The sequence below is a fragment of the Mirounga angustirostris genome, unplaced genomic scaffold (assembly GCF_029215605.1).
Source record: "Mirounga angustirostris isolate CCGP_5_RB_7025 unplaced genomic scaffold, mMirAng1.0.hap1 SCAF_1, whole genome shotgun sequence".
In the NCBI taxonomy this organism is placed as follows: domain Eukaryota; kingdom Metazoa; phylum Chordata; class Mammalia; order Carnivora; family Phocidae; genus Mirounga; species Mirounga angustirostris.
Window position 1 is genome coordinate 214,226,586 of NW_026991709.1, and position 136,352 is coordinate 214,362,937.

The following is a 136,352-nucleotide window of genomic DNA, read 5'->3' on the forward strand; positions in this document are numbered from 1 at the left end:
CCTTTGCTTCCGGTGAGAGGGGAATATATAGTGAATTTCGGGTGTTCAAGACAGGTGAGTATCCCGCCTCCTCAGAAGGCTGGAAGGACAATCACGTTCTCCGTGTGACATTTGTGAGTCCCTAAGGGAGGCTGTTTCAGCCCAATTCCCCAAGGTGGGATGTCTGGGAAGGAGGGGTTCTCCCGGCAAGTTCCAGGGTGAGGGGAAGGAAGTGGTTCTCAACTGGGGACAATTTTGCCTCCAGGTGACAGGTGGAAATGTCTAGACATTTTGGCTGTTTGGACTGGAGTGGGGCTGTGGTGCTGCTGGCATCAGGTGGAGGGGTGGGGAGCCCAGAGATGCTCCTCCACATCCTGCCCCACCGGAGAGAACGACGGGGCCCCAGTGGCCATGCGCCAAGACACTCCTCTAGAGATTTGCCTCTCTGGACGTTTTATATCGGAATCGGATAGTATATGGCCTTTTGTGCCTGGCTTCTGTCAATGAGGTGTTTCTGTTTTTGTTTTTGTTTTTTTAAAGATTTTATTTATTTATTTGACAGAGAGAGACACAGGGAGAGAGGGAACACAAGCAGGGGGAGTGGGAGGGGGAGAAGCAGGCTTCCCGCAGAGCAGGGAGCCCGATGTGGGGCTCGATCCCAGGACCCTGGGATCATGACCTGAGCTGAAGGCAGACGCTTAACGACTGAGCCACCCAGGCGCCCCTGTTTTTGTTTTTGTTTTAATTGAGGTATCATTGACATATAACAGTGTAGAAGTTTCAGGTGTATAACCTAATGGTTTGATATTTGTGTACATTGTTGAAATGATCACAGTAGGTGTAGTTGGCATCCATCAACACACATAGTTACAATTTGTTGTTTTGTGTGTGTGTGAAGAGAACTTTTAAGGTCTACTCTCTGCAACTTTCAGATATACAATACAATGTTATTAACTATAGTCACCATGCTGTGCATTACAGCCCCAGGACTTCTTTATTTTATAACTGGAAGATTTTGCCTTTTGACCGCTTCGCCTATTTTGCCCACCTCCCACCCCTCCACCGGCAACCACCAACAACCTGTTCTCTGTATCTGTGAGCTCAGTTATTTTTTTTTAAGTTAATTAATTTTTTTTAGTAATCTCTACAACCAAGGTGGGGCTTGAACTCACAATGCCGAGATCAATGGTCGAGTCGTATGCTCTTCCGACTGAGCCAGCCAGGCGCCTGCTGTGAGCTCAGTTATTTATCTTATCTTATTATTTTATTTTGATTGTACATGTAAGTGACATCACTGAGCATGTTTTTGAGGTTCCTTCACCTTTAATTTTAATAGGACTCCAAAGAGGTAGGTAGGTTATACAAGTGGGGAAAGTGGGCACTGGAAAGAAACCCGGAGTCACTTGGTGGCGAGCTGGGAGTTTCAGGAACAGCAATGTGTCGACAGAGCGGCAAGCTGAGCGGGAGGCCAGCGGAGCCTTGCCCGCACAGGAAACTACAGCTCCCGGCTTGCCCCGCGCAGCCGCGACGGACTACAAGTCCCAGGCTGCTCCACGGCGGCGGGCGCCGGGCGCCATCTTGGTCGGCGGCGCGGATTGAATGAGCCCGCCGCGCCGCGGCCGCCGTCCCGAGCCGCGCGGGCCCCGAGCCGCTGTCGCCGCCGCCGCCGCCATGGCCACGCCGCTGCCCAGCCGCGCAGGCGGGCCCGCCACGCCGCTGTCGCCCACGCGCCTGTCGCGGCTGCAGGAGAAGGAGGAGCTGCGCGAGCTCAATGACCGCCTGGCGCACTACATCGACCGGGTCCGCGCGCTCGAGCTCGAGAACGACCGGCTCCTGCTCAAGATCTCCGAGAGGGAGGAGGTGACCACGCGCGAGGTGGGCGCGCAGCCGGGGCTCCGGCCTCTGCGGGTCCCCGGGGGCTCCCGTGCGCGGGAGGTGACACTGGGCAGGCCCCGCCCACCGGGGGTCCCCGGCGTTTCGGGGGGCCCTAGGGGCGCACGCCGGGGTGGGCCTCGGCCTCTGACTCTACCCGGGGGGTTTCGAGGGTGAGGCCCTGCCCGCCTAGGGGATCCTCGGGGAATCTCGGGGGGCTCCAGGCGAGGGGTGCACACTGGGGCAGGCCCCGCCCGCCGAAGGTTCCCCAGGGTTTTTCGGGGGACCCGTGAACGAGGGGTGCACCCTGGGACAAGCCCCGCCCGCCGAGGGGCCCGCAGGGGGGTTCGTGTATCCACTGAGCGAGGAGTGCAGTCTGGGGTACACCCGTCCTCTGAGGGATCCCCAAAGGATCTCGGGGCCCCCTGTGCGACTGGTGGAGATGGGGCAGGGCCGAGCCCTGAGCGGTTAGAGGCGATCTGGGGATCCCCTGGCTGAGCGGGTGTGAGCCAGAGTAAGCCCCGCCCCCAAGAGAGGTGGGGAGTCTCGGGGATGCGTTAGGATGTTCTGGCGTCCTGGGAGGAAATTTGGTGGGGTTCTCTGGTCTCGGAGGAGACCGGGAGTGCAAGCTGTGTGGAGGGTCTCATGGGGGGGGGGGTCTCTGGGGGAAGTCACGTGCTCTGTTCTCTGTGGAACTCTGCAAAGGTCCTATGATGACTTCTGGGGAGTTGAGGGACTGGGGAGGTGGTTTGGCTGTAGGGTCCGTCTCCGACCCGCACCTGGGGTGGGTGGGCATCCGAGGGGAGGGGGTCTGATGCCTCAGGGGTCCCATGGGAAATTTGAGAGGTCCTCAGGTGGGCCTTGGGGCCCCCGTTGGCTGATGGACGGGAGCCTGGTAGGTGATGGGGAGACGTCTGGTCTTGGGGATCCAGTGGGAAGTTTTGGTTTCCACGTGGGTCTCAGGGCTTCACCGCAGACTGAGGGAGAGGGGCTGGGTAAGCCCCGCCCCCTAAGGGCAAGTGAGGGCTGGGTGTCCTGGGTGGGTCCTTTCCTTGGGTGGGGACTCTGGCTCCAACCCAACCCTCCCCCAGTCCCCACGGGCCCCAGGCTCTTTCCTCACTTAGCTGGACCCTGCTGGCCCCTTGAAGGCCAAGTGTGGTTCCTCTGAATAAGGGTGGGGGGTGGGGGAGTGCTCACCCTGTGGTTCCCCCTGAGGGCCCGTAGGAGAGCCAGGCCCTGAAGCCAGAATGTGCTTGAGCCTAGGCTTCCCTATCCTGACCGTGGACCAAGTGACAGACTTGGGGGAGAGCCGCTGGGGGGTCATTTCGGGGAGCCACGTACCCTTTGTGTGACCCTGGGCAAGTCAAACTCTCTGGGTCTCAGTGCTTCTTTTGTAAAATGGAAATAACAAGGCCCCCCTTTTGTGCTAGCTGGCGGGGCGTGTGTGTTAACATGTGTTTTGTAGAATAAAGGACAGGCGCCCCGAGGAAGTATTCCGTGGGTTCTGTCGCCCCTGTTTCATGGTTGCCAGGACAGGCAATGGCTCAGAAAGTGGCTTGGGTGATGATGGGGAGGAAGTTTCCTTGGTAGGTGGCACTCTGTTGCTCGGATGCAAACTGCTTTTAGTCTGTGTGACCTTGGGCAGGTTTTGTCATTAAGACAACGGGGCTAGAATTGTCTGCCCCCGAGGTGGCAGGATGTCCTGATGTCCTCAGGATGTGGGCCCAGTTCCTGCCTGCTGGGTCGGGCAGTGCGTGCCAGTGGCGCTGGCTGGGTGGTGTACCTAGAGCCCATGAGGAGTGCCTGGGGAACCCGATCCGCCGGCTGTCTGGGGAGCAGCATTATTCCCTTCTCAGCTGGTGAGGCCTCCTGGAATCCAGATGAGCTCAGGGAACAAAGGAAGTCTTGCTGTGGGTCACACACCCGCCCCACTGTGAGCTCAGGGGCTGTGCAGGGGCTCTAGGTGTCGCCCCGGTCTGAGGGCCGTGCTCCCAGCTAGAGCTGGGCAGTTGCCACCAGCTTGTTCTGGAGTTTCCACCTGCCCGTGGGGCCAGGTGATAAATGCCCCTCGGAACTGGGCAGTGGAGGGAGCTGGTGACCTACGGGGGGAGGGGATGCTGGAGCAGCGAGCGCGGGGTGGTCACATGGGCTCTTCAGAGGGAGTGACCTGGAAATGGCCTTGGCTGCAGGGGGGCCCAGGCTTGCCGGGCTCTGGAGAGGTGGGTGGGCAGAAGCGGGAAGGGGGCCGGGAAGGGGGCTCCAGTAGGAGGGATGTGTGCGCTTTACTTGACCGCAGCTCCTTGCCGCCATGGAGGCTGCCCCCAGGGACATTAGTGGTCATCAGGCTGGGGGTGCTCCTGGCATCAGGTGGTGCTCAGGATGGCCCCACCCCCGAGGATGTTCCAGCCCCAGATGCCGTTAGGAGAAGCCACTTCAGGAACCCTTTGAAGATGTCTTTTAAAATGTTATAAGCGTGGGGCGCCTGGGTGGCTCAGTTGGTTAGGCGGCTGCCTTCGGCTCAGGTCATGATCCTGGGGTCCTGGGATCGAGCCCCGCATCGGGCTCCCTGCTCGGCCGGGGGCCTGCTTCTCCCTCTGCCACTCCACCTGCTTGTGTTCCCCCTCACGCTGTCTCTCTCTCTCTGTCAATTAAATAAATAAAATATTTAAAAAAAAAAGTTACAAGCGTACCACATGCTTGTAGTAAAACCTAAACAGTTGAGGTAAAACTGAAGCTTCCAAGCCCTTGCTGTTCTGCCCGCGGGCACGCTCTCACACGTGTCCACGTACAGGTCCTGCTGGGTATTGGTCGGGCGGGCCGTGCTCTGCTGAAGAGCCATGTGCTCATGTCACTGGAGGGTTTCTGGAAGGGCTGGGGCCGGGCGGATTTCTGTTTGAGAGAGGTCTTGTGTGCTGGCCGGGAGGGAGGGGCCCGGGGAGGGAGAGGTAGTTCTCCAAGGAGCCTCCCCACTTGCGTGTTAAGTTCCTCCAGCCTTCGGTTTCTTTTCTCTTACCTGCCAGGATGTCCTGTTGCTGCTGGGGGTTGGGGGCAGGTAGGGGGCTCCCTCAGGTGGACCCAGGGAGCAGGGGCAGGGTGCGTGAGCTGGGTGGGAGGAAGTAGCTCTTGGGGCTGCCTGTGTCTGGGGATTACCTGCAGAACTGTGGTTCTTAGCCGGGAAGATTTCATCCTCCAGAGACTCGGGAACAGGAAAGGCCACCTCGGGTTATCTGGACACCCCCCCACGCTCCCCCTCCCTGGCCAACACCTGCTAAAACATTTGTTCATTCTTGGCGGTTGCAGAATGCCATTAAAGACTAAACAAAAGGCCCAAGCCATTGGTCTCCCACTGCTGTGGTCCAGGCTTGTGCAGGGACTGTCACAGGTGCAGGGAAGCAAGTCCTGCCAGCAGAGCACCTGTTAGTGGTCTGAAAGAGGCTGTGTGCTTGTCCTCTACGAGCATTTTCTACATTGTCCCAGGGCCGTAGAGTGGGACTGGCAGATGTTTTCTGAACAGGGCCAGAGTCAGCATTTTCAGCTCTGTGGGCTGGAAGTCTCCATCACAGCTACTCAACTCAGCCGTCACAGTGGAAAGCTGTCACGGACGCTATGTAAAGGAATAGGCCAGGCCGCGTGCCAATAAAACTTTATTTATACACATGGAAACCTAAATTCCTGTAATTTGCCTGTGTCGCAGAATTTCTTTTTCTCCCGCCCACCCCCCCCTTCGCCATTTAAAGGTGTAAAAACTATCCTGGGCTTGCAGGCTGGACAAACACAGGCGGTGGGATGGAATTTGGCTTGTGGGCCTGTGTTTGCAGACCTGGCTGTAGATAAGTGCCTTATTAAGACAGATGGACATGGGCCCGCATGTGTGTGTGTGTGCACCCACGGACGTGAAACACTGCATGGACTTAGTACTTGTATTTAGTAATCTCTACAACCATGGTGCTCGAACTTCCACCCTGAGATCAAGAGTTATGCGCCCCAGACAGCCGGGTGCCCCAGAACTCGGTACTTAAACAAGACACTTGAGGAGACCGAGACCGTGGCCTGGGAGCCCAGAGCAGGGTCAGGACAGGTGAATCCAAGGGGTTGCCAAAAATCTCGGTCGTGGAGACAAGCAATATGATGTATTTTTACTTACTCAATCTTATTTCTCGGGGGGGGGTGTCTCAGACTGTCTGTTAAAACCCCGACTCTTCTGGAAAGTCCCACCTCCCAGAAGCTCCTCTGTCCCTGGGCAGGAGATGGTGGTTACCTGACCACGTCGCAGATCCTCGGCAGCTCCCTGCAGCCCCCTCTGCTCTGGGGCCTTTCCTGTGGAAGGGAGGGGTCCCGGCTGCTCCTGCACCCCCCTGGCCCAGACATCTGCTGGTATCTTGTAGTTTCGTGGGAGGTGGTGCAGCTTTCAAAGCTGGCCGCCCCGGGAGTGGTTCTGCTTGTCGTCCTCCATCCACCTTCTCTGTCCGCAGCTTCATTGAGCTGGAATTTTCAGCCCCTATGGCTCTTCCAACAACACTCTACAGCTCAGTGGTCTTAGCGTGTTTAGATGTGTGCAACCATCTCCTCTGTCCAATTCCAGAACGTTCCCATCTTCCCAAAAGAAGCCCTGTCCCCATCAGCTGTCACCCCCCATCCCTCCCCGGCCCCCACGAGCCCCCTTCCCATCCGTGGATGAGCCTGTTCTGGACGTGTCACCCACGTGGACTCACACCCCATGTGGCCTTCCGTGTCTGGTTCCTCCCTGAGTGTCGTGGGCTCGGGGTCCATCCCCGGGGCAACGCATGAGTGCGCCTTGCTCCTGCTTGCGGCCGCGGGACGTGCCCGTGGGTGTGTGGATACACTGTGTGTATCTGCTGGTCCATTGATGGACGTTGGGGTCGCTTATACCTTCCGGCTGCTGTGAACTGTGCCGTGAACACGCACACAGGTTCATGTGCGTGCACGTGTTACTTCCATCGCGCCGGTAGGTCCCAGCAGTGGAGTCACAGGGTTACAGGGTCAGCTGCCCGACCCCGGCGGCTGGCCCGTTTTCCACTCCCACCGCTGTGTGTGGAGGTCCCGATTTCTCTGTGTTGCTGTATCTGTTATCCTTTGTCTTTTTGACTCTGGCCGTCCTAGTGGGGTGGAGGGGCTCTCTCACCGTCCGGGTTTGGTTCCAGGTGTTTGTAAATGCCTGTGCTTGGCCCTCTGCACATAGACGTGGGGGGATGGGGGAAGGTTGGGGGTAACAAGGCCACGGAAAGCATGAGCTGTGTGCCCAGCTGGTGGGGGACCGGAGTGGGGGACAGGGGACCTGGGTGGGTCGGGCCGGCTGGGGTCACCCTGGGGTAGGGGGGCTGAGCTGGCGGGGGGGGCCTCCGGCGTCAGGAGGAGCTGTGTCCAGCCCAGGAGCGCCTGCTGGCGGTGGAAAGGGATTTCTCCATGACCTGGGCCTTGCTGCACCCCCCAGGTGAGCGGCATCAAGACGCTGTATGAGTCGGAGCTGGCCGACGCCCGCAGGGTGCTGGACGAGACGGCGCGGGAGCGGGCGCGGCTGCAGATCGAGCTGGGGAAGCTGAAGGCTGAGCTGGAGGAGGCGAACAAGAGGTAGGTGTGCAGCTGAGGTGTGGTGCGTCCCGTGGCCCTGAGCCACACCCAGACACCCTTGGCGCGGGGTCATGCGGGCTGGCCCCTGGGGGGTGAGGGCGCTCTGTGGCCTGGCCCTCTAGCTGGCCTTTCCCACCACCTTTGGGCCCCGGCATAATTCGGCCCAGAATGTCCTAGGCTTGGAACCACACGGTGTGTGGCCTTCTCAGCCCGGCTGCTCTCACTCAGGGCTGTGCCGCTGAGGTGCCTCCGGGGAGGAGGTCCGCTGGAACAGAGCAGAGCGCAGAGGTGGCCCTGCAGCCCAGGCGCCTGGTCTTTGGCCAAAAGGGGCAAAGGCCATCTGTAGTTTTTTTTGTTTGTTTTTTTTTTAAAGATTTTTATTTATTTATCTGAGAGAGAGAATGGGAGACAGAGAGCATGAGAGGGGGAGGGTCAGAGGGAGAAGCAGACCCCCCGCTGAGCAGGGAGCCCGATGCGGGACTCGATCCCGGGACTCCAGGATCGTGACCTGAGCCGAAGGCAGTCGTTTAACCAACTGAGCCACCCAGGCGCCCCGGCCATCTGTAGTTTTAAGCGGCCAGGTAGCCTGTATCCCACCAGTTTAGTAGGTTTGTTAATTAAAAAGTGATTTGTGCTTCTTTGGGAAGATTGAGGAAATTCCAGAGTCAGCACTGCCCGAGACCCAGACTGCTCTGCCTGGGATCAGTGCAGATTCCAGAAGCCTCCGGATGCCAGGGATCCTGTGTGTGGCTCCTTGTCTGGGCCCAGGAGTCTTGTTTTTTCTGCTTAGCAGTCACAGATGCTCACTGGTGAGAAAGTGGAAAATGCAAGATAGTGTAAAGAGGAAAGTAAAAGTCTACAGTGGCCTTGCAGCCTTCCCCCAGACAGAGCCACCATGGCCGGTCTGAGCACCCCCGCGCACCTCCATAAACTCATGGCGGACGCCAGAGACAATCGGGGAGGGGGCTTTGGAGGCCGCGAGCCTTTCACGAACGTCCGCCTGGGTCATCAGATGTTCTCTGTGCCGGGAGTCTGTCTTGGCCGCCGGGATGTTCCCGGGCCCGGGGCTGGCTCGCCAGGGGTGCCGTGGCTGTGTGAGGGAGGACCCGACAAATAGGCCACATTCTCCCGCTTAATCCTCCGGGACTTACTGTTACACAGATGAGGAAGCCGCGTTCACGCCTTGAAGCTCGTGAGACATGGCCAGTGAGACATAAGCCAGTGGGAGCCACCAGTGCCCCTGCTTTCTGGGCCATTCTGCGTAGTTCTGCAGAATCCAAATATTGGATAAAGTTGTTTAGAAATTTCCCACATTGAGGCGCCTGGCTGACTCAGTTGGAAGAACATGTGATGCTTAATCTTGGGGTCATGAGGTCAAGCCCTACATTGGGTGTAGAGATTATTTCAATGAACTTTTTTTTTTTTTTTAAGATTTTATTTATTTATTTGACAGAGAGAGAGATAGCGAGAGCAGGAACACAAGCAGGGGGAGTGGGTGAGGGAGAAGCAGGCTTCCCGCCGAGCAGGGAGCCCGATGCGGGGCTCGATCCCAGGACCCTAGGATCACAACCTGAGCCGAAGGCAGATGCCCAACGACTGAGCCACCCAGGCGCCCCTTAAATGAACTTTTAAAAAAAAGAAAAATTTTCCACATCACCTGATGCCTCTGTTTCTGTTACCCTGGTTTTGTCACTGATCTCAAACTTGCCAGGCATACCTCACCCCAGGGCCTTTTTGTACTTCTGCTTCCTCTGCCCGAATGCTCTTCTCCCGGAAATAATGGATCTGGCTCATTCTTACACTCCCCTCATCCAGGTCTATTTCAAGGGTGACCCCCGGTGGGGCTTGTGTGCCTTAAAAGTGCGGTTCCCACCGGCTTGTGCTCATCCCTCACCTCCCATCCCGCTTCCTCTGCCCTCCTAATGCAGATTCGCATCTGACAGGCGGCACGCTTCACTGTCAGCTTCACTGTCATCTCATCGCACGAGAAAGTTCTGCATCGGGAGAGCAAGGGTGTTCCCTGGTGTATCTCTGGCGCGAGGGTGGCATTCTCCACAAAGTGGGCCCTCAGTAATGGGTGTCAAACGAATGATTCGTTTCCCCAGACCCCTGCAAAACCTGCTCTAGGGGCTCAGGTTGTGCAGCCCCCAGCCCCATCGTGGGTGGGAGAGCAGGACCGTGTGGCGTAAGCTCAGGGACGAGGACTGCAGGGACCCTGAGACCCTCGTGGAGGAGGGCGGTAAAATGCCCCAGTGGAGCTCCGTGTTCCCAGGGCTGCTGTGGAGAACACGGGCAGCTTGGCGGCCAAAGTCACTGGTTTCTGCACCACCCGCCTCGTGCAAGCTGATGCTGCGTCCCCAGTGGTTCTCACTGGGGGGGTGGGGGGGGCGCACCAGGATGCTGCTCGGCCCCCACAGCGCTGCCTTGTGAGCAGCGCTGGGGGGAGACCCTGGGTGTCCCCACTCTTGCTGGGGACAGCTCTGTCAGCTCCCGGGTGGAGAGGTGGTATGCATTCAATTCCAAGAAGATGGAGGATTCCTTTGAGAAATGTTCAAGAGCCTCAGACCCATGCTAGTAATAGCTGGGCGTTAAAGAATCTATTTGCCATCTTTAATATTGGGGAAAATTGTCTCCTAGAATATCAGATGAACCTGCTTAAAGTAGCTGAAGTTTACAAACAAGATCGACTTTTCAAAGGCCAGGATTTTAATATGCAACTTTAATAAATTATCCGTTAACCTTTTTAAAAATCGTTCTCCCCTAAATGATCCCTCCTGTGTCGAAAAATCACCAAAAAATGACATTAAAGCTCTTTCCTTGAGGCTTTTTTGAGTGCTTGTATTTGTTAGCTGGTGGAGTCCTGATGTGCAGAGCAGGTTTGAAGAAGGGGCAGCTTTTTGGGCGACAGCCTGAGCCCCGTTACCCCAGAGCAGATGCCCACAGCTCAGAGGCCAGAGTGAGCTGGTCCCTGGGCTTCCTCCTGGCGCTGCCTGAGGGGCCCCCTGTAGCCCCCCCACCCCCAGCTCGCCCCTCGTGCTCCTGCCTAACGCCCGCTGTTGACTTGCAGCTCCAAGAAGAGGGAGGGTGAGCTCACGGTGGCCCAGGGCCGCGTGAAGGATCTGGAGTCGCTGTTCCACCGGAGCGAGGCAGAGCTGGCCGCTGCCCTCAGCGACAAGCGCGGCCTGGAGAGCGACGTGGCTGAGCTGCGGGCCCAGCTGGCTAAGGCAGGTTTCGGGCGGGTTTCCCCAGTCTGGCGGGGAAGCTGGGGGCCGGCGAGAGGGCTGCGGGCGGCAGGCGGATGTCCTGGGGGAGGGGGGGTGAAGCCTGGGGCTGGGATGCCAGCGGCTGCCCGGTTTCTAAGCCCTCGACGCCCTCTGTTGGAGTGTGTGTATTTGAGGGGATCCCTGGGCCCCGAGAGGCCACACGGTGCGGCAGACAGTGTCACCTCAGCCTGCTGTCGTGTCTCCCAGGCAGAGGACGGTCACGCGGTAGCCAAAAAGCAGCTGGAGAAGGAGACGCTGATGCGCGTAGATCTGGAGAACCGCTGCCAGAGCCTGCAGGAGGAGCTCGACTTCCGGAAGAACGTCTTTGAGGAGGCGAGTCTCAGGGCCGACCGCACCCCCACACGGGAAAGTTCGTGGCCTCCCACTTCCCGGAGGGCAGAGCCACGATCGGGGTAGGCCGGGGCCGTGCTCCCTCCGGAGGCTCCAGGGGAGGGTCCTGCTGCCTCTCCCAGCCCCGGGGTGGGGAGTGGGGGGCTCTAAGTGTCCCCCGAACTCGTGGCCGTGTCCCTCCATCTGTGCTTCTGCCTTCACGTGGCCTCTCCCCCGTCTCTGCTCTTCTATGTCTTATGAAGACACTTGTCATTGGTTTAGGCCCCACCTGGATGATCCAGAAGGATCTGATTTGGAGATTCATTAATCCCATCCGCAAAGCCCCTTTTCCAAATAAGGTCACACTCCCGCTTCTGGGGATTAGGATGTGGACACATCTTTTGGGGCGCCACCATTGAACCCACGGCAGACCCTCTGTGAAAGGGAAGGGGCGGGCCCCTCTGCTTCTGTTGCTTCCTGGGTCCCCCCCCCCAAAGCTCTGAATCCCTGGGCCTGGGCTCGGGGGTATGGCGGGCCCACCTGGGAGTGAAGGACATTCCTGGCAGTTAGAGCTGGGTTTCTTTGTCTTCTGGGAATGGATGTGGCGTGGGCCCCCTCCCAGCTCATCATCACAGAGCTCATTGTCCTGTCACGGCCCAGAATGGAACTCCGGGGCCAGCCGGTTCATGCACTCAGTGCCCAGGGGAAGCTGCTGGTAGGAAGCATGCCCGTACAACTGAGGAGTGGTCTCCAGCTGCAGCCAGTCCCCGCCAGGACCAGGGCCAGGGCAGCTGGGGAGGAGCCCCTGAGGGAACCCCTGAGGGCACCCTCCAGAGCCCTGAAGCCTTTGAGGGGGTCTGTATGGGGCCCTGAACTTGTGAGGAAGGATCCCAGGAAGAGAGCCATGCGGGGACCTGTGAGGGGAGCCCGAAGGACACCCTGGAAGCGCTCCTGGCGGGGCTCCCTGAGGCTGGTGGCCAGGAGCTCCTGGCGGGGAGCCCTGCAGGGAGACTTGCGAGCGGCCATGGGGGGCTCCATGAAGGTGGGTGTGTTGCTCCTGGACTCCCCGAGCTTCATGGCTTCTTTGTAAACAGGGCTGGCTTCCTTGAGAAACATTGCTATTGTTCTTACAAGCTGATGGCACAGGGTGGTAAGCGACTGCTCTCTGTGCTGGAGTGAGTTTCTTGGAGGAAAGGGCACTTGCCTTTCCTTGGAGCTTGGGGCTGGTGAACAGCACCCTCTGCCCGCACCTGAGCCCACGCTGTGTCTGGGGCGGCTGTGCGCCTGGGCCCAGACCTCCCGCCGGTTTGTTTAGTGCTGCTGTGGCAGCCGGCCTCCTTAGGGCCGGGTCTCTGTGCCTCAGACCCCAGGTGCCTGAGTCGGGCTCGGCAGGAATTCTTTTTTTTTTAAAGATTTTATTCATTTATTTGAGAGCGAGAAAGAGAAAGCATGAGTGTGCGAGCAGGGAGAGGAGCAGAGGCAGAGAGAGGGGGAAAGAATCTCAGGCCGACTCCCCACTGAGTGCACAGCCCAACTTGGGGCTCGATCCCACTACCCTGACATGACATGAACTGAAACCAAGAGTTGGATGCACAACCCAATGAGCCACCCAGGTGCCCCTCGTCAGGAATTCTTTTAACCACCGCTTTATTGAAATATTCCTGTGCCATGAAACTGTTAAAGTGTACAAGTTGGTTGGTTTTAGTACATTTACAGAGTTGTGCAACCTTCACCTCTGTTTAACTCCAGAACATTCTGTCGGCCCAAAACGAAACCCCGTCCCCATCAGCGGTTACTCCCCGTCCGGCCCCCCCCGCGCGAGCCCCCTTCCCGTCCGCGGATGAGCCCGTTCTGGGCGTGTCACCCATGTGGACTCACACCCCGCGTGGCCTTCCGTGTCCGGGTCCCTCCCTGAGCGTCCCCGCCCCCGTCAACGGCCACTCCCCACCTTCTCCCCCGCCCCCCGCCCCCCGAGCCCCCTTCCCGTCCGCGGATGAGCCTGTTCTGGGCATGTCACCCACGTGGCCTCACACCCCGCGTGGCCTTCCGTGTCCGGGTCCCTCCCTGAGCGTCCCCGCCCCCGTCAACGGCCACTCCCCACCTTCTCCCCAGCCCCCCGTCCGCGGATGAGCCTGCTCTGGACGTGTCACCCACGTGGACTCACACCCCGCGTGGCCTTCCGTGTCCGGGTCCCTCCCTGAGCGTCGTGGGCTCGGGGCCCGTCCCCGGGGCCGCGCGTGCGGGCGCCTCACTCCTGTCCGCGGCCGAGGGACGCTCCCGCGCGTGGGGGACACTTGCTTGTCAGCTGGGGGCCATCGGGGCCGTGTCCGCTCTGTGACCCACGCCGCTGTGACTCTCCGGCGGCTCGTCGTCTTGAGCGCTCACGTGGACTTGGGGCTCGGGTTGAGGACACTGGTGGCCCCGAGGCCGGGGGCCCAGGGCGGGGCGCTGACCGCCGCGCTCTGGCGCAGGAGGTGCGGGAGACGCGGCGGCGGCACGAGCGCCGCCTGGTGGAGGTGGACAGCAGCCGGCAGCAGGAGTACGACTTCAGGATGGCGCAGGCGCTGGAGGAGCTGCGCGGCCAGCACGACGAGCAAGTGCGGCTGTACAAGCTGGAGCTGGAGCAGACCTACCAGGCCAAGGTGCTGGCGGCGGCGGGCGGCGGCGGGGGGGGGGCGGGGGGGAGCTCCCGGCCCGCCGCCCGCCCGCCCCTCACACGCCTGTCCGTGTCTCTCCAGCTGGACAGCGCCAAGCTGAGCTCTGACCAGAACGATAAGGCCGCCAGCGCCGCCCGGGAGGAGCTGAAGGAAGCCCGCATGCGGGTCGAGTCCCTCAGCTACCAGCTCTCCGGCCTCCAGAAGCAGGTGACTCCCGAGGGCCTGCCCGCGCCTCGGCCCTGCCACCGCTGCGGGACCCTCCCTCTGGCGCCCCGGGTGTGGACGGCCACGAACGGCGGTGTGGGTGGTGCACCACCCCTCCCCTCCTGGCCCGGGGAGGGGCGCTCTTGGGCCCACCGACCACCAGAGCCCGCGTGCTCCGGGGCCTGGTCTCTGCCCGCGCCTCCCCCCGCCCCCCGGGCCTCCTGCCCGCTTTTGGTGCCCGTCCGCACACGCAGCCCGGTGGGCTTCTCTGCGGGACCCGCAGAGGCCGCCCTGACCTGGCCGCCCGGACTCCCCCCGCCGCCCGCCAGGCCAGTGCCGCAGAGGACCGGATTCGCGAGCTGGAGGAGACCATGGCTGGGGAGCGGGACAAGTTCCGCAAGATGCTGGACGCCAAGGAGCAGGAGATGACCGAGATGCGGGACGTGATGCAGCAGCAGCTGGCCGAGTACCAGGAGCTGCTCGATGTCAAGCTGGCCCTGGACATGGAGATCAGCGCCTACCGCAAGCTCCTGGAGGGCGAGGAGGAGAGGTGGGCGTGGTCTCGGGAGGGAGGGCGGGTGCAGGGGGCGGGGCTGCGGGGGTGGGGCTGGGTGAGGAGGGGAGAGGGGGGGCCGCAGGGGGTGGGGCCGAGCGAGGAGGTGGTGGTGCCGGGGTGGGGCTGGGCGAGGAGGGGAGAGGCGGGGCTGCAGGGGGTGGGGCTGCGGGAGTGGGGCTGGGTGAGGAGGAGGGGAGAGAGGCGGGGCCGCAGGGGGCGGGGCCGGGCGAGGAGGAGGGGAGAGGCGGGGCCGCAGGGGGTGGGGCCGAGCGAGGAGGCGGGGCTGCGGGAGTGGGGCCGGGTGAGGAGGAGGGGAGAGGCGGGGCTGCAGGGGGTGGGGCTGCGGGAGTGGGGCCGGGCGAGGAGGAGGGGAGAGGCGGGGCCGCAGGGGGTGGCGAGCCAGCGGCTTGGGCCCCTCGGGAGCCTGGTCGGCCCTCGGTCCCGCCCGCAGGCTGAAGCTGACCCCCAGCCCGGCGTCGCGCGTCACCGTCTCGCGGGCCACGTCGAGCAGCAGCGGCGGCGGCGTGTCCACGGCCGGGCGCCCGGGCCGCAGCAAGCGCAAGCGGCCGGAGGCGGAGGAGTCGCCGGGCCCGGGCTCGAGCGGCATCGGCTCCGGCAGCAGCAGCGGCAGCGGCAGCACCAGCTTCCACCTGGCGCAGCGGGCCTCGGCCTCGGGCGGCGTCGGCATCGAGGACATCGACCTGGAGGGCAGGTTTGTGCAGCTGAAGAACAGCTCGGACAAGGTGAGGGCCTGCAGCGCGGGGCGCGGGGCGGGGGGCGGCCTCCCCGAGCTGTGCGTCAGGCGCCGTGTCCCCTGTGCCAGGACCAGTCCCTGGGGAACTGGAGAATCAAGAGGCAGGTCATGGAAGGGGAGGAGATCGCCTACAAGTTCACGCCCAAGTACGTGCTGCGCGCCGGCCAGACCGTCACGGTAGGTGGCCGTGGAAGGCCGGGCGGTGGGAGAGTGGTGGCTGGGGTGTGGGGCGTTCTTGAGAAGCAGGCAATGGCTTGAGGGGGCGGGGGGGCAGTGGTCGAGTGACTTGGCTCTGGGAAGAGCTGAGTCTTGTCGCGGGTCACCTATGTGCCCTTGGACCCTCCCTGGAGCCCTCTGGAGCCCCGTGGTGACCCGTCAGCATCGAAGTCACAGGCGCCGACCCTGGGGTCTGATGGGCTTCTGGTCTCCGCTCAGCCTGCGTTTGGTGACATGAGCCCTTGGCCACCAGACCTCAGTGTCTTTACTCTGGCAACTGTCCTCCATCCATGGGACCCAGGGGGCAGGGGCCGGGCACTGGCTGGTGGCACGTGGTACTGGGCCTGGAGCCAGCATTGATGGGGAGGCCCTCCTGTGTCCCCAGGTGTGGGCTGCTGGTGCGGGAGTGGCCCACAGCCCCCCCTCGACACTCGTGTGGAAGAACCAGAACAGCTGGGGCGTGGGCGAGAGCTTCCGGACCGTCCTGGTCAACGCCGACGGGGAGGTAAGTGCCCGAGGCCTGCTGGGAGCCACTTCCATCCTGGCCCCGGAGTCCCTCCTGGGGTCCCCATCTCACCCTTACCGCCCCACAGGCCCAGGGAGCACAACCCTGGGTTCAGAATGTGGCTCTCGGTGTGCCAAGTCGCGGCTGGAGCACCCTGGCCTGACCACCACCGTGACGGGCTGCGCCCCGCTACCCAAGGGGTCAAGTATGGCCTTTCTCCTGCGCAGGAAGTGGCCATGAGAACCGTGAAGCAGTCCTCGGTGGTGCGGGAGACGGAGAATGGGGAGGAGGGAGAAGAGGAGGCAGCGGAGTTTGGCGAGGAGGATCTTTTCCATCAACAGGTAGAGGCCCCCAGGTGGCACATGGGGACGCACACTCGGACATGCACACGCACGCGTGGATGTGCATGTGTACGCCCACCGGCAGGTCCCGGGGCGGTGCTGCTCCCGCTGCAGCGTCTGGGCAAAGCTGGCGGTGGCTGGTTCTTGTCACCGCCCAGGCCTTGCCCCCACTGGAGGGCCGCACGCCCGCCACCCCCCCAACCCCCACCAGAGGCGGCCTGTGGGGGGAATACCCTTGCCTCCTGGCTCCTGCCCCTTGTGTGGACCTCAGGGTTCTGGCCCGGGGTCCCTAGGAGTGGGGTGTTGAACCCCAAGCACCTCCGGGTGGCACCGGTGTAGCCTCGAGGGTCCTCAGTGAACGGGCTCTGAGGCCACTGCTCCTTCCCGCCAGAGATACCGGGGCTTCATAATGGTGTTCGGGCGAAGGGTCCCTGAGCCTCTGGGGCTGAGCTGCAGCCCCTCTGCGTGGTAAGACTCGTGTCTGACCTTTAAGTCCTGACGGGCTGTGTAGCTGGGAACAGAAGCAAGGGAGACATCGAAGGTTCTGGATCAGGGACAGCTGAGGCTGAAGCTGCCGGCCCCGTCGACTTGCTGGGCGGGGAGGGGGCGCAGGCCCTGGTGCGGCCCCTCCCCGGCAGGGGTTGGGGGACCTGCCTGGCCAGGTGGGCATGTGCAGGCCTCTGAGGTTGCCGGCCTTTCTTTCCAGGGGGACCCGAGGACCACCTCAAGAGGCTGCCGCGTGATGTGAACGGAACACGCCTCATGGATGACCTGTCTTTACCCAGAGCCACCGAAAACTATTTTTATATCATTGGCTGTCTTTAGTCCTTGATACATTTCTAGAGAATTTTTAGCATACTGCCAGAACATGGGGGCGGGTCTCTGTGATCTTTCCTATCGGTGGGCTTCCTCGGACCCTTCCTTCACCACTGGCCAGACTTCTCTTTGGTGCCCATTTCACCATTTGGTTGAATTCGAGGCCGAAGAACCTGATGGCTGACGGGGGTGGGGCGGGGAGGCTGGAAGGCCGGGCCAGGCTCAGGGGCGGCTGCCGGGGCTGCGGCTCTTGTCTCCGGGAGCCGCCCTGTGAGCCTCGAGCGGATGGAGAGCAGGGCTGCCTGGGAGTTCAGTCGTTCTATGAAGCTCCTTAGAAACCAAATCCAGAATCCAGGTTCTGACCTGGGGCGGGGGGTAGGCGCATCCCCTGTGGAATTTTGGTGGCCCGGCCGCAGGTGCTGAGGGGCCGGGGTGCAGGTTTTGGCTGCCCGGCCTGGGCTCCGGGGCTCTGGTGTGTTTGTGGTAGCGATGGTGTGCGGCCGCAGGCCAGGTTTCTACGCACGTATCGAGGCACTCCGCAGTGGGCCTCCTTTTCCCTTCCTGGCTGTCTGGCCCTCGAGTTTCTGGAGCTTTCTTAGTCCAGTTCCCAAGCTTGCAGGACCAACGGGGCAGGAGAGAGAGATGGAAACCCAGGGAACAGGGACAGCTCCGTTTGGAGACCTGTCACCAGGTAAATGGCCAGGGGACAAGTGGAAAGGGAAATGGGGTCACCTTGGAAGCAAGTGCCCCTGGTTTCAGAGCCACTGTCCACAGGGAGCAGCCACTTCCTGCCCTCTGTGAGGAGAGCAACTTGAGGGTGAGCCACTGGACCGCCCACACCGCGTTTTCCCACTCTGTGCCTTGTGCATGGGGCTGAGTCCCAACGCCCGCCGTCCCCTGTATGTTCTTGTGTGTGCCCCGCTAGCTTAGCTTCTGTGGTGACCTCCTCGCTGAAATGCTGTTTCTCAGACATGCCGGTGCTGGCTGATTCCACAGGATGGCCCCATGGCCGCCAGGCCAGCTCCTGGCCACCCGGCCACCTCCACGTTCGCTTCCCATTTGTACCCCCTCCCACATAGATACACAGAAGTTATTTTTTTAATGGATATTTATTTTTTTACATTGGTCCGTACTCAGATTGCCGGATTCCACTTGAGGCCTCATGCCAGCGTCACTGGGACAGCCCCCCAAGGGGCTGGAGTTGAGGGAGGCTATCTCGGTGACCTCTGAGGCCCCAGACGGCAAATTCCTTCAGAAAGTGCAGCTCGAGTCTTCAAGACGTCATACTGAGCCATGGAGGCACGCTGCCCCCAGAAGGCAGCCCGTTTACAAAGCAGCCAGCCCTTCCCAGCTCGCCCCAGGCCGGGAGCAGCACGCCTGCCTCCCACCTCGGGCGGTCCCCCCACCCCCGTCTCACTTCCCTTGGAAACTGCTTGTGGCCAGAGGGTCGGAGGCTTCTGCTGCGTCGAGAATTTGCCCGCAGCCCCTTGCTTTAGGTCTAGTTCTTTCCATGGCCACCCGAGCGCTCGGTTCTTCTCGTGGACGGAAATGTCTCACCACTCCTCCCACCGTTTCTGGTGGGCCCTGGGGAGCTCGCCCCGCACATGACCTTTCCCATGAGGGCCCCCGGCTGTGCATCCCCCCACCCCGCGCCCACACCTCGGGGACCACGCGCACGGTGCGGGCCTGGAGTGCAGAGGCTTGCGGCATTGGGAGGGTGGGGCTGGGGTCCTCCCGAGTGTGCCCTGGCCTCGGCCACGTCCTGCGAGGGGTCTTGGGGGTCTCATGGGCAGGGAGTGGGCCCCCCTCGTGTCCGGCAGGTGGTTTCTGCGGTCTTCAAGCCGGTTCCCCCCCTTCCGCCTGCCCCGTGGCGGCCCTGGCCCGGGGGAGGGGTGCCCGCAGGTGGGGGACGGGCATTGGCAGGGAAGTGCTGGGAGATCCAGAGTGGAATCCAGTGTTACAACGTCAGCGCCGGCCTGGGAAACAGTTCGTAGTCGTCATTCTTAGCTCTAAGCCGCTTTAAAGGACGCGAGACGGTTCCCTCTACCCGGCCAGCGGCAGCTCGGCGACCCCCGGGTGCGCTCTGGCCCCGCGGCCTAGGGCGCGCCCCCGCCGGAACACCAGCACGACCTGCCGGGGGGCCGCCCCGAGCGAGCGCCGGCCGGGGGGCCGGGGGCGGCGTCCACGAACTTGCATGCCAACCGTGTGGTCTTTTTCTTTCTCCAGTGATTTGTAATATGCATTTTATGACTGGAAACTTTTTGTACAACACTCCAATAAACATTTTGGCTTTAAGTGCTGCCCCCGAGTCCGCTCTGACACAGCTTCCCCGGCCCGGCGAGAGGGGGGCGTCGGAGACCCCCGCCGCTTTGCCCGGGCCTCCCGTGCCGGCCTGCGCCTTCGGTCACGTGACGCGCCTGCCGCGGGCGGGGGGGCCTCGTGCGCATGCGCGGCCCGCACGGCGAGCCGGGAACGTCCTCTCAGCAGCCCCCGTACCTCCCACCCGCCGGCACCATGTCGGAGACACCCGCGGCCGGCGCGGAAGCCGGTTGTAGACCGCGCTTGCGCGGAAAGTGGGGGGGAGGGGAGGGGCGCACGGCCTTGTGGTAGTTGTAGTCCGACCCGGCTCCGCTCCCAGCACTCTCGGACTGCATTTCCCGTGGTGCCCTGGGCGGCCGACTTCCGGCGTGGGTACGGGTTGGCGCACGCGGTCTCGGTTCGGTTGGCTTTGCGGAGCCATGGAGGGTGGCTTCGGCTCGGATTTCGGGAGCTCCGGAGGCGGCAAGCTGGATCCGGGGCTCATCATGGAGCAGGTGAAGGTGCAGATCGCCGTGGCTAACGCGCAGGAGCTGCTGCAGGTCTGGGGTCGGGCCGGGGCGGGTGCTGAGGGCGGCGGGGTCCGCTGGGGGCGGGTGTCGCGGCTGAGCTCGCGTGTCCCCACAGAGGATGACGGACAAGTGCTTCCGGAAGTGCATCGGGAAGCCGGGGGGCTCCCTGGACAACTCGGAACAGGTGAGACCGGCGGGGCCGCGGGGAGGCACCTGCGCGTGCGCGGCCCGGCGGGCGTTGCGGTGGGGCCCCTGCGCGTGCGTGGCCGGCTGCCCCGGGTGGGGGCGCCGGCCGGGGCCGGAGCTGAGCCGCGCGCCCTCCCCGCCTGCAGAAGTGCATCGCCATGTGCATGGACCGCTACATGGACGCCTGGAACACCGTGTCCCGCGCCTACAACTCGCGGCTGCAGCGGGAACGAGCCAACATGTGACCCCGTCGCGCCCGGCCCCCACCCTCCAGTCCAGTTCCATAAACGCCCTTTGCGAAGCGGGGGTCCGCTCGTGCGTCCTGCCTGCCCGTGCTGCTGAGGAGACCGGCGACCCTTGGGACGCTGCTCCCCTCCCGCCTGCGCGCGAGCGCAGCGTGGATCCGGGGGGCCCTGGGACTTGGCCGGGTGCCGGCGGCCCGGCGGCACGGCCCCCGGCGTGCACAGGCTCACCTCGAGCCTCGGGCGGAGAACCCGCAGCCGGACCTGACCCGGCCGCAGCTCGGGCCCCACCTGAGCGGTGGGCGCCTGACGTGGGCGGGCAAATAAACGAGGGAGGGCGGAAAAGAACCCGTCGCTCTTCCCTTCAGGGGGTCTCTGTGGGAGGTGGTAGCGCGTGTCCTGGGTGCCCCGCCCGGACCGAGCCTCTTCCCCCCGACCCGCTTCCCCCCTGCGCGGCTGGGCGTCCGCGATGACCGGGAACAGGTTCCTTGCACGAAGGGGACTTGGGAAGAGGAGGCTGGCCAGCCCCCTCCCCAGCTGCTGCGCCGAAGCCTTGGAGGGTGGTCCTCGCCCCCAGGAGGCCTCGCTTCCTCTCCCCCGCACCCTCCCACCCCCAGGCCGGGCTGAGGGGCGGGCAAGTGGTCCTGCTGTGACACGGAGGTGCTGAGCCGGCTGGCTAGGGACGAGGGGCTGTTTATTGCAACAAAATACGCAGTAAGGTTGCGCCCGGTTACCCGCAGCCCCTCACCTCCCGCCCGCGCCCCAGACTCCCCTCCTCGGGCAGAGGGGCCAGCCGCTTCCTGCTGCGTTCACCTCTCTTGTCCCAGGCGTGGGCAGCCACGGGCCGGTCACTCCTGGATGTTCTGCCCGATCCAGCCTCTCACGGCAGCCACCCGAGTATAGACACCCGGGAAGTGGGGCCGTCCGCAGCCGTAACCCCAGCTGGTGACACCAGTTAGCACCCACCGGCCAGAGGGCTCCCTGCAGGCCAGGGGTCCCCCAGCGTCACCCTGAGGGGAGGAAAGGCAAGGCCTCAGAGCAGGCCAGTACCCCCCCTCCCCCCCCCCGATGCTCTTGAGCCTGGGCCGCTTTCCCCTGAGCCTCTTAGTTCCTGGGAGATGGGATGTGTTAGGACACCCGCTGCTTTGGCCGGCAGACATTCATGGACACGGGCATTGGTCTCGGGCCAGAAGGGGACCTCGCGCTGCCTCGCTGCCCAGCCTCCATCCCTCCTCTGCAGGGCCCAGGGGCAGGATGCCCAATAAACGGTGGTGGAGTGAGAATTCGAGGCCGGGATCGGTGCCCTACTTGGCGGGCTGGAGAAGTGGGCGTCGGAGCGTGGCACCTGCCCGGTAGGCCTCGCAACGGTGAGAACTTGGCCCCGCGACCCCCGCCCCCGCGGGTCTGACTCTGGCGGGCGGAGCGCCCGCTCCCGCCGCAGAGTGCGCTCACCGAGCAGCTGTCCACGCCGCCCTGCGGGAAGCCGGCGCACAACATGCGGCTGCTGATCTGCACTGGGTAGAAGCGGCGGCACGTCTGCTCGCTGAGGAGGCGCACGGCCGCCTTCTGCAGCTGCCGCGCCATCGAGCCTACGGGCGAGACGGAGCCGGATGGGCCGGGGGCGCGCTCGACGCCGCCGGGGGCGCGGGCGGGGGCCGGCGGGGGGGGGGGGCGCGCCTACCTCCCTCGCGCACCGAGCCCCAGCCGGTGATGACGCAGCGCGCGCCGTCGGGGGGCCGCGGCGTGGGCTCGGGCAGGCAGATGGGCCGCACCAGGCGGCTGCGGCGCACGGGGCCCGCCAGCTCGAGCAGCGCCACGTCGTAGTCGAGCGTGTAGAGGTTGTAGAAGGGGTGCTTGTAGATGCGCGCCACGCGCCGCAGCTGCCCCCCGGCGACGCTCAGGAACGGCGTGCCCAGGAGGGCCGCCCACTGCTTGGGGTCCCCGTAGCTGCGGGCCGCGCGGGGACAGGTGTCGGCCGAGTGCCCCCGCCCCCGCCCGCCCGGTTGCTCCTCCGGAGCCGTCCCTTCCCCCTAGGACGGCGGGGAGGGGGCGGGGTGCCGCCCGCTCCCACGCGCTGTGTCTGGTGGCCGTAAGGTCGCGGCCCTACCTGCCCGCCCCCTCTGGCCCTGACCCCTAGCCTGGTCCACCCTACGGAGCGCCCTGCCAGGAAGGGGACTGCCACGTTGGGCCTGGTGCCAAGTCCCAGTGGGCTGAGCCAGGGAGGGAAGGGCCCCAAAGCTCCCCGGAGACCCCCGCCGCGGGCCGGGCCCGGTGTTGGGAGCGGCTGTGGCCAGGGTTTGGTGGCGGTCAGCTCGCGGTGGTGGGTGAGCAGGGGAGGCGATGGCCTGGGGCAGGGGGTGCCGGTGGCTGGGGAGGGGTCCTTCCTGGCCAAGGCACGGAGGGGCGACCCTGAGTGTTCGCCTGCGAAGTCGGCCCAGTGAACTCCACGGGGCGGCCGGACTCACACATCGAAGCAGTGCGCCGCCGACAGCAGCCACCTCTCGGCCACCAGGACGGCCCCGCAGCGGTGCTCCCGGCGCCGCAGCCACAGGCTCACCTGCCACGGCCACTCCCCGCGGCCCGCGGCGCTGCCGCCCACGATCCTGGTCATCGCTGCCACGGGTGCCAGGCCGCAGCCTGCGGGGGAGTGGGGGGCTGCTCAGCGGCTCAGTGGACAGACCCCGCCTCGCAGCCCCGCCTGCGCACCTAGGGTAGGAGGGGCGGCAGTGGGTTGGGGGACCTGGCTCGGTAAAGTCCTGGAAGAGACACTGGACCTGGCGCTTGGTTCTGCAAATGAGCCCTCTCTGGGCGCTTCTAGATAACATTTGGAACCCCTTCCTGGCTGAAGGTCAGGCCAGCACCTCCTCTCACCTCCCTGTCCAGCCCCAGGCATCTCTCAGGGTGCTAGGAGCCGAGTTCCCTGCTGCCCCAGGGCCTTTGCACACCCTAGGCTGCTGCACAGTAGGCCCCTGCCCTGTCCCTGCAGCTCCAGCACTGCCTGGTCTTCTGGACGCACTCCCCTGTTCTCCTTCCCAGGATGCTTCCTCCAACTGTGACATCACCCCCCCCCCCCCCGCCCTCCCCACAACAAGATGTGCTCTCAGAACACAACTACAGGAAGGACAAACTGTGGTTTCCACGGGTGCAGCAGGAACCCGTCCCCACCTATGGGGGCGCACGGGGACCCGCCTGGTCATTCCCAAAGGGAACCTTCCTCCTCCAGAACGGCCCCCTTCCCCAGCCTGCTTTCCCACCCCTGGGCGCCTTCCCTGCCCTCCAGCCTCCTGCCCCAGCCTCAGCTGGAAGGGAAGAAGGGGGAGACGAGAGGCCACCCTCCCCGTTCCCTCTTAGTCCCGAGGACCCGGACCAGGAGGCCTGGGGAATCGGATGGAAACTGCTCTCTGGAAATGTTGTCCCACATGGAACAGCGCAGCAAAGCGTGCCATGTCAGGGGACTTCCTCACCTCTTCTGCGCCCCAAGCTAAGGACCTGCAGGCTGTAGCTGTCAGACTAGGAAGTCACCAGGGTGGGAGGCCAGATGCAGAGAAGCCAGCTGCAGACTTAGGGAGACACGCTCCCCCTCTCCACGCATCGCTGCTGGAAACTCACTACAGCCAGACCCGCAGCAGCTACTGCGAAGGGGAGCTGCCCCTTTGGCCAGGGACGGCAGTCTCCCGGAGATTAGTTTTCCAGGGCTCTGGACCGGACGCTCTGCGCCTGTCTCCACTTTGTGGTTCCCCAGGAAACAGGACCCGGGTCCCCCTCAGAGTCGAGACCTGTGTCCAGACCCTCGGCCTGTGGTCGGCTTTGCCCCTAGCCAATCGAGACGCTTCCTTCCAAGGTCCCCTACACCCCACCATGCGCCCAGACCCCACAGCGACCCGCCTCTTCCTCTGTTTGGTTCTGATGGCACGCAGGCAGCCTCGAGGCAAGAGCCTATAAGCCTGACTTTGTGGGGACAGGTCTGTGCCCAGGCAACTCAGGATCCTGGGGCCAGGACTCCGTACACACATGTGCAAGGGAAGAGGAAAAGAATAGCCCCGGGGACACATCCTAAAGGTTGGGATAGGCCAGAGAATTACAAGCACTTTCCCCCGACTTCTGTGTCACAGGGTTAGACCACACACATACCCTGAACACAAGGACAACAGGGACACTGATGGAGGAGGAAAGCAGGGAAAGGTCCCTGGATCAGAGTCTCTGGAGGGGAGTCGGTGAGGATGCTGGGGATGGGGACTCGGAACATCGGAATTCTGGGAAACTCATCAGTAAGAAGGAAAGTGGGTGCAGCTACACAGACCAGCAGCCCCTTGTGCTGAGTGCCTGCCTCCTTTGGGGGAAGCTCCCAGAAGCTTGCTTGGTCCCTGATGACCTGCCTCCGCACCTGAAGGAAGCCAGACCAGACACCGTCCCTCAGCATCTGGATGTGAGAGCGCAGAGCTCATGTCTGCTTGGGGGGGGGGGGGGTGCTGTGTGCACAGAGAGGCAGAGCCAAGAGGCTTCTGCTGGTGCCTTCCCCCTGCACCCCCAGCCCCTGGTCCCCACCCCACCCCACCTCACCTTGGTCTTCTCAGAGAGCCCTGTGTCTGTGGCAAAAACACTTCCTTCCCTCTGAGTTCTGCTCGGGTGACCATCCCACCCCTCAAAACCAAGGCCGGTGGGAGGAGTGGGCTGGTCGCTAAGACAGGGGTCCACCCACGCAGCCCACGTCCCGCAGAAGCCAGGCCTGGTTCTCCCCTCAGTTTCCCTGCAGCCAGCGCCCACTGACAGGTCCCGGCTTGACCTATATGAAACCAGGTGTATTTGATGGGGCTTTATTTCGGACCTGCAAATACATGTTTCATACACTTCTGATTAATACTTAATAAAACGTAACCGAGCGCTTTAGAAGCGCTCAGAGACCTCCCAGGTGCCGTGCCCGTCAGTGTCCTGCAGCCTGTTCCAGGGCGTCCCCCGGGGCCCCGCGCGGGAGCCTGTGGGGTCGGCTTGGTCTCCTCACTCCTGCTTGCCATCTTACTGAGCGTCTGGTTCCCCGTCTGGTTCCCCACTGCACCCCAGGCTTCGCATGGGCCCGCACACAGGAGGGTGAACACTGGTTGCATGGACAGAGCAGTGGGGACCCTCCCGTCAGGGCTGCCTGACCGGAGCCTGTGTCCCCGGCTTTCAGGACCTATCATGGGCTGACTCGTGTCCTCTCCAGGAGCTCAGGATGGGACACTTGGACACAGGTCTTTGAAGAGGTGATGAAGTTAGAACACGAGGACACACACACAGAGGGACGAGCCCGTGAGGACACGGGGAGAGGACAGCGTGTGTGCAGACTTCCGACCCCCAGCACCGGGAGAGAATAAATGTCTGCTGTTGTCACGGCGGACGCAGGACCCCCGCCACCCACACGTCCCTCCATCCCTCCTGCTACCTGGTGGCTGGAAGCCCACGGTGGTGCCAGGGGAGCTTGGAGGTGGCGTTTGTCCCCCCGCAGCTGTGCTCACGGTGGTGGCAGTCCTGCTGGCAGGTTGGCTGGTCGCCCTGTGGGTGGCTGGGAGGGTGGCTCTGCTGGCCAGGACCCCCGGGACCGTGGGGCCAGCTGCCGTCCTGGAGGAAGGCCTGGTGGCAGGCGGGGGGTCCCGTGGTGGGCGGGGGAGGGCTGGGCAGGGGGCCCGAGGACATGGTGTCCAGGATCCAGCCCTTCAGCCTGGTGACGCGAGTGTACACGCCGGGCCTCTGGGCCTGAGCACAGCCGACCCCCCAGCTCACGATCCCCGCCAGGTAAAACACCCCGGGGGCCTCCTCGCAGGCCAGGGGTCCGCCAGAGTCACCCTGCAAGTGAAGGGAGGGGGATGTGAGTCAGACCACCGCCATGCTACCCCTGGCGCGGACACAGTGACGGACGTCGGTTCTCTCTCAGTACAACGGGGAAACCCACGGGAGCGCTCGCTGTGCCCTCTGCACACGGGGCCGCGTCAGCGCAGCGGGGGCCTCAGGGGACCTGGCTTCAGGCCCACGCCCGGCTCTGTGACCTTGTGTGACCCTGATTGAGTCACTTCTCTCTGAGCTTCAGTTGTTCTTGCTTTTGTTTTGAAGATGTAAAAAAAAATGCAGAAAACTCTAAATAAAACAATAACCATCACAGATGCTCTCACGGCTCATTAGCCGCCAGCCCTCTTCCTTAGGTTTCAAAGGAATCACACCAGCGACCCAGGGCTTTTCTTTAAGAATCTGGAATCTTACAACAAAGCTGAGGCTACATAGCAGATTGTTTTTCCCAAGGATGGCAGAAGTCTCTCTCTCTCGGCCCACCTGCTCTTGGAACACCGAGACCTTGGCCCTCCTCCCATGGGGCGCTGGGGGGGGGTCAGACTGCGGGGACAACGATGCCAGGTGACTTCCAAAGCAAGGTCATGCAGGTGCCATTTGCTTCCAGCTTGCTCCGCGTTTTGAGGGGGCCGAAATGAGCTCGGGCGGAGCCCCCGTGAGGAGGCCCCGTGGAGGGTGCGGCTGAGACCCCAGCCCACAGCCAGTGCCAGCCACGAGAGGAGAAACGCCTTCAGATGCTTCTGGCACACCAGCCTCTGAACCGTCCCAGCTGAGGCCACCGTGCATGGAACACACGCCGGCCCCGCTGGGCCCACGGCAGCTTCCAACCCACGGGACCCGGGACGGTAGTGAAACGGCTGTCTCAGGCCACCAAGCTTCGGGGCGTTCTGTTACGCGGCCACAGGGACTGACAGCCCTGCCGCTGGTCCCGGTGCCCCACCGCCCCAGGGACGGACAATTTAGGAGTTTGGGGTGTGTCCCGCTATGCTTTTATGTGAATCTGTAATTTTAGAAAGTATGCAGTGTTATCTGTAAAATTTACAGATATGGGTTACATGTAACCTTTTGCAACTTGCTGTGGTCAACAGTTTCGAGATACCACATTAACTATTACAAATTTATCAGTTATCTACAGAATAACAGATAAAATCTATATTATGTAACTTATTTGATATAAAAGTAAACAGAGGGGCGCCTGGGTGGCTCAGCTGGTTAAGCGACTGCCTTCGGCTCGTGTCATGATCCTGGAGTCCCGGGATCAAGTCCCACATCGGGCTCCCTGCTCGGCGGGGAGTCTGCTTCTCCCTCTGACCCTCCCCCCTCTCATGTGCTCTCTCTCTCATTCTCTCTCTCTCAAATAAATAAATAAAATCTTAAAAAAAAAAAAAAGTAAACAGAGAAGATCCTCTGCAGGGCACCGTTCTTGCCGCCACCGTCCTAGGAGATGGGTAGGACTATGAGCCCGTTTTACAGACGGGCCTCAGAGGCCCAGGGACGGGGAGTCGCCTGCCTGGGGTCGCAGAGCGGGAGGGCAGCCATTTGCCCCGTTTCTTTCTGCTGCTGCCCGTGGATGCGCATTCATGCTGTCATGGGTGTTCTGGTATTAGCAGTGCCTCTGGGGGTTACGACCGAAGTCGGCCGCCACAGGGGCCCCGGCGCTTCCTGGGGCCGACTCACTGTGGGCACGGCGGGCATCGTGTGTCTTCCTCGCGGCGCCCGGCAGGCGCTCCCTCCCCACGGTCTTGCCTCCCCCTTCACCACCCGAGCGAGCGCCCTCCGTCTGGAAGCTGAGGTCCCCGACTCCGCTGCAGGGCTCTTGTCTTGTCCTTAGGCATCCATGCGTGTTTTTGTTCTGCTGTCTGGAAGACTTCATCGTCAGCTCCCGAGCGCTCCCTCTCCCCGCCCCTGGAAAATCCCCTCCGGCGTCCCACTCCTCTTGTGGACGCAGCACTCCGGGCGTCTCTGAGGTTGGTAACGGCAGACGTGGAGGAAGTTTCCTTTGGTTCCGTGTGTTGCTTCTGTTTCCTGGTCTCCTTTTTTGTTGGCTGTCTGGGTTCTGTTCCTACTGCTGGTTTTATCGATTTGCAGGACAGAATGCATTTTCCCAAGGCCACGGCACGCCCACCTGCCGGCTCACGGGACTCTGGTGGTCCTCCCCGTGGATGCGAGCAGGCTGGCGGCCTCGCAGGCGTCGCTGGATGTGACTTCCAAGGCGAGGTCACAGGACCCAGCTTCTGCCCGTTCTCTTGGGACGCTCGCACTTGGAAGCCAGTGCCAGGTCGTGAGGAAGCCCCGGGGTCCACAGCCTCCAGCGAAGTCCCGCCGTGTGAGTGCGCCGCCTGGAAGGTGGATCCTCCAGGCCCCACTTGTGTCCCCCGAGCTACTGCTGGGACAGCAGATAACCCCTGGGCCCTTACAAGTGCAGACTCACGAGCCCGATACACCACTGTTGTTTCAGGTCACTAAGCTTTGGGCTGATTGTTTACGCAAAAATAGGAGTTACTGACACTTTCTATTTTATTTTGGGTTCTTTCATTTTGTTCCTGGGAGTATACACAATCCCCCGATTCTTCTTTATCAGAATTATCCTGCCTTGTCATGTGCCATTACTTTGCTCTTTTGCATGAATTTTAAAACCAGCTTGCCAAGTCCTATGGCAAACGCCACTGGAATTTTGCCTGGAATTGCACTGACTTACAGAAAAAAAATGGGGAGAAACGGATCTTCATAACATCGAGTCTTCCCACCAAACAATACAGTGTATTTTTCCGTTTATTCAGACCTTTTTATTTTCTTCAGAGTTTAGTGATTTTCTCCATGAAAACCTTGATCATCTTTTAGAGTTTACTTCTGGACACCAGTCAGTGGGATCCCTCTCTCAAGGATGTTGACTTCGGCTGGAAAAAGAAACATTCTTGACCTTGTATGACGCTCTCGTGTGAAGCTAAGCTGTCGCACTCTCAGGAGTCGTCTTCGTCTCTCCCTTGGTTCCGTGTGTTTCTTTCTTTTTTTTTTTTTAAGATGGGTGTTTTGTTTTTTTTTAAGATTTTATTTATTTGCGAGAGAGAGAATGAGAGACAGAGAGCATGAGAGGGAGGAGGGTCAGAGGGAGAAGCAGACTCCCCGCCGAGCAGGGAGCCCGATGCGGGGCTCGATCCCGGGACTCCAGGATCATGACCTGAGCCGAAGGCAGTCGCTTAACCGACTGAGCCACCCAGGCGCCCGGTTCCGTGTGTTTCTAGTTTGTTTATTTTCTTCTTCTCTGGTAGCCAGTTATGTTACTGCAGATTACGTTTTTATCTACTTTACAAATCCCATACCTCCTTTCTTTTTTCTTGACTTTCTGTATTAATCTAGACACACTTGGCAACAGCAGGAAGCCTTGTGTTTGACGGAAAGCTTCTGTTTCGCCACCAAGCATGATGTCTGCTGCAGGTTTCTGTTGTCCAGCTCTCATAGGGCTACAATTTTTTAAAATGTAATTACAAATGGTTGTTAAAAATTAACAAATGCCAAGACACCGGTTGAACCTCCGACTCTTGGTTTTAGCTCAGGTCAGGATCTCAGCACAGAGTCTGCTTGAGGTTCTCCCTCTGCATCCCAGCTCTCTCTCTCTCAAATAAATAAACCTTTAAAAAAATTATCAAATGCCTTTTTCTGTGGTTTTGGAGATGATGCCTTCTCCCCTTCGATCCACTGATGTGATGACTGGTGGTACTGGGTTCTCCTGTTTCGGACCAGCCTTCTTAGGAAACCAACCCACTGTGGTTGATTTTTTTTTTACTTTTAACACATTCCTAGAGTTAATCCGCCAACATTTATTGAGGGTTTTGCACTGATGTTTCTAAGACTGGTCTATAGCTCTCTCCGCCCATGGATTTCTCCGGCTCTCACAGCTCTGGAGCCAGGTGTCCCCTAAGATGGGCCCACGGCTCAGGTGCTTGCCGGCTGCCCTGCGGGACGAGGGCCGTCACACGCACCACAGCCTGTGATCAGCTCTTCCTCCAGTGAACACAGATGCACGTCTTCCTAAATCGGTGTGACTATGCTTTGTGTGCGTCCACCACACACTTCTGAGCTGCCCCCTCATCTTCTGCTTGGAAAGAACATTTCTCTAAACCAACGTTTAAAGACGCCTGGGTTCTCTCCAGGCTTCCCGGTTCGCTGTGTCGTACTGACGATTCTTCCCCTTCTGTCTCTGCGCACCCGCTGAGCACTTCGGAAACCCAGATCCGAACAAGGAGGAGCGGACCGGCCGTGTGGGAGGGTGTGGGCACCTGGTCTGACACTCACCTGGCAGGAGTCGACCTTGCCCTCCAGGAAGCCGGCGCACAGCATCCGGTCCGTGAGGGAGAAGTTGTAGAGGGCGCTGCAGGCCTTCTGGTCTATGATGCCCACGGACGCTCTCTGTAGAATGTCGGGCTTGGTGGCTGCGAGGAGACCCCCCACGACATGGGTTCAGCTGCGCAGGAACCTGAGACGGAGGCGCCACCCCCACCCACAGACGAAGAACCTGAGTCCCACAGGGTTGCAGGGATTTGCGTCGAGTCACATAGTGAGAAGGTGACCCCAGGTGCCTACTCGGCCTGAGACTCTCACCACCGTCCGCCCGCAGACTCCCTAGAGCCGTGGGGGGCCTGCAGGAGGCCACTCGGAGGCTCAAAGGCTAGCATGAACTCTGGGGGCTCAGACGGGCACAAGTGTCTCCAAACTTTCTCTACAAAGAGCCACAGAGCACATGCCCTTGCAGCATGAAAGCCCCGGGGACGGGCTGTAAACTGAACGGGCGGGGCCGTGGGCCAATGAAACTCGAAAATGCAGCCACGCTGGGCCCGTGGGCGGGAGTCTGCGAGCCCGGAGGAGCGGAGAGGTGAGTGGTTTGCAGGTGGTGGACCAGAGGCCCCGGCCGGGAGCTCACCGTTGCCCTCCTGCGTGTTACCCCATCCGGAGATCATGCACTTGCGGCCCACGGGGAACTTCTGGATGGCCAGGGGCAGGCACACGGGCTGGATGAACATGTTGAAACCCAGGGGCCTGGCCAGCTCCAGGACGGCCACGTCGAAGTCCAGGACACCGGGGTCATACTGGGGGTGCAGCACCAGCCTCCTGAGCTCCATCTTCACCGGGCTTCCACCAACGCCCGCGAGGGACACGGAGCCCAGGTGGGCCCGCACCAGCTCCACCTTCGTGCTGCCGACAAGGGGCCACTCAGACGCCCGCCGGCACCCCTGCGGCCCCCGGGAAGCCGGGCGGAGCTCCCCCCGCTCTGGGGACGGGTGCCAGGAGGACAGAGGGGCCACAGGGCTGCTCCCCAGTAGCGGTCCAGGCTGGGGGCAGGCGCAAGGCAGGGAGCCCTTTGGGCTTCCTTCCCTTCGTCTGTAACAAGAGTGAGCAGCCCTGGTGCTTCGGGGCATCGAACACGGACGCTGCCGCTCTTGGGAGCCCAGGGGAAGGGGCCCTCGTCCCCTCCTCTAGTTAGGCCTCCTCTGTCCCCAGAGGCCGGTTCCGCAGACTCCTCCTCCCAAGGCTGCGGCCCAGGCCGGGGCCCCCAGAACCCCTACTTCTCCTGCCTGCTCCCTCCCTGGTTTGCGGCTGGACATTCGGACCCCCTTCCTCAAGCCCGGGGCCCACCCCTGCGCACAGTGGCGGGATTGCTGGGGGCACCTGGGGATGGGGGGCGGGCCTTACTGGTTGAAGCAGTGGGCAGCCGACAGCAGCCAGCGGTCGCCCACCAGGGTCGCACCACAGAAGTGCCGGGAACCTTCCTTCAGGCTGACCTGCCAGGGCACCTCCCCAGAGGCGGCTCCCAGCCCGCCCACGATCCGCGTGGGCTTCTCCATGGCGGGCCTGGCCCCACACTCTGTGAGGAGCGAGAGAGGAGGGTCCTGGCATTGCAGCCTGCCCGCGGCGGGAGCACCGTGATCCCCGTCGTTCGGATGAAGAAACTGAGGCCGGACGTGGTGCGGCGGGGCAGGCGGGTTCAAAAGGAGATGGAGTCCTAGAGCGCCCTGGCTCCACAGACCCGCGGCCCGTGCGGTCAGGCGGAGGGGCTCGCTGCGAGGAGGGGGCGCACACAGGAGGACCTGTGGGAACCAGGGCACTACGGGACTTGGGGACAGGGAGGGGGTAGCTGACATTTAAATGGAGCAGGGTTCCAACAGGCTCAGCATCGCGGGTCTAGGGGACCATGAAGGAGGACTGGCATCCGATCTGGGTCCTTGGAGACCACAGAAGGCAGACAGACAGACATAGACCGCTGTGTCCAGAAACCCCATCTCTGCGGCTCGGCCCCAGGTTGTAATTAAGGCAGCTCCCCGGGGCCGAAGACACGGAGGTGCCCCGGGCAAGAGGGTGTGTGTGACTGGCCACTGAACGTTCCTGGGAGATTTCATGGAAGAGCTTGCAGTGGGGCAGAAAGCAGGAGGGGTCACCGCGATGCCCCGCGGAGCGTCCTCAGGGGAGGGGGCGACCGGCAAACCTGACCACTGGCTTCGCCCAGGTCTGCTCTCTTTATGGAACAACTCGCGGGAGGCAACTCTGTAAGCCGTCCGGCTGCAAACTAGTTGAGAATACAACAGAAATCTCCCGTCTACCCTGACACGGCCACAGTTAACAAGGACCGGGCCAGCTCATGCGAGCAAACAGCCCATAAAGAGATGCACAAGACGGACAGACGCACCCCGTCCCTGCACGGGAAGATCCACGTTGTGGAGATGGGAAGACACAGATTCTCCCTAAGCCGAGCTGTAACTCTAATTGTGTAAAACCGGGAACATGGAGGAGAAAGAAGCCAATCACAAAAGGACCGACGTGACTCGGCTCCTGGGAGGGAGCGGACAGCCAGTCACAGACATGGAGGCGGCCGAGGGCTGGCGGGAGGCGGGGTGAACTGTGTGTAGTGGGCACAGAGCCTCAGGTTTGCAAGATGGAAAGTTCTGGAGACTCGTTGCACAAGGTGAACATAATGCTACTGACCTGGACACGCAAGAAAGTTTAGGATGGCCCATTTTATGTGTTTGACACGGCAATTAAAAATAAAATTAAAATTAAAAAACCAGATAAGCTGATCTTGCTCTTTTCATGGAAGAGGAAGCATGCGAGTGTGTGCAGGAAAATTTGAAAAACAAAAAAGGAAGAAACGCAGGTTCTCGGATATAAGTCATCTGTGTGTGTACATTTATGTGTGGGGTGTGTCTGGAAGGATCCCTGAGTGGAATAGCTCAAAGTCACCAGCCCCCGGCTCACCCGTGAGGACATTCCATGTAGAGCCCATGCGCGGCCCGACCTGGCCGCACAGTCTGACGGATGCCGGTCCGCCTTCGCCTGTGCTCACGGCAGACATTACTAGCCCATCGCCCATCTGTTCCCCAGTACCCATCAATCCAACCCTGCAGGGAGTGGACATCTACGCCCGCCTGTGCCCCCAGCAAATACCTTGTGGCTTAGAGGCTGTCCCTGAGTCAGGAGGCGCCGTGCTGGGGCCCCGCGTGGGTCTGGCGGGGGTGTGGACCACCGGGCTCTCGGGACTGGTGGGCCGGGCAGTGCTGTGGCTGGCGGAGGTGGGAGCCACGGTGGGGGCCAGAGGCTTGCTCACCATGGTGATGGCCTCCAGGATCCAGTCCCGCAGCCTGGTCACGCGGGCATAGACCCCGGGACGCCGGGCTTCCGCACAGCCAATACCCCAGCTCACGATGCCGGCCAGGAAGAACCTGCCGGAGGGCTCCTCGCAGACCAGGGGGCCTCCTGAGTCACCCTAGGAGACAAAGGCCTGCCTTCAGAGCGTCGGGGCTCCGGCCGCAGCCAGCCCCAATCCCAGAGCTGCAGAGTCAGAGAAGGAGCCCCACCGGGGACTTCTGAGACCTGTCCGCCCACGAGCTCACAGAGCAGAGGCGGGCCAACAGTCCACATCTCAGAACCCGCTTTCTCTTCTGTAAAAAGTCAATGGGAGGGGCGCCTGGGTGGCTCAGATGGTTAAGCGTCTGCCTTCGGCTCAGGTCATGATCCCAGGGTCCTGGGATCGAGTCCCGCATCGGGCTCCCTGCTAGGCGGGGAGCCTGCTTCTCTCCCTCTGCCTCTGCCTCTCTCTCCGACTTTCATGAATAAATAAATTTTAAAAATTAAAAAAAAAAAAGTCAACAGGATGTCTAAGATCGCTTCCAGTTCCACCGCGGGCAGTTGAAGACCCACCCAAATAAACACCCCCTCCTCCCCTTAGCCCACGAGATCTGTGGGGATGTCCGTGCTCGCCGAGGCGGACAGAACGGCCCCAGCATTTCCCAGAGTGCCTGCTCTGCCTTGCACTCCTGTCTTGCAGTCCTTCCCCTTCTCTGCACACCCGGCTCACCGGGATGCTCACATTCTCAGACACACGCCCCCCTCCATCTTTCCCAACGCCTTCTCCAGGCTCCAGTCTGGATACGGCTCCCAGAGCACCTGCAGCGCTCTCTCCCTACCTTCTCCCCATCCAGCTTTAGAGGTGAGGAATGAACTTTAGAGGGATGAACTAAGAGGAAGGAAATCCGCAGCCGCGCTGAGCGTCGAGCAGGGGACGTCTCGGTGGTGGGCCGGAAGCTGTGAGGACCCCGTCCCCCTGGGCCTGGGGCAGGTGGGGCAGGTGTGGGCCGCGGGGCTCACCTGGCAGGAGTCCACCTTCCCATCCAGGTAGCCGGCACACACCATCCTGTCGGTGAGCGAGTGGCCATACAGACTTGCACACAGGCCCTGGTCCAGCAGCTCCACGGTGGCTTTCTGCAGCGTCTCTGGCTTCACCACTGCCCAGGACAGGGAGAGACTGGCAGGATGAGCCCGGAGGCTGCGGGTCGTGTCCGCTGTGACCCCGCATCCCCCGCCGGGAGGGGCTTGCTCAGCACCCAGCTCAGAACCTGGCAGAGGCCACACTCTACAAGGGCCCACCCGTAACCTTCTGGCCCAGACAGCAGAGGCACCCGAGTTAACACCCTCATCTCCCCCTGAAAACCCCTCTGCCTGAGTCTCCCTCACTAGCCCTCTGCTGGTCTGCTCGTTCTCCTCTGCAGAAAGCACTCCTTAGCCCGACACCGGCTGATTTACGGTTCATCTCTGCTGAATGTGAAATCTGATTATGTGGCCCCTCTCCTCAAACCTTCTGGGGTGATCTCGCCCCAACCTCCTGCTCAAATGAAAAAGTCCAAGTCTGACTGCTGACCCCAGGGCCTTTGCACATGCCGTTCCAGCTGCCTGGAATTTTGTCTCTACAGAATCTGCCAGCCTTCCTCCCTCATCTCCTTTTTTTTTTTTTTAATTTTTTTTTAAAGATTTTATTTATTTGTGAGAGAGAGAATGAGAGACAGAGAGCATAAGAGGGAGGAGGGTCAGAGGGAGAAGCAGACTCCCCGCCGAGCAGGAAGCCTGATGCGGGACTCGATCCCGGGACTCCAGGATCATGACCTGAGCCAAAGGCAGTCGCTTAACCAACTGAGCCACCCAGGTGCCCCCTCATCTCCTTTCTTAAGAAGCCCCTCCTGACCACCTATTTAAAGCTGCAGCCCCCACCCCATGCCTACCTTACTTTCCTCCACTGTGTCCATCCCCATCTGCCATCTTTACAACCTACTTCCCTCTAGAGCTGTGCTGTCCAGAACGGTAGCCACTGGCCACATGTGGCTACTTAAATGCAGATCTAAATGCGTTCAAATGAAATAAAACGCACAACTCAGTTTCTCAGCCGCACGGGCCACGCTGCAGGGGGCTGGTGTCTCCTGCAGCAGGGGACACAGCCCTAGTAAAGCACGGCCGTCCCAAGGAAAGTGCTCTTGGATGGTGCTGGTCTGGGCTGAGCCCCACGCAGGGAGACTGTTCTGCTTCCTGCCCAGTCCCCTGGACCAGCGCTCGGTGAGCTGGGGAGGCTCAAATGTGTCTGGATCGTCTTCCCTCCTAATTAGGTCCATGTGGCCAATACCTTTCCTTTTCAGAAGATGTAAAAATCACCCAGCATTCTTTCTTTCGTGTCAGGTAAAAAGAGACCCGGGAAAACCCCAGAACACAGGCAGTGGGCCCTGCGAGGGAGGTCAGCCACGGTGGATCCCCAGACCCTTCATGCTGGGTAGAGCTGCCCCCGAACCTGGGGGCCCTAGGTCATCCCCCACTCCCTGCACTATCCATGAAAACCCACACAGCCACTGAGCTGAGCTGGGGCTAGTGGCTGTGTTGGACAGTTTGCTCTAGAACGTTCTAGATGGCGTCATCCAATAGAACTTTCCGCGACACTGGGAATTCTCGCTGCAGGACGCCCTCCTGTTCCCTGAGGCTCTGCCTCCTCCAGCAGGCCAGACCCGCGGCGTCTCTGTCCTGGGGCCTTCCCTACAGCTGTCCCCCAGCCCATTTCGGTTTCCCCATGACATCCCATCACATGAAAGGCGGCTCTCATCCGAGGCAGTTCCGTTTTGTGAAGTCACCGCGAACCCCAAATTAGCGAGTAGGAAGCATGGCCTCTGGAGGATCACGGGACAGGAGGACACGAGCCTCTGGTCCCAACATTTTCGAGAACCGACCGCTACATAACCTCCTGTTACACGTGCTTCTGTCTAAACGCGCCATAGTTAACGCACACCCTTGAGTCCTTCACCTGAACGCGAGTCAGGGGCGCTGTCGCTCACCCCTGACGGCAGGTATCTGACGCGCGCTCCTCACCAGGCACGCCCCCGCCTCCCCGGCCGGCACCCCATCTGTACTCTCGGGGCCCTTTTAGAAATCACCCTCAGAATGCACCAAAAGGCAAAAAAGGACACTGGTTTCTGGTCGGAGCTGAAACAGTAGGTGCCAATGACCACGAGATCACCCCGAGGGCCCGTCTGGGGCTGTGAACACCCCCCACTGGGCAGGTGCGCTCAGAGCACAGGATCAGGACAGCGGGGTGGGCTGTTTGGACCCCCCGCGCCGCGGCCCAGCCGCCGAGCGCAGCACTTACGGAAGTCCTCCCTGAGGTAGCCCCAGCCGGAGATCAGGCACCTCCTCCGGGGCGGGAAGACGTGCGTGGCTGCGGGGAGGCACACGGGCTGGACGTGCCTGCCGAAGGGCAGGGGCCTGTCCAGCTGCAGGACCGCCACGTCGAAGTCGGCCGTGTCCGCGTTGTAGAGCGGGTGCGGGAGGATGCGGGCCACGCGCGCCCGCACCGTGCTGGCCTCGGCCCCGCTGAGGTACGTCGTGCCCGCGTAGGCCACCCACTCTCTCGGGTCTTGGAACCTGCAGGACAGACGGACCGCAGCTCAGAGGCCCACCCACGGGACAGGCGGCAGCGGGAGGCGAAGGAGGCACTCTCCCGGGGGGGCGAGCGTTAAGGGGGCGCCCCGAAACCCAATCATCACAACCGGTGTTTCCACGCAACGTTGTCAAAAGTGAACATAAATGCAAAAGAAATCCATCCTGGGCGCCTGGGTGGCTCAGTTGGTTAAGCGACTGCCTTCGGCTCAGGTCATGATCCTGGAGTCCCGGGATCGAGTCCCGCATCGGGCTCCCTGCTCGGCAGGGAGTCTGCTTCTCCCTCTGACCCTCCTCCCTCTCATGCTCTCTGTCTCTCATTCTCTCTCTCACAAATAAATAAAAAAAAATAAAAATAAAAAATAATTAAAAATAAATTTATTAAAAAAAAAAAAGAAATCCATCCTGCCCCAAGGATCAACACTCTTGGCAAAGACAGATCTGGGTACGAAATGTTAAGGGGGCGCCAGAAACCACAGACCAGGCAGCAAAACACCCGAACGAATGCAAAAGGCCCACGGTGAACAAAGCAGGGACTTCTGACGTAAGCACGGGGTCGGGCTGTGCTGGCTCCGCTCACCTCCCTCGCCTTCCCCGAGCCCGCGCCCGTCAGCTCTGGTCTCGACTTCAGAGCTGGATATTCCGTTCATTGTTGATTTTTTTTCTTTGCACTCATTTTGATTTTTTTGCAACACGACATGAAGATATTACTCGTCACGATGTCTGTTCCTGGCGACCCCCTACATTTCGCCCCCCGCCCCCCGGCGAGGGCCTCGCTCTCCTCACCCTAAGCCCAGCCCTGCGAGGCCCCTCATGGGCCCCACAGTCAGTCAAGGAACAGTACACTTCCCGGCAGAAACACGGGACGAGGCTGGGTTCTGTTTCACAAAGCCCTCCCCTCTTCGCCCACCCTCTCTCGGTATCTTTAAGAACTCAGCTCAAGGCCAAAACTCTTACTGCCTTAAAAATGGTTCAAATAGTAAATTTTACGTTATCTGTATTATATCAGAGTAAAAAAGAAGAAAACAAAGGTAGCTGTAACAGGCCCTCGGGACAACTGGGGCAAGCCGGACGCGGACGGGACGCTGGCGGACGGCATGTGGCCGGACCTTCCCTCGGCGGTGCGGGCGTGGGACGGCATTACGGGCGTGCGGGGGACCGTCCCTTATTTGTGCAGACATGAGCAGCAGGGCCAGAGGGGTATCAAACGGTTGGCAAAGAAAGGTGCGCACACGGATGCACGTAAAGGCCCAGATACAGGGCAGGCAGCAGGAACCAGCGCTAACACGGCAAAACGCGATCCCTCGCCGAGATCAGGGAACAGGTACACAGGTTTGGCTCTACTGTTTCTACCGCTTCTGTCTGCTTAAACACTGCCGTGATAACACATGGGAGGAATAAAACTTCAAGTGGAAAACCCCCAACTCCTGCTGTCCTGAGCTGTCCCTGTTTCTGACGTCTGTCCCCCGGACCGTCACCCCGAGGCAGACAGCAGGTTGCACTCGGGCTCACCGGCATCCCACGGGGTGGTCAGTGGGCAGTGGTCTCTCTGAGGAGCCCAGGATGCTGCTGCCCTGCCCGCTCCCCAGGACTCCTCAGACTGCAGCAACCAAACAGCAGTGCCTGGTGCAGGGGCTTCTAGAACCTTCTCCCACCTTTGACCAGCTCCATTCTGGGATCAGCCACTCTGGTTCGTTAAAGACCCTGACCATCCTCAACGACGACAAGCAACAACCCGGTTCAAAAATGGGCGAAGGGGGCGCCTGGGTGGCTCAGTTGGTTGAGCGACTGCCTTCGGCTCAGGTCATGATCCTGGAGTCCCGGGACCGAGTCCCGCATCGGGCTCCCTGCTCAGCGGGGAGTCTGCTTCTCCCTCTGACCCTCCTCCCTCTCATGCTGTCTCTCATTCTCTCTGTCTCAAATAAATAAATAAAATCTTAAAAAAAAAAAAATGGGCGAAGGACGTGAACAGACATTTCTCGGAAGAAGACCTACAAATGGACGCTCCACGTCACTGGCCGTCAGGGAACGCAAACCATGACCGCAGTGTGACCCCACTAAGACAGCTCAACAGTAACAAGCGTTGGTGAGGATGTGGGGAACCTGGAGCCTCCCACACGGCTGGCAGTGGCGGGAAACCGTGCAGCCCCCATGGGAAACTGGAGGGTCCTCAAAGGGTTAAACACGGAATTACCGGACAACCCGGCAATCCCACTTCTGAGTCTATACCCAGAAGAACTGAAAGAAGAGTCCTGAAGAGATGTTTGCACACCCCTGTTCACAGCAGCAGGATTCACGGTGGCCAAGAGGTGGGAACAGCCCGTATCTAGCAACAGATGAGTAGATACACAGAATGTGGTATATCCACGTAATGGAACGTCATTATTCAGCCTGAAGAAGAAAGGAAGGGACCCTGACACCTGACACGACTTGGAGGGACCCTGAGGACACTGGGCTCAGTGAGAGGAGCCAGACCCGGAAGGACACATCCTGCAGGACCCCACTCCCAGGAGGTCCCCAGAGGAGTCCCGTCCACACAGACAGAGAGGAGAGGGTGGGAGCCGGGGCTGGGGCAGGGGGTGGGGAGTCCGTGCTTTGTGGGGACAGAGTCTCCGTGTGGGGAGATGGAACGTTCTGGAGACGGAGGGTGGGGGTGGGGAGTCCGTGCTTCGTGGGGACAGAGTCTCCGTGTGGGGAGATGGAACGTTCTGGAGACGGAGGGTGGGGGTGGGGAGTCCGTGCTTCACGGGGACAGAGTTTCAGTTTAGGGAGATGGAATGTTCTGGAGACGGAGGGTGGGGGTGGTCGCATGATGGTGTGAGTGGGCTTCATGCCGCTGAATTCTAATGGCTAAAGTGGTAAATTCGTGTTATGTAAATTTTACCATGATTTTGAAAATAAAAATAACAAGAACACATTCAGATTCAACAACAAAAGAGAAAGAAGGAAAGGAAAAGAAGAGAGCTCCACAGGGCTCTGTGGACCCAGGAGAGGTGGCGCTCCCAGAGTGGAAGGAAGGTGGGACCGAGGGGTGTGGGGCTCACTCGTTGAAGCAGTGGGCTGCAGACACCAGCCACCGGGCCCCGACGATGGCAGCCCCACAGAAGTGCTCATTGTTCTCTCGAAGGCTGACTTGCCACGGGAACTCCCCGGGGGACGCTTCCATGCCGCCCACGATCCGGCCGGCTGTCTTCCAGCCGGGCTGTAGACCGCAGTCTGCAAGACAGAGGTCACCAACCAGGAGCCCCAGAGGCAGGGCCGTGACCGAGCTCCCAGCACGTCCATGCGGAATCTCTCATCCCCCGGCCCTCTTGTTGAAACACCTGCTCTAAATCCCTTGCACTTGGCTTTGCTGACTCCTTTGGGGTCTCCCTGTCCCCTCCTGCCCCATCTCCAGCTACCCGACAAAGGTCAAACACCCAAAGACTGCCTGCACCAGGAAGTGGCCGAGAACGCCTTCAACCAGGAACCCTTTTTCCGCCTCGAGCACAGGTGGCCTTCATGCAACTTTGACTTCGCCGTATGACATCTGTCATATGGTTCCTGGCCAAAGGCTAGGTCCGGGTAGGAACTCCACACTTCTGACTTAATTTGGGGTTGTGCTAACTCATAAACCAAAGGTCCAACACCTTGCTTTCTTGTGTTTCTACCTGTCTAGCGGGCATTTTCCTCCTTTTCCTCCCCGCCACGGGCCCCTCCTGATGTCTCTACCGCAGCTCATGTTGCCATGCAGTAAACAGTGAACTCAGCAGCCCCAGACTGTCCAAACATTGCACATTTCAAAGGTCGGCCCTTGACCACCTCCGGGGAGGAGCTAAGGCCCTGGAATGTTGCATGATAAGAGCAGCTCTGTCTACCTGGGGCATTAGGTCGCCCAGAAAGTTTATGCTACAGTGTGACTGATGGCCTTGGGCCATGTGGAATCCGCTTGACCTCTGGAGGGGCTGCAAACTAAGTGTTATGGGCTGAGTTGCAACCCCTGAAAAGATGTTGAAATTTTAACCCCCAGTACCTGTGAATGTGATTTATTTGGAAATAGGGTCTTCACAGATGATCCAAGTAAGATGAAGTCATGAGTGAGGGCCCTAAATCCAATTACTGGTGTCCTCCTGAAAAGGGGAAACTTGAACACAGACTTGCACACGAGAAGGCCATGTGAACATGACAGCAGAGATCTGGATGACACTTCTACAAGCCAAGGAATGCCAGGCATCCAAAAAACCCCAGAAGCTGGGAGAGAAACAGGAAACAGATTCTCCACCAGCTCAGGAGGAACCAGACCCTCGGACACCTTGACCTCGGGCCTCCAGCCCCGCGCATTGTGACAGGGGACATTTCCACTGTTTTGGCCACTCCGTTTACGGCACTTCGTTCTGGCAGCTCTGGGACTCTGTGCGGTGTTACATAGCCATGTGACCAACCCCCAGGACAGACCCTGGACACAAGGCTGCCCTAAGTTGGAAACACTTTGTGTGGTCTGTCACATGCTGCTGCTGGGACAGTTAGTTCAGGGCCAGGAGAGGGCAGCGGGAAACTTGCTCACTTCCGGTCTTGCCCACACTGCTCTGTGCGCCTTTTCCTTTGATGGCTTTTTCCCTGGAAGAAGCTGTAACCGTGCAGAGAACACCTGAGTTCTGAGAGTCCTTCCAGTGAATCACTGACCTTGAGGGGGGCCTTGCTCAATCGGCCTCCACAGACCGTCCTTCACATCAGGTGCCACACGCTACAAATGTCTCCTTCACCATGTATTTTGCAAGTTTCAAAATTCTCATACATGCATCTTTTTGTGAAATGCTATGTCTCAATTTAGTCCACTTTTATGTCCTTCAGTGAAGTTTTATAATTCTGTGTAACGTTATAGGCTTGATATGTTTATTTTTTGCTGCTATTGATCACAACTGGGATTTTTTGCCTTTTACCCTCTGATCTGTTTTTCCTTGTATAAAGCACAGCAACAGCTTTTCTTTGTGTTGATGTTCATCTTACTCTCGTCTCAGTGTTGAACGGTCTTATTTTCTAACAGCTGGTTAGTCAATTTATTAATTCATTTATATAGACAATCACATCCACTGCACATTAGGATTGTTTTCCCCCTTCCTTTCCACGCTTAAACTGCTGCCCTTACCCTATTGTGTGGGCTAGCATTGCTAGAAAATGTTGGCTACTCTTACAGCACTTTAATTGTAAGATGCCCTTGCCCAAATCCCACTGCATATAGGACAGAGCTCCAGGTCCTGGCATCTGAGGCTTCCCACAGTCTGGTGAGGACCTGTCTGTTCAGCCATATCATGGGTGCCCAGCCACCCCCCGCCCCCTGCTTTCCTCAGCCCAGCTACAGTGAATACTGGGCCCATATGTAACGTGCACAGTGGGCCAGAGAGCAGAGCCAGCAGCTGACCCTGGAAAGGGACATGGCCCAGAGACCGGCCAGATACGAGACTGACCACAGTGGGCCTCATCAGATCCATCGGAGCAATCCACTCGGTCGTCACACTCCGGGTTCACTTTGGTCACACACTGGCTGTTCTGGCAGGAAAAGGTGTTCCCTGGACAGTGACCTGAGGGCAAAAAAGAACCAAGTTCCTGATCCCCGCTCCATCTCTCCTGCCTGCAGTAAGATGCCACCGTCTACTCAGAGCCTCTAGAGCATGAAAAACATTTCTTTTTTACTTTTTTAGCCCTGAACGTTTCTGAAATAATTTTCTCAGAATTAGTATGGAGACATAATAAGAACGTCGGTCAGCATGAAGACCAGGGCTATGCAACGGAAATGTAGGCACAGCACATGGACTCCCACATCTTCCAGCACCCACGATTTTCTAAAGCAAGATACAGGTGAAACTGAACGTTTCAAGTTGTGGTAAAACACGTACAACTTAAAGTTTACCACACTAACCATTTTAAGTATACAGTTCACATTTGGGGCCGGACTGTTCTCTGTGGGGGTTGAGCAGCCCTCCTGGTCCTACCCACTCGATGCCAGGAGCCCCCACTCCTTACAACCACAGATGTCCCCGGACGCTACCCAGAGTCCCCTGGGGCCTGGATCACCCCTAGTTGAGGACTGTGTGGCACCCACTCTTTTTTTTTTCCAAACTGTCTGTTTTTGTCTTTTAAAGGCAGATTTCCAGGGCGCCTGGGTGGCTCAGTTGGTTGAGCGACTGCCTTCGGCTCAGGTCATGATCCTGGAGTCCCTGGATCGAGTCCCGCATCGGGCTCCCTCCTCGGCGGGGAGTCTGCTCGTCCTCTGACCCTATCCCCTCTCATGTGTTCTCTCTCTCTCATTCTCTCTCTCTCAAATAAATAAATAAAATCTTAAAAAAAAAAATAAAGGCAGATTTCCACCACTTTTCAAAAAAAATTGTTACTGTTTTCCCTCACTCGTGTTTGGTCATGTGTAATTCAAAGTGTCTCGTCTTTTTTTTTTTTTTTTTTAGATTTTTTAATTTTTATTTATTTATTTGACAGAGAGAGACACAGCGAGAGAGGGAACACAAGCAGGGGGAGTGGGGGAGGGAGAAGCAGGCCTCCCGCAGAGCAGGGAGCCAGATGCGGGGCTCAATCCCAGGACCCCGGGATCATGACCTGAGCTGAAGGCAGACGCTTAACGACTGAGCCACCCAGGCACCCCTCAAAGTGTCTCGTCTTTAAGTCCTCTGCCCACACAGGACTATGACTCTATCCCCTCCCGGCCCCCTGGAGGAGACTGCTGTGCAGAAGTAGTATTTACTGCATTCGAGGGACTCCTTTGTGTACTGGAAAGAAGTCTTGGGAAACCTCTCCTCATGACTGCCATCGGAGAAACTCGGCAGAGGGCAGGGAGCTCCATGGGAGAGGGTAGGACATACCTGCTGATTTTAAGTCTCTTTCTGTCAGTGGCCCTTTCTGACTTCCTGCAGTGAAACAGACAAGAGAGAGAAGCTCACTCCGCGAGTTCCGCAGTTCTTTGAAAACACTGGATTGCAAAGCCAAGAGCTGCACTGTGCACCGTGGGAGCCCCTTACATTCTAACTTAAGTCAATTTAAGATGAAATCAGATGAAACAATCTCTTGCTTGGCCACTGGCTGCGTGACGTGCGCTCCAGAGCCACATGGGGCTGGTGGTCACCTCAGTGGGCTGTGCAGGCAGGAAACGGGAGAATTCAATTAGCACTGATATAGAGGTTACTAAGAGTCCACTAACATGTCAGGGTAGGTGGGGAAGGACCATAAATGTCCTGCAGGGCAGGGTCAAGGCCACCAGATTTTAACTTGATGACACACTGAACTCACGTCTGGCTCTCCTCACGATGCACCGCATCATCAGGTTTTATGTGAAGTTTCTGGTACATGATAGGGAATCTGCATCATCAGATTTTAGGGCACAGCATTTACTCTTATTCCTATACCAAGGTTGGCAAACCGGCTGTGGGCCACATGCAGCCCACCATTTGATTCTATAAATAAAGTTTTATCAATACACAACTGTGCCCATTTGTTTATGTTCTGTCTTTAACCCTCCTGTTACAACAGCAGAGTTGAGTAGTCTCGACAGAGATCCAATGGGCTGCAAAGACAAAAGCATTTACACTCTGGCCATCTGCAGGTCGCTCTTACCTGCTCCGTACCCCTGAGGGAAAAGTATTGTGCACGAGTTAACTTTTCATCAGAGGGAACAACTGTGGGAAACCTGAAGTTTACTGCAACTTTCAACGGTCTCGTCTCCCACAGCCGCCTCCTAATTCCTCCAGTGTCTGTTGCCTACTTGCCTGTGAGCTCAGCGGACATGATGGTGCCGTGGGCAGCCAGGGGGATACCATGCCCCTGCAGCCTTGCTCTGAGTCCCTGCTGCAATAGATCCTCCTCCAGGCCCAGGCTCAGTGGCTGCAGGGCTTGCAGCAAGAAGTGGAGCCGGAAATGCACGAAGACACTGGAATTCCCATCCCTGCAGGTAGGAGAGAAGCCCTTGGAGAGGGAGGGCTCCTGCTGGAATCTTCTGGAATCTCTTGGGTGTCCACCAGGCTTGCTTCACCCGGAGGAGGCCCTGACTCACCTGTAACCTAGCACGGTACAGCCCACACAGCTGGCCTCCAACTCTGTCTTCTGGAAGCTGCTCACAAACTGCAACAGAAACAACAGTGGTACACGTGGAGGCCATGGAGTAGGCGCCCGCCCCGCGGGGACCTGCCGCGTGCTCGCAGAGCTGGAGGCACGGAAAATGCCTCTTCTCACACCCAGTACACACAGAGTCACAGAGCTGTGTAAATGACAGGGAAAGGGCACTTGGAAGTTACTTGGATGAAAATACTGCCCTATCAGCAGATGGATGGATAAAATGTGGTCCATCCACATGAACAGGAACAAGGTGCCCACACGCGCGGCCCCGGGGACGGACCCTGAGCCCACGACGCTCAGGGAGGGAACCAGACACGGAAGGCCACACGGGGTGTGAGTCCACATGGCTGACACGTCCAGAACGGGCTCATCCACGGACGGGAAGGGGGCTCGTGGGGGCCGGGGGCTGGGGAGTGATGGCTAATGGAGATCAGGTTGCTTTGGGAGTGATGGAATGTTCTGGAACTAGACAGAGGTGATGGTTGCATAATTTTGTGAATACACAAAATGCCAGAATTGTTCACTTTAAAAATGGTTAATTTGGGGGCTCCTAGCTGGCTCAGTCGGTAGAGCATCTGACTTTTTTTTTTTTAATATTTTATTTATTTATTTGAGAGAGAGAGAATGAGAGAGAGAGAACACATGAGAGGGGATAGGGTCAGAGGACGAAGCAGACTCCCTGCCGAGCAGGGAGCCCGATGCGGGACTCGATCCAGGGACTCCAGGACCATGACCTGAGCCGAAGGCAGTCGCTTAACCAACTGAGCCACCCAGGCGCCCAGAGCATCTGACTTTTTAAAAGATTTATTTGACAGAGAGAGCAAGCGAGCACAAGCAGGAGTGGCAGAGGGAGAAGCAGGCTCCCCGCGGAGCAGGGAGCCCGATGCGGCGCTCGATCCCAGGACCCCGAGATCATGACCTGAGCTGAAGGCAGACACTTAACGACTGAGCCACCCAGGCACCCCGAGCATTTGACTCTTGATTTTGCGGTTGTGAGTTCGAGCCCCACATCGGGCGAAGAGATCACTTAATAAAACTTTTTAAAAAATGGTTATTTTACATGAATTTTACATTAAGAAAATCCTGCTTTGCGCAAACAGATGCTACTAGAACTTGCTTATCCTCCGTGTGGCGTTCAGGTGACTACTGTCCACTTCTCCTAGGACTGTCTCAGGTTTAGCACTGAAGGGTTCCTGTCCTGGGAACTGGGATGGGTGTTGTTCCAGGTGCAGCACCAAGGCTGGGGGTTCCTGAGAGTCCCCTTGGCACCTCATGTGACCTATGCCTAGGGTGACAAGATGTCCCAATTTACCTGCTCTTCCAGTGGAGTTACTAACGGTGTCCCTGCTCATGGTCAGTGTTCTGTCACCAGGCCTGCTTCTTAAGCTCACAATACACAGTTCTCCCTCCTAAAATTCCCTCCAACCTGTTTTTCTTATTTCTACTCTCCAAGTCCGTGTCCCTATTGCCCGCATTCAGACCTGCTGGCCCACAGAACAGTCCACAAATTTCAGCAAGTATCCTCCACCTGCCTGCCCCACGTGCCAGCCACCGGTCACACACGGCTACTGAGCTTCTGAAACACGGCTGCTACTATGAAGGAACTGGTTTCTACATTTTAGTTAGTTCACGCTTAAATTCTAAAACAGATACTCCAGTTGCCAGAAAATTCTTAAGTATATTCGGAGCAACTTGCATATGTAAATGTTATGGAATCTACGTATCAATCAGGTATTCCTGATAAAAACTTAGCATCCATATCGAGATGTGAGTGCAAAATGCACACTGGGTTTTGAAGACTCAATGCAAAAAAGAAAAAAGAATACGAAACGTCTCCTCAATACCTACTTTATGTCGATGACACGAAAGGATAATACTCTGGATGTTCTGGGTTAAATATATTATTAAAATTAAATTTACCTGTTTTCTTTTTTTTAAGAATTTATTTATTTTAATTTTATTCATTTGACAGAGAGAAAGACAGCAAGAGAGGGAACACAAGCAGGGGGAGTGGGAGAGGGAGAAGCAGGCTTCCCGCCGAGCAGGGAGCCCGATGCGGGGCTCGATGCGGGGGCTCCATCCCAGGATCCTGGGATCATGACCCGAGCCCAAGGCAGACGCTTAACAACTGAGCCACCCAGGCACCCCGTTTTTTCCTTAATGTAGCTGCTAGAAAATTTTAAATTATGCATGGGGCTTGTTTTATTCTTTTGGACAATGCTTGAGGATGTGGGACTGAGATTAGGAAGCGAACACCCACGGGCCAAATTCAAGTCATTGCCTGTGTTTGTATAGTTCAGAAACTAAGAATGGCGTTTCCATTTTTAAATGGTTGGAGAAAATAAAAAGAAAAATAGTATTTCATGTCACATGGAGATTATTTGAAATGTGTTATTTCACATTTTTTTAAGATTTTGTTTATTTGAGAGAGAGACACAGCGAGAGAGGGAACACAAGCAGGGGGAGTGGGAGAGGGAGAAGCAGGCTTTCTGCTGAACAGGGAGCCCGATGCAGGGCTCGATCCCAGGGCCCCAGGATCATGACCTGAGCTGAAGGCAGGCGCTTAACGACTGAGCCACCCAGGCGCCCCCACAAATAAAGTTTTATTGGCACAGAGCCACACCCGCTCATTCACCCGTCCCCTGTGGCACCTCTCAAGATGCCTCAGGCCAAGCTGAGTAGTTGGGCCGGTGAGTGTCTGGCCCGAGATGCCAAAGATCTTGCCTGTCTGGCCTTAGAGGACAAGTGTGCTGACCCCGGTGTGGACGGTGATGACTCAGCAATGTCGCCCTGCTTTTCTCATGTCTTACCACACAGCCTCCTGGCCACAGGCAGAGGGCTCCTTTCAAACTGTGACTCCTCACCTAGCGACCCTCCTGCTTCTCTGAGAATGAAATTTAGAATATATTAAGTTGAGATATAATTCACCTAACTTACAACTTACCTTTTAAGAGTGTACAGCCAGATGGGTTTTAGTGCATTCACAGAATTTTGCACCATCACCGCAACCAGTTTTCGAACATTCCATCACCCCAAAAGAAACCCTGTCCCCATCAGCTGTCACTCCCCAGCCCCGGCCCCAGGAGCGCCCTTCCCGTCCGCGGATGAGCCTGTTCCGGACGTGTCACCCACGTGGACTCACACCCCGTGTGGCCTTCTGTGTCTGGTTCCCTCCCTGAGCGTCGTGGGCTCGGGGTCCATCCCGGGGCCGCACGTGTGGACGCCTCGCTCCCGCCCGCGGCCGAGGGACGCTCCCGTGCGTGGGTGGACCTCCTTGCATTTATCCATTCACCCATCAATGGGCATTTGGGTGTTTCCACTTTTTGGCTCTTAGGAGTCCTGTTGCTGTGGACATGGGAGTGAGGGCTTTCCGTGTGGACGTGAACTTTCATTTCTCTTGGGTGGACACCTACACACACAATTGCTGGACCCTATGGAAACCGTTTGACCTGACCGACTGCCTGCCTGCTTCCACAGCGGCTGCCCTCTTTCAGGTTCCCACCAGCCCTGTGTGCGGGTTCTGATCTCACCAATGGACTAAAACTTATAACCTTTTGACGTTCCTACGAGCCCAGCAGGGGTCAGTCCCCACCGATGCCGCCCTGCCCTGCATCCCAGAGCCCACCAGCACCGGCCACGGCAGCCTCGTCCTCTTGGCCCCGCGTGCCCTCTTCCCTGCCTCAGTGCCTGCCTGGGCGTCCCCCCTGCTCTGCTCGCCCGGACACAGCCCCTGGCTGCCCTCACCAGCCTTTCCAGAGTGGGCGTCAGCGTGCGGTAGTACTCTGAGGTCTCTTGCTGCAAGCTGCGGGCATACTGGACCCCTTGCAGCTCAGCCGTGTGCTCCACGTCGACACCCTGTGTAGAGAGGGAGGCTGCGGACAAGACCAGGGCCCCGTGAGAGAGCCCCACCTTCGGGGTCAGGGTGCACTTAAGTCAGCCCCAAAGGCCCCCAGCCACCCAGGGGCCATCGCCCCAACAACCAGCTGGTGGGCCGACTTCCTGGGGGCCCTGAGTGGTCATCAACAGTGCCCCGTCACCTCTCACACACGTTCTGGGCTCGATGACGGACTCTATGATCACCCACCTCAAGGCGCCCAGACGTCCCTGGTGTTTTGAGGACGGGACTGGCTCCTGCTCACCCGTCTCACCAGGTGTGCCTGGCTCAGGGCCTGAAGCTGGCTTCCGCCCAAAGTGGCTGAAATGGCCTCAGAAGACCCTCCCTCCAATTTGGAGCAATTCCCACCTGATGCCACAGGGGCCTGATCCCAGCCACAACCCCGGGCCAGTCTCATGATGCCACCCTGTGAAAGAACACAGGTTTCCAACTGCTGGAAACGCGGCGTCAGAAGCAACAGCAAAGACTCAGACCCATAAACACGGGTGGGGAGGGGCAGAGCGGGTGCAGAGGAGTGGGGGTGCGGCAGGGATCCTGCAGGAGGGCCACGTGGCGTGGGCAGCGGGCGAGCCCAGCACAGCTGCGGACTTGTCCAACCATGTGCCGTGACCCACGCCTGCTCTGCTCCAGTCACAAAAGTACACAATACCCAAGACTAAGAGTCACAAAAAGTCTTAAAATGAAGACTACGATAGCGACCACTGAAAACGTGGGTTCCTGTCGAAAATACGTTAGAACTCACAAAATGACACACTAGCAAAAAAATGACCCTAATTACGATATTAAAAAAAAAAAAATGAGGGCGCCTGTGTGGCTCAGTCGGTTAAGCGACTGCCTTCGGCTCAGGTCATGATCCTGGAGTCCCGGGATCGAGTCCCGCATCGGGCTCCCTGCTCAGCGGGGAGTCTGCTTCTCCCTCTCCCACTCCCCCTGCTTGTGTTCCTGCTCTCACTCTCTCTCTCTCTCTGTCAAATAAATAAATAAAATCTTTAAAAAAAAAAAATGAAAGTAGCGGCCACATAAACCGTAAAAGCTGGGTCCCAATTCTATGTATTGTGAATGAATATTCGTCTAGGTAGATATTTAGATCTTTATTTATTCAATATGGTAGAATACACGTTCGGAGCCAATTCCAAACACAGTTTGACTTCTCATTTGAGAAGCTAACAACAGAAACGAGCATCCTGTTGTGGAGACCAAAGCGTTTATGCTCCGTATCCCAACTAAGCCTTTCTTCCCCCCCCCCCCAAAGTAATCACTACACCCAACATGGGACCTGAATTCACAACCCCAAGATCAAGAATTGCTCGCTCCACGGACTGAGCCCACTGGGCTCCCCCCAACTAAGCCTGTTGTCCCTCTGAAATAATGACAGACCCACAGGAAGCTCAGAAATAGCCGGGAGGTCCTGTGTCCCCGATGCCCAGCTTCCCTCAAGGCTAACATCGCCAACTAAAATTCTGAGCTGGGAGAAGGGGATACATTTTAATTTTAATTGAACAAAAATTTTAAAACTGTGTAAATGTTCCTTAAAGGCTTCCTTAGTTTCAGGGGTCCTGATGGGGATTGTATTTATGTTGTTCTCAGCATGTGTGCGTGCTTCCAGGACGCCCCTGCCTCCCCCTAGTGTGAGGACATTCGCACATGTGCGTGCGCGAACACACGCTCACACAGGCCCACCCACAGCACAAACTTTCCTGCATTTGATGCCCACAGCCATTAGTGGGCCTCTGCCAGTTATGCCAGGCTGCGAGGTACCCCAGATGTTCCATAAATACGTACAGAAAGAGGGCACGTTCTGCATGGAGCACTGGGCGTTACACACAAACAATGAATCACGGATCACCACATCAAAAACCAATGATGTATTCTATGGTGACTAACGTGAAATAAAATAAAAATTTTTAAAAATACGTAACAAGGGGCGCCTGGGTGGCTCAGTCGTTGAGCGCCTGCCTTCGGCTCAGGTCATGATCCCAGCATTCTGGGATCGAGCCCCGCATCGGGCTCCCCGCTAGGCGGGAAGCCTGCCTCTCTCCCCTCCACTCCCCCTGCCTGTGCTCCTCTCTCACTGTGTCTCTCTCTGTCAAATAAATAAATAAAATCTTTAAAAAAGGGCGCCTGGGTGGCTCAGTCGGTTAGGCGACTGCCTTTGGCTCAGGTCATGATCCTGGAGTCCCGGGATCGAGTCCCACATTGGGCTCCCTGCTCGGCGGGGAGGCTGCTTCTCCCTCTGACCCTCCTCCCTCTCATGCTCTGTCTCTCATTCTCTCTGTCTCAAATAAATGAATAAAATCTTTAAAAAAAAAAAAATCTTAAAAAAAAAATTAAAAAATACGTAACAAATAGACATACGTACTCCATATAAAAATCAAAGAAACCCATGCAGAATTGCCAACTTACTGTTTTGCCACAAGAGAACATTTTCTCGCAAACTGCCACTTACTATCATTATTTCATGAATGAAAGGTGACCTTCACATCCCCAAATAAAACTGTAGGAAGCTTATCGGCTCAGAATAGGCCTGTTCCAGAGCACTGCTGCCCAGAACTTCCTGTGATGACAGAATGTTCTAGATGTGCACTGTCCAGTGCGGTGTCCATGAGCTGCCCATGCAGGTGGCTGGTGGGGACGAGGAACTGACTTTTTTTTAAAGTAGGCTCCATGCTGGGCGCGGAGTAACTCAGGACCCTGAGCTCAAGACCTGAGCTGAGACTGAGTCTGATGCTCAACTGACCGAGCCATCCAGGCAGCCCTAGGAATTGACTTGTAAATACCGTTTAATGTTAACTGCTTTAACTCTAACCAGCCCACAGGGCTCAGGGCCGCCATCCCCAGCAGCAATGAGGCAGACAACACTGGAAGAGCTGCTCTACGTGGTGGCTAAGAATGAAAACGGCTCATGGTCTCACAGGGGAACTAGGACTCGCGGTGGAAGGAGAGGGGCAAGTCCCCAGAGGGTATGCAGACCCTGCTGTCACCTCACGCATTCTCACAAGACAGCACAAGACATCATCTCTGGAACCGTGTCCCTGTGTGGAGACCTGCGGGGCTGTAAACCGCAGAGACGTCACACGGAAAACCAAGGGAGGTCGTGGCCCTCTGCAGTGATCGGTTTTATACTTTGCAACAAGACAACATGTGAACGGGTATAACAGATCCACATGGTTCAAAATCCGAAGCCACCAAAGGGCATCTGCTGACAAATCTCCCTCCTGTGATCCACCGTATGCTGTCCTCCCCGGAGGTAACCGGTTACTTAGGCTCTGAAACTCCCTCAGAAAAACTACTGATGAACACAGGCAGACAGGTTTTCCTTCCTTGCTGTTTGGCACCTCTCCCTACTTTTTCTAACGTAGGCATCTCTAGATCATTCTACCGAAATATAAAGAGAGCTTCCTCTGTTTATTTTCACAACCGCAGGCCCACGTTGTATAGAGAGGCCACAATTTTGTATGGTTCACCCTAAATAATATGATTATCTACTGGAAGCAAATATGAAATAGGGCCCACTGTGAATTGTAGGAGCATAAACCACTGTTCGTTTTGGGGGGGGGCGCAGGGCAGAGGGAGAGACAGAGAATCTCAAGCAGACTCCATACCCAGCGTGGCGCCTGATGCAGGGCTCGATCTCACGACCCTGAGATCATGACCTGAGCTGAAATCAAGAGACGGATGCTTAACCGACTGAGCCACCCAGGCGCCCCACTGTTCGTTTCTTACACTTCAAAAAGCATAAGTACTTTTCAAACTTCTCAGTATTTAAAATAGTTCATTTCACTGTCCCAACTTGTCTCCTTTTTTACCCCACAGTGAAAACTTCCTGGGAAAGCCCAGTCCGCGGGAAACATGAATACCCGGTGCCTGGCCCACCCGTGCACCCACCCACCCCAGACCGCCACCCAGTGCACACCAGACCCAGGCTCCTGGCCGGCCTGACTTACGTCCTGGTGGCCTGAGGGCCAGCCTTCAATTCCATGCCTGCATGCTCAGCCCTTTGATTCTGGAGTCGTAACGCGGATAACACTGAGCCACTCCTAAGCAAGTGCAGGTCGCCTGGTGTGTGAACCCGTGCAAGCCCACAGCCACTTACCCACGAGGACTCCCAGGGTGACCATGACAATGCCGGTGGCCACCACAGCGGAGAGGGCCACACGGCAGCACGTGGCATCGGGAGCCGGGACTTCCTTTGCCGCCCCAGGCACAAGCTGTAAGTCACCCGCCGTGGGCTCCATGGCTCCTGGACCCGGGGAAGGCCACCTGAACGCCAGCAAGAAAGGACCGAAAAACAGGGTCAGAGCTGGAGGATGCTTCTTGTCCCCCAAGCAAGGGTTTCACTCGTGCACATGTGGCAGCCTCCCACGGAGCCCCAGGTGCCTGTCTCAGTGCTAAAACACGACTTCAGGGACGCCCGGGTGGCTCATTCGGTTAAGCGTCTGCCTCCAGCTCAGGTGGGACCTGGAACCCAGCATCCTGCTCAGCAGGGAGCCTGCCTCTCCCTCCGCTGCCGCTTCCCTTGCTTGTGCTGTCTCTCCGACAAATAAATAAATGAAATCTCAAAAAAACAAAGCAAAACAAAAAAAACATGGGTTCCGTGGGACACCTGGCCAGGCCTGTGCACGTGGGCTGCGTGGGCCGCTGGGGTCCGCCGCCACGAGGGATGCACGACTTTCCGCGACGCTTGTAACAAATCACCACGAACCCAGTGGCGGGAAGGAACCAGATTTATTACTGAGCAGTTCTGGGCTCAGAAGTCCTCAAACCCCGGCGCGGGCGGGGCTGGTCCCCCCGGGGCCCCCGGGAGACCCGGCTCCGGCCTCTTCCTGGCCCGCGGCCCCCCTCCGTCCTCACCGCCAGCAGCGCGGGGTCCGCCCATCTCCGGGACTCCCACCCTCTGCCTCCCCCTCGTGAGGGCCTCCTGAGGACGCCGGGCCCCCCGGGAGCCCAGGGTCACCCCTCTGCCGCGGGAGGGGACACGTCCCAGGTCCCGGACCAGGACTGGGGACGTCTCGGGCCGCCGTCCGACCTGACCGCGCAGAAAACGCGGACACAGAGCGGACAAGACGGAGCCCGGCCCGGCGCCAGCTCGGGAGCCCACGGTGTCCTGCGTGGCCCTGGACTCTACGTGACCACCCGCGGCCGCCAGCATCCCCGCCGGAGGCACAGGCCGCTGCCCTCCCCACTGCCAGCACGCCGGGCACCGATCCTCGCTAGGGCCTCAGCGCCTAGAGGACCGGGAGCAGCCGTGTGCTCCTCGTGTCCACGCGTCCAGCCCGACCCTTCGTGGCAGCCTCGCGACAGACCCGAGACCGGGGGTCCCACGAGGCCGGGCGTTGATCGCGGTCCCGCGAGAGAGCCTGCCGAGGCCACACCACGCCAGGCCTCGATCTCAGTCTCGCGAGAGATCTGAGCTGGGGTCTCACTAGGCCGGGCCTTGATCGTAGTCTCGCGAGACCCGAGACGGGGGGGGGGGGGTCCCACGAGGCCGGGTGTTGATCGCGGTCCCGCGAGAGACCCCGCCGAGGCCCCTCGAGGCCACCCCTTGATCGTAATCTCGCGAGAGACCCAAGACTTGGGGGGGGGGGTCCCACGAGGCCGGGCCTTGATCGTGGTCCCGCGAGAGAGCCTGCCGAGGCCACACCACGCCAGGCCTCGATCTCAGTCTCGCGAGAGACCTGAGCTGGGGTCTCCTTGGCCGGGCCTTGATCGTAGTCTCGCGAGACCCGAGACGGGGGGGGGGGGGGGTCCCACGAGGCCGGGTGTTGATCGCGGTCCCGCGAGAGACCCCCGCCGAGATCCCTCGAGGCCACCCCTTGATCGTAATCTCGCGAGAGACCCAAGACTTGGGGGGGGGGTCCCACGAGGCCGGGCCTTGATCGTGGTCCCGCGAGAGAGCCTGCCGAGGCCACACCACGCCAGGCCTCGATCTCAGTCTCGCGAGAGACCTGAGCTGGGGTCTCCTTGGCCGGGCCTTGATCGTAGTCTCGCGAGACCCGAGACGGGGGGGGGGGGGGTCCCACGAGGCCGGGTGTTGATCGCGGTCCCGCGAGAGACCCCCGCCGAGATCCCTCGAGGCCACCCCTTGATCGTAATCTCGCGAGAGACCCAACACTTGGGGGGGGGGTCCCACGAGGCCGGGCCTTGATCGTGGTCCCGCGAGAGAGCCTGCCGAGGCCACACCACGCCAGGCCTCGATCTCAGTCTCGCGAGAGACCTGAGCTGGGGTCTCCTTGGCCGGGCCTTGATCGCAGTCTCGCGAGACCCGAGACCGGGAGTCCCACGAGGCCGGGCCTTGATCTCAGTCTCGCGAGAGACCCGAGACCGGGGGTCCCATTTGGCTGGGCTTTGATTGCGGTCTCGCGAGACGCTCGCAGAGACTCCTCGAGGCCTTCTCGCGAGCCGGCCGCGTCGGACCCGAGGCTGTGTCCCTGAGGCGCAGTTCCTGCTCTCCTTCGGTCTCCTGGGAAGCCTGCGGGGCGTGAAGAGCAGCCGCGGCCTCACCGCGCCGGCCTCCGGCTTCCGCTTGTCAGGTGCGCAGAGTGCGGCCCACCAGCCCACTTCCTCCGGGGACGCCCGGTGCTGGGAAGGCAGGCCGGCGCGAACCGGACCCGCCCCCTCCCCCACCCCCCACCCCCACCCCCAGCCCGCGGATCTCCTGCACCCGCCCCCCGTCTGCGCGGGCCGGGCTCCGGCCGTGGGCGCCACGACGTCGCCGAGAGGGAGCCCGGGGGGCCCCCCGAGTCGGTGCGCGGAGGCGGCCGACGGCTGCCGGGGGTCGCAGAGCTGCTTCGGGGGCCTGTGGGTCAGGAGGGAGCGCCCGGGTACGCTCGCATTTCAAAGTAAAGCGTACTTTGGGGCATAAATTTGTCCCTGGAAGGGTCAGTCTTTCGTGTCTAGTTGGCCAGGTCATGGTGCCCGGTTTTCCGGTCAAACATTATTCTAGATGTTGCCCTGGAGCTGGTTTTTAGATGTAATTAGCTTCTTTCTTGATTTTGCTTTTTTGAGAGAGAGAGCGAGGGAGAAGCAGGCTCCCCGCGGAGCAGGGAGCCCGGGTGCGGGACTTGATCCCAGGACCCTGAGGTCATGACCTGAGGCCAAGGCAGACGCTCAACGACGGAGCCACCCAGGCGCCCCCGGATGTGATTAACTTTCAGATTGGTGGAGGTTGAGTAGAGCGGATGACCCTCCCCGCTGTGGGTGGGCCGTGTGCCATCAGTTGAAGGCGCTCAGAGGAGAAGATGGCTGCCTCCAGGCGGCCTTGGGGACTGGGGCTGCAGCATCAACTCCGTCCTGGGTGTCCAGTCTGCTTGGGGACTTCTGCCTTGCCAGCCCCTCCGGTCGTGTGAGCCGTAAAGTACCGCTGTCCTTCTTGTTGGCTCTGTTTCTCTAGAGAACCTCGCTCATATAGTCCTTCATACGTCTTGGGCAACATTTGGGGCATTCTTACACTAAAAAAAAGTATCTGCTGTTTATCTGAAATCCAAATTTATGGGGCTGTGCTATATGTTCGTTGTTAAGTCTGGAATCCTATGCTGGGGCCCAGCCAAAATATTCCATCCCCAAGGGAGTGTGCCCCTGTTGGGAATGGCCACTCCATGCCTCACCGGCACCATCTGGAGCTGGTGAGAAAGGGGAGATGCGCGGGGGTGGCGGGGAGTGAGGCTGTGTAACACTTATCCCTTTATTCTTACACTTGAGCTGAACTGCCTTCTGAGGAGCCAGGGAATCTCTAAGAATCACTTGATGAAATGTTTTAGGGACAAAGACACCAAGATTCACCTCTGTGATTAGGGCTGGAAACTGAAGTTTAGTGTATGAGCTCATTGACACTCCCCCGACCAAACACACACACACACTATATTCATTCAGCCCCAGTTGCCCCTGCTACCCCCACCCCCGCCCCCCGCCAAGCCTGTGGGTTTTCTAAGGATTCCTGTGTTCTCCAAATTGTCTTGTCATCACTGTCATTAGGGCACAGAAGGGGCCCAATGCTATTTAGCATCAAATATAGAAGCACCATTCATTCGGCTTTCTACCCATCTGATATTTATGACGGGCCAGGCCTGGATGCTCTGTGCTGAGTACCCAGCCCTGAATGAGGTAGATGAGATTCTCTGAGCTCAGAGAGCTTAAATCTTAGTGGCAGAGACCCAAATAAATTAAAATTACAGCTACAATGAAGCCTTGAAAATAAAGACGTGTCCATGGGGCTTTGAGTCTGTAAAAAGGAGCTTTGATCTAGACGGGGGTCAGGAAGGGCTTCCTGGGGGTGGGATGTGTTATCTGAGTTCTGAAGGATAAGCATTTCAGTAAGTGTCCATGGAAGGAACAGGTTTCCACACAGCAAGGACAAAATGCGTAAAGCCCTGTAGCAGGAGGAGGGAAAGTAAGGGCCAGCGCAGAGGAAGTGTGTCCGTCAGCTGCTGCTGGTCAGCACATCATCACAGATGTAGCAGCTTAGAACAACGCACAGTCATTCTCTTGCTGTTTCTGTGGTCAGGATTCTGGCCTGTCTCAGCTGGGTCCTCTGCTCAGGTTCTCACTAGGCTGCAAACTAGGTGTTCGCTGGGCTGCATTCTCATCCAGAGGCTCAGCTGGGGAAGGATCCACTTCTGAGCTCCCTGTTGTTGCCAGAATTTTGTTTCCTTGCAGTTGGGGGGCTGAGGCCCCTACTTCCTTGCTGTCTGTTGGCCAGGGGCTGATCTTAGCTCACAGGCCCCTAACCCAGCAGCCACTTTGTCAAGGCCAGTGGAGGAAACTCACTGCATTGTGCTAAGATGGGAGTTGTGCAGAATACAAGGCAATAATGGGAGCCACATCCTGACACCTTGATCATCTAATGTGACCTAATCAAGGAAGCAACATGGCATCATATTCAGTGGTTCTTCTCACTCAGGGGAAGGGGTTATACAGGGCACATGTGCCGGGGGCAGAAACCTTAGGAACCTCTTAGAATTCTGCCTACCACAGAAATCACGAGGAGGGGCTGTCTGAGATGCGCACAGGGGTAGCAGGGTGCATATCTCACTGGAGTTTGAGAAGGAGAGACTAGACAAATGGGAGTCAATCTTAGAAATTAGCTGGGAACTTTCCAGAACTTGTGAAAGACCTGAATCCTCAGACTTAAAAGGCAAAATGCCAAGCATGACAGATAAATCCTCAGAGTAAATCTACAGAATAAAAACAAAGATTATAGAAGTAACTAGAAAGTAAAGACAGGCCACCCACAAAGGAATGCTGGTTAAGAGCACCAGCAGATATCTCATCAGAACAGAAACCAGAGGTGAGGGAATAATACCTTCAAAGTGCTAGGTGGAAGTAGGTGTCCATCAACAATCATCTGTCTAAACCCACCTGGTCAAGGAAGAGACTGAAATGCAGACATTTGCAGGAAGACAGAAATTCAGCACTAACGGACCTGCACTGAAAACACTACTAAAGGGTGCACTGAGGAAGAATAAAATCGGATTTGGAAGGAAGAGGTGAAACGCAAGAAGCACTGTGAGCCCAGAGATTGGCAAACATGGAGAAACATCTGAAAAGCACTGTGTCTATAAAATATTAATAATAATGACCAACTTGGGGTGCACAGATACCAAGGCTGAACCAGCAACAAGATGGAGGGATGAGTACAGTTGAAAGACTAAGGCTTGGAGGAAAAGGGAGAGATTAGTGATTAATTTCAGCCTTCATTAAATGAAGCATGCATGATAAAATTTTAAGAGCAACTTCAATAATAGAACTGAAATTGATAGCTTCCAAAAAGTAGAGTGAGAAAGATAGAAAATGCAGGAGAAAGGAAGGAAAGCAGAAAAAGAAAAAATACAAATGTACTAAACTTAAAAGAATTTTTGAGCTTAGATTTTTTTCTTACGCCAGTTAGGTGTTTTAAGTGGTCTCTTGTAAATGGCGAAAGACACAAAATGGAAGAGAGAAAAATTCTAAACTCTTAGTACCCAGTACCAAACTCAACACTAGACAGGTTAACTTAATGGACCTATATTTCCTATTTTAGGGGATAAACTTACTTTATAGGCACACATGAAATACTTATAAAAACCACACACTTAACCATAAAGCAAATATCAACAAAACCCAAAAATTCTACACTCAATCCACGTGTCTCACAGCAGTGCAGTTAAATTAGATAACTGGAACTAATGAAATTGTGATTGAAAATCTAAAATTACTTCTAGCAAATTAATGACTCCAAGAAGAAATTATAGCTAATTAAATAAAATATTTAGCTGAGATCAAGAGTCGGACGCTTAACTGACTGAGCCACCCAGGTGCCCCTAAATAAAATATTTAGAACTGAACAACAGTGAGTATGCTTCATGTCAAAATACTGGATGTGGCCAAAGCTGTCCTTAGCGGGCACTGTCAGTGTTCCATCAAGCCACACAGCTGGACAGACGCCGACTAAAACGCTGCGGTCACCAGAGTCCGACTGATCCTGCCTGGAAAACATGGATTGCAGGCCTCAGCCCACACACAGCATCCACACCAGGGTCAGCTGCAGGAGTCCTGGTGTCCTTGGAAGAGAAGGCCACATTTTGGGTTTAACTGTCTCAAGCAAAACCCCTTTTATGTACCGATGGCCCACGGACTACTCACGGGGCCAGTGTGCCTGCTTTCTCTTTTCTTAATTTTTCCTAAAGAAGCATCTGAGAAGGCCAATCTGGCCAGAAGAGAACGGAGTGGGAATTCAAGGGGATAAAGAGATCTTGTTAAAAAGATGTGTAGGCAAAATGTAGGATTGCTTAAAAAGAAAGGCCAGACTTTGCCCTCAGTTTCTGGGAGGTGATCTCTTGGGAGGCTGAGATCAGCCATGTGGACAATCAATGAATCAAATCAGTCATGCCAATCAGTGGAGCCCCAGTAAAAACTCCGGACCCCAAAACTGGAAGTTAGTGGGGCCACCCGGATTGGTGATACTCGATGTGTGTCATCACACATGCCCCGAGAACAACACCCCCTTAGTGCACAGGGGGAGGACGATGGAAGTGCCATGCTTGGTGTTCTGGTGCAGTAGACTAATGTCTGTGTGCCCCCAAATCCATATGCTGAACCCTACTCCCCAAGGTGATGGCATTAGGAGGTGGGGGCTCTGGGAGGGGATTCGGTCATAGGGTGCAGCCCCCATGAATGGGATGAGTGCCCTTATGAGAGAGGCCTCGGGGAGTTCCCTGGCCCCTGCTCCATGTGAGGACACAGAATATGGCCATCTGTGAGGCAGGAAGCAGGTTCTCACCAGGCATGGAAGCTGCCGGCGCCTCGAGCTTGGACTTCCAGCCTCCAGAACCCTGAGAAATAAATACGTGGTGTTCATCAGCCACTGGGTCAGTGGTGTCCGGCTAGAGCCGCCTGAGTGGACTAAGCTGCTCCCTGCCATGCGGTCTGCTCTCTGTCTGATCTTAATCTGACACGTTAGTCCCTGTGAACCATAACTACGACTGTAACAGCTTTTAGCGAGTTCTGAGTCATTCTAGGGGATTGTCACACCCAAGAGTGGTGTGGGGGATCTCCCTGTGTGAGTCTCCCGGGGATGCCATAACAGGGCGCCACCACCTGAGTGGCTCAAACAGCAGAGATTGATTCTGTCCCAGCTCTGGAGGTCAGAAGTCCAAAATCAAGGGGGCAGCAGGGCTGGTTCCTTCTGGGGTCATGTAGGGGAACTTGCCCCAGGCTCTCCTAGATTCTGCTGGTCACAGCAATCACGGTGACCCTCGGCCTGTAGAAGCATCACCTCAACTCTGCCTCTGTCTTCACAGGATGTTCTCCCTGTGTGCATGTCTGTCCAAGGGTCCCTTTTTATAAGGACACCAATCATATAGGACTAGGGCCCACCCTCATGACCTCATTTTAATTTGACCACTTCTATAAAGCCTCTATTTCCAAATAATTATTCTGAGGTATTGGGGGTTTGGACTTCAACGTGAAATTTGAGGGGACACAGTTCACTCCAGAATACCCCTGCACTTGCACACAGCATCAGATGTGGGGGCAGTCTTAACCTTTGAATTTATAGTTGGCCGTACACTCCTTACAAAGGAAGAATTAGATTTCACACCCATTAGGATGGCTATTATCAAAAAACAGACAATAACAAGAGTTGATGAGGATGTGAAATCAGAAGGCTTGTGGGAATGGAAAATGGGGTGGTTGCCGGGGAAGATGGTTTGGTGGCTCCTCAAACAATGAAATACAATCACCACGTGAATTACATAGAATTATCACATAGAGTGACCATAGGAACCAGCAATTCCATCCTAGGTATACACCCAAAGGAACTGGAAGCCTGTGAGGCTCTTGCGCACCTGTGTTCATGGCAGCGGCATCCACGACGGCCAAGAGGCAGAAACACCCCCAGTGTCCATCTGTGGATGAAGGATACACAGCGTGGTCCATCCACATGAGGGAACACGATCCAGCCTTAGGAAGGGACCCTGACACCTGCCATGAGGTGGAGGGACCCCGAGAACACTGGGCTCAGCGAGAGGAGCCAGACCCAGAAGGACACATCCCACAGGACCCCACTCCTAGGAGGTCCCTGGAGGAGTCCCGTCCACAGAGACGGGAGAGGGTGGGGGCTGGGGCTGGGGCAGGGGGTGGGGAGTCCGTGCTTCATGGGGACAGAGTCTCCATGTGGGGAGATGGAAAGTTCTGGAGGGTGGGGGTGGTCGCAGGACAGGGTGAGTGTGCTTCACGCTACTGAGCTGTCCGCTTAGAAATCGTTAACATGGTGAATTTTATTTTTTATTTTTTTAACGATTTTATTTTTTCACAGACAGTGAGAGAGGGAACACAGCAGGGGGAGTGGGAGAGGGAGAAGCAGGCTTCCCGCGGAGCAGGGAGCCTGACGCGGGGCTCGATCCCAGGACCCCAGGATCATGACCTGAGCCGAAGGCAGACGCTTAAGGACTGAACAACCCAGGCACCCAAAGATGGTGAATTTATGCAGTGTGTATTTTATCACAAGAAAGGAAGGAAGGAAAAAAGAAATGGAAGGAGGGAGGGGAGGAAGGAACGAAGAACGGGAGGGCGGGAGGGATCAGGAGAGAGAGAGAGGAGGCACATACGTCACAAAGTGGAGGAGGTGAGGAGGAAGCCAAGAACCATGGGGAACAGTGAGACGCATTTGAACTGTTTCCATGCAGAAACATCCAGAATGTGGAGAGCCAGGAGCCAGCCTCTGAACAAACAAGGAAACCCAGGAGAGGCTGAGCCGTCTGCTGGCTGCACCTCTGAGTCCTGATGAACCCTGGGCTGGACTCGCACCAGTGCATTCGCGCCCCGGCACGACCCCCACGCGGCCTCCTCCAAGGGCAGAGAAACCTCATCCAGCAGTTGGCAGTCATGGTGGAGGGCAGATAAAAATCAGGCTACAAAATCTGTCTTTGAACCAAGGAAGGCTCAGAAAAGGCAGTGACTGTTTGGTCCAAACAATCTGACAGTGTCTCTGGGCATTTCCACAGATACGGCATTTTGCTTAGACCCTGTGGCAGGTGGAATAATGGCCCCAAAGATGTCCATGTCCTAGTCCCATGGACCTTGGATATGTCGCTTCGCTCACTAAAGGGACCTTGCAGGTGGGACCTTGTCAAGGCCCCTGAAGTGGGGATGGCCCTGGGTGTCGGGTGGGGGGAGGGGCTGGCATCCTCATGAGAAGAGAGGCGGAGGGTCAGAGTCCCAGAGATGGGCAGACCCTGCGCTGCTGGTGGTGAGGATGGAGGGGAGGCCGCAGGCCAGGGATGCGGGGCCTCTAGAAAAGGCAGGGGACGGGTCTCCCTGGGGCCCCAGGGATTGAGCCCTGCCCACACCTGGGTTTAGCACTGGGATACCCACATGGTTAGTGGCAGCAGGAAGCTAATACAGGCTTTTTGTGGGCAGTGCTGACCCAGGAGGGGGTTGAGTGTTGATTGAGGACAGTGGGCATCTTTATAGGAAAACACCCTGAAATCAGGACCTGCCCCTCCCCCAGAGTACTCTCTAGTCAGATGGAAGGAATGCTGGTCATCAGAAGACCAATATGCACACTCCAGCTTTAGCCCAGCTACTTTTGTGACCCCCAGGAAGGTAGTTAACCTCTTCAGGCCTAGTTGTGGCCAGTGATCACCTTTATCCCTTTAGTTCTTGGTTTTAATGGCATGTGGGACAGCAATATCATTTTTGTTTTCCCAAATCCCCTTCTTTGGAGAAGGTTTACCCCAATCATGTTGCCCCACCCACCTGGCCACCAGACCTGCCAGTCACGGCTCTCATGCCCACCCCCATCAGTGCCGGGGCCACACTAAACCCGGGCCTATCAGTCACGGTGCCCACCCCCTCAGTCCTGTTAACAATTGGCCCAAGGGGTTGTACATGACTGAAGCAAGCCAACCAAGTTTCTTCCCCGAGTTTCAGCTTTTTGAAATTGCCCTTTTTCTACACCAAAAACAACAGGACGTGATCAATTTCATACAGTTCAACTAATAAAGGTACGGAAGAAGCATCCTTCTTTACAATGGGGCTCCTAAACTGCCATTGGGGCCATTGGCCACCATCTTGACTGCCAACAGGAAGGAGGATGAGATCAATGCCCTGAAGGAAGAGACCAGGTGGACATGAGGGGTACAGCCAGGGAATAATTTCAAGGGACAAGACCGAGTGACCCAGGTCTGCCAGAGGCCAGGCCTTCTGGATTGCCCTGGCAAGGGAGCCAATCTTTGCTTGAACTGCTGCAGGATGGCGTTGTCATCATTATAAGATCAAGATTTATGGCTCATGGACAAACCAAAACAGGGAGCAGTAACTTCTACAGGACACTAAAGAAAATGCTCTTCATCTACCTCTTCAGCTGTGGTACAGTAAAACAAAACAACAAAAACACAAGAGTCAACGTGATATCAGGGATACTGGAGTTCCAGCTGTTTTCACCTCCCCACACATCAGGATGCCCATTCCCCGAAGGCCTTTGCAGACTCCTGGACACGTGGCCTCAACCAACTGGTGGTCAGGAGAGGAAACTCATTCTAAGCTCCTCTTCCAATCTGATTAGGGGATCCCTGGAGGCAGTAGGAGTAATAGAGGGCCTCCTGGGAGGTCTTTGTGTTCTCACTAACTGGCTCCTTTGCTGGTCAAATCTTGATGGGACCATGTCAGTAGCCACAAAGCAAAGCATGTGGAACCATTTGTTGTACCCATGCCAGAGTCCATGCAAAAGCCCCTTCTCATCACTATCTGTAGGCCCTCTCCCACCCCATTTTCCATGGCTCCTTTTTTTGGTGCTGCCCCTTGGAGAGTCCACAGGACCAATGATCATTTATCCACAAGCAACCCCCACATAGAAGTTTCCAGTTCATGTCTCTTCTGGAGCTTCAGGTGGGAATAGACACCCGGATATCTTTGCCTACACCTCAGCATGTCCCACGTGGGATGTGTCTTATCCCAGCAAAGCTGCTCACTTCTCCCTCCCCTGAGTTCTGGGGACCACCACTCTCAAAGCTGCTCTAGAACAGCACCCCACCCCACCCCATCTTCCATCCCTTCATCTTCCTTCCCCTCCTTGCTGGTCACCTCCAGGTCTGGCCACTCCACCTCCTTCCTCCTCTCCAGGGTTCCCACTCACCCATTCCTGTTCCTGTACCTTCACCCCTTCCCTGGGCTAGTGGTGTTCTTGCTAACTCCAGGCCTGCTCCAAACTGCCCATCTTTCATGCAACTAGAGAGATCTACCTAGACCAGGGGATCTCACTGGGGTGATTCTGCCTCCAGGGGACACTGGGCCGATGTTTGGAGATATTTGTGGTTATTACAACTGAGGGTGCTCTTGACATTGAGGGGGTGGGAGTCAAGAGATGCTGCTCACCTCACCACCACCCCCCACAGTGCCCAAGATGCCCGCACAGAGAGTGACCTCCCCTGAATGTCTGTAGTGCTCAGGGGAAGAGACGCTGCTCTGTACAAATATGATGGTGCTACTCCCCTGCCTTTCAATAGCTCCTTACCACCCTCAGCACCAAGTTCAAAGTCTTGGCCCTGACTCTCCTCCCCAACTCCTCACTCACTACCCCTTACTCCCACTTCCAGCCATTCCATGTTTATTCTCCCAAAGGAATCCTGGCACCTGCCACAACATGGAGGGACCCCGAGGACACCAGGCTCAGTGAGAGGAGCCAGACCCAGAAGGACACATCCCACAGACCCCACTCCCAGGAGGTCCCCAGAGGAGTCCCATCCACACAGAAGAGAGGGTGGGAGCCAGGGCTGGGGCAGGGGGTGGGGAGTCCGTGCTTCATGGGGACAGAGTCTCCATGTGGGCAGATGGAAAGTTCTGGAGACGGAGGGTGGGGGTGGCTGCACAATGTGAATGTGCTTAACACCACTGAGCTGTGTACTTAAAATGGCTAAGATGGTGAGTTTTATGTTGTATGTACTTTACTGCAATAAAAAAAAAATTGTCAAGAGAAATCAAAGAGTGGATGGAGCAGGAGTTTGTGCCTTCCTTGTGAGTGTGAATATTCCAGAAAGAGGGGTGCTCGATGCTGGCACAATAACTCCTGGAGGATAAAAGAGTAAAGCCACAGAGGCAACAGGGCTTCCTGACTGGGAAGTGATTATGAAGTACTAAATGGACACACCGGTTTAGAGAAACTTCTAGACTCCTGTCAACTCCTCGAGGACAGACATGCACCTTCTGCACCTTTGCCTTGTCCTCATGTCCCTGTAAAGTCTTTGCAAACAGCCGACACAGGACATTCGTTGCTTGAGTGAAAAGCTGACAATTTTACCAACAAGTAAATTGTCAGTGTGCTTATATTAGCTTTGGAAAAAGCTGGCTGAAGACCTCCACATAGAAACCTCTCTGGATTGCTTTATCTTCCATTTAATGTTGAGAAACAAAAGCCGAAGGCCAGATTGATCACGGGCTAATTATCAGTCTCCAGTCATTAGGTCAAGTCACTTTAAAACCCAACTTTCCCCAGACACCCATATTTCTAAATTGAAGTAAACTTCCAACCAAGATACAAAGTTCGTTTAGGACTTTAAAAAAAAATGTCAGTGGGGTGTCTGGGTGGCTCAGTCGTTAAGTGTCTGCCTTTGGCTCAGGTCATGATCCCAGGGTCCTGGGATCGAGCTCCGCATCGGGCTCCCCGCTTTGCAGGAAGCCTGCTTCTCTCTCTCCCACTCCCCCTGCTTGTGTTCCCTCTCTTGCTGTGTCTCTGTCAAATAAATAAAATCTTAAAAAAAAAAAAAGTGTCAGCCAAAACCAAATCTGCCTGTTTAGATGTATCTTTCCCTTTTCACTCAGATATAATGGAGACAAGCTGTCTCAGACAAGTGGGCAGTTTACTTAAGAGAGAGGGAGAGTAAAGGGATGGAAGGTTCCAGAAGATCCTTCATGCCCTGAATCTCAGACTACAAAATATCTTCTAGAATTTTTTTTGTTTTTTGCAAAGATCAGGGGTGGGAGAGAATGGACGACAAAAGCTCAGTGCAAAGAGGGAAGATAGCTGATTAAGAGAAAATAAGAGAGAACACAAGACGGCGATTGCTGGCTCGCACGGTGACCTTGAGCTAAGAGAAACCCCTTGACAGGATGAGGCAGAGCTTATTTTTTTGAAAGAAACGTAGGAGGATAAGTTACCACCTGCGCTCAAGAGATACATGAGAACACCCCAGACAAGTCTAAAGAATGAGTGTGCAGTTATAAAATAAGAGAAATGAACAGGCAAGAGACTTGCTGTCCCCAGCTACAGGAAGGATCAGTAGAAGCTTCAAGGAGAACCGACACTAGCTCTAAGATCTGCAGTGTGCGCCAAGATAGAGGGAAGCAAGAGCAAGGGTCTCTAGAACATAGGACAAAAGCCCAGAGCATGCAGAGCTGAGTTGGGAGTTGTGAACGCCAGCGTCTCCAGTTGAGCCTGGGGCTTGACCGGCCTCCAGCTTGGAATACATACACCACTGTCCCAGCATTCTCTGGCCCAGGCCAGAGGCGAAAAGCCTGACAGCCCTCCCAGCTCAGCAGTGATGGGGTGACACTGAGCAAGTCACTCCCATTTGGGGTGACCAGTCATCTCAGGTCACCTGGGAGTGTTGTAGTTATAAGCTGAAATCAGGACACTTGGTCACCCTACTCCCCCTCTGTCTTCATCTGCCAGGAAGGGTCTGGAGCCATTCAGGGCTTCCCAAGGGAGTGCTGAGCAAGAAGATGTGAGCTGAGCCATACTGGGAACAAGGCAGGAACAACCGTTTCCAGCCTCCCAGTGATGCCACGGAGAGTCTCGGCTTAGGGCCAACGTGTCCTTAATGCCACTCTAACCCTTGCCAGTGACTGTTTCCAAAAGGAGGGTGTGAGCCGTGGGTGCACGGCCTTTAGGGGAGATACCCAGCCCAGGGCCTAGGGTGAAGCAATGGGGACACTGGCCTCAGGGGCAAAGGTTAAGGGGGGCACCTAAAACCTCAGTCAAAATAAATATCCTCAGTCAAGATAAATATTATTTTTACACAATATTTTTTTTAAAAAATCCACAAACAACCAGATACCGACATTGCATGCAAAGACAGGACCCGGCCTTACACATGCCCAACCATCTCCCCTCACTTGATTCCCAGCCCTGTCGTGGGCTGTCTTTGTTAAAACGTTGATATTTTGCTAGTTGGGAATTCCTCTGCATTCACTAGATATTTCCAAGATATTGCACCACTACTTTATTTCCTGCAATCACTGAGTGTCCTCTGGCCTCACCTCAGTCTGGGTTTGGTTTTCTTCCCTGGCATGTATTTATTTATTGTCTCTCACCTCATTTTGTTTTCTATTTGTGGCAGTGACTACATTTTAATTTTTTTTTTTAATTTTAAATAGACCATTTAAAGAAGATTTAATGAGTATTTTCATGGCCTACCTGCAGGTATGTGCCCTCCCCTCCGTGATGCCATCCAGTCTTGCGGTTTTAATAACATCCCTGACATCTTCCAGCTCCTGTCCACACTCATCTTCTGAATTGCAGACTCAGGTCCGGCTGGTTACTGGGACATCCTTCTGGGTGACCCAGGGTGACCCCATGGGCCCTCGCCTCCTGGTGTTCATAGCCCTGGGCAGTCTCATCCCCCTGAGTGTGTGTGACTTGCTTCTACCCACTGGAATGCCACAGAGGTGATGGGATGTCCTATCACATGATGTAAGACTCTGGAGCTAACAACCCCCTCACTGGTTGATGAAGTACATGGCCATATAGGAGAAGCCCATGTGGCCTGTAGGAGCTGAGGGTGGCCACCAGCGGACAGGCCACCAAACCAGACCCTCCCTCATCTGCCGATGACCTGAATGAGTTTGGAAGTAGTTCCCCAGTCTGGGCTTCAGTTGAGAACACAGCCCAGCCAGCACTCTGATCGCGGCCTCGTGTGACCCTGAGCATGGGGCCCCAGCTAAGCCATGCCTGGACTCCAGACCCACAGAAACTGGAAGGTGTTAAATGTGAGCTGTTTCAAGCCACCACATTTGTAGTGATTTGTGACCACATCCCAATGGCTGCCAAGCTGCTCAGATCTGACGCACATCAGACTGAACCCTATAGCTTTCTCAGCCCCTCCACACCTGCTCCTCCCACAGGCTTCCCCACCTCAGGCAGCACCTCCGTGTTTGTGATCACTCGGACCAAAATCCTTGGGGTCCACGTGACCCCTTTCCGCAGCTGTCATCAGTCTGCCTGGGAGTGGTGCCACCCCACCCCCAGAATATATCTAGAATTGGCCCACTTCTGCCATGCCTGCTCTGCGTTAAACAGAGCACCACTGAGGTCTTGTCGCAGAGCTGGCTGCTTCCATCCTCAGCAGCTAAAAGCTGACTCTGGCCATGACCCACCTCTGCTCAATCCTGCCCATAGCTTTCACTGAGGGCAAAATGCCTGCAAGACCTGATCCCACCCATTCTCTGCTCTCTGTCCTCAGCTCCTCCTCCTTCCTCCCTTGCTCCAGCCACAGGGCCTCCTCATTGCTCCTCAAACATGCAAGGCCCAATCCTGCCCCAGGGCCTTTGCATCTGCTGTGCCTGCTGCCTGCAGTGCTTATTTAGGTCCTCAGGGCAGATGCCTCCACTCCTGCTTCCACGTCCCCACTTCATCTGTTTTTTCCTGGATTGTGCAAGCTGCACCCATGGGCATAGACCGCAGGATGGTTTCCACCAAGGTGCTGAGCCTGGATGTCCGTGGGTCCCTTTGGGAGAAGTGGAAGCCAGGGAAAGAACAACTGGCACGTTCTCTGCATTCTTTAACTCAATCCTGCCCGAGACAACAGTCCTCTCACTCCACAGTCTGGCTTCACAGCAACAGCTGGGATGTAGCTCCTCGCGAGAGTGAAAATCGGCTGGGAAAAGTGCCACAAATAAGTAAACAGCATTTTCCACATGGCAGGCCCTGCACTAAACAACTGATTTATTACCCCTTCCGATGGGACCGGCTGTGCCTTGATGGAAGAAGTGGGGAACTGGCCCCGGACCACAGGACGTGGCAGCTCTACACGTGTCCCCAGTTACTTGCCGCTCCGTTCAGTGGTGGAGCCTATTCACCTCCCTCTGGGCGTGAGCTGGCCCCCACAACTCGCTCCTAACGGGGAGTGTACCAGAGCGATGGACCGAGGCTTCGGAGGGCAGCCATGAGAGGTATGTGGCCGCCGCCAGGCTGTCTGAGGCCACTTGCCGTGAGGATGCTCACACAGCACTGTGCAGAGGCCTAGAAGCGGCCCCTCCGGCCCCGGTGGGCAGGGGTGGGGGGCACTTTACATGAGGCCACCCGGGCTAACATCCACACTGCAACTTCTCGGGAGACCCCGAGCCGGGACCACCTAGACGAATTATCCACAGAAACCGTGGTACAACAGATGTGTGTGTCTATCTGTTTGTTTTTTAAGTAAACCCTGCCCCCAACGTGGAGCTCGAACTCACGACTCTGAGATCGAGAGTCACACGTTCTACCAGCCAGGAGCCCCTAAGAAATGCTTTAATCTGCTAACTTCTGGAATAACGTGCTACGCATCATCCAATCAGCACTGTGCAGGCGCCGGCCTGTCTGGCGTTCTGTCCTCCCGCCAGGCTCCACAGTTTGCCGTTGGCGGCCCGTCTGGCCTCCTTCTCTTCATGCCCCTCGGCCCCTCATCCTTTCTGCAGCAGCCAAGGGCCCGCCGCGAATCTTCCAGCGGCCGCTTGGACCAGCCGGTTGAAGCACTGGTCCAGCCTCCCCAAGGGGAAGGAGAGCGCTGGGGGCCACTGTTTCCGAGCAGGGTCAACTGTCCACTTCAGTAAACCCCAAAGGGCTCCTCACCTTGGACCCCTCAGCCCTCTGAGACGCCGCGGGCTCTCGGGCCCGTGCATCCCACTCGGCCCGTGGAACAGGCATCCCTTGTCCGCCCTGCAACCTCTCCTGTTTCTCCCCCGCTCCTGGGGCTCGGGCCTCGCCAGGAAATTCCCCCTCCTGCCGCCCCCACTGCATGAAATAAATCACTCAGCAAGCTTACAGGAAATTTAATAAGCTCGGGCTCTTTTTTTCCCTTTTTGTCTGTGGACTTTTTGTTAGGTTTTCATGGGAAGAGGTGTTTGTGAGAAAACTGTTTGCAGTGATGATATCGTGTACTCCCCATAGTAACACGTACAGAGGAGCTGGGAGTCGGGGACCCCGCAGGGTGCCAGGCGGGGGGCTGATAAACACGGGTGGTACCCAGGAAAGCGGATAAAGACTCGGAGATTAAAAAAAGAAACCTCCAACCAATTAGGACTTGTGTAATTTAAAATTAATACAGGTCCTAAGATGGCATCCGGGGTCTCAGACTGGAGCTTGGGGCACTCGGGGAACCGGGACAAGGTCGCCGAGAGCGTTAGTTCTGGGGGTGCGGAAGGCTTTCACACGGGAAGCTTGGTGCGGGGTGTGTGGGGACCCTCCGTGCCATCTGTGCAATTAAAATGATTCCAAAATTGTTGTTTTTAATGAAAAGAGGTAAAGTAGGAAAAACAGCAGAGTCGTATGCAGGCGTGAGCCAACGCCCCAGAATGTGTTAAAATGCATAGCTGGGGACAGCCGTGTCGCCATCCCCGCATCTGCAGACGAGGTGTGCTTATGGCAAGAGGGGCCGCCACGCGCAGAAAGGTCCTGCCTGACACTGGGTGGGGCTCACAGCCTCCAATTAGGTAATTCAGCCCTCCCAGGGACCCCGGGGGAGGGGGCAGCACGAGTACCCCATCTTACAGTTGAAGAAACCGAGGCTTGGAGAGGCCCCCTCTGTGTGTCTGTCTCCCCTCCTCCTCACACACGGTTCGCGCTTACACTTCCACGTTTCCCCCACTTGGCTGGTGGCTTCTCTACCACGAAATGGGCCGCTGCTGTCCAGGCGAGGCCGCCGAGCTGCGGAGATGGGGCACCAAGGGCTCTCCACGCTCATCTCCCGGTGCCCCAGCCCCGCGCCTCGCTCAGAACCACCCAGCCGCGTCCACGCGCACCCTGCCTGCCTCTCCTTCCTGGTCCCACACAGAGGAGGGCAAAGCCCAGACGGGCGCATCCGCTTCCCCTGCCTCTGTTGTCCTTCTCTGGGATGCGCAGGACTCACCCGGACACGGCCAGTCCACTCGGCCTTTCCCGGGTCCCCCCCAGGGCCTCGGCTCGGCCACCGCGTCAAGCAGTCCACGGACAGCAGTGATCGCGGGAGTACTAGGATTTTCTCTCTTCAGGCCACTCGACGCAGGTTGTTCCCAAGAGGAGTCCCCAGCCTGAGCCAAAGGCCACCCAGCACACCGTCCAAAGACCCTCGCACTCTACACTGCACACCCCGAACACTCATGATTCTGCAGACGAGAGAACTTTGCACAACACACACGCTCGTCAGGCGTGGGGCTCAAAGCCGAACGGGCGGCAGGGCTCACGGCTTCGACTACGCACCGCGGTCGGCTCGGCGCCCAAGTCTCGACCCCCGGTTTGGTGGGACAAGAGGGCTGTGTGTTGCAGCGTCTCTGGGGGGACTGCCGTTGTCCAGCCATCAGGTCCGCGTGAGTGACGGCGACCCCATGTTCCAGACACTGGTGAGTTCACACACACGCTCCCGTACACACGACCCCGGACAACCACGTGCAAACTCATACAATCTCCCACACGCGGTCCCACACTTAGCGACACACACAGCCGCCCCACAACCACACACACGACTAGACACCACCTCACACGTGGCGAGGGGCCACAGGCAGGCAGGCTGTGTAGGCTCTGGGTCCACGGGGCCCACACCCTCATGGCCATGTCCTGGGTGCAGATGCACAGAACACGAGTCCACTTACCTGCCAGGTGCCCAGAGGCTTTCCCTCCACATCCCAGAAAGTGGACACTAAATGGGGCTGGAGGGCTTGTGTTTGATGTGAACACAGGGTCCCCAAAGCTCCGACCACCGCCAGAGACCACGCCTTCCCCCGCAGGGTCCAAGGAGCGTGGGGTTGGCCCCTGAGATGGGGGATGGAGGAGGAGGGCCCTGCCCCCCCATCCTCCGCCGGTTCTTGGGCAAAGCAGGACTGCAGAGCCCCGATGACAGCCCGCCATGGGTGCCAGGCTGGCTTTCCTGCCACACATCCTCCCCCAGTGTCAGGCCTTCTGACCGCACCCCTCCCAGGGTGGCCCCCAGCACCCTTGAGACGGGTGCCCCCTGGGCACGCAGATGCTGAGGGCCAGGCAGGGGACGCAGAGCGGCCCTGACCCCCGGGGCCTGCCGCACCCGGCCCGGCTCCGTCCGGCTTAGCGGGGACAGGGCGGGAAAGCGCGCTCGGGGGTGGGAGCGCCTGCGGGGGACCGGGAACGCGACGGGCCCGGCCTCCTCCGCGCACCCCGGGGCGTCCGCTCCGCCCGTCCAGCCGGCTACACAGCGGCTCTGCCCGACCCGCGAGCTGCGGCGCGGAGAGGGGCCGCCCCGGCCCGTTCCCCGAGACCCCGACTCACCGCGCTCCGCCGAGGCCGCCGCCGCCGCCGCCGCCGCCGCCGGAGCCGCCCGCACCAGCGAGCGGGGGGCGGGGCCGGGGCGGGGCCGGGGGCGGGGCCGCTGCGGCCTCCGCACCTGGTCCAGGTGGAGGGCAAGACCCGGGCAGGTGAGCCCGGACGGGGGGCACGACCCTGGGGAGACAGCTTGGGGATGGGGGTGTGTGTGAATAAGGACAGTTTAAAAAGTAAACTTGTGGAACAGCTTTCCATTTACAGACAAGGTGTGAGATGGTCCTTTGCACCCAGTTTCCCACCTAATGCTCGAGCCATACACTGTCACAACGCATGAGCCAATACCGACACATTATTAGCCAACATCCACCCTTGATTCGGATCCCCGGTTTCCCTAACGCACTCGCTCTGTGCTCGCGGCCCCTCGATCTTGATGCCGTGGGCTGTCGGGGAAGGCCAGGAGGGGTCTGTGGGACGCCCTTCTGCTGGGGTTTGCTGTGCTTCTCACGGTCAGGCTGGGGCAGTGGCTTGGCCTCGGTTTTGCAGCACCTGCCACAGCCACGCGGCAGCCCAGCCTCCCCACCCCCCACCCCCCGCTTACCCCCTCCACGCCCGCCCAGGAGAACACACCCTTCGTTAGAACCATCACCTTCGCTCAAGCCACTTTGGGGGTATTTTCTGAACTGCCTTCAGGGACCAGCTGTCTTACGACCAACGTTGGCAACATCTTCAGGCCTAGGTGGGGACCTCTGTGGGAAGCGCTAGAAGCCACGGGGAGCCAAGCACGGCGCTGGAGAGGGAGCAGTCCCTCCGGGCGCCAGCTGCCTGCCGTGTGGCCCCATCTCCCGAGCCAGGCCCTGCAGAAGCAGCTCTCGTGCTCAGCCCCAGAGGGAGGGGAGTGACACGACCAAGGCCACTCAGCTCCAGCATGCAGCCAGGACTCCAGAGCCAGTGGGCTCTTCCCACTGCTGCACCCGTCCCTGAGCGGGGGCACTGTTTGTGGGGGGACCCTCCTCTCCCCACAGGGCAGCCACCGCTGGGCTCTTTCTAGGACTCTTGCCTCCCAGCCCACTGGTGACATGGGCCATGCCTTCCCCATGTGTCCAGCGACCCCTGCCCTCCCACCAGCCACGCTCATCTCCCCACTGGAGGCCCCACCTGCTCCCCCACGTACCCTCCCTGACACCTGCCTGCCCCCGAAGACAGAGGCAGGTGTGGACCCGTGTCCTGTCCTTCCTCCCCAGCTCCCCAGGCTCAGCCGCCTGGGGCAGAGTGGGTCTGAGCCTCACACACGTACCCCCAGGTGGAGTCAGGGGCACACAGCAGGTGCTCAATGAAGACGGATGGAATGAATAGTTAATGAAAACTATGTAAGCCCTGCGACTCAGGAAAACAAAACCGCTGTCCTCACAGCACTGTTCCAACTCTGCAGTCCCACGTCCACGCAGAGCTGTGCCCCACCACACAGAGCAGGAACTCGGTCTCCCCAGCGCCAACTTGTGCTACCCCTCCCCGTGGACACAAGCGCATGGGGCCCCCCTCCTGGGCACCCGCGCGTTCGCCACCCTCACGATGGCGTGGCCCAGCACCAGTCCGGGGCGAGCAGGGCCGGCGGGCCAAGGCGTGCGCCACCAGAGCCCCCGGGCTCTGCGGCCTGGCTGGGGACCCTCGGTGCGCAGTGCCGAGCACCCGGTCTCGGGGTGGTCTTGGAGGAGTCGATGTGTCTCTGCATCTCCGTCGGCCCCATGCGGCCTAGTGGAGCGGCCCTGGAGACACGCCTTCTCTCCCACGGAGGACAGCTTGGTGGCCACCACCGCAGGTGGCAGGGCTGGGGGGCGACCTTCGCAGGCGCTCACTAAGGGCTGCACCTTTTTGACTAGGTGAAAACTATCCAGGGGAGGCTATTCCATGACCTGGGAAAACCACGTGGGACTCCACATCTCCATGTCCAGCAGCGTCCTGGCCGTGGCCGCGCCGAGTGCTGGGGCGAGCCCAGCCGCCGGCCAGCTAGCTCTTCACACCAAGTCCACGGGCCCGCGACAGGCTGCCAAGCTTCCTTCGACTCTCACACGCCGCGGATGGGGACCCAGCCCCGCCGGGCCGCCGTGGACTCGCTCCCACACCTCGGCGCAGCCGACCCTGCCGGCCGGGGCCACAGCACGGAGGAGACGAGGGCCAAGCAGCAGCTCTCAAAAGCTGTGTTTAATTGTAAGACTCAAACAGGAGCGAGCGGAGACTGCACGCGGAAACCCCAGGAACGAACACCCGCCTTCGAACGCCCCGGCGCTTGTCAAACACGGAAAACGGAGAGATTCTGGCTCCTACGCCAACGTACACAATGGCTTCGAGGGACGTGCGGGTCGACGTGGGGACGGTCCGCTCAGACCCTGCACCCCGGTCTGGCCTCCCCGTCGGGCGGCTCCCTGGGGCCGGCTGGTCTCCCTCCCGGGTCACCTGCTGTTTTAAGAGACACACAAACAGGTGGAAGACGTCTTTTTTTTTTTGGAATAAACATCATTCCTCCTTAGAGCAGCATGGCTAACAAAGGCTGTGAGTGAGTCTGTCTGGCGCTGGTATTTTTTGGAATGGATCATGGTTGACCCCGTGCCTGCTGTCTGCAACTGAGCAGCAGACAGACGGGGGACAGAGCTGGGCCGCGTGGCCGGGGGGTCTGTTCCTTCACGTCACGTCAGTGGACACAGCTTTCTGGGCTTGAGGCTGGAGGCTGCGTGGACCGGCGTGTGCCACGGTGTGGGGGCCGCCGCCCCGCGGCCAGTCCTGCTGCAGCATTCCCGTCGTGACGTTCGCAGAGCCCTGTCAGTGAGGTAGAAGACAAAATGCCAGTTCCAGAATATTCTCCACATTCTAGAAGCTCCCAGGTGGTTTAAATAAAAAGTGCGCTCGCCTGGCCAGTGTTGTTCCCAGAGGCCGGGCTGGGGTGGGGTTGGGAGCGTGCAGATGTCATGAGGCGGGTGGGGGCACCCCCCAGTCCCTCTAACCCGAAAGAACGGAGCTGACGGGAAAGACGCAGCCCCGTGAACGGGGCGCCCAGCTGCCCCGACGAGGGCCGTCCCAGAGACTCAGACCCAAGAGGCGACACCACCCGAGTTCAACAAGTCGTGGCCGTTTATTAGCAGGCGGCGAAGCTGGACCACAGATGCGGGCGGCCCGGGCGGACGGAAGAGGCTCCTGCGCGGCCCCCGCCGACCCCGGCCAGCCGGCGGCACGCACACCAGCCGGGCTGCACTACGGGGCTCTGCCGACCGGCGTCCGGCCCAGTGTGGCGCGGGCGACCACCTGAGGGAAGCGGCAGCGTGGTAAGCACCAGATGTGGGCGATCTGTAGCCGTGGGCGGTCGGAGGTGGCGCTTCCTGCCCTTGCCAAGGAAACACCGAGTTGACAGGCAGGACCGTGGAGCTGGACGCTCGCGTGACGCGGATGGTGACGTCGTGGGCCAGAGCGGGGCAGGGGCTCGTGGCAGCCACGCGAGCTGGGAGCGGGGCTGGAGAGGGTCCGGGCTGCAGCTGGGCTCGGCTCGAGGAGAAAGAGCGGGGACATCGGCCAGACCGGAGCACCAAGTTGGGGGCCGGGCAGGTCCAGTCTCGGGGTCTCTCGGCGTGGCGGGACAGCCCCGAGGGCCTGAGAGTCTGCGCCACCTCCTAGGCCGAGGCGCCTACCAGGCTCGTGGGCTCGGGGGTGGGGCCTGCGGGGCTTGTGGGCTCCTGCGGGGGGGCTCCGGCCCCCATCTCCTCGGGCGCAGACACTTCCGGGGGCTGCTCCGTGGGCGGGGGGCACTTGGCCAGTCCTTCGCCTGGAGGCGGCTGGGGGAGGCCGGTGTCGGAGTCCTTCCGAGGCTGCGGGTCCTCGGCTGCAGATGGCGCCCAAGGAGACTGAGGTAGGTCCTTCTGTAAGAGAGGCCGCAGTCAGGTGTGGGGCGGGTCGGGAAAGCCTGGGGGGCAGCCTAGGGCGGGAGGGCAGAGGAGTCAGCGTCCCTGGAGGGTCCAGCTCCAGGCCCAGGAGCCACCTTCCCTCGGGACCACCTACGACCACCAGCAGGCGGGCCACGGGATGGCCACCCAAGGTAGAAACCCTGGCTCTGACGTGTTTGGCTCGTTCCCCACCTCCTGAACCTTCCAGAACTAAGCTACCTGCTCTGTGGCAAAGCCAGCGCTCACTGGGACTGAGACCCTTTGAGGACGGTAGGCAGTGAAGCCGGGGTGCTTCCCCGAGGGTCCGGGGGAGGGCGAAAAGCCCCATCACCGGGTTACATCGTCTGGTTAATTAATGGGGTGCCCTGGAGCCCCACTCCGTTCAGCGTCTCTAGGCCGGGATGGAGAGGATGCATGTTTCCACTTCCAAAACACGCTCAACAGGCTCCGCCCTGGGGGCCGCGGGTCACACTCGGGAGATGCCTAGGGCCCTTCGGAGCTCCCGCCACGGAGGGGCTGCTCCCCGTGATTCACTGACAGGCAGCGGGAGGAGGTCAGCACAGCCTGGGGCGCGGACACACGAGACCTCGTGCTTTCACATCGAACGCACGATGCTACGGTACGAGGGGCCTCCAGCCCCCTCGTCTGGTGCAAAAACCGGCAGCACCAAGATGAGCGCCGTGAGCCCACCCTGGAGAGGAGCTCCGGGGCCCTGAGCTTGCGCCGCATCCCTGACGGTGGGAACAGCCGGAAGCCAAGGTCCAATCCGATGGGGTGTTACCGCCCCTTGGGACTGGCACTGTGCTCAAGCCACACCCAAAGGGACAGAGCCACAGGGACACGACAGCAAAGCAAACCTCGTGGGGACGGGGAAACACTGAGCACGGGACACGGGCTGTGGGGTTTAGTCGTGAAACCGGAAGGTTTTACTCAACTGTAATTCTAGTTAGGGCTTATGGGGTTATTACCGCTCGCAGACAGTCATAGCAAACTGGTATTCACCGCAAAGCCGCTGCCCGTCCAGAACATGCCCAGCTCCCTGCGCCAGAGCGCCAGGGCGCAGCTTGTCACCAGCGTGCAGGGCACCAGGTAGAGGAGAGCGGGCTGGCCGCGCTGCATCAGGGCCAGCGCCATGAACGTCACCAGGAGGCCGATGCCGTAGGCTGCGGAGAGACGGGCCGCGCGTCACCCCGGCTGACGGCCCCGCACCCCCGCCGTGGGCACGCCGGAGCGGGACCGAGGAGCACCCGGGACCGGGGAGGCGGAGCGCCGGACGGGCACACGGGGAGGGCTGCACGCGCACGGACCGGCCGGCTTCCTCCGGACGCACGGTCCCGCCCGGCCGCGCTGGGACGGGCAGGAGGCCGGCGGGGGCGACAGTCGGGCGGCGGCGAGGCCCAGGCTCCGGACCCAGAGAGGCCGCTAGACGAAGGCCTGTGACCGCGCCTGACTGTCCCGTTCTCTAGGCGTTCAGGTAGAAAGAGAATGCTGCACGCAAGCAACATATGCACAAAATCAGGAAATCCAAACTTCGGTGAGCGGCCCGTGGGGGTACAGAAGGGCACCTCCGCTCTCGTGAAACAGCCGGGAGGCGGTGAGGGGTGAGGGGGCCGGCTCTCTGTCCGGCACGAACACGGCGTGTGGGCTCCCCCACAACACAGCGGCTCCCCGTCCTGACCGCGACCTCAGGGACCTCAGGAAGGAGCTACGAGAAAACAAACCTTCACAGCTGGTCTCTAGCACCTACTTCCGCCCGCAGCTCCTGTCTGGTCCTCACCTGGCGCTGCGGGGGGAGAGCGCTGTTGACACTTAGCCCACGTCCTAAAGAAGTGGTTCAACAGAAGCCAACTACGGAGGAATAAAGGCGTCTGCTGCCGATAAGAGGTGTGCGGTTTCGACGACAAGGAACTACAGAAACCACCTGACAAACGGGGCCGCACACAGAACCCCCGCAGTGGCACTTCAAGGACCATCGCGAGGACGCAAAGCCCAAGGGGAGGTCCAGGGATGGCGAGGGGGACGAGGGGGCGTGCCCGCACCTGCAGGAGCCAGGGTGGGAAGGGGCAGACGGTGCCGACCCCGAAGTGCACCCGGAAGGTCAGCCTGGGTCGCCCTGGGGCCTCCCCTCTGCCGGGCCTGGCTGCCCCCCCCACGCACGACAAGGGGGTCAGAACGCCTCCCGCCTGGTGGGGGGGAGCACGCGTGCACGCCGACAGGCGGCATCGGGTGAGCTCGCGGCTCCTCCTGGAGGGCTGGCCAGAGGCGGGCAATCCAACCGCTTTGCAAAACGTTAAAAGCAATCGGGGCCCCACAGAAAAGGTCACTTCTGCGTGAACGGCTTTGGTAACCAGAGAAACAAGCGGGAGACGAGGACAGAAGAGGAAAGAAAAAGAATACGAGGAAGGACACGCGACCTCAAGAGTCGTGGGGACACAAGAGGAAGGGCGCGAGGCGAGCCCGCTTCCGGGTCCGGGCTCAAGGGCGCTTACCCACGGTGCAGGCCACGAAGTAGACCCTGGACGACTGTACCTGGATGTCGAATCTGTGGCAATATGCCACGAGCAGGCCTGCGGGGAGAAGGGCGTGGGCCGGGCGCCGTGAGAGCGTGCGCCATCCCCGCTCCTCCAGACGGCCGGCCCACTGGCCAGCGGCCAGGTACAGACCCCTCGGTGCGGAGGAGGGCCCAGCACAAGGGCCGCCACGAGCAACACAGGAGCCCGGGGGGCTGCCCGCCCCCGCCTGCTCCACTCCGGCTGCACCTGCCGGCCACCCTGGCCAGACGCTCCCCGGGAACCCACCCCAGCGTGGCGCGCCCCAGTACCTGGCACCAGGATGTCCCCGAAGCCCAGTAGGGAGAAGGGCCGGTCACACAGGGCCAGCGGCGAGGCGTTCAGTCTGGGCACCTTCAGGACCATGGGGAGCTGGGGGGCGAGGGGGCAGCAGGCTCCAGGACCGCCTGAGCCCCCCTTCCCCCGGCAGCGCCCCGGCCGTGGGCCCGCTACGTACCTTCTCGTGGGTGGCCGAGTCCGAGGGCCCGGTCGCCACCTCCACCATGATGCTGTTCCCGCTCTAACAAAGGGGGGACCGCGTCAGAGAGGAGGGAGCGCGGGGCGGGGGGTGCGGCAGCGGGGCGCGGGCGGGGCGCCCACCTTGGTCAGGAAGGGCGTGATGAACACAAAGAAGACGTCGTAGACGAACAGCACCAGCAGCAGCAGCGTGCAGGCCTGGGGAGGCGAGGTCCTGATGGCCGGCGAGGTGCCGGCAGGCACACAGACCCCAGCACGCGTCCCACCCCTCACGCCCCTCACAAGGCTCAGGGGTGCCACTGGGACAAAGCCGCAAGGGGACATCTGCGCAAACCCAGTCCCGCCCCTGGCACCACGAGGTCAGGCTCGCGAGGTTTCTGGGGGACGGTCACACGCTGTGTGACCGGTCGCCGTGGATGTGGGGTGCCGAGCCCGTCACGGCTCCCCGCATGCTCCTCCTTGGGGACGACGGCCTGGGGCCTCGGCTGGGGGCCGCCGACCGCACCTGCCTGCCCATGTGAGTACCCCCCCCCCCGGGAGGGTTCCGGGCCTCCTCACGGCCCGGGGGTCACTGGCGTGGCTGCCATGCTGGGAGGCGGGTCTCAGCGGCCCCTTAAGCCCTGTCACTGGGGAGGCGGCGGGAGAGACCAAGGCACAACGACCACGCTGCCCACGGAGGGCAGGGACGCCCGAGCACAGGCGGGTGAGGGCAGGCCTGAGCCGCTCGAGGCACGCGGCGGACACGGAGGAGGCCCTCAGGATGCCGCAGCCCACGGCCCCACGTCCTGGGGCTCTCACCTTAAAAGTGGGGAGGCGGATGGTTTTCAACATGTACAGGCAGAAGGCGACGCCCAGCGCGTCCTGAAGGATCCAGGCCCACCTGGAAGGCAGAGCGGCGGTCACCCGCTGGGGCAGGGGCTCTGCCGGTCGCTCCTTCCTCCGCTGCTGAGTTTCCCGAGCTGCCCCCGCCCAGCCCGACCCTGTCACGCTGTGACGCCCCGGGCGCGGGCCCCGAGGAGGGCAGGCAGGGCCCCTCGCTGTGCTGGGCACAGGTGGGGCAGCGACCGCCGACCCCGACACCGCAAACACATCATGGGGCGGGCACGGGGGCGTCGTGCAGCTACAGGACTCAAATCTCTCTTCAAAACTATTTTTTACACAATTTAGAAAAGTCAAACTGTTGCCCAGCCAGGTTCCACACCCCACCTCTCGGCCCGGGAGACGGGGGCTCAGGGACGGACAGGCAGAGGGGACGCAGAGGCAAACGTGTGACCCCGGCACCACCAGGGAGCCGCCACCGCAGGGCCACGTGCGCCGCGTGCAGCCTCGCCCCTGCCCACACCCGGGTCACCCTCGTGGAACCAGGACGAAAGCCTCTCCCGGGCGGGGCGGCCGCGAAGAACAAAGAGAAGGTTCGCAGGCGGCCAGGGGGCGCCCGGACGCGGGGGAACAGGGCCGGTTCTAATTTTACAGAACGGAGCAAGTCTCCTGGCTTGAGTCTAACTGTGAGAGCTCGCGTTCTCTTTGTGTACAAAGGACTCAAAATATTTTCACGTTTTCCTTCTGCCAATTAAATCTGTCGGGGCTCCAAGCGGCAGCGCGGCCAAGAGCGGCTGACTGCCCCACGAGAGGCTCAGACGGAGCGCCAGATGGTGTCAGAGGGGCTGGCGGCGGCGGGGGGGCCTGCAGCCTCCAGGCCTCCCTGCACCGGGGCACCGGGCCCCGCCGAGGCGCCTGGAGGGCCCGCGCTCGGGGCACCTGGGGCCAGGAGGGCGGGCGGCTCGTATCCAGATCCCCATCGCCGCCGCTCACACGGCAGCCGGACAAACGCGCCAACACCGAATGCGGGCGGCAGCACCTGGCCGCCACACAGCCCACACTCGCAGCCTCGGGGGGGCGAGGCCCAGGGAGCGTCTGAGGACAGCCCGCAGAGGGGGCGGCACTCACTGGTCCTCGTTCCGGAAGATCCCCCACACCACGCTGACGGCCAGGCAGAGCAGGGCGAGGAGCAGCATGCGGACCCGAGGGCGCTTGCGGAAGTAGGGCAGGCTGTTGTCGGGGACCCTGGGGGCGGGGGGGCCGTCAGGGGCGGCCGGCTCCTGGCCACCACCAGCACCCAGGGGGTCACCTCACCCCCTGCCCCACTCCCCTGCCTTGCCCCCTCTTCCGCTCCACGTTCCCTATTAACATCGGTCTTCACGCCTTATGGCGTTTCCGGAAGGGAGGTCCCCCAGGGCAGAGCAGAGCGGAGCTGGGGTGGGCACTCAGGCGTGGGCACACCTCAGCCAGCGCCCTGCCCGCAGGAGCCCACCGCCCTGCCTGCTGCAGGCTCCTGACCTCTGACCCTGGACAGCAGCCTGAAAAGGCCTCACCCCACGAGCTGAGCTTTCTGAGCACCCATCCGTCTTCGTCTAAACCTTTCAGCGGTGGGCCGCCGGCCTGTTCAGAACCAGACCAGGCCCCTGGCAGGTGAGCCCCCCGCCCCCGCCCAGGCCTGGACCAGCAGCACCTGCGCCCACATGGCCCTGCCCTGCCACCCCTGCCTGGGACCGACAGGCACCCACGCTGTCCCCACTGGGCCTGAGCTGGAACGGGATGCGGGGAGAGGGAGGCCAGAGAACCACCACCCACGTCCCTGCTCTGCCCTGCTGCTGAGGCCGGGAGCCCCCGCCAGCGCTGAGCGAGTGTGGGATGCCTGCCCACGCCATGCCAGACTGGGGCCACGGGACAGGGAGGGCATCCTCGGCACTGTCCAAGCAGAGCTCGGAGCTTCAGGAACCAGGAGACGGGAGGCCAATGGAGTTGGGCGAGCAGAGCGTGGGTGCCAGGCCGGGCAGGGGCCGCCCACGGGGGCCTACCTGCATCTGCCAAATGGCAGCCTCTGGACCAATGGTGACAGACAGCTGTAGAGGCCCGTGGAGGAGGACAGGCAGAAAATCCCGATGATCACATAGACTGCGGGGTGGGGCAGGCATTGAGGGGCAGGGGCCGCCTGGGGCCCCCCGCCCCCCCGCCCCCAGGAAGAGTTCCGTGGGGCTGTGATGCCACCTGCCCCTCAGGGTGGCCAGCACCCAGTGGATGGGAGGGATGGCTCCCGGCCCAAGGCCCCCTCCTCTGGGCTGGGGATGGCGGCCTCCGTTCACCCCACAACCAAGCAGCTTCTCCGGGGGGACTGGGGCCCGGGCCTCGGTTTCCCCGGGCGCCCCAGGGACGCACCGAGCTGGTCATAGAAGTAGTAGAGCAGCACCAGCATGGAGCAGCACATGACCACAAAGACACAGATCATGACGGGGCTCACGTCCACGGCCTCGTCCTCCTGCTTCTCGGGCCCGTCATCCCGCTTGTGTTTCATGTACCTTCTACGGAGGCACAGACGGGGCTGGGGGATGCCCTGCCGGCTGGCACAGCGCCCAGGGGCCCCGGGACAGGGGGGGACAGGCAGGGCCAAGGGGCACCCTCTCCACACCCACTGCGTGTCCTTGCCACGTTGTCCACAAGAGCACCAGGCCGACCCCAGGGACCTCACGAGACCGTGCAGTGAGGGGCCACAAGGGGGGCCCCCAGCCCCGAGAGCCACAGCCACTCTGATGGAGAGCAACGGGATCCCCTCGTCCAGCGCTGAGACCACCCATGGACCCCATCCAGCACGGACACGTCACAGGCTTCCCTGGGCACTCACTTCTTCACGTCCCGGCTCCCGGCCCAGTAGCCCCCAAGGGCGACGGTGCCGACGGCCATGATGAAGATGATGACCATGTTGTAGTCCAGCATGGGCTCGTTGGGGGCATATAGCGCTGCCCTCACTGCTTGGCCAAAACTCTGCCTCAGAAAACGCACCAGAGCTCAAGGTTAGGGCCGCCGTCCCCTGTCCCCAAGCCCACCCCAGAGAGCCGAGGCCCAGGGAGAGCCTGTCTTGGGGGGACCCCCGGAGCCCATGCTTCACCCACCGCTCCCACCCCAAAGAAATCAACTCTGGCAGAACAAGCTTCCTACGAGGTCAGCTGAGGGGCCCGTGCACACGTGGACACAAGCCCTAAACCAGGACACGCGTGTGCACGCACAGAATGGGGCACGTCGCCTGGGAAGCGTCTGGCTGGCTGGGGAGAGCTGTGGAAGCTGCAGTCAGGATGGAAACGTGCAGACGCTTCCACAAAGACTGAACGTGCCTGTTCTGCTTGTGTCTGGAAGCTCGCTGGCTCCCAAACCAACTCCCCAAACCGTGGGTGAACACGGGCCTCTGGTCAGACAGGCCAGACGTGGGCAGGGTCGGCTGGCCTGGGAGCCAGTGCCCAGCAGCTGCGTGGCGGAGAGGCCCTGGGCGCCCTGACCTCTGGGGCCAGTTCTCCGTTCCCGCTGCTCAGTGGCACCACCAGGCTTTCCCGGGGAGCTGGTGACGAGTGTGACAAGAACCACCCACCCACCAGCCCAGTGGGCGGCCTCGCTCCTGGGTCCCTGCCCACCAGGTACTTACGGCCCTGGACCAGGTGCAGCCTGGAGGGAGCAGGGGGCCCTACCTTGAAGATGTCCAGCATGTCTTTGTGGCTGAGCAGGGCCACGGGAATCCCAATCTCGTCATACTGTGTCTTGTTGCCTCCTGGGGGGACCTGGGGGCCAAGAGGAGGGGGTGTGGGAATGATGGGACGGCTTACCAAGGCCCACCCAGGGTGAGAGACAGGCCCGCAGAGCCAGCCCTCTTGGGGGGGGGGAGCGGAGATGGGGTTTGTGTGTGTGGTGTGTGTCTGTCTGTCTCTCCCCACTGGGGGAGGAAAAGCTCTCTCTTCACTTTTAAGCCTTAGGGTCAGGTCGCTTAGGTGCCAATCTACCCTGGGATGCCACCTGCCCCTCAGGAGGCACCCCCAGAGCTCTGCCCCGAGGCCTTATAGGAGGACAACCCTACAGAACTCCCAGGGCTGCTCTGGGACACGGCCCCTCCAAGAGGATGCGTCCACAGCCACGGTCAGCCAACTCCTGGGGCCCTACCAGCATCTCCTTGCTGACGATGAGCAGCCCGCGGGCCCCGCCACCCTGCGCCAGCCGCACTTTCTCATAGAAGGTGCAGTTTCCCCGGGCCACCAGCGGGATCTGGTTGCTGAAGCCTTTGGCGGGGAGGTCGGGTGCAGAGCAGAGCACGGAGGCCGTCCAGTCCCGCAGCTGCAGGAGAGACTGGGGAGGGTGGCGCTTACACCAGCTAGTCTAGGAAAGAACGGAGGGGCGGGGGGCCCACGTGCGCGCACATTCACACGCCCCTGCACATGCACATTCACACCCATCCATGCGCACACATGTACGAGCATACACATACACACACCCAAGTGCAAGGCAAACAGGAGGGACAGAGGCGGGTGAGTGCTCAGAGGAGGCCCGCTGGGAGACCCTCCCTGCCTCCACGGCAGGCGGGAGCAGTGGCCTGAGGGTGAGAATCACCCACCCACCATGCCACGTGCGGCCAGTCCTCACTCCTCAGGACCCCTCTGCCAGCCAGCCCCGGTCCAGCGTGCGGGGGCTTGGCCAGTGCCCCTGGCGGGGGCCATTCCTCAACAACATCTTCTGTTGGATATCTTTTGTTTCTGACCAAGGAAACCAAGGCCCAGAGAGGCCATCTGAGATCCCAGCAGCCCCTGGAGTGTGACCCCCACATTGGTTTCACAGCTGAGGCCCTTCCTCTGTCCTCCAGCAGGCTCCCTGCAAGATGAGACATCTAGCAGCCCCTCCAGGGACTAGGCTGGGGAGCAGAGGGGTGGCAGTCAGCAGGACAGACCCGACCCCAAGTCCAGAGGGGGCACCCCAGAGCACCTCCAGGCCTGCCAGGCCCACAAGGAAAGACCCCAGTGGGAAGACCCTCATGAGGAAGGGCCCCAGCGGGCACTCACCGCTTTGCCAAGGTCATGTGGCAGGTGGGCCCACTGTGGGTTGTAGAGAATGCAGTAGTCTTTGCCTTTGGGGCCCCCTGCCTCGGAGACCACGTGCACCATGCCGTACTCACAGGCCACCTGCAGCAACAAGGCAGCGGTCAGAGAGCTCGGCAGAAGCAGCTGGGCCTGAGCCAAACAAGGACACCCCCCGCCCAGGGTTTGGGCTGGTTTCCGCCCTCCTACAGGACAGATGGGACACCAGCAGGCATCTTATGGTGGAGAAAACAAGGCAGGGCAGCCAGGGCAGGAACGTCTTCCCCAGGGAGACCCGGGTGCTGACTGCGCCGTCAGGTCCCCTCCCTGTTGCTCCCACGGCAGGGACAGCACCACCTCACAGGGCCCTCGCGGGATGGACGGCACAGGGAGAATGAAAACCCTGTGGCTCTGTCACGAGGAGGACACGGTGAGCCTGCAGATCCACCCCCAGGCCTAGGTGCTGGCTCGAGGCCAGGAACACAGGGCAAGGCCTGCCAGGCCTGGAAACTTCCTTGCCCCTGACCCGCAGGCTCCTGGAAAGACTACCTATTGGCCACTAACTGCTGAGGCCAGCCGGCTCCGTGTGCCACACCTCACTTTCCAGGGAAACCTCGGAGCCTTGGTCACATGACTGGCCCCTGCCAGGCACAGACCAGTGGGATCCCAGTGGGGACCGACCGCGGGTTCGGAGGTGTGGCAGGAAGTAGGCGGTCTGCAGGGCGGGCGGCTCTGGGGCTGGGAACTGTGAGACTTCACAACAGAGAAAGAGTCATGCAGACACCAACAGGGCACGGACAGCTCTCTCCCCAGGACCCCGAGCCAGCGAAGCCTGTCTCCCCACCCAGCCCCGGCTTCCCAGAAGGAGGAAGGGGCAGCTAGAGCATCATGGTCCCCCACAGGGGAGCTGGCTGCTCGGGAAGGGCCACACCCAGAGGGTCAGGAGGACCCAGCAAGCTTTGTCTGACTTCAAAGCGAGGCACAGGGGCAGGACCCACAGTTCTCGAAACACTGGATAACCCTCAAGGACAGTGGGATGGCTGGGGGCCTGGGACAGAGGGGCTGACTCTCATCTTTTCTGTTGAACACCAGCTTAATCTCCGTGAAAAACCGTTGTTTCATACAAAGGTGTCCCCACTCCCTGCTCACCCACATCTCCTGCCTGAACCACTGCACCCCTCCCTAGAGCTGCTGCCTGGCTGGCTGGCGGACGGGAGTGCAGGGGGCCCTCTCCCACCTCCTCCCCTACCCTGGGCTCGGGCTGGGGCAAAGGACCCCCCACAAGCACAGCCTTCGTCCTCGGATTTCGTCAACAGCGGGTCACACAGCATTTGGGGCCCAGGTCTTGGTGGCTCTGCCCCTAGGCAGGCTCACCCCAAGTCTGAGTAGCTCCTGGGGGCCTGCTGAGGGAGGGGGTCTCAGGAGAGAAGCCCGGTGCTAGGAGCCGAGGGGGTCAGTCCAGCCACCACTCCCCCAGGGGGCCCTGCAACCTGGCCCGGAAGCCTGCTCTGCGCACCTTGGGCTCCTGGGGCCCATGTAGCTTGCGCTCTCCTTAGGCTGCAAACGTCCAAGACTAAGATGGGAAACCCCCTCCTTGGAACCCCAAGAATCTGCCAAGGAGCCAAACAGCTAGAGCTGCTTGCCTGACACAGATGCCTGATAGGGTCCAGCCAGCACCGTAAGACACATGCCTCGCCGTGGGGGCAGAGCGTGCAGCTGACTGGGCCCGAGGGTCCTGATGGATCGCGGCCCCCGACACCAGGCCTGGGGCAGTGACCGGCTTCCGTTCAGCCAGACCATCGGTGGAAGCTCAGCAAGGCCCCGGCCACTCCAGGAGCTTCTCACCCCACCCTGGTCACGCTGCTGTGGCGGCAGCATGGAGACCCCAGGGCATCCCAACCCTGTGGCTGGCAGGCCGACAGGGGTGCGGGGTGCGCGCCCTCGTCCTCTCCAGGGTCCCCGACCACCACTCTTCCGGCGGGCACCTCTGATCTGACGCCATGGCCTGTTGCCTCGAGGGAGGCATTGAACGCCTCGTGCACTGCTGGGGGTGCGCGGGGAAGCCATGCTCATGCACTGAGCTCCCAGAACCCAGGTTTGCGAGGGCAGGGCCGGACGCGGCCCGAGGCCAACCAGGGGTCTTGGAGCACCTCACAAAGGCCGCGCCCTTCCGCCACCCGCCCTGGCCAACCTCCAGGCACCTCACGTGTCACCTCACTCCCTCCACCAGAGGCAGCATTAGGAGTCCTCTCTTCCATTCTCCCCACCAGACTGCCCCCCAAGGGCACCCCCAACCTGGCCCTAAGTGCTCTACCTGGCTGTACACCCCTTCCAAAGGGTCACCCCATGCTCAGAACCCCTGGCGCCTCCTTACCATGGGCCATTGTGGGGAACAGAGGACCGCTCAACCCAGAGGCCTCGTGCAGCCCACCTCCTGTGCTTCTAAATAAAGTTTCACTGGAACACAGCTGCCCCATTCCCGTATGCAGGGCCTCTGGCGGCTCTCAGGACTCCTACAGAGCTGCGTGGTTGCGACAGAGATCACTTGGCCCAGAAAGACTCACTGTCTGGCCCTTTTCAGGACACTGCTGACCCCTGTTCTGTGGGATCCAGGTTGTGGGGGAAGTGTCGTTTGTGTAAAACGGGAATGCACAGAAGCTGCTTCTCTTTAAAAAGGTCATTTGAGAGTGCAGAAGCCCACCTCATGGACCCCTCTCCCCACAGTCTGCACAACCGGCTTCCCATTAGGAAATCAGCCTGTTCTTATGTCAAATGCCAGAGTATGGTTTCCTCCCCCGCAGAGTTAAAGGGATCAGAAGTTCTTCAAAAGGACCCAGTGCTATTCAGTCCAGCATGGCCCATCCCAATCTGGAGAGCCAGAAATCACTGGGACTACCAGACAGGCCACCTTCTGACACATCACAATCGCCAAGCAGGTTCAGGCACTTCTAGGGAAACCATGCTTCGGGGAGACCATGCAGGCATTCCACATCAGGCGGTTTAAGAAAAGCTAATGAGTCCAGGCTGGAAGCAGTCGTCCTTCTAAGACTTGGTAAGTTCTAAAAGAGGGTGGAGAAAATAAGAACCCAGGAAGCTTGGAAAGAGATGTTGAGGCAGAGGACGGGCAGGGACAGGTGGAGGAGTTGGGAGGCGGCAGGTGTTAGAGGGGCAGAGGGGACAGGTGGAGGAGGAGGAGAGGTGGAGGAGGGGCAGAGGGGACAGGTGAAGGAGTGGAGAAGGGAGGAAAGGGGTGGGAGGGCACTAACGTGACTTCAGATCTGCTGAGTGACAGCCTCCACCACTGTCTTTATGTGCACATCTTGTAGCCACTGGGGAGACCCGTATATTTGGGGAATCCCTCTCCCAGGGTCACAAAATGGTAGCAAATGAATTCAGGGCTGCCCACAAGCAGCGTCCCAGCCAGTGGAAAGCTAGTCTTATTCTCAGGCACTGGGACCCAAACTTCCACAAAGAACCACTCCCACCCACCACAATGCCGTCTGTCCTATCTCGGGGCAGACAGACACACGGGCCCGGGCTCTGTTCTGGGAAGAACCAGCTGAAGTGCTCTCATCACATGCTCTGACACCGTCCTCTGCTTGCACACAGGACAAAGTTCAAAACCCTCAGCCTGCCCAGGAGCACCATGAGCCTTCCACCACCTGCCTTTGATCTGCCCAGCCCAGCCCAGGGAGGCCACAGATTGGCCTGCCCTTTACCCTCTTCCTGGGAGCCACTCCTGCTGCCCCCTCCCTGTGCCCTTCAGCTGAAGGGGCAACCCCAGCTCCCTTCAAGTGCACCTGAGGGCCTCCTTTGGGGTGTCATCTTTCTCAGGGTGTAAGCATTATACCACCCTGCATTACTAGCCAGAGTGGACTCCTCACCTGCTCAAAGTAAGTCGTCAGCTCTCACACCTTCACCCCTGTTCAAGCTGCTCATCACCCGCAACACCCTCCCTCTGCCTTCAAGACCTGGCAAACTCCTGTTCATCCTTCAGAACACCCCTGAAGTGCCCCTGCTTCCACAAAGCCTTCCCAGGCAAACTGGGTCACTCCCTCCATGGTGCTCCCGTTACCCTGTGTCCACTTCTCATTTTGCTCTCTTTCAAAATGTCCCTGCCCTCCTTGACTTGCTTAGGAAAATGAGGGAGTAGGGTTGGGGGAGGTACGGAGGCTTGGCCAAGAGCTGGGGAAGGGGCAGCCCAGGGAACTTGTCCGGGGGTGGGGGACGGAAAAACAACTAAGTTGAGACCAGAAAGATGACCAGGGGCATTCCAGGGACACGGGGAAGACCAGAGAGCAGAGTGCCTTCAGCAGACTAGAAACGGAGGGGAAGCTTCCCAAGCAGCCAAACCACAGAGACCTCCCACATGCACTGGACGCAACAAGACCTGACACACTTTCAAACACATCACTCCTGCTGTGTCGGGAACAGACTGGGGACGTGGGAGAGCACCAGCCACCGGAGGCTATGGTAGAGAGGTGGGGGGCTGGGGTGGGCAGGTCAAGGTGAATGGCTGCGTTCGCAGGGCTTAACGTTAGGGACACCGTTCCCAGAGCTGCATGACACAGGGGAGAGGCAGGGAGGGCCTGCAAATAAAAGACGCGCTCATGATGATGTAGGTCCATCAGCCGGCTGGTGGCAGACCCCCCACTAGCCCCGGAGACCCTTACCTTTAAGTGCCCAAGAAGGAGCACGCTGCACATAAACCACCCCATGTGCATCACCTCGCTGGGTCCTCACTGTACTCTTCCTTTTGCAGATGAGCCACTGCCACCCAAACGGGGGACCTCCCTCGCCCAAGGTCACCGGACAGAATATGGGGCGGCCATCCGGCCCCACTTCCAGGGATGGGCTCCTGGCCGCTCCCCGAGGCTGCCAGGCACTGGGCGCCGTGCCGGCCGGCTTACCGCAACCACGCAGGCGGGCGCTAACATCGCGCGAAAGGGGAAACTGAGGCTCGCAAATGGGCAGCCGCCTGGCCAAGACCACGCAGCCAGGCAGGGGCGTCCCCGGCGGCGGTTGGACACCTCGAAACGGAGCAGGACTCCCAAACTCCAGACCCAGCGCAGCTGCGCGACGCTGCAGCTGGGGAGGGCTGCAAGGCGGGGAAGACACAGTGGCCGGGGACAGGCCCGCAAGGTCACGGCCCGGCTCCCGGCCCGGGGGCCACCCGCGCGGGGGGCGCGCAAACCCGAGGCTGGCCCCCAGGCCAGGCCGGGCGGGGCTTGCGCTGGGCCCGGGGCAGAGGGGCCGGGGCCGCAGCCGGGGGGCCGGCGGGGCCGACGCAGCCTCACCTGGGCCGCGAGGAGGAGGAAGGCCGCCGCGACCCGCGCCAGCGCCGCCGCCGCCGCCATATCCGCCGGTCCGAGCCGCAGGCGTCGCCAGATGTTTCCCAGCAACGCCCCGGCGCGCCCGGGCGCGCCTGCGCCGTGTGAGCTCCGCGCCTGCGCGCGGGGGAAGGGTCAAAGGGCGCGCGGCGGCGCCTGCGCAGAGCGGCGCGGTGCGGCAAGATGGCGGTGAGCGCGCGGCGGGGCCGGCAGGGCGGGCGGCGTGGGACCCGGCCGCGCTCTGCGCCTCACGCGCTCTGCTTCCCCTGCAGGACAAAGAGAAGAAGAAAAAAGAGAGCATCTTGGACTTGTCTAAGTACATCGACAAGACGATTCGGGTGAAGTTTCAGGGAGGCCGCGAAGGTGAGACCCCGCCGCCCGCACCCCGTAAGCGGTCGCGGGTGAGCGACGGCGGAGGAGAGGACGGTGGCGGATGCCTGGGCGCCGCCTTGAGCGCTTTGCTCGGGGAACTCGAGCCAGCCTCCTACTCCGCCGAGGGCTTCGGGGCTGTGCCTCGCGTTGCGCACGCGGGGAAACCGAGGCACGGGAAGGGGTCCGAACAACGCAGAGCCGCTTGGTGCAGCCGGGCCTGGGATCCCGCCTGGCCTGCTGTGCGCTCCTCTCCCCGAGTCCTCCGCGGACAGCTGCCCCAGCTGGTCACCGATGCCCCTGCAGCCGGGCTCCTGGGGCTCCGCGCTCGTGGCTTGGGGCCAGAGGGCTCTGGTTGCGAGGGCCGTCCGGGGCGCTCGGGGCTGCTGAGCAGCAACCCTGGATGCCCCTAGATGCCAGGAGCATCCCTGAGGTTTGACAACGCAACCGGGCCTTCCGCGGTTGAGACCGCGGCCCTACAGCCGGTCTCTTAAGTGTGGACCAGACGGACCTGCTAAACACAGATGGACTCTCCTCGTGCGCCGTTCAGCCCCTCCAGGCTCCGCGCCGTCGGAGGGGAAAGGACAGCCTGTGTGTCTCTGAGGAGCACGTGAGCCCTCAGCTACCGCAGGGCTGTGAAGTGGCTCTGCCTCAGTGCTCCTGTGAGCTCTGACTCGCCGCCACCGGTGTTGCAGTAGAAGACCTTGGTGGCTTTTTCAGCTAATCCCGAGTCAGACAGCATCCCACGTAGCCGGACGGGCGCTCCCGGAGCCATACGGGCCGGGAGGTTTTTGTAGGCAGGAGGCTGCAGGAACAGGCAGAGTGGATTGTTCCCGGCATGGTCACCCTCCTGGGGGGATGGTGGAGGTGTGTCAGGAAGATCAGCTCCCTAGCGCCTGCCGGAAATCCCACATCGATTGGTTGAGATTGCGGCTCTGGGAGAGCTGAAGCTGCAGTTAGGTTAGGTCTTCAGTGTTGGTTTGGCACAGGTGACTCCGTTTGGGGCCTGAGGTTAACTCCAGAGTCATTTTCCTGCTCTCAGCTCAAGGTTCTTGCTCCGGGAAGCCTTCCCCGACCCGCCACCGTGGGCCACGCCCCTTTGGTGTAAGCTCCTAGTACCGTCTGTCATGGTTCCCCGTTTTATGCAGGTAAACAGGACACTGAACCCTGCATCTTCCCCTGAAACGTGGTGAGGAGAGGGCAGGAACGAGGCCCGGTGTTGCTCATGCTTATAGGCAGCGTGGCCTGGGCGTGGCGGCCGCCCTCAGCCTAGGCTCTGGGGTCAGAGCCCCAGCTCTCTGGCACACTGCCTGTGGGACTTTGGGCAGCTTACCTTCCGTAGGGCTCTTTCTTCATTTCTTCACTCCGCCGACCTCACCGGGCCTTGAGGGCTACAGGGTTGGAGGCATGCTTAGCATGGTTCCTGACACCAGCAAGCCCTCGAGCAACATTTCATTTCTTCAGCTGCCTCTTTGATCTTCAGTGTGTTTCCTGAGACAGCGATCCCGAGCTGCGGGTGATTGGGTGGCACTGGTGGGGTTAAGAGTGTGGTGCCTGCAAGTGTAGGTGGCTGGCAGCAGTGAGAATTCAAACCTGAACGAATGTTTGCTCTGTCTGCACCGCGCCGGCTCTCGGACACGAGAACGAGACGCAGCTCTTGTTCCTCAGGGTGCTTGTATGGGCCTTCTATGCCGCATAGCAAGTTGCCGCCACTTTAGCAGCTTGAACAACACGAATTTACTGTCGTGTGGCGTCTGTAAGGAAGGAGTCTGGGTGTCTGGGGCTCCAGGTCTCACAGGTTGCAGTAAAGGAGCGTCTAGGAGCCTTGTCTCAGGCCCAGGGTCTTCCTCCCGCCCTGCTGGTTGTTGGCAGAATTCAGTTCCCTGTGGCTGTAGGACTGGGGTCCCCGTGTCCTAATGCAGGTGTCCAGGGACTCGCGGCTCTTAGAGGCTGCCTGCCAGCCTGTGCCCAGCATGGCAGTTTGCTCCCTCGGGGCCAGCAGGAAAATCCTTCCCATGCTTCCAGTTTCTTCTTTTACAAAATTCCTATTCCCTTAACAGCTTATCTGATCAGGTCAGGCCCACCGAGCATAGTCTCTCTTTAGAGGAGCTGAAAGTGCGCTGGTTCTGGGACCTTAATCACATCTGCAGATTCCTTCGTCTTCCTCGTCCTATAACCCACTTACAGGAATGACGTCCCATCATATTCACAGGTCCCCTCCCACAGGTGGTCACTGGGGTGGGGGACATTGGCTTGTGCCCCACTGGGGAGGACAGACCCACAGGTGCCCACTGCTCATAACCCCATCGGGTGTCCTCGTGACCTTTGTTTTGCAAGCAGGGAGAGAGGAAGCCACAGAGCCAGGGGCTCCAGCCCAGCAAGTCAGGCTGGCAGACGTTTTCCCAAAGGGCCAGACGGGGTGTTTTCAGCTTTGTCGGCCAGACCGTCTCTGTTGCAGCTGTCACGTCTGCCCCTGGAGCAGGAAAACAGCCACAGACCGCGCGTCAGCACGTGACCGCGGCTGTGAGCCGGCCAAGCCACTCAGAGAAGTGCCTCTGCTGGTTTTGGCCCACGGGCTGTAGTTTGCAGACCGCACCCTACACCAGTGGGGCTGCCGGTCACGTCCAGCCCCGTTCTCGGTGCAGACCCTACAGCTGCAGTGACTCGGGGGGATGCCTGCTTCCACCAGCTGTGCCTGGGATGGGGAGGCCTGAGCAGCTGCGGGGGGTGCTTTCAGGGCGCATCACACGGCAGCGCCGGTCGGTGCACCACTCCTTTCCGTGTGGGCGTAGGCCATGGCTCGTGAGCTGGGCACAGTTTTTAACAATTCTAAATATTTGAAAAAATGAGACGATTATTGCACGTTTCTGTACCCGTAAGTAAAGTTTTATCGTGGCACAGCCTCACCTGAGTGTCTCCATGTCCTCTGGCTGCCTCGCCCCAGGAAGGCAGCGCGGAGTAGTTGCTGTGGAGACCACGGGGCCCACACAGTTGAAACGTGCACCAGCTGGCCCTTTGCAGGAGACGTTTGCGACCACGTTGTGGTCTGGGTGGTTTGGGGTCGTCCTCATGGCTCCCCTCCTGGAGCCCCTCCCTCACTTCCCTCCCGGTGCCCCTTCTCTCCCGTCCCTGCAGAGGCTGCTCCCCACATCTGCACCTTCTGGGGGTGAGCCTGTCTCTGTGCACCTGTCCCCAGAACAACTGCTTATCTAGCGCCTTTCCGTTTCTCTCCTCGGTGGTGCCTCCAAGCCAGCGGCATCCTGAAAGGGTTCGACCCACTGCTCAATCTCGTGCTTGACGGCACCGTGGAGTACATGAGAGGTGAGCACGCCGTGGGGCTCGGAAGCTCCTCGCTGGGCCCTTTTTACTGCCCCAGACCCACCGAGCTGCCCCTGTGTGAGGGACACGGTGCTTGTGAACCAGATAGCTGGTCTCCCTCGTCTCCTGCTGTCCCCACGTGGACCCTCTGCTGCTAACAGAGGGTCCTGGTCCCTGTCACCCCAAGTCCCCAGAGCCTGCGCAGCAACGTACAGTGGTTGGGCCGGCACCTGCCCATCTGCCGACACGATCTGCAGCTCAGTCCGCCTGAGGCATTCAGGGGACACCCAGACCTGGGAGGGAGGCAGGGTCCTGGCTCTCGGGGACTCTCTTTGTTACACCTCAGGGGACACCCAGACCTGGGAGGGAGGCAGGGTCCTGGCTCTCGGGGACTCTCTTTGTTACGCCTCAGGGGACACCCAGACCTGGGAGGGAGGCAGGGTCCTGGCTCTCGGGGACTCTCTTTGTTACTCTGGTGACAAATTCACAGGGCCACCAAAGAGGTCTCTTGGTGGGGGAAGCATGGTCACGGCTGAATGGCCAGTGCCGCCAGGCCTCTTGCTTTGCCCTCAGTTTCTTCTCTCCTGTCTGGGTCCGCCCAGACGCCCTGCTTGGCCACCCATGCTGGGATCCCAGCCCGGCCCCCTTGGCCAGATGATTTCTTCCTTTGTGCAAGGACAGCCCCACCACATGGGCCCGTAGGGAAAACCCCAGAAGTGGAAGCACGCCAGGCCACGTGGCCCCAGGAGCCTGCTCCTCCCAGGGCAGCCTCGCCTGTGGTAGGGTCTGTGCCATCTTGTCTCAGCCCCAGAACAGCCCCCTCGTGGGTTCCGGGAGGGGTCAGGCCCAGGACAGTGGTTACTCTGCACGATCTCGTGCCCCAGATCTGGCCTCTGGCGCGCGGGACCGCCTGGCCTCCCCCCAGCATACTGCAAAAGTGGTCGAGGTTTTCAGCCTCCGTCACTTCCGTGGGGGCCTCTCATCCCACCCTTAACCGCCAGTGGACCTGCCCCACGGGGCTTTGAGATTTTTGCAGGAGCTGGGAGTCCCAGACTGATTTTTCTTCCAGCTGCTCATCCTAACATGGTCTCAGGAGCTCTGCTGGCTCAGGTGCCAGGGTCCCCAGTTAGTGTCAGGCCCAGCATCCCCCATGCTGTGCTTTCCTTGTAGAAGAAGGGCACGTGTGGACCGCTGTCGCCAGAGCTCCTCCGGGCCCCCGTGGTCCGTGGGTCGCCTCAGAGACAAGGGCCCCATGTCTGGGCTTTGGGAGTAGGGCGAGGCCCTTGGCCTGTCACCCAAGCTGGCAGTGCCCTTTGATTTGGGTCCTTAGAGCCACACGCCCTCCCCACCACATCGGCACGCCGTGTCCCCTCGGGTCTGGGAGCCACCTGGGGGCCGTCTCACTCCCGCCCCTCCCTCTTGCTCCGCAGACCCCGACGACCAGTACAAGCTCACGGAGGACACGCGTCAGCTGGGCCTGGTGGTGTGCAGGGGCACCTCCGTGGTGCTCATCTGCCCGCAGGACGGCATGGAGGCCATCCCCAACCCCTTCATCCAGCAGCAGGATGCCTAGCGGCCGGAGGCTCGGGCCTCGGCCGCCGGAGGACTCGGAGCTGCCCTCCCCTGCATCACGTGCCACCACAGGAACGGAACTCTCCTTTTTATATAGGTTGTTTTGTTTTCTTAATAAAACTGCAAACCTCAAGTGTCCTGGAGCCCCAGAACCCTGCTTTTAGCCTTGGTTTTCTGGCAGAACCTGCTCCCAGGGATTGGGTTTGGCCCGCCAGAGTTTGTCAAGGGCCAGCCACGGTGTGTGCTGGGACCCGGGGGTGTTCAGAGATGCCTGGGGCCCGGGCCGTCTGCGCCAGGGCACAGGGAGGGTGAGGCTGGAGCGCTGTGGCAGGTGTGGACCCCCCCCAGGCCAGCCTGTGATTCTGGGAGGGTAGACGGGCCACACGCGTCAGCGGGAAGGCCCCAGCGGCCCGTCCCTGCTTCTGCTTTGTCCTTTCAGTGCCCCCTGACGCTAGCCAGCAGGCTCCCCTAAAACCAGGACCTCCTGGGTCCACACAAGAACAAAGCAGCCAGAACTTCATCTGGGCTGGGCCCTGCGGCTTCTCTCCTCCCCTCAGTCCCACCCCAGCGGCCCCCTGAGGGTCCTGCAGACCCCCGCCCTCCCTGGCCGTCTGCAGACCATCCTCAGGGGTGCCCGTGCGTGTCCTGTCCTCAAACTGGTCAGAAAAGGTTTTCCCTGACCTTTGTTCTCTAAACTCCACATACTTGTTAGGACCCCCACGACCCCCACGGGAGCAGGCTTATCTGCCTAGTTTGTCACCCAGGAGGGCAGAGAGGATCTGTGGCCCCTAACCCCTTCACTGCCAGTGGGGGACGTGCCAGAGGCTGGCAGCAGGCGGGACCAGGGCTCAACGCGGGCCAGGTGGGCGCATGTGCTATCTGCCGGGCATTGCCACGCAAAGAAACTGAAGCCAGCCGGCTTCCAGCTTATCACGGGGATCTGGGTTCGTGGCTGTGGGCAGTGTTCGCTGCTGGGGCTGGGAATTCGTTATCAGCCACGTGGCCAACCCCTACGCACGCTCCTCATCCCCCTGTCCTGCTTTCCCTGCCGCCTGGCCCTGCCTCCACCAGCTCCCTTATCAGAGGCCTCATCCCGGAGCCAAATCCTCAGCAGCTGGGCAGGTGGGGAGGAGGGGACGGCCACGGGGCTAGCTGCAGGCGGCAGCCCTCGGGGAAGGCTGTGACCTAGAATCAGCATCCAGTCCCTGGTGCCCATTTGACAGTCGGGGGTCTGGACTCGGCCAGGGAGGCCATGTGGGGGAGGGGCCGAGCTCCCGGGCACTGGGGCGTCTGCTCACTCACACACCGAGCCTGCCCGGTCTGAGGCCAAGGCACAAAGCCTGATGCCAAGACCTTGGGGTCACAACTGAGTTGGCCCAGAAGCCTTGACCCCAAGGTGGGGGGAGGGGCGTGCAGCAAGATGTTAGAGGCCAATGAGACCTCATTAGAGCCCCGGGGGCAGCCGGGGGCCAAAATAGGGCAGCCTGGCTTCCAGTCCCTAGCTTCTCTCGCAGACCAAGTGAGGCTTGGCCCTGGTAGCCCCCTGCCCCACCGTTGTACACCCCTGAGCTCTGGACTGCTCCTCGTCCTCCCCATCCCCTCAGCAAGCGGGTGAGGGCAAAAGCTGCCCCCTGCAGCCACGAAGTGTGGGGCTCAAGTCTCCTCCCTCCGTGGCTGCGTGGCTTAGAGGACGTGTCCCCACCTCTCCGAGGTCCCACTCCTTCTCAAGTTCAGGGAATAACATCACATAGTGACTCTGAGGCCAGGCGCTGGGTCACAGCCATGTGGGGAGTTGGTAAAGAGCACAAAGCTTCGTGTTCACGTCTGAAAATGAGAACAGAATGCTCTGGGACCCTCAAAAGAGGGAGACCTCGGCCCTGGGGGCTCAGGCAGAACTCCCCAGAAAGGGGGATAAAACGGGTCTACCCCACTTAACCGCATCTGCCCTAGAGAGTCCGTTTGACCTGGTTTGTAAAAGACTGGAAATAACCTAGCTGCCCATTACCAGGGGATCTGCAACATAAACTCAGTTTCCTCCGGCCAAGTGAGGAGCAACTTTGTGTGAAGAGGAAGATCTCTCCACACGGGGGTCGATGAAATGGAGTCACACATTCTCCCCAGCAAGAGGGGGAGTCCGCACCCCTCAGAACCCCGACACTTGCTTTGAGGATCAGGATATGGTGGAAGGAGCCTTGCAGTGTCCACCTCCCCCCTGCGACGTGCACCACAACGGAAGGAAGCTGGGCCCGCTGACCGCAGGCCGACGGCCAGCACCACCCGCCGCGACCCTGTGTGGGTCTCACACTCCCGGCGCAGGCGCCCCTGCGGGGGTGGGAGGCCCCCCGAGTCAGCCCAGGTGATGGCAGCAGAAGAACTTGCAGCCAACCACAGTCACGAGGAAAAGCAGTCGGATGCCACTGAGCTCGGGGGTGTTGGTGACACGGCGACAGGCCTCCAAGACTTGCTGTGCTCTGACCCCATTTACTCAAGACAATAGTGGTTAAGAAGGCCTCGTGTCTCTGTGCTTTTAAATGCATAGAGAAAGGTCTGGAAGGATCGTGCCGACCTGGAAGCGAAGATGGTGCTTGAGGAGGGTATTAGCCTCTTGTTAATGTTTTAACATCTCACAAGGAGAGATTGAATATTTAATATTATATTGAAATTTTAATATTTCACGAGGAGCCTGGGGAAGAGAAGGCCAGGAGCGGGGAGACGCAGGGGGAGACGTGGGGAGACAGCAGAGGCAGAGCGGGCGGGGGGACGGAATGAGGGCAAGACAGCCTGGCAGGCGACACTGGATCCCATCCTCCCGCCCTCCTGGCCCGGGTATAAGTCCCCGGCCGCCTGCCCGCCCAGCCAGCCAGCCGGCCAGGCTGGCATCATGCCCCGGGGAGGTTTCCCCCTCACCCCTGCCCGGATCCCGCCCTTTGAGCTCCCGGGCCGCAGCCTGCACCGACCTCCGCACACGGGGCGGGCGCTGCGGCCGCCGGACCAGGGGCTGGCCCTGCTCCACGTGCACACGGTCACCACGGCCCACGGCTTCCGGGTGCTGGCCGAGAGGCCTTGGGTGTTGTCGGCCAAGGTCCCGTTCTGGGAGACGGTGTCGGCGGCCCCAGCCCACGCAGAGGGAGGGCCAGGCCCTGGCGGGAGCCCAGAGCAGCCAGAGGTCCCCAGGACACCGCCCCAAGGCGGATTCTGGAGGCTTCCGAAGGTGGACAGGATCCTGACGTTGCTCACGGTCAGCCCCGCCCCAGCTGCCTGATGCACCAGCTTGGTAGCGGATGGGCCAACGCACGCCTCCTGGTTGGCGCGGGCCTCCCCCAGACGCTGTCATTACCCCGCTTCCCGAGGAGGACGCTGAGGCCCCCGTGGTGGGCCGCCTCCAGCACCCTCTCCCCGACCCGTTCTGTGCTCTAACACCGCCGAGGCCTGTCACGGAGGCCCAAGCGGGACGGGTGACACGCATGTCGGGGGCCGGGGGGGCGCACAGGGAAAGAAGGTAACCACCTGCCCCACCCGCCCTGGCCGCAGGAGTGCGGAGGGAGCTGGTCCCCTCATTCTCACGCTGCAGGGGCCCTCCTGCTGCCAACAGCCAAGGGAGACCTCCCTCCGAGCCCCAAGCACCAGCAAAAGGACCCGGAGGCTGCCGAGTAGCATGGGGCCGTCTGCTGCAGAGCCCGAAGCCCCCCGGGCGTCCAGTGCGGCTGGTGTCCAGGTCTCCTGGCCCGTGAACCCGGAGAGGGCTCAGTCGAGGACCCAGATGTAAGGGCCTTTTGCACGTGGGGTGAGTTTGCAGGCGGAGGGGGCCGGTCCTCGCATCCTCGGGGTTGTGGTTTGAGCTCGGGGTCGGCCCCCTGGACCGGCTGCTCCCAGCACCAAGCCCCCCAGAGCCACACCACCTGCAGGAACAGTCCCCCCACTGCCTCCCCCGTTAGACTAGGAACCGTGGCCCGGTGCACTGGGGAGACCCTGGGTCCTGAGGCCTCGACCTGGCCCGTCCAAAAGGTGTCGCCGGAGGCTCCTGGTCTCCTCGAGAGAAATTTTCAAGGACAAACAGTGTTTGAGCCGAGCCAGTGGGAGTTTAGGAAAGCGAGCGTGCTCCGCAGCCATGAGAGTGGGGGTCTCCAGGGACAGTGGGGGTGTGGATCTGTCTAGGACCAAACCACGAACGAGGCGGGGATATTTGTGACTCGGGGAGGGGATTTTGGGGGCAGGTTTTGCATCTTTCTCCCTTACTGGGTCAGGGCCTCCTCGGTTTGGGGCCTGTCTGGTTTGACCCGGCTTCCTGTGGGGTGCTGTCAGGACCGGCCTCTGGTCCCCCCTTGGCTGGCCTCCGGACGTCCTCTTAGAACCTACCTGGCCACCTCCTCTGACGCTCCCCTCAAGGACCGGGCGACGGTCCGTCTTCCGTGACGACCTCCCACCGAGGTGGGACACTGGCCTGCATGGGGGTCCAGAGGTCCCTGCCATCCAGGTTTTCGGAGCCCTGGAGGGACAGTGGGGAGCAGCAGATGTCGTGGGTGTGGGCCGTGTTTCGGGGTGTCCTTCGGGGTTGCCGTCCACCACCAGCTGGAGGTTTACCTGGCTGAGGCAGGTGAGATGCGTTTTGTCAGGAACCTGAGGATATGGGGTGCAGACACCAGAACGGGGAGTGTGGCCAGGAAAGGGCCAGGGAGAGGGTGCAGCGTGAAAGGCCTGGGAGCCGGGAGAACACGGCGCCCCCGCGGGAGGCGTCAGGGCTGGGTTTAGTGGCCGCCCCAAGGACCTGGAGGCCTCCCTCCACCTCCTCCGTGCACAGTGCGGGGACAATGACATGTCCCCTACTTCTGTTGGCTCCGCTCACGGGAGATCGTGGTCTCCGGGGGGTGGGGCAGGGGGAGCTCTTGGCTGTAAAGTCCCTTTTCCTTGCAGATGGCAGTGCGGGCATGGAGGACAAGGAGGCCCCTGCTTCGAGTCCGGGACATGTCCGCTCTCTGGCACCTCCCTAGTCCCAAGGCCCGGGTCCGGGGATGGAGCCCAGCCTCGGGCGCGGAGGGCCTGGTGCGGGGCACCCGCCGCTAGCAGAGGTCCTTCTTCTATAAACCCACTTCCATCGGCCGGCCACACGCCGCCCCAGTCCTCGAGTAAGTACCCTTGAGCTACCCCTTGCCCTTCGGCCCCGAATAAGGCAAAGGGCTTTTCAAGGTCAGGCGTTCCCAGCGCAGGGCTGTGGCGGGCAGGCTCTCCATTGTTTGCCCTTCTGTTCAAGCAGGTTGGTGTCTGGGCCTCTTAAAACCTCCTACGGGGCTTTGGCTAGTGACCCGGACCCCGGAATCCAGACCCTGCAAAAGCCTCCCCGCCCTAGAAACCTCCTGAGCTGCGCTTTGTCCGCGGCCGGCCTGGGCCTGATGTGGCTTCCTTGCGCTCCACAGAAAGTGCCCGTCTTCCCGGGGTCAGGACGTGGCCCAGGCGGGACCTTCTTTGGGAATCTGGGCCTGGGTCGGGGCAGCTCACTGCCCTGGTTCTTCCTGGCAGGGGCGACAGAGGAGCAGGTCATCCACAGGCTGCCGGGGTGGGGGGGCTCCCCGAGTTCTCTGGCAAGAGCATCGCCAGGCGGGGGGGACTGGAGCCCTGTGGCAGGACCGTGCGGGGTCACTGCCGAGTCACGTGGCCACGCGGAGCGCCTGAGCCGCCAGCAGCCGTATGGAGATTCTGGGTGTGCGGCCACGCAGAAGAACGCGTCGGAGATGGAGGACTGGGTCAGGCGTCTGGACTGCCAGCGCAGGGATGAGGCACGATGGGGTGGAGGGGATGGTAGCCCCGCTGGCTGCCCGGGGGTCCTGGGCCACCCGGTACTCCCCGCCTGCTTCCAGAACGGGCAGGATGGGGTCCTGCAGGGAGATCGGCCCGGCACCAGGACGCTGTGCTTTAGGAACGTGTCTGTTACGGGCTGGAGGCCTCGCTGGGGTTCAGGCTTAATGGGGTGCTGGCGTTTGCCGGGGTAGTTACTCTTGTCCTTTAAAGCAGTTTCAGCCGGCGTTACAAAGTTAGCCCGTCCTGGGGTCCCCTCGTTGCCCACGTGGAGATTAACCGCATCCCGTCCCTGCGGGGAAAGAGCCCAAGCCGGAGTTCCTCGGCTCCTCGGCTGGCCGGGAGGAGGCCCCGAGCCCCCGGGGGGCTAAGAGGGGCTCCCCGGGTGGACAGAGAATCTCTTCCCAAGACCAGGCCTGGACGTTCTGGCACCGACCCAAAGTTCAGGAGCCGCGAGGTGATTTCTCCACCAAGACAGAGGTTGGGCGAGCTATTTCGATTCTGGCTCTGCCTCCCCCCAACGATGCAGCAGGTCAGGAGTTTGGGGTCCAGAGTGGGAAGTCAGGGAGGAGGGCAGGGTTTCCCACCTGGGTCGCTGGCTTGATGACTCGCCCCTTCATGTCCTCCCCGAGGGCCAGGCCCTGCTGCCCAGGCTGACGGCCCCCCCTGGGGTCCGTCTGAGGTCCCGCCGCCGACCCCAGCGGGTGCACGTGGGGTGGGACGGCGTGGAGGGCACCTGCACAGGTCTGCGCTCCCGCCCAGAGGCAGAAGCCCCCCAGGTTCCAGCAGAGGGTGAGAGCGACGACCCAGGGCCCCTGCGGGTGAGATCGGACGTCTGGGTCAGGCCCGTGAAGTCCTCCGTGAATGTGTCCGGGTCCTCAGAGAAACAACCCAGACACTCGGGGCATTGTTCTGGCTCGGAAGAGGGGGTGTACTCTGGTCCCTCCTGGAGGCCCCCTGCCACGTTGCCACATTGGGAAGCAGGCAGGGGGCTCCTTCCGACTCTGCTCCGCTAACGGGGACAGGGAGTTGGTGAGGCAGGGGACTCGTGGCTCCAGCTGGGGCTGGACGCATGGGGTGTCCCCTCAGTCTTAGGCTGTTCCCGAGGGGGCAAGACAGCAATCCCTCTCTGGAGACTTGCATCTGTGGGATCGCCCCAGGGGGCCGTGAAGGCCAGGACATAGGGGTCTCCGTATGCAGTGTGGGCTTACAGGGAAGACTACGCTCTTCTGGCCGGACCTCCCCGCCCTCCAGCTTACACTGGGCCAAGCAGGGTTACAAAAGTGGATACGCAGCTTCCATTTTAAGCTGCCCAATAGGAGCTGGTCGCAGTGTTTCGGATTCGACCCAGGGGTGAGTCTTCGGGGATGGACATGGAGCCTCCCACGGTCTTCAGGGAAAGGCTAGCTCTGCACAGTGGAGCGGCTTCCAGATCAGCAAGGGTCCCTTTTACCCTCAGGAGGGCCAACTCTGTGCCGGGAGGTTCCCCACCGAGCCTTCGCGGCGGGGACTGGCATGCCGTGTGCCACCCTGGCCAGCCCTGCGTCCCCGGGCACGCACCTCATCCTGGCGCCCGGGAGCGCCGGCCTTCCTGCAGACCCCACAGGAACGATGTCGGATGATTCCCGGGGTGGACGTCCTCATGACTCCAAGATCACACTAGGATGCCTCCCACCAGTCAGGGACAGGCAGTGGCCACTGGGACGGGGGTGGGGGGGTCCCCAGGATTGGTCAGTGGTTCTTGTCTGACAAGCTTCTATCTTGCAGCCAGGCCACATGGAATTAACCCCCATCTCCCGTTTACCCCTGGACCCCTGAAATGTTTGGGCCGAATTCAGTTAGGAGGTGATGGAGGCAAACCCACAGGGGAAGATCTCGTTGGGCGGGGTCCCTCGCTAGGGAGCTCTGCGGTGACCCTCACAGACACAGCTCAAAAATCCCGGTCCCCTGAGTGCTTTCCGGCGGGAAGGAGCGAGCGTCCCCCTCTTCCTCAGGGCTGGAAATGGGTCTCTCGTAAATGCTCCCGGACTGGCCGGTTCCCCAGGTAGAGGAGAGAGCGAGCGAGCAGAGGAGGAGCGCTGAACCAGCGGCTCTCCAGCACAAGGGAGGCGCCGGGGGCGACCCACCAACGACGGGGTGTCCCCACACGCGGTGACGTCAGCCGGCGCACCAGGCACATGCTGTCCGGGGCGGGGCTGGGTGGTCCCGGCCCTGAGCCCTCGACCAACCATGCCCGACCCGACCCAGGATGTCACCAGAGGCTCAGAGTCTCGTTGCGAGGAAGGATTCGAGGGGGGACGCCGCACGGAGGATGAGCCGTGCAGGCAGGAAAGCTTATTAAGGCGAGAGGATGTGGACACGTGCAGCCCGTGGGCTCGGGGGAGAGTGGCGCTGGGCTCAGGGCTCGTGGCCAGTCGTTAATCGTTTTCCAAGGGGAGGAGGAACTCCTCCCGGGGCAGGGGTTTCTGTGTCTTTTCTTCCTCATGTGGTCAGGGTCTCCGGCCTTCCCTGTCTGCCCGCTTGGGCTTGTCCGCGGGCTCCCGCGCTCGTTCCGGAGTGTTTCCGGACCAGGCCTCCGACTTTCCCGACCGCGGGCCTGCAGGCCTCTGGGGGTCGGCGCCGGCTCTCAGGAAAGGGATGCCATGCAGCCGGAGCCTCTGCCTGCCTGCCCCCCGCCGCCAAGACCGGCTCAGCCCTCTGGGGCCCCTTCCGCCGCCCGCCGGTGCCCGCCCGCCCCACACTGGCCGCTGCCCACCCCGGCGGGCAGGGACCAGTACTCACCTGGGCAGGTAGAGCTGGAGGCAGAGAGCATTCCTGGCGTGCTGGGAGGCCCCCACCCTGTTGCTGAGAAGCTGAGTCCCCTGCCTTCCCCCCAACACCAGGGCCGCACCCACTCGAGGGTCCACGTGGCCTCCCAAATTCACACACCCCAAGCTGGGGCTCCACTTTCTTTCTCCCCTGCCACCTGCCCAGCCGTCCTGGCCCCAGGATCTATCCCCACAATTCCCCCCACTTGCTCAGGCCGCACACCTCGGGGTCACCCTTGATGCCCCCCTCCCTGAACATCCCATCCATCAGCAAGTGCTGACAAACCTCCATTCAGAATCTATCCTAGGGGCGCCTGGGTGGCTTAGTCGTTGGGCGTCTGCCTTCGGCTCGGGTCCTGATCCCAGGATCCTGGGATGGAGCCCCGCGTCGGGCTCCCTGCTCCACGGGAGGCCTGCTTCTCCCTCTCCCGCTCCCCCTGCTTGTGTTCCCTCTCTCGCTATGTCTCTCTGTGTCAAATAAATAAATGAAGATCTTTAAAAAAAAAAAAAAAAAGAATCTATCCTGAAGCATTTCAGGAACCAGTAACACCAACCCCAGCGCCCAGAAAACAGAGGAGTAGAGAACACTCCCCATCTCCCCTCGGCCGTGTTCACTCCACTGCACTTTAGCCACCGTGGCCTCCCTGCTACAGTGCATTGTTCTCGCTCCTGCCTCAGGACCTTTGCACATGCCGTTCGAGCTCCTGAGCATGTTTCCTCCCACATGCTCACAAACCTCATCCCCCACTTCCTTCAGGCTGTTGCTCCATGGGAGACTCTCTGGCTGTCCTTCCAAAACAGCCCCCTTGATCCTCAGCTGCCGTTGGCATCTACACAGTTGGTCCCACTCGCCTGGAGGCTCTGCGAGGCGGGGACCGCATCTGTCTCAGTGAACGCTGTGATCCGGGTAAGATGCCAAGTACTCCGGGGTAAGAGCGAGACCTGGACAAATGGTCAGCAGAATCTGAAGGGACTGGTCTCCTCAACAAATACGTTGCTGGAGGGGAGACAGAAACAGAGAGGGTCAGACGCGGGGAGACCCTGTTCCTTACAAGAGATGCATTGACCGACGGCGACAAATGGACTGAATTTGGACCCCAACTTGAACAAAGTGAAAGTGTTTTACAAGACAATCAGGGCAACTGGGCACTGGCTGGACATTGGAGAATATTCAGGAATGACTGTTAATTTTTTAAAGGATGATAATGGAATTGTTGGATTTGGTTTGTTGTTGTTTTTTTAAGTCCTTATATTTTAGACGTGGACAAAATTGCACATGTCAGGGATCTGCAGCGACGTCTGTCTGGGAGAGCTGAGAGGTCCTCATGAAGCCCGAGGGCCCACGGGTGATGGGTCCATAGGAGTTCGCTGTATGATGCCCTCAGCTTTTGCTTGTGTTTGAAAATTTCCAGGCCAGTTCAGTCCATGGAACGTGCGACATTTGATCTCAGGGTCGTGAGTTCGAGCCCCACACTGGGTGTAGAACCTACTTAAACAAGAAAAAAAATAAAATTTCCATAACAAGAAGTTATCATAAACAAGCAGTTCTCTTGGGATCTGCAGGGGGCTATTAATTTCTCTGTGTATCAGAGCAGAGTGTGTTTGTTAATGGTGGGTGGTGAATTCCACTCTGAAAGAAGAACTTGCTCTGTGGGGGGTGTCACATGTTCAGGGGACATTTCTTAAAGTTCTTGGCTTTTGTACATAGACTCCTCCCACGTGGCCACACAAAGTCAAACCTCACGCTCCCTGCCTAGAACCCTCTATGGCTCCCAACTTCCCTTCAGAAAAAGTCTGAATGCCTCCTTTTTTTTTTTTTTAAGATTTTATTGATTTAAGTAATTGCCACGCCCAACATGGGGCTCAAACTCACAACCCTGAGATTAAGAGTCGCACGCTCTACCGACGGACCGAGCCAGCCGGGCACCCCTGAGTGCATCTTCATGCTCACCTTTTGTTGCAGTCAAACTGTCCCCTTATTGTGACTTTGTTAAATCAACAATTCTTAAATAGAGCCCCAGGACCCCAGAGGAATTGAAACAGAGAAGTTTGTTACTCACAGGACCTGTGGGAGGCACAGGGCATGCCTGGAAGGCCCCGGGGTGAGCCGGGCAGGGTGCAGGCAGAGAGAGCAGCAGGACCGGGCACCGGCCTTAGTAGGGTCCCTGGGTGGAGTGTTTGGTGGAGGGTTGGTCAGCTCCTTGGGGGGCATAGCTAAGGGGAGGCCCCCCAGGCGGGGAGAGGGCTGATCCCAGGGCTGTCATGGGCGTCATGGCACCCGCTTCCACTTGCCGCGCCCCAGACGCTGTTGTCCAGGGCGCGCTCCTCTGAGGGGCCAGAGCCGGTTCCAGGCCCCCACAGGCCACGTGGCCAAACGAGGTGGACACAGAGACAGCAACGCCTCACGGAGCAGCTTGGCTAAACTCTGGACACCCCTCCCGTGACACCTGCCTTGCAGCCTGGGTTTTCGGCCCCTCTGTCTCCCCGGTCGGACGACGGAGCCATGTGTGGGGGACTCGGTATCCCAAGTGCACCACGCACAGGGTGAGGAAATGTGGACTCAGTAAATCGGGGTCGATTATCGTTCACTGTTGTTTAGTGTGGATCAGGCTGTCGTGCAGATATGACCTGCCCATTCCGTCGTCGGACAATCTAGAGGGACTTGCTGTTATTATCCCCACGGGCAGACAAGGCTCCCGGGGCCCAGAGAGGTTAGGTCACTAGCTTAAAGTCACACAGCAGGGACCCCAGGGATAGGGATCTGGAGCCCAAGGCCTCAATCACTGCACATTTGCCCCCCAGGAACCGATGACTCTAGAGGGGAAGCCGTTTGGGGCCACACCTGCGGCTACCAGGCCACCTGCCCCCACAGCCCCCCTCCACTGGCCACGACTGCAGCTGGAGAGAGAGGGCAAGAGGAGAAGGGCTTTTAATTTTAGAAATGATTCCTGCCACCTAAGGGCTCCTGCTGGCGTTCCCAGGCACAAGGGCACAAGATGGCAGAGCTGTGACCCAGGCATACCCCCACCCAGAGGGGCGCACCAGGGCTCCGGAGCCCCCTGGGCAGGCGGCCACCTCCCTGTGCCCCACCCCCTCCCGTGGCTTCCCCATCTGGAGCTGTGCTCTCCTCCTGGGTGGTCCATCTCCATGGTGACATCCCCAGCACAGTGGTCGTAACCTTGGCAACCAGGTACCACCGCCCCACCCCCCAGGGAGGCTCGACCCAGCCCAGCTGCACCCCCCTTCCACGATCCCCTCACACACCGCCCCCCCGCAGCATCCTGCTGGGGATGCTGGGCCCACCTCCCTCACCCTGCTGGACGCAAGGGAGCAGCGCCGGTCAAGGGGCACACTCCAGCCGTTTGCTGAGCACCCACTCTGTGCCCCGGGGACACGGCGGCACGTGGGACAGGCGAGGCCCTGCTCTCCGCAGGTGCTCCCGTGGGACAGGGAGTGGAAGATGCTGGCCAAGGACAGAAAGGAGAAGACAAGCAGTGGTTTTGGGGAGGGGCAGAGGCCGAGAGGAACATCGGGGTACCGCTTCCCCCACTCAGAAACCCCACCTCTGGGAGCAAACACCACCACCCTCAGCATCACTGGGTCACTCAGTCATTCACCCAGGATCTACTGGACGCCTACTGTGTGCGTCCCCGAGCCAGAGCAATAAAGAAGGAAGAGCACATGATAAAGAGGATAAATCAGTAAATTACAGAGTCTCTTAACTGGGGAGACAACCAGGAGGAGGGAAGGGGTGGAGGCGGGAGTCAGGAGGGAGGCGAGCAGCGGGAAGGCTGGGGAAGGGCGTTGCGGGCAGAGGGAGCAGCCCCGCACAGGTCCCGAGCTGCATGGGTGCGAGGCCTCCCCCTGCCCTTCAGCCGGGCTTCGGAGCCACGACCACAAGCTGGGCAGAGCGGCCAGTCCCCTGGTGTCCCCTCCATCATTGGGAGTCTGTGCAGGCCTAGAAGATGGGCAGCGACCTGACCCCCACGTCGCAGGTGCGTAAACCGAGGCTGCAGGGAGTGTCCCGCGGCCCCACAGCCAGGAAGCGGTGCAGCACCTGGATTCGAACCCTGGCCATGGCTCCAGGCTGCCTCCTCGCCTGCGGGACTCGCCTCCAGCGCCCCTCCTCGGGGAAGCGTCCCTGCCCCCCGCCCGGGTGGGCACTGGGTGTCTCTGCTGAGTTCTCCACCCCGCTTCATGATTATTTCATGAATCTGTTTCCCCCGCCAGCCGCGGTGAACCCCCTCATTTCCCTGAGAGTCTCCTCCCTCCAGCGCGTGGCCTGGTACATAAAAGGTGCTCAATAATGCTTTCCTCCAAGGGCCCTGAGGAGCAGGTGTCAGGAGAGGCTGGTTTCAAAAGGGAGACACAGAAGCTCAGAGAAGGGAAGTGACCACCCCGAGGTCACACAGCAGGTCCGTCGTGACAACTTCTCTGTGCAGTGTTCTAGGCTGGTCACGGGGAAGGGGAGCCATGAGGGAGGGCTGCCCACATCCTCCTTGTGGACCTCCCTGCGGCCAGGAAGGGAGCTGCCCCCCAGCCCCGGCCTGTGGGGGGCCTGGCCTGCGGCCTCCTGAGATGCAGTTTCTGGGCCTCCAGCCAACACGACAGTCTGGGAACAGAGCCTGCTTCTGTCACAGGTGGCTGAGCGGACGCCAAGCTGCCATCGAAGCAGCCAGGAAGATGAAGCGGGCAGGGAAGATGGGCGGGGGGAGAGTACAGGGTTACACACCAGGGCCGAGGCAGCTGGGCCCTCCGCATGCCCTCCCTGGGGACAATGTCATCTCCCAGCCTCAGTTTGCTCATCTGTGAAATGGGAATAGGGCCGTGAGTGCAGCAAGCAGCCAAGGGCCCGGGTTTAAAAGGAGCTGAGCACTGGTGTTGTTAGTACGATGGGGGAGAGGGCACCCCCACCCTTGTCCTCTGCCCCCGTGGCCCCCAATTGTAGTAACGTCCACCTGCCCTGCTAGACTCCACGGTGTGCGCCCCCTTAATGGGGTCGTACTCACCCCTGGCCAGCGCGGGGCAGGCTCTGTCCTGGAGGTTAGAACACCCCACTCCTAGTCCCATTTCTGCCCTGTCTAGCTTCCATGCAGGAACCACCGTATCCCAGCCTGGGGCTTGGAAGTAGGGACCCTGCACGGGGACATTCCGTGATTCTCAGATGAGGAGGGCCCCCTTCGAACTTGAGCTTCCCAAGCAGAGGGACACCCACAAGTCCCCAAACTAGTCACGGTATGTAAAAGTAAAAGGCTCATTCTTCCCCCAAACATTCACGGAGCACGGGGCATGCTGCCACCAGCTGAGGGCGCAAAGGTGGAAAAGCCCAGTTACTCAAGCAAACCCAAGTGATTACAAACTGGCCAAAGAAGGATGAAGGGAAAGGCATCCTAGGGAATAGCAAATGCAGAGGCCCTGAGGCCGACGGCAGCCTGCAGCACCGTGTGCTTGAGGAAGAGCAGGGGCCCTCCCTGTGGAAGTGAGGGCGAGGGTGGGAGGAAGGGGGATGCGGCAGAGCCAGAAACACGCGCTGACTTTAGACAAAATCCCGAGGGCAATGAGGAGCTATGGTCGGTTCCGGAGCACAGAGGTTCAGTTTCCTCCGGGGCCCAAGTGGGGAGCTGGCTGGAGTGGAAGGGGCTGGGGCAGGCGTCCAAGAGCCAGGTGGTGGAGGCCTGGCCTGAGGAGAAGGCAGCGAGGAGGGGGCCGGACCCGGAGCGGCCCAGCCAGGGCGCCCCGGCCTCTCCCGCCCCGCAGCCTCCGCAGGCCCACCAAGGCCCTGGCCCCAGGGGTCCTCAGACCGGCGCCGACGCGGGCGGGGTGAGCACAGACGGCACGCGCTCCCGACCTGCTCCCGTCCCCGCCCGCCGCCCTGATGCGCGTCCCGGCACCTGCGCGCACGTGGTCCCGCGCGCCCCGCACACCTGCGGCCCGGGCGCCGCGCACCCCGCGAGCAGGCGGCGCGCACGGCCCAGCGCAGCCCTGCGCGCCCCCGCCCCGAGAGCCGGGGAGGGCGGCCGGGCGCGCGCGGCGGGGGCGCGCACGGCGGCCCGGGAGGCGGCGGCGGCTCGTGTCGGCTCCGGGCGGCCCCCGCGCCGCAGCCCGCGCCGTGTCCGCGGCGGAGCCGCGCAGGTGAGTGGCCGCGCGGGCCGGCGACCCCGCTCCACCCGCGCCCCGCAGCCCCCACCCGCGCCCCCATCCTCGCCCCGGGGGCGCTTGCCCCGCGCTCCCCTCCTGGGCGCGCGGCTCCCCACCAGGCCCCCGGCGCTCCCCCCGGAAACTTTGGGGGCCACTCCCCACGCTGGGGTGCCCCCTCCCCTCCACTGGGGCACTGAGGAGCGGGGAGCCGGGTGGGCGTCTCTGTGGGGCAGTAGGGACGCCTGGAAGGATGCGCCCCCTTCCATGGGGGAAGAAGGGAGCACTGGCTTGCGGGGGGGACGATGAGGATAAAGGCTTCATCCCCGCAGCGGGGTCTGGTCCAGCCGGGAGGTGCCGACATGCCCAGCAGGAGAAGGGGGCGTTTGGGGTCCACCTTAGGACGGGCTCCATACCTGGGGCTGGGGACAGCTCAGCCTGGTGGGGAGGTATTTGAGGGCATAGGGCTGAGCCCTCTGCGCTGTGGGCCTGTGTCCGAGCATCACCAAAGATGCGGTGGGAAGCTTCTCCATCCCCTGAGGCTGGGCCTGGGTGCCCCCCGGGCCTCTGGGGCTGGCCAGTGAGGCCACTGAGCCCCATTCAACAAGTTGGGGGGGGACAGCACCTTGTGCCTTGGTCTGGGCCCAAGAAAAGACCTGGTCCTTACTTTGGAGAGCACCTTAATAACTAACTGGTTTAACGTGTGCTCTGGGCACTAAAGACAGGTACCCCAGCCCCCCAGCTCTGAGGTTTGGGCCCCATTATTGCATTATTAACAAGCAGACCCTGGTGATTCTGTGTGTGTACAGAGATGGTTGAGAACCTCTTGCTGCTGGCGGGGGGTGGGAGGGGGTGTCTGGTGTGACATGGCAGCAGGCAGAGGGAGCATTTGGGACTTGATGGGGGGACCTCTGGGCCAGCAGGTCTGTGGGACCTGGAGCAATCCAGGAGGGCTCCCTGGAGGAAGTGTGGAGGCCGGGAAGGGTGTGGCGTGAGTGACAGAAGGTGGAGGACACAGGGTCTCAGCGTGGATGAGGTGGTAAGCAAGGAGGGGTTTGTCTCTGTCAGGAGTCTCAGCTGAGGCAGGATCTGGACTGGAAGAGACCACGGGCCGACCCCATAGGCTTCCCCCACAGACGCTGCTCCTGCATTCCACCTGGACGACATGGGGTGACAGCAAGGAACTGCCCAGCCGCGGGACGGGGGTTCGGAAGGGCTAAATCCAGTGCTGTCATCCTGGCTTTCCTTCCCTTCCGCGTCCCAGCTGGTGACTCGGCATGGGGAGCCCCTCGCCGGCCCCTGGGGCTGAGGCCGACGTGAGCGCACACGGCTGCGCGCTGGGCCCTGGTGTGGTGCTCGGTGCCCCCGCTGCCCTCGCGCAGCCCTGCCCTGTGCCTGCTCAGCCTCGGTGTGCTCTCCTGTAGAATGGGGGTGGCTGCTTCTAGCCGCCCCCAGATGAAGCCCAGGATCCGAAGGTGCCTCGCTGAGTGGGCCCAGAAAGCCGGTGTGAGGCAGCAGCTTGATTGCTCTTCCCCCGTGCTGTCATTCCTGGGCACCCCTGAGTCACCACCTAGTCACCAGGTAGACAGCCTCTCAGGGGACTCTCCAAGCAAAGCTTGTCCCAGGTGGGCCCCAGTGAGCCACCCACCACCACATGTCAATCCTGGGCCTTAGAAGGGCACCCTCTGCCCTCCAGTAGCGCTCTGAAATTTAATGGAAAGGAGTTGGCATCAGACCCACATTCAGATGTTAGCTCTTAAGCTTACTGATGCTAGGTGAGCTGGACCACTCTGACCCTCGGTCTCTTTTTCTCCAAATGGGCTTTGTTATTCCCACCCACAGGGTTGGGCTAGAGGGTGAGCAGCCACAGTATATGGTGGGCATTCAAAGAGTGGTTCTAGATCTAGAAGCCTCTCTGTAGAGGGCAACTGGCAGCGCCCGTTGGCCCGCTGGCAAGGAAAGTGGGTCAGGAGGCCCCCAGCCCCCCGAAGGGTTAAGGGACTAACAGCAGACGGAGGCTAATTAGGGCTTAATGAATTGTCATGGATGAAAGCCCCAGGAGGGCCTGGATCTAGGACAAAGGATGCACCAAATGCGGTGGGGCCGGGGGAGGGGGGGTCGGCAGTGTGTCCCCAAAAGCAGGCCTCGGAGGCCCGGGTGCTGCTGCAGCTGGGCCCCCCTTCCAAGTCCGTCTAGAAGCTTAAATGGGGGGATGTTTCTAGGCTCTGCCAAACCAAGCTCCCAGCTCCCTCCTGCCCCTGTTGTGGTGGGGAGCGAGGGGGTCCAGTGCCAAGCTTCCACCATCTCTCACCTCCCCTGCGCCCCCCCATGGGTTCAGCTGCTGCCTCCACGGGGGCCTGGCTGGGTCTTGTCCAAGGGAGCCTCCAGCATCCCCTGGCCTGGGAGGGGCAGGAGCATGTGTCTCCTGTGGCCTGGCCTGGGAGAAAGCTCGCTCAGAATAGAGCAGGTGGGTGGAAGGTGCTGGGGGCCTGGCCAGGCTGCCTCTGCTCAAGGGGAGGGGCCCGGGTACCCCAGCCACACTCTGCCTCCGCCTTGGGTTGAGAGCTTTATGGCAAATTAGCCCTGGACAGTTTGGGGTGGAGGCGAGGAGGGGTGTCCATTCCCCAGGTCTCTGCCATGATGGACAGATTTCAGGGCCCCTCCCCAGGTGGGTCCCCACACTTACGCTGGTGCTGGTGGCTGACTCCATGGGGAGCTCGGCCCCTCGCTCTTCCCGGCCCCTGGAATAGGCACACAGCTCCGCAGGGGCCTCAGCCCACCTCTTCGAGACTGCGTAAGTCTCCCGGGGGTGCTCTCACAAACCGCCATCTTAGGGTTTAAAACCATTCATTGGTTCTCTGACAGTTTGGGCTAGAAAGTCCCTAAAACCCAGGTGTAGGCAGGGCTGGTCCCCCCGGGGGCCTCAGGGAGACCCGGCCCGTGGCCCCCCTCATCCTCACCGCCAGCAGCACGGGGTCTGCCCATCTCTGGGACTCCCACCCTCTGCCTCCCCCTCGTGAGGACACCGGGCCCCCCGGGGCATCCAGGACAGTCTCCCCGTCTTGAGCTCAGCTCGTCGTTACCCTTAATTTCAGTGGCATACTGCATCCTCATGGCCACATAGATGACAGGCTCAGGTCCCAGGCATCTTCGGGGCGCCCGCCATCCCACAGTCCGCACACCCCACCCTCTCTGTTGATCTTCCGTAGCACCGTCTGCATGTGGCCTCTCTTTTACCTCTTTCTTCTGTTTATCACCCGTAGACAGAAAGGCAGGGATTTTGTCTCTTGTTCAAAGCCGTTGCCCTCAAGAACTAGAACAGCACCTCGTACTCAGCAGGTGCCCATGAAGCGCTCGTTGAATGAATGAATGAATGAATGAGGTGAAGCCCTGGCCAAGCGCAGAACAGGGCGGAGGACTCAAGGCTCCTGACCCCAGCCAGCACCCAGGGCAGACTCTTCAGGAAGGAGCCTTCTCTACAAAGCACGTTCTCGGCTGACTCCCCGTCTGCCCCTCCCCCTCCCATCAGCCTGGGGAGGTGGTTGCAGGTTGCAAGAGGGACGCGGGGGAGCCCCTTTTGCAGAAGGGAACACCGAGGCTCGGGGCGTGGAGTCTCCGCCCAAGGCAGTCGGGGCGGGTGCTGATGGGACCTGGCCATTGTCCTGCTCCAGGTCCTTTGCTATATTCACGGGGCAGTACTGGGCTCCAGAGCACCCAGCTCCGTGCACGCTGTGGGTGGTGAGAGGAAGAATGCGGTGCCCGCTCTCCCGACATCGTTGGGCCAGCAGGACGGTCCAGACTCAGGGGCTGGGGGCGACGGGGTCCGACCACACAGAACACATGCACCTTCAGACTAACACACAGGCCTTGCAGTCTTGCTCAGAGGCCCTCCTGACCGCCCACCGCTCTCAGCCTCGGCTCCCGGCCCTTGGTGGGGTCCAAGCCCTGTGTGCTCCTGCCCCGGCCAACTCCAGCTCCCAGCCCCCAGACGCGGTCACACGCCGGGCCACCAGCCCCTCCCGTCTGCACCTCCAGCTCCAGGCTTGTCCCCATGCCAGCCACTCGGCTCCTGCAGGTCCCTCCACCCAGAACACCGTTTCCCGGACCGTCGCCTGGCTGACCCCCCCTCCCGTTCAGGTCTTGGCTCAGAGAGGCCTCCCCAGGCCATGCTGGACAAAGCATCAGACTGTAACAGACCCCCACTTTTCCCAAGCCCTCTACATCGTGTGTTCATTTTCATGATTCTTGTCTGCTTGCTCACCCAACACGATGCCAGGGAGGGAACCAGACACAGAAGGCCACACGGGGTGAGTCCACGTGGGTGACATGTCCAGAAGAGGCTCATCCACAGACGGGAAGGGGGGCCGGAGGCTCGTGGGGGCCAGGGGGTGATCGCTGATGGGGACAGGGTTTCCTTTGGGCTGACGGAATGTTCTGGAATCGGATAGAGGTGATGGTTGCACAACACTGTGAATGCACTAAAAGACACTGAACTAAAAACTTGAAATGGGAAAAATGCGCCCGTGGGGGCCAGGCACCAGTCAGGACCTGGCATGCGGTACGTCTCGGGAGGAGAAAGGGACGCCCGGAGTGTGAGTGGGTAGCGAGGCGTCTCCACGCCCCAGCCCGGGACGTGGTGACCGACGACAGCCTTGTCATAGCAGTGAGTCTCTGTCCTTGAAACAGGTCATCCGCCCACCCGGATGCTGGGGCCGGGCCAGTCTGCCCCCCTGGGATTTGCCCTTCAGTGGGAGGAAGAGGTTGTGGCTCCCAGCCCCCGGTGCCGTCTTGTCCATCTGGCACACGGCGGGCTCCTGGGCCCGTGGAGCAGGCAGACGTCATGGTTCTGTGGAGGATGGGGGTCTCCTGACCCTGGAAGAGCCGTGGAGAACAGGGTGTGGCATCCTGGGCTTGAGCCTTGCATCTGCTGTCACCACCTGTGTGGCCCTGGGCAGGTCACTTCCCCTCTCTGGGCCTCTGCTTCCCTGTGTGTAGCACAGACTGATCATCAGCCGATTTCCTCGGGGGGCGTCAACTGCATGCCTGCTATGTGTCATAGACGGGGGGGCTCTCACCCGGGGCGACCCCGCCTCCCGTCTGGGGACACCTGTGGTGGTCGCGACTGGCTGTGCTCCTGGCATCGAGTGGGTGGGGGCCCGGGATGCCGCTCAACCCCGCGCAGTGGATGGGACAGCCCACCAGAGAACGACCCCACCTCCGTGGCAGGGGTGTGGGTCTCATCTGACCCCCCAGCCCCCCAGGGCCATTCTGCAGGTGGGAACACTGAGGCCACAAGAAGGAAGAAGTGAGCTGAGTGCTCAGGTGTGAGCCGGCGTGCGGGGGGCGGGCGGCGGCAGGAGATGCAGAGATCTGTTTGGGGGGGCGGCTGACAACACCTGCCGATGGATTGGCTGGGGGCGGGGAATTGCCATGATGCCTGCGTGTGCAGGAGGAGGGGTGGAGCGGGGACAGCTCCCCGTTGCCAGGACACTGCAGCACCCCCTGCCCCGACAGGTCAGGGATGCGGCCGGACCCCCCCGACTGGAGCTCAGGGGAGACATGCTGCCCAAGACGGAAAACTGAGAGTCGTCAGCAGACTGATTTAGTCAGGGACACGGGAGGGGAGGAGAGGCCCCAGGCGGGTGCCGGGCCCCCCACAGGAGGGAGGGTCTCGAGGTGGGCGCCGCCTCCCCCAAGGCCACGGCCCCAGGGAGAAGGGAGGGGGTAGAGAAAGGGGAAGAACAGTGCCCTGTTTTCCCTTTCACGGCCCCACCACAGGGCCTTTGCCCGCACTGTGCCCTCTGCCCGCATCTGCCCCGCCCACCTGCCGAGAAATGGGCGCAGGGCCCTAAGAACCCTGCAGAAGCAGGACGGGAATCCAGACCTCCACCCCGATGGGAACCCCACCGCGGGGCCCAGGGTCAGGACGCAGGCCCGCGAGGGTCCCTCCCTTGCTCACCGCACCCCTGGCCCCCGTGGAGATGACAGGGCCGCGCCTGAGGGAAGGTCGGTGGGCACGCTGGGCGACAGCTGGAGCGGCCCCGTGGGGTGCCGTAGGCCAGCTGCGCTCCCATCCGGGGGGGTCACTGTGGCTCGGGTGCCCTGGGACAGGCGAGGGACGCGGGTGCGGCGCTCCCCAGAGGTCACGAGGCGCTGAACAACTCAGTGTCCCCAGCCCCTCTGCATCGGGCAGCTGGGCCCCCGCCGGGCGCACCTCTGGTTGCCCGAGTCCTTCCTTCCTGGTTTTGCCCTCATCCGTGTTCTGTGGCAGCTATTTTGTAAGAATTCTCTCCAACGGAAAAACAGCCTAAGAAATGTACAAAGTCCATGTTCGCATCTTGCCTGAACCGCAGGGCCTCACCCCGAGGTGTGTGCAGGCGCCGTGCCCCCCCGCCCTTCCTGCGCCACCTGCTCAGCCCCCTTGCCCCTCCGTGGGGCCTCTGATGGAACATCCCTCTCTTGGTAAACTGGATCTTGCAATCCCCTCGACACACCCACCGTCCCTTCCCTGGAGTTTTGTCCGACTGGAGGGGGGAGTATTCATCGAGCTTCTTTCTTATTCGTCGGCTCCAGGAAGGAGAGCTCTCTGTCGCATGTGCCCGGTGTCCCCAGAACCCAGAGAACACGCTGCACGTGGCAGGTGTTTGTTGACTGACTAGTGGACCGAAGCGGAGAATGAGGGGAAGCCGCATTACCGTATCTCTGCGGAGAATGAGGGGAAGCCGCATTACCGTATCTCTGAGGTGATGGAAGTAGGTCCAGTGTTATACTCAATAAGAACCGTTCCAAAATACCCCTGAAACGAACAGACCATCACTTGTCAACTATACTCAATTAAATAATTTCTTTTAAAAAGTCCAGCAGAAGCAGAGCGGTGTTTCGGATTATGGCCGGGCATGCTGCCAGCCCCACCCCCCGAGAGGTGCTGGTGCGACTTGGTGTCCCCACTGGGAAGGGAGGGCGATGGCAGGGTGCCACCCGTGCGGTGGTCAGGGGGTCCAGGTGGATCCCCTGCCCCAGGGCCTGCCATGTGGGTGATGGTGCTGGTGGCATTCACGGCCCAACCACCAGGGAGACCGGCGATAAGCAAGGGTTTCGATAGCATTTAGAGAGACTAGGATGGGGGCGCCCGGCTGGCTCAGTCGGGGGAGCGTGTGAGTCTTGATCTTGGGGTCGTGAGTTCGAGCCCCACGTTGGGTATAGAGCTTACTTTTAAAAAGAGAGAGCGAGAGAAATAGACTAGGATGGGGACTGGAGTAGAGAGTCACAGGGATGTGACACTGGGGATGAAACCCAAATAAAGTCAGGGAGAGAGCCATGCAGGGAAGGTGTTCCAGCAAAGGGAACATCATGTGCAAAGGCCCTGGGGCAGGACCGGGCCTGGCGTGTGGGAGGAACAGCCAGGAGGCTCCGGGTGGCTGGAGCAGAGTAGATGAGGGGGAGAGAGGGAGGAGGGGAGGGCAGGAGAGGATGGGGCAGATCGTGCTGAGGCTTGGGGGCCTAATTATATTCTAGAGGGGGGTGCAATTCTCTGCTGCAGAAAGAACAGACCAGGCAAGGGGCTGAATGGTACCACCCATTCCCTCCTTGGGGCAAAGCCAGAGAGGCCCCAGCTCCCCCTGAATCAGGCTGTAGAGGCCCTGTCGCCAGTTCATGGGGCGAGGACAGTTACCCCTGGACCACAGGGAACAGCACAGGCTGGGCCAGGGACCTGGGAGTAACGTCAGAGTCAGGGGCAAGTTTAAGGTAGGAAGTTGCCAGACGTGTGAGATGGGCAGCTGAACAGGGGACCGTCGTTCCAGTTCTCTTGTCCTCCCCTGGGACCCAGCCTCCCCACGCAGGGCAACAACATGGGCAGAATGACCTAGAAAAACAGCCTCAGCAGGAAGTTTGCCTTGGGGAAGGGCTGTGTCCCTGCGATGCCCAGGTCAGAATTAAGGACAGCTGGCACAGCCAGCCGGCTCCCACTCCCTCGCACAGCCTCCCTCCTGTTCCCAGCTGGAGGCCCGCTGATCCTTGGTTTCCACGTGCTGTGAGCAACTCCCTTCCCACCACTCCTGGGGCTGTTCCGTGTGCTACGGGAATTCCCAGGCATTTGGGGGGGGGCATCTAGAATTCAGTTTGGTGTTTCGTTTCATTTTATTTTGCCATAAATAGGATCGTGCTGTCTGTAGCAGTCTGGCTACCCGGATGTTTTTAACCCCCATCTAACTGTGTCTCAGCTGTCTTCCCTTGGCTGGTACATTCACATCTCCCAGATTTCCACAATAACCACGGATTATTTGATCCCCTGTTGATGAACACTTAGGTTAGTTCCGTTTTTCCTCCATATAACTAGATCTCAGCTATCTTCTTCTGATGCATGGGAATCTCGATTCCACAGCAGACACGGACCGTAATTTTACCAATCCTCTGCTGATGGACACGTAGCTTAGTACTAGGGGTGGGGTTTTTTTGCCGTTTCCAATGACACTTTAGCAAACTCAGGTGTCCGCAGTGCCGTGCTCCCTCTCAGGTCTCTAGGGGGGATCCTTCCTTGCGTCTTCCAGCTCCTGGTGGTTCCTGGTGATCCTCAGTGTCCCGTGGCTCACAGCTGCACCCTCAGACCCACTGTCTCGTGGCCTCTGCTCTGTGCGTCTGCGTCCACGTCTCCCCTTTGTATCAGAACACCAGTCATTGGATGAGGGCCACCTGCCCCCAGGGTGACCTCGTCTCACCTGGATGGCACCTGCAAAGTGCAGACTCCACCCCCCACCCCCCCAGTTACACAGGATACATCTCCAGCATGAGCTACTCTGGGTACTCAGGGCTCTGTGTGTGTTCATGGGGGGACACTTGGGGGGCTGCAGCTGCTAAGAGGCTGAGAACAGCTGACCAGCTAGCGGGCAGCCCCCATCCAGCTGCCATCTGGTTGGACCCTCCCCACCCACACCCCACCTTGACCCCCAGGGTCTGGGCTGCAGCCAAGCAGAGTGGAGGGAGGAATACGGGGTGGCGGGGCCAGTAGGCTCCATGCCACATGCCACCTGGCCTCCCACCCCCACCGCCTGCACTCACTCCTGCCTCAGGGCCTTTGCACTGGCTGTTGCCCCAGCCTGGAACCCCCTTCCCCAGACACAGCGGGCACTTTCCTGATCATCCTCTGGGTCTGCATTAGCTGCCTGTGGCCATCATGACAAAACACCACCAACGGAGTGGCTTAAAACAACAGAAACCTATCCTCTCCCGGTTCTGGAGGACGGAAGTCTGAAATCGGGGTGTTACAGGTCCACGTCCCCTCCGAAGCCTCCAGGGAGTATCCTCTCTATCTCTTCCAGCTTTTGGTGGCTCCGCACAATCCTTGGCGTTCCTGGCTTATAGACACATGAGGTCAGTCCCTGCCTCTGTCTTCACGTGGCTTTGCCCTCTGTGCATCGATGTGCGTGTCCATGTCCCTCTTATCATTAAGGACACCAGTCCCTGGATGTAGGGCCACCCTACTCCGATAGAACCGCATCTTAACTGGTCACATCTGCAGGACCTTGTTTCCAAACGAGGTCCCATTCACAGGTACCAGGGGCTAAGACTCGAACGTGGCTTTTTGGGGGACGCAAGCCAGCCCACTGCAGGGTCTCAGCTCAAACGTCCCCTTTGCCAGTCTGCAGCTGCGCCCCCTTCCACCCTGACCACCCATCCTTCCTTCCAGAGCCTCTCGGGTGCGTCCTGGGGACTTGCTGTCGGTGTGGATTGAGCTCTGATGTTCCCCAAGCAGGTGCCAGGTTTCATGCATACTTCTAGGCTCTGAGGAAGTCGAAGTGATGAAGACCAAAGACCTTGGAGTAGTTTCAATCCACTGGGAGGAGACAGACAGTGAACAGGGTTTTAAGCTATGTCGTAATTTCATGTGGTGGTTGGACCGGTGTAGACACATAAACAGGGAACAGAGGGAGGACAAGATGGGTGGGGGACCCGGGAAGGCCTGTGGAGGTGGCCAGCAAGAATATTTAGAACACTGGTATCCCCACGGGGAGGATGTGAACGAACCCCAGGAGGGCAGGATCTACATCTGCCTTGCTCTTCAGGGTATTCAGAGCCTGGTATACAGTAGGCCCTCACTAAATGTTTTTGGGGGGGCGTTGTACCCCAAAGTTGTACACTGTATTTGTAAAGTTCTTCTCCAGTTCAGTAAATGCTTTCTCTTGCAATTTTTTTATTGACATAAAAATCACATAACACAAAATTTGCCCTTTTAAAGTGTACATTTCGGTGGCTTTTAGTAACCATCAGCACTATCTAGTTCCAGAACATTCGGTCACCTCAAAAGCAACCCCGTCCCCATCAGCTGTCCCCTCCCCTTCCCCCCCCAGCCCCCGGGCCCCCGCGAGCCCCCTTCCCGTCCGCGGAGGAGCCCGTTCCGGACGTGTCACCCACGTGGACTCACACCCCGCGTGGCCTTCCGTGTCCGGGTCCCTCCCTGAGCGCCGTGGGCTCGGGGTCCGTCCCGGGGCCGCACGTGTGGACACCTCGCTCCCGCGCGCGGCCGAGGCACGCTCCCGTGCGTGGGGGACACGCTGTGGGTATCCGTTCGCCGGCTGATGCCCGCGTGAGCAGGTGCCGCTTCCTGGCCCTTAGGAGCGCTGCTGCTGCGAACGTCTTGTGCAGGCGTGTGCTCAGTTCTCCGGGGCGCGGGGCCCGCCGTGGACAGACGCCTCCGGCGCGCCCCGCGTGCTAATGCCTCCCCCGCCCGCAGGTGCCCGCGAGGATGGTGGCGCGGCCCTAGGCCCAGGCTCCGCACCATGACCTGCTGGCTGTGCGTCCTGAGCCTGCAGCTCCTGCTCCTGCCCGCCGCCCCGCCCCCGGCCGGCGGCTGCCCGGCCCGCTGCGAGTGCACGGTGCAGACGCGCGCCGTGGCCTGTGCCCGGCGCCGGCTGACGGCCGTGCCCGACGGCATCCCGGCCGAGACGCGCCTGCTGGAGCTCAGCCGCAACCGCATCCGCTGCCTGAACCCGGGCGACCTGGCCGCGCTGCCGCTGCTGGAGGAACTGGACCTGAGCGAGAACGTGATCGCGCACGTGGAGCCGGGCGCCTTCGCCAACCTGCCGCGCCTGCGCGTCCTGCGCCTGCGCGGGAACCTGCTCAAGCTCATCCCGCCCGGGGTCTTCACGCGCCTGGACAACCTCACGCTGCTGGACCTGAGCGAGAACAAGCTGGTCATCCTCCTGGACTACACCTTCCAGGACCTGCGCAGCCTCCGCCAGCTGGAGGTGGGCGACAACCACCTGGTGTTCATCTCGCGCCGGGCCTTCGCGGGGCTGCTGGCCCTCGAGGAGCTGACCCTCGAGCGCTGCAACCTCACGGCGCTGTCGGGAGAGTCTCTGGGCCACCTGCGGGGCCTGGGCGCCCTGCGGCTGCGGCACCTGGCCATCGCCGCCCTGGAGGACCAGAATTTCCGGAGGCTCCCGGGCCTGCTGCACCTGGAGATCGACGACTGGCCGCTGCTGGAGGAGGTGGCCGCCGGCAGCCTGCAGGGTCTCAACCTGACCTCGCTGTCCGTCACGCACACCAACATCACCGCCGTGCCGGCAGCCGCGCTCCGCCACCAGGCCCACCTCACCTGCCTCAACCTGTCCCACAACCCCATCAGCACGGTGCCGCGCGGCTCCTTCCGCGACCTGGTCCGCCTGCGCGAGCTGCACCTGGCCGGCGCCCTGCTGGCCGTGGTGGAGCCGCAGGCCTTCCTGGGGCTGCGGCAGATCCGCCTGCTCAACCTCTCCAACAACCTGCTGTCCACGCTGGAGGAGAGCACCTTCCACTCGGTCAACACGCTGGAGACGCTGCGCGTGGACGGGAACCCGCTGGCCTGCGACTGCCGCCTGCTCTGGATCGTGCAGCGCCGGAAGACCCTCAACTTCGACGGGCGGCTGCCGGCCTGCGCCACCCCGGCCGAGGTCCGCGGCGACGCGCTGCGCACCCTGCCCGACTCGGTGCTCTTCGAGTACTTCGTGTGTCGCAAGCCCAAGATCCGCGAGCGGCGGCTGCAGCGCGTCTCGGCCGCGGCGGGCGACGACGTGCGCCTCCAGTGCCGCGCCGAGGGCGAGCCGGCGCCCACCGTGGCCTGGGTGACGCCCCGGCACCGCGCCGTGCCCGCCGCCGGCGCGGGGCGCGCGCGCGTGCTGCCCGGGGGCACGCTGGAGATCCGGGGCGCGCGCCCGCAGGACAGCGGCGCGTACACGTGCGTGGCCAGCAACGCGGGCGGCAACGACACGTACTTCGCCACGCTGACCGTGCAGCCCGAGCCGGCCGCCGACCGCAGCGCGAGCGAGGGCCGCAACGAGACGCAGGCGGCCGCCCGCTTCCCGCTGGACCTCACCACCATCCTGGTGTCCACCGCCATGGGCTGCATCACCTTCCTGGGCGTCGTCCTCTTCTGCTTCCTGCTGCTCTTCGTGTGGAGCCGCGGCCGCGGGCAGCACAAAAGCAGTTTCTCGGTGGAGTACTCCTTCCGCAAGGTGGACGGGCCGGCCGCGGCCGCCGGGCAGGGCGGCGCCCGCAAGTTCACCATGAAGATGATCTGACGGCGCGGGCCCAGCGCCCGCCGCCCGCCCGCCCGCCCGCCCGACGACCACCTATGCATTTCCCGACGCGGCCCCGCGGCCGCCTCCCGGCAGAACTGCCCCCTTTTTTGGTAGAGACACGACCACAGGACTGTTTTTTCATCAGGACTCACGTTTTGCATAGTTTCTCAAGCATTTTCTAAAGGTTTCACCCTGTCTTCCTGCCCCTGCTGTGGTCCCTGAGCTGGGGGGGCGGGGGGGGGGCGGAGCTCGGAGACCCCAGAGCCCTCACTGTGGGTGGTTCACACCCCAGGGCGGGGCAGGGGGGGTGGCACACACAGCAGCTGCCCCAGGGTCCCCCAACACCTCTCACACCTTAAGGGACGATCGCCCACATCCAGGACGTGGGGGGCTGCCCAGCCCCCAGGGGAGGCACACCTGGACGCCCCACACCTCTCATCAAGCACACAGGTGTTCAACCCAGGACACACTCTTGGACACACAGCTCCAAAACAGGACGCACACACACCTCTACCCAGCTGACCATAAACAGGTGCCCCAGGCTGCAGAGCCCACCTCGGGCACACAGGGCTCTCGTGAGAGCACAACGCACACCTGGGACATACCCTACTCACACTCAGGACACACCCAGCTCACACCTGGGACACACACATACCACACTTGAGACACACACAGCTCCCAGCCAGGACATGCTCAGCTCACACCCAAACACGCAGTTCACACTCGAGACACACACAGCTTAGACCCAGCTGACGCTAAACGTGTGCCCCAGGCTGCAGAGCCCGCTGTGGGGACCCAGGGCTCTCCTGAGAGCCCAACTCACGCCTGGGACAAACAGCTCACACTTGGGACGTGCACAGATCATGCCTGAGACACACTCAGCTCCCACCCAGCTCCTGCTCAGCTGGCCGTCTCTGGGGGAACCTCTGGGGCTGCACTAAGGTCTTGCAGAGCAGGTACTGCCCAGCACACGGCATGCTAGCCCATGCCCCTGCCCCCAGACTCTCCCCCACGCCAGGACTCACTGGCCCAGCAGGGCGGGCTGCCCACTAGGAGAAGCCATCTCCCCCGCTTCCTCTGCCACCACCAATAGCTACCGTTTGCTTCCTCTGCCCACGCCCCTGGGACCCGCTGCACATGTGGAGAATGAGGCCTGAGAGTGTGGCAGGTTCTCGGGGTCCCCGTTCAGTGCATTACAGGGGCAACAATGGAGAACAAGGCCAGGACAGGGTGCAGGCTGCAGGGGGATCTGGACCTGCGTTCTTGGGAGAAGATGGTAGGCACACCTCGGTCTCTGCCGCTTTGGGGCAGAGCTAGGGCTGGGGAGTAAGGGAGCACAGGCGGACGGAAGCTAAGGTTAAGAAAGAACTTCCCCATCAAAAACTAATGATTGTGGTGATTAACATAACAATAAAAATTTTTTTTAAAAAGGAAGAACTTGGGCGCCTGGGTGGCTCAGTTGGTTAAACGACTGCCTTCGGCTCAGGTCATGATCCTGGAGTCCCGGGATCGAGTCCCGCATCGGGCTCCCTGCTCGGCAGGGAGCCTGCTTCTCCCTCTGACCCTCCCCCCTCTCATGTGCTCTCTGTCTCTCTCATTCTCTCTGTCTCAAATAAATAAATAAATAAATAAAATCTTTAAAAATAATAATAATAAAATAAAAAAAATAAAAAGGAAGAACTTCCCCAAGGTCACTGCCCTGTGACTCTTCAGATAGTGAGTGAGTTCCCCATCACTGGGGGTAAGCAACAGGAGCTGACGTTTTACAGAAGTCTTCAGACACCACACAGCATCCATCCATGACCCTGCCTCTCCCAGGCGGTTTATTGCCCCCACCCTCCACCTGGGCCAGATGACAGGGCGTCGTTGGAGGAAGGGGCACAGGAAACGTGGTGGGACCCCTAGACCAGAGAGGAGCTTGGCCACCCACCAGGCAGTTACGACAGTATTCTTAAGGACCTTGTAGGAAGGCTGAAAACCAGGTCTGTTCCTGCCCAGGTGTGCAGTTATAGCTGATGACTGAGTACCACCTGGACCACTGGGGTCCTCGTCTGTAGCGTAGGTCTGAGGTCAAATCCACCGCTGCATGTATATATGAGGCCAAGTCCATGGACGGGCTTGATGGTTGACCTGGATCCCGGATCCTTCAAGACCTTTCTGAGATGAGCCCGAGAGAAGGCTGGGCCAACCCTGGAGGTTTTGAGCACAGGATTCAGACAGAACTCTGAAGGGGGTGCCAGCCCTTCTCCCCGGACTGTGTGGCTGGAAACGTCGGGAGGCCCTGGTCCTGCTCCCACCTGCTTCAACGCCACTCGGGGTGAGGCATAGCGACAGCCGAAGGGGTGTCCTGCGACCCCAAACTCCACCCGAGTTGGGCAGAACCGAATGGTTTTCTCCCTTCACATCCTCCTGACCTTGGTTGCCATAACAACCCCTAAGGCCCCTCAAAATGACATCCAAGTGCCTTTAGCATCATCAACGATGGGAGGGGTGTGTTCTCAGCAGCGTCAGGACTCGCAGAACGGCAGCGTATTGGGATCTCCCGCCCCCTCTGCTCACCCCCCATCCCAACATGAACCAAGACCCCCTCCAGCGCCCCCAGCCCCCTCCTGTTGTATTTGGTTGGAATCCAATAAAAATGAAGCTGATTTAATAACGGACTTAAGGGTTGTTGGTTTTTTTGTTTTTGTAATTCTCATGGGAGGAATGGGGGCAGGAAGGAGTGGCTGCTGGGGTCCCCAGGGGGAGCCGTCTGGTTCCAGCCCCGAAGCTGGCCCTGTGTCACGGGGCGCTTGTGGAGACAGAAGGACTTGCGGTGATGACATTACAGGTCTTGCTTCGGGAGCACCCATGCTGTTCCCGGTGCTGTTCCCCAGCTGCCGGTATTAACTCCTTTGGGGCAGGTAAGAGCCCTGAGAGCTGGGTCCTTTTAGGATCTCACTTTACAGATGGGCCAAGGGGAAGTCAGGGGGTGGAGGGCATTTGCCCAGAGTCCCCAGCTGGGGGAAGAAGGGGTGCTCCCCGCTGTGCTTCCTCCCTCCAGGCTGGGGGGTCTCCCCTCTTCTGAGTGGGTACCAGCAGTCTCTGCTTCTGGGGGCTCGGAAAAAAAGCAGGCAGCTTAAAAAAAAAAAGATTTATTTGTTTGTTTATTTGTTATTTGAATCATCTCTACCCCCAACGTGGGGCTTGAACTCACAACCCCAAGATCAAGAGTCACATGCTCTTCTGACTGAGCCGGCCGGGGGCCCCCTAAGAGCAGGCAGCTTTTAGGGGCCCCTGGGTGGCTCAGTGGGCTGAGCCTCCGACTCTTGGTTGCGGCTCCGGTTGTGATCGCAGGGTCGTGGGATCGAGCCCCATGTCGGGCTCCCTGCTCAGCGCAGAGTCGGCTTGGGATTCTCTCTCTCCCGGAGTCTCCCTCTGGCCCTCCCTTACTCAGGGGCACGCACTCTCTCTCTCAGCTTTTAAACAAAGCACTTTGTCCGCCCTTCCTGGAAGGAGGTAGGTGGAGTCAGAGCGGTCAGCAGACCCCAGCCCCGGGCAAGGTGGCCAAGGGTGGCGTCTCCCGTGCTGCTCAGCGCCTCTCTGCGGGCCTCGGGGTCCCCGTCTGAAGAGTGTCCTTTCCCGCCCTGCAGGAGACAGCAGTGGGACGGGGACGTGTCCGGCTGTGGGGTGACCCCTCCGTGCCTGATTTCAAAGAAGCCGCCAGGCGAGGATGCCGGCCTCGGGCAAGGGTGCCGGCCCGGGGAGCCTCCTTCCCCTGGTCCTCCCACAGCAAAGGGAGGAGAAACCCGCCCCTCGGCAGGGGCTGCCCGGCTCCCTGGTTCCAACCGGGAGCGAAACCCAGGATTTCCTGAGTCCCGTCTCGGTCTTGGGGTGAGGCTGAGGGGTCCTCCTTCCAAGGCCCAGCTGAACAGGGACCCAAACCAAGGAGGGGCCGCTCTCAGGGTGTCTGTGGGGTCCCCCCGGAACACAGGACAGCACGCCTGGGCCCGGGAGGAGGGCGCTGAATATCCCTGCCTTGACTTACCCTCCCAGATGGAGCTGGAATGGTGTGCAGCTTCCTCCAGGGCACCCACAGTCCTCGCGTCTCTGAGCCCCATCTTCCCGGCACAGACTCTCTCTTCCAGGCCCTTCCAGGCAGTGCCCCCCCCCCGAGACCCCGAGCCGTGCACAGGGACGCCCCATAACGAAACTGAAATTTATTAGTTGACAGTTCTGGAGCTCAAAAGTCTAAAATGTGTCAGCAGGGCTGGTCCCCCCCGGGGCCCCTGGGAGACCTGGCTCCTGCCTTTTCCTGGCCCGCAGACCCCCCTCCATCCTCATCCCCAGCAGCGCGGGGTCTGCCCATCTCCGGGACTCCCACCCTCTGCCTCCCCCTCGTGAGGGCCTCGTGAGGACGCCGGGCCCCCCAGAACCCAGGGTCACCCTCACCTCATCTCATTAGCAGCCTCAGTTTCCCCCACATAACAGGTTCATAGGCCCTGGACATGGACACCTTTGGGGCCCATAACTCTGCCCACCACAAAGACCTCTGGGAGCGCTCCGAGGAGAGGCCAGCCTGAGGCAGGCAGGGGATCCCCGTGCAACACCCCCCTCCAGGCCACCCTGACCCATCCCAGGCGCAAAAGTCCCTGGAGATGTCACCCCGGGTCCCAGCCTGGCCCGCCTGCTCACCCCCACCCCCCCACCCCCCCTTGGCCACGTCGCTGCCATGGCAGGGCGGGGCCCAGCTGGGGCGAGCGAGGCCCTCCCCTCAGGCACAAAATTGAAGGGGAAGCCCAGAACTCAGTCATCAAAATCAACATCCCACAAACAAAATGAATTCATGTCCCAGATCCACAATGAACAATAATCCATCTCTTACATAAAAATAGGATCTGCCCCGGCAAGACCCTGCCTGGCCCTGTTTCTAATAAAACACCATTTGCTGAAACAGCTGGGTGGCCCACCGCCCTGGGAAGCCAACTAGGTTTCTTAAGTCTCACATGGAAATGTTCTTTATCTCGATCACAGAGTGGGGTTTTTTTGGCCGCATCTTACATTCTGTGCCCGAGGTGGGTGCCTGGCAAGCTGTCCCCCCAATCGCGGGTCGGAGCCAGGAGCTCGATGGGGGGTCCCACGGGTCTCATGACGGGCAGAGCAAGGCTGGTGCTCAGAAAGGTATGGGCAGCGAGGAGGCATGTCTGGTCCCACCAGGGACGGCCCCGGATTTGTGGAATCCGTCCCTCGGGCTCGTCTCGGAGCCCACAGCCTCCCCCCACCCTCCCTTCCATCGTGAGGTTCACAGGGCGCCCCACTGACGACAGACGGAGCGTCAATTCTATCGCTCTCCGTCTGAGTGTGGGGAAAAGGGAAAATATAGGGTCAAGTTACAGAACCTCACGCTGGAAATGCCTCGAGCTCAGCCGGTCAATTTTTCCCCAAATGTGGCAGGGGACCCGTGTGGAAGATGTTCACCAAGTGGCTTAACCGCTTCCCCACACCCAGGGCCTTGGGTAGGATGGGACACCCAGCAACGACCCCGGGGACCTATCACTGTGCCCCGACCGGCCGTATGACCCCACAACGATTCCCTACCCTCTCTGGGCTCACTGTCCCGGAGGGAAACGGCAGGGGGCAGGGAGAGAAATCCAGCCCCAAATACGCTCCAGCCACAATGCGAAAAGGCCGTTGCAACCTTCACGTGGGGGAGAAGCTGCACTCCGAGCTGGGGCGCCTTCACGCCCACGGCCCGGCCGGGCAAGTCTCCAGCCCAAGGACACTACAGTTTCAGCATCTGGTCCCCTGGATTTTCACCTCTCTTGCTTTTCCACGTGTGGCAATCATAGACCAACCGTCCCAGAGCTCAGGCAGGCGCTTGCTCCTGAGGCCCCACCCAGGGTCCCCGGTGGGCGGGCAGCGGGCAGGGGGCGCCGGGGGCTTCTCAGCGCGAAAGCCACAGAGGAAAGAGCCGCCCTGGGGCCATTTCTCTGCCCAGTGGCTGGGGCCCCCTGCCCTCGCCGCCCCCTCGTGCGAGCTCTGGGACCATCACCCCTGTCCCCCTCTTGGCCCAGGCCCCTCCCTCTGCCTGGAATGCCCTTCCCATCTCTGCGGGCAGGCGGGGAGCGCGGCCTGGGGAAGTGATGCACAGAGCACCCCCTCCCTGCGGTCTGACAGTTGCACAGAGCTTCCGGGTGGCCACAGGCCACAGGTCAGCCTGGCGGGCCAGGGGCAGCAGCGCCCCGGAGCTTCACCCACGGCCGCCCCGCCCCTGCCGCCGGTCACTCCAGTCCTGCAGGTAGGGGCTGCCAGAGGGGTGTGGGGGGGCGGGGGGCGGGCAGAAGCAGCACCTCGCGGAGGTCGGAGTGAAGGGGGGTCTGGGTGGGGCCGGGGCCCAGGCTGCCGAGCTCTGGGAAGGAGGACCCCCACCCTGCGCGGGTCCCGGGTGCTATCGTCGGCCCCCAGCTGACCCCCCACCCCGGCCCACCCTCACAGCTGAACGTCCTATTCAGTCCTTGTCACAAAAGCACAGTGTCCTTCCCACTGTCCTGGAAAGTTGAGGAGTGATGTTCCTGCCTCACCCACGAGGAGAGGAGCCCAGAGAGGGCGACACACCGTCCCAGGGCCACCAGCAGGTCAAGCCGGGCAAGAAGACCGGGACTGCCCCACTCTTGCCTAGCTCCCCGCACCCCCACGCACACCATCGGAGCCCCCCGCGTGCCCACCCCCGCGTGCCCCCAACTCTGACCTCCCCCCTGCAGCATGAGCGGCCCTGAACCACCCAGTGAGACCTCTGGGCCTGACGCCCCCACCTGGCCGACTCAGCCCACCTACAGCAACCTCGGTGAGCCCCCCGGGGCGGCAGGGGCGGGTGGCCGAGCTGAAGGGCTGAGGCTCCCTCTGCCTGAGGGCAGCTTAGCTCGCTTACAGGGACCAGGTCATGGCCCTCCATAAAACTCTGCTGAGAAAGGAAAAAAGCTGGGATCATCAGCTTGCGAACATGGGTGTGGGGCCATTTGGCCAGAGCCACGCGGGGACACGGGGTCACCTGGCGTGGGCTGGACACCTCTCTGCCACCGATGCGTCCCTCCTCCGTAAACTGGGGGTGGCACCGTACCCCACGGGGCCATTCTCATTCTGCAGATGGGGCAGTGGTGGCCGAGGGGCCCGAACTCCGCACGTCCTCACCCCCTTCCCCGCTCCCCCGCTCAGGTGAGGTCCGCGGCCAACTGCTGCCCTCCAAGGCCTGCTGCCCCCGGACATCCGGGCGCCCCCCGACTGACTCACGGCCCCTGCCCCCACCCCTGCCCAAGAAGACCCTGACCAGGACCCAGTCCCTGCCCACCCACAGGGCCCGCAGCTCCAGCCCCGCTCCCGCGGGGCAGCCTCGGAGGCCCTTTCTGGGGTCCCACAGTGTGGACGAGAGCCAGGCAGGCAACGACCGGCCTTGGGCCTCCTGTCCCCCGGCGGAGCCGCACTTCCACTCGCTCAACAGCCCGCTGGGCCTCGCCTGGCCCGTCCTGCACTGCCCCGAGGCCATGCGCACCATGCTGGAGGCCCGGCAGCTGGAGGGGCTCCGTACCGTGCATGCCCGGCTCCAGGCCCGGCTGCTGGGGGGCCGCCCGGGCCCCTGCCAGCCCGGCCACGACTTCCGCCTCCTGGACAGCTCGCCGTGCGTGGAGAGCGGAGACGCCCTCTACTACCGCCTGGTGCGGGTGGTTGGCGAGGCATGGCACATGCTTGCTGCCAAGGTGAGCCCCGCCACCGCCCCCCTCCTTGGAACTTTCCCCAATGTCCCATCTTGGGCGTAAGCCAGAACGCGTACAGCTTGGGCTCCCCACTTACTCTGCAACTAACACGCACTAACACAGTCAGCCCTGGGAACCCCGTTTCTCAGGTGTGGGGCCACGGGCACGCGAATCGCCTGGGCCTCCCGGGAGCCCAGGAGTCTGCATTTTAACCCAGTCTCCTGCGAAAGCCGCTGAGTTCGCCAGCCACGTTAATGGTAATAATCAGTCACCGTCAAAACGTCTGGAGCGTTTCTGGGCGCCCTAAAGCCGTTCCATTCTAAGGACCCCAAGACACCCTTACCCACCGAATCTTCATGCATCTATCACCACATTTGTCATAAGATCCTTCCGTTTTTATGCGCCACTCAGGAAAAAAAAAAAAAATCCCTGTTAAGCCACCCCGCGTCAGATGCATCACCGTTTTGGAGGACCCTAGCAATTAGACCACCCGGGCTGGGGAGGCCGTCCCTTTCACCCCCTGGAGCATGGAGGGAGAACGGTGTTGCTGGCCGCGTGGGTAGTGGGCAGTTGGATCCTGGCTCCTGCGCGGAGGCCCTGGTGTAGTTTTTAAAACACGCCCCCCCCCCCCCCCCGCCGTGATTCTAATGTAATTCCCAGAGCTGGTGCTCCCCTGACCTCGAAAGAGCTTTGCGGTCCGGTATTGCGACCGCTGGCTAGTGGGACTTCTGAGCCCCTGAACCGGGGCTGGTCCCCACTGAGTGTCCGCTATGCACCAGATCTCCAAGACTCAGGATCAAAAATTAACCATAATGCAAAATACCTCTTTAGTAGCTTTGACGTTCACGACTGTTGCGTGATAACATTTTGGATATGTCGGGTCAAATAAAACAGCGTATGGGATTTATGTTCACGTTTCTTACCATGTTTAGAACGTGGCTACTGGAAACGTTGAATTATACCGTGGCCTCAGTCCCGGCCTTGGCATCTGTGCTGCCCCCTTCCTCGTGCCTCTGGCAGGCTGCAGTTTGACCCCTAAACACCAGGGTCCTTAGCGGAGCTTTCCCTAAAATCATGCTGGCGACACACATCCCAATTAACATGTAACTCCTGCTTCTGGAGGCGGGTTGGCCCGCTCCCCCCTCCCAAACCGCCGTGGGGGTGGGCGGGAAGGCTTCCGCGGTCAGGCCCCTGATGGCCCCCCTTTGCCCCTCAGGTGCCCAAGCCGGGAGCTGAGGAGCCCCATCCGTGGGGCCTGGAGCTGCAGGCCTCGCTGGCCCCGCACTTCAACCTGCAGGGGCTGTGCGGCCTGGTGCCCGAGGGCGCGCTGCCCGGTGTGCCCTGGAGAGGCCCCGTGGTGCTGACGGCCGAGGTGCCCGAGTGCACGGTGACCCAGTGGCTGTCAGAGGTGGGCAGGCGGCCGCGGCCCGCGGAGTTCCCCTGGGTCGTGGCCCTGCTGCTGCTGCAGCTGAGTTCAGCCCTGGAGCACCTGGAGGCGCGGGGCGCGGCCCTGGCGGAGCTCCGGCCCGAGAACCTGCTGCTGACGGCGCCTCGGGGCTGTGCAGCGGCCGGGCCCCCACGCCTGCTGCTGGCCGACTTTGGCCGCGTCCACCCACGGCCCCCGGGACCCCCCGGCGCCCACGCGCAGCAGCTGAGCCGCCTGCTCCGCGCCCTACTCGGCCCTGCTGCGCCCTTGGCCACGCCCCTGGCCGCAGGCCTGGAAACCCTGGCGCGGCAGCTGCCCCGCTCGCGGCCCTCGGCGGCCCAGACGCGGGCTGCGCTGCAGACGCTGCTCTGGGGGCCTGGGCCTGAGCTGCACCGCCAAGGAGCCCCGCTGGGGCCCTGGCTGCAGGTGGGCCGCGCGCTGCTCGTCCTGCACCTGGCCGAGCGGGCCGCGGCTGGGGAGGTGCCGGGCCTGGAGGACTGGCTGTGCTGTGAATACCTGGCTGAGGCCACGGAGGCCTCCCTGGGCCACGCCCTGGCACTGCTGTGGGACTGACGCCTCCCAAGGGCCTCGCCGAGAGGTCGGCACCCTCCCCAGACCTGGGGCCAGAAGGCCCGCGGAGGTTGCCTCCATGATGGAGGGGACACCCTCTTCCAGAAAGGGCAGGAGGCCAGGGGAGAGTGCGGGACTGTGGACACCTCCTCTCCAATGCACCCCCCTTCTACTCCGGGGACTTAGGCCCAAGTCCTTCCCAGGAAGGCCGGGGGCTGGGGGCTAGTGGCCAGTGCCTCCTGAGGCTTTCTGAGGCCAGGACGGCCCAGCCCTCTTCCAGGTGTGGGCACTCCCTGTCAGCCAAGGTCTGTGTGAGTGTGGGACCCCTCCCCCCACCTCCCAGAAGAGAGGCTCTGCCCTTCTAGTGCTGGAGTGTGAGGGTCACGGTCTCGCTGAGAAGGGGACACTGTCCTCCATCTCTGGCCCTGGAGCACCCCCTTGTGCTGAGGATGGCCAGCGATTGTGTGAATGTCCTCGTCTAGACCTGCTTGGGGTCTCCAGGGGGAGGGGAAGCTCCTAGAACCTGAGACACCCAGCCCACCCAGCACAGCCCGCCCCAGAGTCCGAGCTCACCTGCCCTGGCGTCCCCATGGTGTCGCCGTGCCCTCCACCTCCCCCACTCTCTCCACCCAGCATGGTCTCCGCACTCTTCCTCTGTGAAATTCAATTCTGTGCAGCCGCCACGCTTCTGCATGGGCTGTTCCCTCGCCGGACTGTCCGAATCTCACCTCCACTAAGCAAATAAAGTTGCCCCTCCTGGGCCCACTGTTGCTCCTCCCCGTGCCTCCCCCCGGAGCACTGATCACCACCTGCAAGTATTTATCTCACGGCCTGCCACCTGACCACTTCATCCACCAGGCTGAGTTCCCTGTGGGCAGAAGCCAGGCTGAATACACAGTGGGTGTTTAATCTCATAGGATGATGGAATCAACTGGCAAGGGAGACTCATCAGGGAACCTAAGGGAGAGAACAGGGTTTCAGTTTACGCCTCTGAAAAATGGGACACACAAGCCCTGAGGGGCCCTGCTGCCCTTACCTCTGGGGCCTCCAGTCATGCCCCCTCACTTCCCCTCCCCCACCATGGCTCCCCCAGGTATGACCAGGTTCCTCTCCTGCTCAAACCTCTCCCATGGCTCCTCAGTACCCTCAGAATACAGTGGGGCTCCTCCAAAGCCACCACAAGCTCTCTCTGGCCAACCCCTCCTGCCACATTGCCTACCCAAGGAGCTTTCTGACCTCCAGAACTTGCCCAGGTTATTTCTTGCTCTGGATCACTCTCCCCTCTCTACTTGTCTGCTTCAGACTCCTATTCATCCTTCAACACCCCAACTCCAAAGCCCTTTGCCCACCCTTGCACTCCCCCCAGACTGGAGTGTTGTCCAACTGTCCCTTCAGAACTTTGAAGGCCAGCTCCACCCTCAGGTAACTGAACATCCTACCCCAGCCCCAGATATATTCCAATCCCTGCAAGTACCTTTCCTGCTCCATAAAAGATGCCCCCTTTTCCAGCCTCTCTCTCAGCTAAGGCCTGGATGTGCATCTCTGGGGCCATGCTCCCAGATGCGGCCAGCAGGTGGCGTGGCAGTCCTCCCGAACCATAACCACCCCCTCCCTGCCGACCTTCGGGCCCCCCGCCCCGCATCCCTGCTGTGACCCCCGCCGCCAGAGCGCTCCTGTCCCAGCATAGCCCTGCAAGGCCCTCCGCAGGGGCTACTGGTGTCCACAGGGTCCACACAGCTGCTAAGGTGGGGGCCCAAGTTCAGACGCACCCCCACACCTCAAGTCCCAGGTTGCCCTGGCCACACCCCACACATCAGCAGGAAGCAGAAGTGAAACCGTTCAGGGCAAGTAGGAACTCAGCCAGCGGGCAGCCGTGGCCACCCCAGATAAGAGTGCCAGGCCAGGGCAGGGGTGGGGTGGGGCAGCCTGCCACCCAGAGCCTCCTAAGGCTGCTGTGAAGGACGGTGAAAACGTGAGGTCCAGAGGCGCCCGGAGCCCCGGGGCCTGGCCTCGCATCAGACCCCACGGGAACGGGGCCGTGGCCAGGGGAGAGGCGGTCCCCTCCCGCGGAAGGGGGTCACACAGCTCAGGGCAGGTGCACACCCCCTGCCCCAAGCCCTCCAGTCCCGGGGTGGCAGGTGGGGGACAGTGGCCGGGGGAACACCACTGAGCCAACACAGGTCTTTGGAGGTGTCATCACTTTTATTCAGATTTTTCAGAGCACTAGAAGGGTAGATTAACACCTATCCAAGATAAGAGACCTAAGATTTCCAAGAGCCTTCAAATGAGAAACTCCTCCTCCAAATACAGGGACAATCGGAATCATCTTAAACCAGCAATAAAAAAGTAAAATATAAACTTTTATTTAGAATTAAAGCAAATACTTCAGTATCACAAACACAATATTAAACTTCAAGAAATATACCGCTAATTTGGAGTGAGCGTTTATTTGCACAATTACAACATGCGGACAAACCCAGCCGAGAGGAGCAGGCCTGACGTCTGCCCCCCGAGCAGCAGTCGGTCCCGCCACCGCACTAAGCGCAACACACGCACACGGACTGCGATCCAGGGCTCCGGCGGCGGCAAAGCGCGAGGGACGC

General features: G+C 60.3%; 8 protein-coding genes across 21 annotated transcripts in view; 5 read left to right on the top strand and 3 right to left on the bottom strand.

Moving 5' to 3' along the window:
• The first annotated feature begins 1,545 nt into the window (after window positions 1–1,545).
• LMNB2 (lamin B2) lies at window positions 1,546–19,377 on the top strand. The gene is made up of 12 exons (XM_045863397.3): window positions 1,546–1,854; window positions 7,304–7,440; window positions 10,508–10,668; window positions 10,915–11,036; window positions 13,505–13,675; window positions 13,772–13,897; window positions 14,224–14,444; window positions 14,902–15,193; window positions 15,274–15,381; window positions 15,806–15,925; window positions 16,153–16,266; window positions 16,973–19,377. Exons 1-12 carry the CDS (start codon window positions 1,579–1,581, stop codon window positions 17,012–17,014), a joined length of 1,890 nt encoding a protein of 629 aa, XP_045719353.1. The 5' UTR covers window positions 1,546–1,578; the 3' UTR covers window positions 17,015–19,377.
• A 353-nt stretch (window positions 19,378–19,730) lies between these two features.
• TIMM13 (translocase of inner mitochondrial membrane 13) lies at window positions 19,731–26,470 on the top strand. Of its 2 annotated transcripts, none has more exons than XM_064574865.1 (3): window positions 19,731–19,940; window positions 20,026–20,094; window positions 25,506–26,470. In XM_064574865.1, exons 1-3 carry the CDS (start codon window positions 19,821–19,823, stop codon window positions 25,572–25,574), a joined length of 258 nt encoding a protein of 85 aa, XP_064430935.1. In that variant the 5' UTR covers window positions 19,731–19,820; the 3' UTR covers window positions 25,575–26,470. The 2 variants fall into 2 exon arrangements, with proteins under 2 accessions (XP_064430935.1, XP_045719354.1); XM_045863398.3 differs by lacking the exon at window positions 25,506–26,470 and adding an exon at window positions 20,243–20,686 and having other exon boundaries at window positions 19,744–19,940.
• On the bottom strand, window positions 20,861–74,514 carry TMPRSS9 (transmembrane serine protease 9). The gene is given in 20 exon segments (XM_045863396.3): window positions 20,861–21,348; window positions 21,791–21,927; window positions 22,020–22,285; window positions 22,804–22,975; window positions 25,758–25,954; window positions 25,956–26,158; window positions 30,449–30,585; window positions 31,074–31,345; window positions 31,844–32,015; window positions 33,590–33,908; window positions 34,790–34,926; window positions 37,101–37,375; window positions 40,435–40,606; window positions 42,835–42,948; window positions 44,239–44,279; window positions 45,135–45,314; window positions 45,423–45,490; window positions 49,229–49,356; window positions 53,473–53,639; window positions 73,321–74,514. Coding segments are annotated over 19 exon segments (3,294 nt in total). The 5' UTR covers window positions 53,615–53,639; window positions 73,321–74,514; the 3' UTR covers window positions 20,861–21,186.
• A 136-nt stretch (window positions 74,515–74,650) lies between these two features.
• Window positions 74,651–91,596, bottom strand: SPPL2B (signal peptide peptidase like 2B). 13 transcript variants are annotated; one of them, XR_010406246.1, is made up of 16 exons: window positions 91,449–91,596; window positions 86,137–86,256; window positions 85,247–85,459; window positions 84,781–84,870; window positions 83,946–84,085; window positions 83,483–83,625; window positions 83,125–83,221; window positions 82,214–82,330; window positions 81,065–81,146; window positions 80,390–80,464; window positions 80,247–80,309; window positions 80,062–80,161; window positions 79,730–79,807; window positions 78,243–78,403; window positions 76,217–77,216; window positions 74,651–76,125 (listed from the first exon to the last, which is right to left on the bottom strand). XR_010406246.1 is itself a non-coding variant. In XM_045863399.3 (15 exons), the coding sequence occupies exons 1-15, from the start codon at window positions 91,506–91,508 to the stop codon at window positions 76,971–76,973; spliced, it is 1,755 nt and encodes a 584-aa protein (XP_045719355.1). In that variant the 5' UTR covers window positions 91,509–91,596; the 3' UTR covers window positions 74,651–76,970. The 13 variants fall into 13 exon arrangements, 12 of the variants coding, with proteins under 12 accessions (XP_045719355.1, XP_064430616.1, XP_064430609.1 ...); XM_045863399.3 differs by having other exon boundaries at window positions 74,651–77,216; window positions 85,247–85,429; XM_064574546.1 differs by having other exon boundaries at window positions 74,651–77,216; window positions 80,062–80,143.
• A 20-nt stretch (window positions 91,597–91,616) lies between these two features.
• LSM7 (LSM7 homolog, U6 small nuclear RNA and mRNA degradation associated) lies at window positions 91,617–96,873 on the top strand. Its single transcript, XM_045863404.3, has 4 exons — window positions 91,617–91,670; window positions 91,754–91,844; window positions 95,100–95,171; window positions 96,599–96,873. The coding sequence occupies exons 1-4, from the start codon at window positions 91,665–91,667 to the stop codon at window positions 96,739–96,741; spliced, it is 312 nt and encodes a 103-aa protein (XP_045719360.1). The 5' UTR covers window positions 91,617–91,664; the 3' UTR covers window positions 96,742–96,873.
• Window positions 96,874–121,845: 24,972 nt separating this feature from the next.
• LINGO3 (leucine rich repeat and Ig domain containing 3) lies at window positions 121,846–128,394 on the top strand. Its single transcript, XM_064574590.1, has one exon. It carries the CDS (start codon window positions 122,248–122,250, stop codon window positions 124,024–124,026), a length of 1,779 nt encoding a protein of 592 aa, XP_064430660.1. The 5' UTR covers window positions 121,846–122,247; the 3' UTR covers window positions 124,027–128,394.
• Window positions 128,395–128,740: 346 nt separating this feature from the next.
• On the top strand, window positions 128,741–134,560 carry PEAK3 (PEAK family member 3). The gene is made up of 3 exons (XM_045863910.2): window positions 128,741–130,849; window positions 131,218–131,756; window positions 132,970–134,560. Exons 1-3 carry the CDS (start codon window positions 130,768–130,770, stop codon window positions 133,750–133,752), a joined length of 1,404 nt encoding a protein of 467 aa, XP_045719866.1. The 5' UTR covers window positions 128,741–130,767; the 3' UTR covers window positions 133,753–134,560.
• Window positions 134,561–136,096: 1,536 nt separating this feature from the next.
• The window catches only part of OAZ1 (ornithine decarboxylase antizyme 1), a 2,554-nt gene continuing 2,298 nt past the window's right edge, over window positions 136,097–136,352 (bottom strand). The window contains 1 exon segment of the mRNA XM_045863405.3: window positions 136,097–136,352. This exon segment is cut by the window's right edge and continues 148 nt beyond it. The gene's annotated coding sequence lies outside the window, so the exon portion shown is untranslated.

Coding starts and splice junctions, on each gene's coding strand:
- LMNB2 (XM_045863397.3), top strand. CDS start 1,579: ATGAGCCCGCCGCGCCGCGGCCGCCGTCCCGAGCCGCGCGGGCCCCGA. Junction 1,855..7,303: donor AGGAGGTGACCACGCGCGAG/GTGGGCGCGCAG, acceptor TGCACCCCCCAG/GTGAGCGGCATCAAGACGCT. Junction 10,669..10,914: donor GGCCCAGCTGGCTAAGGCAG/GTTTCGGGCGGG, acceptor TCTCCCAGGCAG/AGGACGGTCACGCGGTAGCC.
- TIMM13 (XM_045863398.3), top strand. CDS start 19,821: ATGGAGGGTGGCTTCGGCTCGGATTTCGGGAGCTCCGGAGGCGGCAAG. Junction 19,941..20,025: donor ACGCGCAGGAGCTGCTGCAG/GTCTGGGGTCGG, acceptor GTGTCCCCACAG/AGGATGACGGACAAGTGCTT. Junction 20,095..20,242: donor CCCTGGACAACTCGGAACAG/GTGAGACCGGCG, acceptor CCCCGCCTGCAG/AAGTGCATCGCCATGTGCAT.
- SPPL2B (XM_064574539.1), bottom strand. CDS start 91,508: ATGGCGGCGGCGGCGGCGCTGGCGCGGGTCGCGGCGGCCTTCCTCCTC. Junction 84,086..84,780: donor ACATGCTGGACATCTTCAAG/GTAGGGCCCCCT, acceptor TTTCTGAGGCAG/AGTTTTGGCCAAGCAGTGAG. Junction 83,626..83,945: donor GGGAGCCGGGACGTGAAGAA/GTGAGTGCCCAG, acceptor GTGCCTCCGTAG/AAGGTACATGAAACACAAGC.
- LSM7 (XM_045863404.3), top strand. Junction 91,845..95,099: donor GTTTCAGGGAGGCCGCGAAG/GTGAGACCCCGC, acceptor GGTGCCTCCAAG/CCAGCGGCATCCTGAAAGGG. Junction 95,172..96,598: donor CACCGTGGAGTACATGAGAG/GTGAGCACGCCG, acceptor CTTGCTCCGCAG/ACCCCGACGACCAGTACAAG.
- LINGO3 (XM_064574590.1), top strand. CDS start 122,248: ATGACCTGCTGGCTGTGCGTCCTGAGCCTGCAGCTCCTGCTCCTGCCC.
- PEAK3 (XM_045863910.2), top strand. CDS start 130,768: ATGAGCGGCCCTGAACCACCCAGTGAGACCTCTGGGCCTGACGCCCCC. Junction 130,850..131,217: donor GCCCACCTACAGCAACCTCG/GTGAGCCCCCCG, acceptor TCCCCCGCTCAG/GTGAGGTCCGCGGCCAACTG. Junction 131,757..132,969: donor GGCACATGCTTGCTGCCAAG/GTGAGCCCCGCC, acceptor TTTGCCCCTCAG/GTGCCCAAGCCGGGAGCTGA.